Here is a 140,870-nt window from a genome sequence, read left to right as displayed (position 1 = left end):
GGAAGTGCTGAAGGGGTAGGAATGTGGTGCCAGGAATCAGCTTAGGGCTTTGCAGATCTTCCTACCCTTTTAACTCTCTCCCCAGCCTCCTATCACTAGAATTTTGATAGGGACTGCACTGAATCTGCAGATGCCTTCGGCTACAAGAGGCAGCGAAACAATCTGAAGTCTTCTGATCCATGAGCACACAGGAGCTTTCCATTTGCTTTTCCGATTTCTTTCATCAAAGTCTTGGAGATTTCATTACACAGCCCTTGGTTAAATTTAAGCCAAAGTATTTTGTCTGTGATGCTATAGTGGGCGGGGGCCGAGGGAGAGTCTCTTCAGCAGGATTGGCAAAATGTATAACCACATGTAGAAAACAAGACTGGACCTCTGACACCTCCATAAATATTAACTTGAAATACATCAACGGTTTCAGCATAAATCCTGATAATATACATATCTGGGGGGAAAGCATTGGAAATCAGTATAACACTTTTTTTCTTTGGTATATGAAACCCAAAGCATGTTAGATGAAAATCAAATAAGCGGGACTATAACAAACCAGAAAGCTTCAATAGAGCAAGAGAAATAAACAGTAAAATGTAAAGGCTGAAAATATGGAAGAAAATGTTTTCAAATAATATATTTAATAAAAGGTTAATAGACAAAAACCCCTTAGGGCACTCTGACATTCTACCTGCTTGCCCTTCTCTCTGCAATCTTATGCCCCAGAGAGAAGCAGCAGATGACTCTTCCTGGGAGAATATTCTATTTTTCTGACAAGTCCCCCGGGAGTCATTCAAGCTTCTCAAAAACAGGAATGTTGAGACTATAGCAGCCAAGAGTACCCTAAAGAGATGTGATCTCAAATGTCAGGTGGTGTCTTAAATGGGATCCTGGCGGGGATGGGGGAGGCAGGGTGAAGGCAAAGGAAATAAAATCAGAATAAATAATCTACTGTACTTAAAGATGTTTCATCTTTGGTTCACTAATTGTAAGAAGGCAACAATTATGTGTTATGAGACGGCAATGAGCCAGAATTTGTGCCACTTATGAAAGACTGGAGCGATAGCACAGCGGGTAGGGCATTTGCCTTGCACGCAGCCGACCTGGGTTCGATTCCTCCGTCCCTCTCAGAGAGCCCGGCAAGCTACCGAGAGTATCTCGCCCGCATGGCAGAACCTGGCAAGCTACCTGTGGCGTATTCGGTATGCCAAAAACAGTAACAACAAGTCTCACAATGGAGACGTTACTGGTGCCCGCTTGAGCATATCGATGAGCAATGGATGACAGTGATGAAGTACTAGGGTCTTTGCCAATTTTCTACAAATCTGAAAATATTCTAAAATAAAACTGCATTAAATATCTGTGTTTTTCTTGTTTTGTTTGGGGCCAACCTAGTGGTTCTCAGTGGTTATTCCTGACTGTGTTTAGGACTTATTCCTGGTGTGGGGGACGGGATGCCATAGATTGAACCCAGGTTGGCTGCATGCAAGGCAGATGCCCTCCCTGTTATACTATTGCTCATATTCCTGATTTTTACGTTTTCATAATACATTTTGATTTGGTGGGATGCGGGGAGTCACAAGCGGTGCTTGAGGATCTGGGGATCCTTCCTGGCAATTCTTGGCTGTCCAGGCCTGCAGAACCAGGGATTACCCAGCCTCCTCCCAGTAACTTGGCTTCCGGGGCCAAGGCCAATAATGCTGGGTTGTGTCTGGGGGGTAGCAGGGCGGATGTGGTGTCAGGATCAAACCGGGGTTAGATGTATGCAGGGCATACTATTTCTCTGACCCTAGTCTTTAAAAAAATTCGGGGGTGGGGTTGGGCATACCCAGTGATGCTCAGAAATTGCTCCTGGTGGTACTTGGGGGACCAAATGGGATACCAAGGATCAAACCCAGGTCAGCTGTGTGCAAGACAAACATTTGTCCAATGTATTATTTTTCTTTTGTTCTACTAACAATTACTACCAATTTTCTGTCATGTAGTTTTGTTTTATTTTCTAGAAATAGAACTCAGAGCATGTGAAACTATACAATTCAAGGTAATATGGGATTTCCAATGACATAAAGCATGTGTATGTTTTTTTTTATTTTTTTTATTTTTTTATTTTTTATTGAGTCACCATGTGGAAAGTTACAAAGTTTTCAGGTTTAGATCTCAGTTATACAATGCTTGAATACCCATCCCTTCACCAGTGCTCATATTCCACCACCAAGAATCCCAGTATAGCTCCACCCCACCCCCTCACACCCCTAACCCCCCCACGCCCTAAGCCCCCCCCCCCCGCCTGTGTAACTAATAAATTTCACTTTACTTTCACTTTGATTGCATACAATATTTCAACAAAACTCACTATTATTGTTTGGAGAGTCTCTCCCCTAAAGTCAGACCTGCTGAAAAGGAAGCATTAGATAATTTGTTTTCCATTGCTGAGGATGAAGAGGTATGAGGTCGAGTGACTTAGCGGCCTCTCAGTTTTGGGTTTCTGTAATTTAGTATTTTAGTAACTAAGTCCAGAGAGACATCTGCCAGAAGTTGCATCATTGCCAACTTGTGTATGTTTTTAATGTATTGTATAAAAATAAAAAGAAAAGGCGCGGGCGAGGGAAGGGACGCCTCACCGCACCGAGCCAGGCACAGGGCCTAGGGCAGCAGCTGTCTCTCCCGCCACCCGAGTTCGGTAGCCTCCGGCCGCTTCCCCCACCCCGGGGAGGTTGATGGCGAAGATGTGGCAGGCGAAGGAAGGAACGGAGCCATGATGGTTGGTCTCACTTGCAGTTTATTCCAATCTTCTCTCTATACACTCTCCCCGACCTCTCTACACCTTTCCGCCCCTATACACTTTCCACCTCTATACACTTTCCCGCCTCTATACACTTTCCACCCCTTTTATTGATCATGGCCCTTCCAAAGGGCGCAATACATTGACGTCACCAAAAGCACCAAAAGATCTTACAGGAAGAACATTGAGGCAACATAATTCTCTTGTATCTGCAGGCCCTTAATCTAGGCGCCCCCCCCCCCAGAAAGAAGATACAAAACCAAAACCGAAGCCTACTTTGGGCTGAAAGCACTCGGATTTACATCCCAAAGACCAGGCTGGGCTGCAGCCTGGAATCTACAATGTCAAATCAAGCCTGGCTAGCACCTTAGATCTGCGGGTCAAAGATCAGCTAGGTTTCTGTGACAAAAGGTTTCTGTGACAAAACTCCAGAAGGCAGCTGGAAAAGGGGAAATATTCCAACAATGTATGATGATTAAAACCTGTATATAACTTAGGTATTACTTGAGAGATTTGGAAGTTGTCGTTTAAGTATTGTGGCTATATCCTGGGTCCATTCTCTATAGCAACTCTAATCACTTCAAGACTCAAGTTATCCCTGAGTGCAAAGCCAGGAGAAAGCTCTGAGCACTACTGGGTGTGTCCCCCAATCCTCTCCCACCCCCCAAAGAAAGAGTAACGATTTCCAGCAATCTTTTTCCAAGAATCCCTCTTTTCACTTGGTTTTCAAACTTACACGTAAGCACTGGGCTGGAGCGATAGTGCAGCAGCTAGGGCGTTTGCCTTGCATGCAGCCGACCCGGGTTCAATTCCTTCATCCCTCTTGGAGAGCCCAGCAAGCTACCGAGAGTATCCCGCCCACACGGCAGAGCCTGGCAAGCTACCCCTGGCATATTCGATATGCCCAAAACAGTAACAAGTCTCACAATGGAGATGTTACTGGTGCCTGCTTGAGCAAATCGATGAGCAGTGATACAGTGACACATTTAAGCACTAATAGAGTGATATTTGCAATTCAAACATTCAAATTAGAATGAGAGCAGAATTTGCGACTATGGAGGCTGAATATTTCATCATGACAGTTTCTGTTCACAGTTGTTAAAAAAAAATCAAAACCATCAGTTTCTAGGTGATAATAGGAAGTGAAAAAAATCAGGTAGCCAGATATGTTAGGCTATCTTACAAGGGATTTTAGGTGCTTTTTTTTTAGGTTGTTTTTATTTATTCTAGAGAAAGTTTTCTCTTAAATCAGAGACATGGAATTAGGTGAAGCTCAAATCCTGGAAATGATCTCAACTTAGTTTAACACAATTATAATGTCCTAAGGTCATAATAATGTAGGCAATGCTAAGGAAAACTAATTGAGTCCTATGTGCTTGACACAATTTGGAAAAATGCAGTCAGAAATCAGATTTGATCTGAAATACTGCCAAGGAAACACTTCTGGCCCTTTACATTAAGTTTTTATTATGGTAATATTGGTTTGTGATAGTCCATGAATTTCAGGTATACAGCATTATGATTTAACATCTTTACATTAATATGTATTGATATCATAATTATTACATCATTATTATTAATGTATTAATATTATGATGCTCACAATAAGTCTAATTTTCACCCACCACTAAATAGATCACCTTTACCCATTTCACTCCCTGCCCCCTTCTCTCCCCTCAGGTAAGCACTAATCGTAAGGTCCTTTAAAAAAGAGAATGTATTCATTTCCTTACTTTCTATTCTGCGTGACTGAAATCATACAATATTCATCTTTGATTGAGCAAGAAAAACAGCCCAGAAAGGACTAGCATCAGACGGGAGGGTGTGTTCATGTGAAGATCAGGACAGAAAACTGACGACGGTCAAAAGATAGAAAAGCACCTATCATGTGCCTTAGATAACGTTAGTACATTGGCAAAAAGATAATGCTGACATAAAAACACTCACATCAGACTCTATGCTGAAGAAACTGTAGTTAGTGTCAAATAATAGAAATTATTCCTCTAGCAAATATGATTATGCAAATTATATGCCCGATCTCTTACATCAAAATATGATTTTCTTTAAAGTGCTATAATATAAACAGTTGTTTATTCCATGAGTAAATGGTACAAGTTTTTATTCCATGAGTAAATGGTACATTTTCTTGTCTGTTCAAAAAGGTATTTGAAATGCACAGATGACCCAAATGATGCAATATAATAAGTAACCATCCTGGTGCCAATGAATGACTGTTTAGTACCTATTCCTGTGCATAAATGATTGTACAATGTTTGCAAAAATCAAATGCATTATTATACTAACATTTAACATAAAATGCTAAAATCAGAAGCATCTTGGGGCAAATAGGTTACAAATGTTTATGCAAATAAGTTACAAATGTTACGCATCATAAATGTTTATGATGGGATGTTAATGTCAACTGAGTGAAAATGGTTCAGAAAGCTGGCCAATGAGAAGTCCCGATTCCTCAGAAAGAATACAGCTCTTTCTCTAGAACTTTCCCAGGGGCTTGCAATCACTGTGAGAGGAAATTTATTACAGGAATGTCAAGTTTTAACAAGACACAGGGATACGCTGACAGTAAAACTAGACAGAAACTAAGGCTCATGGTGGAGTAACTGCAGAAGGTCACACAGTGAGAGGCCCAGCCTGTCTTGGAACCACAAGGTATATCCTTTCATTGGTCAAATAATTGCACAGAACGCAGCGGGGTCAGGACACAATAACCCTGGTGTTTACATGAAGCTAAGTGGTCAACCAACACCTTCTGCAGTGAATTAAATTAGATCTCCTACTGCTACCCTTTTGTAATTTAGAATGCAATAAGTTAGAGCACACTCAGAACTTGCTCTGATGCGTGACTGTGGGCTAAACCTTCCCCTCTCTTGGGATCATTGACTGAGCAAGGTCACTTGCCTGGCAGGTAATCGCTCCTGCCCAAAGCAAGGTCAGATCTGAGTGTCTCAGGGCCTCAGGATGCAGACCTTGGGGGGGCGGGGCCCAGAGAGCTGCATAAATGAGCAAGCAGCAGCGAAGCAGGAGCAATCCGGAAGGCGTGTGCAGGTGTGCTGAGCAGGACGCCGCACCACATGGAGCAGCTCATCAGTAGGGTGGGAGGGAGGGTGTGTGTGTGTGTGTGTGTGTGTGTGTGTGTGTGTGTGTGTGTGTGTGTGTGCAGGCAGAGCAGAACACGGATCCAGGGTTCCCATAGCTTCTGATGCTTGCAGACACTCCAAATCCCTCTCTACTGGTCTTAATGAAAGAAAGAGTAAAAAAAAGGAAAAAAATAGTCCAAAGACCAAATGCGATGTATCGTCCGGTTTGTTCTCTGGCCACTCTCTGAAGCAAGCTGAGCTCTGCGTGCCCAGGAGCAGCCGCTCACGCTTCAGCTCTTGGAGCCCACCGCGCCCTCCCCTCGCCCTTCCCAGTCCAGGTCAGATGACCTTATCACCACCACCATCACTGTGATTCTTATTTTGATTTTTTAGCCACACCCAGCGGTGCTCAGGGCTTACTCCTGGCTCTGCACTCAGGGATCACTCCTGGTGGTGCTCCCAGATCATATGGGATGCTAGGGATGGAACCAGGTGGGCTGTGTGCAAGGCAAGTGCCTTAGCTGCTGTGCCATGTGGTCTGGGTCAGATGGCCTTACAGGGCCAGGGTCCTGGAGGAGCCTGGCTCTCTCTTTGCGCTGGTGAACCCAGTTCAAGGTTGGCAGCTCTGGGAGCAGCAGCAGATGTGGCCTGGGAACTGAGCCATGTTTCTCTCTGTGCCTCAGTTTCCTTTTGACCTCTCTACAATGAGCATGCTGGGCTGCGTACTGCCTGGCTGGCTGCTTGCTAGCTCTGACACGTTACTTAACCTTTCCCTCCCTCAGTATCCTCCTTAAAAAAGGTAAAGTGGGTGGGTTTTATTTTTTGGGGGGTCATACCCGGTGATACTCAGGGGTTATTCCAGGCTCTGCACTCAGAAATTACTCTGGCAGTGCTTGGGGTGGCCATATGGGATGCCGGGGATTGGACTCAGGTTGGTCATGTGCAAGGCAAATGCCCTACCCACTATACTATCGCTCCAGCCCCCAAAAAGGTAAAGTTCAATGCTATTAAATGTTCTGTTACGAGAATGAGATGGACAGGGCCAGGAAGATGGCACAAGTGGTGGTGCCTGTGCCCAGCGTGTTCGAGGACCTGAATGTTGTTAAAACATGAACAGGGTGAGATAATGCGTAAAAAATGCTAAGCAGAGAGCTAGGGACATCGCAAGGTGTTAACACATGTTGCTGGCCTTTATACATGGAAGCCCTATTTAAATGAGTAGTTTGGATTTGGAATCATGACTGTCTTACCAGAAAGAAGGTGTATTAGTGGGAAAACGGAAGCACACAGAGAGAAGGGGCTTTACAGCTGCTTGATGGGTCGCAGGGCCAGGCTTCTCCCATAGCTGATCGACTCAGGGCTTTGACATTGCCTGCTGGCCTTTCAACAAGTGTGGTCCACAGGGGGCATTGGATGCTTGTGCCCCCACCTACTTGGGCAGCATATTTGGGGATCCAGCATGACTTAGAAGAGGTGAATAAATCTGGGAAAAGCTGCTAATAAGCACTATTTTTTTCCTTTCCTGCTGGGAGGAAGAAAGCACTGAGGCAATCATTAAGGCTGGGTTAATTATATCTGGTGGCCAAGAAACGCTTAGTGGAATGGAAAAAGCAAAGCAAAACAGCTGGGCTACACCAGTGTAATGCAAACTCCTAAAATCTGAGCACCAAAGGCCACACAGGGCAAGCCTGGGCTCCACATCCAATGTCTTGCCTTAGGACAGCCAGGGAGCAAAGGGGGCAATGGGACTCGAGGTTGGGGGTGTCTCTTCTGAAGGAGGGGTTCCCAGTGAAGGCTTCTGAAAGAGGCCAAGAGAAGCAGGGGTCAACTCTAGGTAGGTGACTGTTTTGGAGGCAGGATTAAACGCGGGTTCACTTAGGGACTGGGCAGAAAAAGCTCAGCAACTGGGTATCTCGAGGAATAAATAAAAATAGCTACATGACTCTAAGGAAGCAGATGTCACGCAAAGAAGGGCTGGTTATGACATTTTACAGCTGCTGCCTGGTCCTGGGAGAGAGTCCCTGTCAACTCTGCAGCAGGATCTATGTTGGTCGCCCAAAGGCAGGGCTGGACCTCTCATTCTCCTTCAATCTGAGGTGGGCCAGAGAGACAGGAGTGTGGGCAGGTCTCTTGCCTTGCACACAAAAACCTGTGTGAGGCTAAATCCAGGATTTGAGCTTCTAACTAATTCCCTGTCTCAAGAGGTAATTTATTCTGGCATAAATAAGAACAACAAAGCACCTAAAATTCTTTGCAAGATAGCCTAACACTTCTGGCTATCTGATTTTTTCACTTATTATCACCTAGAAACTGATGGTTTTGATTTTTTTTAACAACTATGAACAGAAAACATCATGATGAAATATTCAGTCTCCATAGTCACAAATTCTGCTCTCATTCTAATCTGAATATTTGAATTGCAAATTATCAGCCTGTGCTCTAGGAGGGCTTAAATGTAAGCTTGAAAACCAAGTGAAAAGAGGGATTCTTGCCATGAGTTCTTGCTCAATGGATTCAGAGAGTTGCAAGGGGAAGGGTCTCTGTGGCCGGATGGTGTGAGTGGCTGACCAACAGTGTCCAACAGGGAAATTAGATATACTTTGATTTCTCTAAACTGTACTGGAGCGATAGTATAGCGGGTAGGGCGTTTGCCTTGCATGTGGCTGACCCGGGTTCGATTCCTCTGTCCCTCTCGGAGAGCCCGGCAAGCTACTGAGAGTACCCCCGTCTGCATGGCAGAGCCTGGCAAGCTACCTGTGGTGTATTCGATATGCCAAAAATGGTAACAAGTCTCACAATGGAGACATTACTGGTGCCCGCTTGAGCAAATCGATGAACAACAGGACAACAGTGCTACAGTGCTACAGTTCTCTAAACTGTGCAATGAAAATGCTTACGATGGTAAATTTTATATCATGTGGACTTTACTGCATTTTTTTAAAAAAAGAAAAAAGGTGAAAACAGGGATGGTTTAGGAGGGTAACTGGAGGGAGGGATGAGAAGAGGCGAAGAGAAGGCTTGGAGCAGGGGATAAGGACTTTAAACAGCTGATGATTTTACCCGGACCTCATTCAGCGACACTTGTTTCAGGCTTCACAGAAAACCTCTAGCCTGTTGCGTCCCAGTGCTTTGTGTAAGTGGGGTCAGTGAGAAGACCGTGAGTCCATCTGAGCTGGTGGGGGTTGAGTAGCGCGGCCAAGCGTGAATTCATGGGCTGAGGTGAGAGATCAGAGTAGAGGCTCAGAAGCACAGGCCAGGACATTGTAAGTCTTTGATGCCTTCCTGCCTTGCAACCCGACAATCCTACATTTCCAGAGAAATTTCCCCAATTCTCAAGACATTGCACTTTTAAAGTCAAAGCCATCCTCCCTCAATCTGAAAGCACAGACGCTCCACCTGCCTCCGGGGCCCATCAGGCAGAGCCTTCGAGCATCCGTTCATTCCCTCCCTCCTCTTGCCCGTTGCCTGCTTGCTAACGCTCGTGCTTCCCAGTGAGGGCTATCTCTCAGGGGCAGAGCATGGCCGGTGAGAGAGCACAGGTTTCAGAATCAGACCCTGCTGCTGACAGCTGACCTGAAACAAGTCACTTCACCTTTCTGAGTGTTAATTTATTCATCTCTAAGAGCAGACGTATCCTAATCCCTTCCTGCCTGTGGCTTCTGGGAGAATCAGAGTTCACAGGGAAAGTGGTAGAACAGTTCATGCGGTGCTCACCGTCAGCCAGTACCCAGCCCCCGTCTCCGCGCCCGGGGCGGTCTCAATCATGGACCCTAAGCAGGCTGCAGCTTCCAGCCCTCAGCTATGACCAGTGGCCTAGACTGAAGAAGTGGCAGAGACAGAGACCCTTCCTCAGCCTGTCCCAACTGCCCCCCGCCCTTCAGTGCTCTGCAACCTAAACCGATCAAGTAAGTACCTTGTACCTGATGCCTGTGGGGGGGGGCAGGGTGGTGTATTAAAAAGGTTCCATGTCTCAGAATAAATGACCCCAAGCACAGACCTACTGGTGAAAGGAGAGGGGAGTGCCCCCCCTACTGGGCAAAGAACAGTTTAATAGGCTCCTTGTGGTAGGCCAGAATGAGCTTTGTGGTAGACGGGTGGGGGAAGGGCTGCTTCTTGGCCTGGGTGCTCAGCTTTCTGCCTTTTCCTCTGCCCCGTGATGCAAATGCATCCTTAGGACTTGTGCCTTCCCAAGACGCCCTGGGAGAAAGGAGACAGGGGACAGGAGAGGGTGAGGGAGGCCACCCTCCGGCCCTCCTCCTCTCCGCCAGGGGCTGCCCCTGCCCTCAGCCAGGCTTCCTGGCCGAGTCTAGTGGGGGAGATGAATGTCCATCTGGGACTTCTGTCCCTGCTCTGACGAGACCTCAGCCCTGGCCGGGCTGAGTCTCTGGGCTGATATAGCAGTCCCTGCCCCAGTCTCCGCCATCCCAGTGCTCGCCCACCCCACAGTCCACTCTCCACCCGGCAGTCAGAGGCGTGCCCCATGCTCATAACCATCCAGTGCACCCCCGGTGCCCTGCAGGAGACCATAAACCCAGCTGTTCCCCACAGGCCCCTGTGCAATGTTCCCTCGCATTCCCCACGTCTCTCCCTGCCCACCAGCCCCCCTGGCCAGCACGCAGAAGGGGACACACGGGGGTCCTCCCCCAGCAACCCACTCCACCTGGCAGACTCCATCTCTCCTGCCATCCAGCTCCAACAACCTGCCTCACCCTGCCCGCCCTCCCATTATTTCCTTTCTCTTAGTTCTCTGAGTTTTCTCTCGTGTGCGTGGCCCTGCTATAGGCGGCAGCTCCCCCCACGCTCCCGATGGCCACCGATATTATCTGTGCGTCTCTGCTAGGGCAAGCTCCACTACCCGTGTTGTCTCGGCTCCTCCCTCGTGAGCCCGAGTCTGGCACACAGAGTGGCTCAAGCAGCATTCGTGGGATCAGTGAGCACTGGAGGAGCAAGTGCACGGACAGGGTCAATGAGCACGTCCTTGAGCAGGGATTACACCCCCTGAAGGGTCCAGCCAGGGTGGACCTGGAAACCCCCTCTCCTCCCAAAGCACAACCCAGTGCGTGGATCTTACCTGCTCTCTCTCTTTGTTACGGCCGGTTCTTCTGGGATTGTCTGTGGTCAACAGGGGAGAGAAAGGTGGACGGGAGCCCCAGAGGAAGGGACTCGGGGGAGAGGCGAGAGTTCTCCTCCGGGAGAAGCACGAAGAATGACTCCCTTCCCTGCCTAGGAGGGCCTAGCAACTGGGAGTCCAGGGCCTGCCCTCCTGTCCCAGGAGTTGTAAGGGGGCTACGGGTGGGGGGCTTTATCAGTTCAGTTGCTGCTGCTTCCAAACTCCTTTAGCCCCCCACTTTCTTAACGAAGGGCCTTTGAAGGGGAAGATGCTCCTATCTCCTGTCAGCTTGGAACCGCCATGAGGCTTTCGCTATCTCTGAGGCTGTTTTCCCTCCTGCAGTGCCAGGAGAGGCCTTTAGCTGTGCTCACACTGAGAAGGGGCTTGCCCGAGCTTGCAGTGTCACCTCCTTCCTCCTCTGCCTCTCCTGGGCTCTCAAAGTGGGAAAGAAATCCAGGGCGAGGGCCAGGGCCAACCCCCCTCATCCAGTCCACCCCTGACCCAAGCACCCCCAGATTAAGTCCCTCCTGGCACCTTCCTGTCTCCCCTTTCTTCGACTCCATCAAACCCTCTTCCGCCCAGATTCTAGGTGGTCATCAGAAATACACCCCCACCCTCGCTGCTTCCTGCCAGGTTAGAAGCTCAAGGAATCTGCATCCTGAGAGAGGTCGTCTGAGCGGGCACTGGGTGCTGGGAAGGGGCTGGGCTGGGCCTGCATCCCCGCGCCTCTGCTCCCCCGCCCGATGATTCTGAACAGTCGCTCAACTGTTCTGAACCTTTGTTTCTCATCTGTGATGTGCAGGGAGCGCTGCTTCAGAGGTGGCGGAACGGACCAGGAGGACGGGAAACCTCACTTGTGGGGCCAGGGGGCTGTGGTGAACGCGGCCGGCTCCGGGTGCATGCAGACGCTCCCCATGACCTAGGAAGCCTGTCCCTAACTCAGGCCGTGGCAGGGCACTTGCGCCTGTTTTATATTGGCGCTCCATCCCCATTTCACCTTCCCAAAGGCCAAGAAGCTACTGGAAGCCTGGCTGAGGCTTATCTGACCCTGACGCCCTACAAATGGCACAGGTCATGCCCGGGGCAACCCCACAGCTGTAGCCAGGTTACAGTTAGGCAGTGGCCACCAGTGGTTCTGGGGACCCCAGGCCAGTGAGCAGCTGGAGTGGCAGGTGCCAGGTGTTCCCTCTGGTGGGAGAAGCTGGCTAAGGGTGAGGAAACAGCCCAGGGCACCGTGGAGGGGTACGGTGCCCACCTGTAGGATGGTAGCAAGCTTTTCTCCTTCTCTTGAGCTTCTTGCAGCTGGCTCAAGACTTGTGCTTCTGAAGTGGAGACTGAAGTCTGAGTCCGTAGCTGTCTCAGGGCCGTGCTCAGGAAACTGAATGCGAGATCTTTTTCTAGAAGCACAACAGGCAGAGTCCTGGCTCGCAGGGACGGGACAGGCAGCAGAGAGCACCCCCGGGAGACCCTGGCCCACAACAGCCTTCAGAACCCTCTCCCGCTCTGCTCCTCTGTCTCCTGGGGCGGTCCCCTCCGTGCTGACCCCGACCTACCCCACTCTCTCTCAACATACACACACACACGCCTGCATCCCTCGTCCGACACCCTCAATCCTACACATATCCTGTGGGCCTGAGGTGGTGCTGGGGGCCTTCTTTCTCCCCTTTCCTCACCTTCATCCCTCCCCCACTTTCCCACTCTCAAATCTGTTCTCTGGCTATTATCTATTCCCACTGACTGTCCCAGGGTCCTTGTGTGTGCGTGTGTGGGCATCCATGTGTGCTCTTATGTACTGAACATGTGTGTGCATGTGTGTGTATCTGTGTGTGCTCTTCTGTACTGAATGCATGCATGCACGTGTATGCGTGCATGTGTGCATTCATATGCACACTTGTGTTCTGTGTGCAACCATGTGTACCCTTATGTACTGAGTACGTGTGTGCATGTGTGTGCATCCATGTATGCTCTTGTGTACTGAGTGCATGTGTTGTGCACAGGTGCGCATCCACTTGTGCTCTTGTGTAATGTATGTATGCATGCATGTGTGTATTCATGCATGTGCATGTATGTACACACATGTGTATGTATGTGCATGTGCTCATGTTTGTGAGATTGTGCACTCAGGTGTGCATGTCCCAAGCTGGAGCTGGGCTGGGGCTGCCGGTGCTGTTCTTTGCGCTTCTCCCTCCTTGCCCAGAGCTGAGGTCAGCTCAGGGGATCTCTCCAGGGAGAGGGTCAGAGAAATCAAGGGCTTCGAGGGCTGCGAAGGGGGCACGTGGGGAGTGTCCTGCAGAGGGCTCCAGAAAGGAGCAGAGATCTGGGCAACATGTGAAGGGGGGAGATTTGGGGTCCTTGGAGCTGCCTCACCTCTTTGGGATGCGCCAAGGAGCCAGCCCTGGATAGACCTCAAGGAATCTGTCTGCAGGATCTGACACAGGAGCTCGAGGACCTGCAGGTGGGGACAGGCCGTCAGGGTGCCAGGACAGTTCCAGCAGCAGCACCAGAAGGACCCCTGGAGATGGGGCCAGGGCCATACTTGGCTAAACTGGGGGCTCATGTTGTTCCCACACCCCATCCAGGGGCCTTTGCACTGCACTTGATGCTTTTTCTTCCCACAGCCCCAGAGGAAGGTTCTTTGTCATCTCCCTGCAGGTGAGGAATCCGGGACCCCGAGAGAGGAGATTCCCGAGCTGGGAGATGGCAAAGAACTGAGCGTGAGAATCGGACAGGCGGATGCCACAGCTCTCACTGGGGGGTCAAGCCAGAGTTGGCCCGTGGCCCCTTGGAGACGCACTGGATCTCGAGTCCCTCCGTTCCTGGCGTAGAAAGTGCGGGGTCCCCATTGCCCCCCCTTGAGGTCCCAGAGCCTGGAGGCAGGGTCAGAGCAGCGTGCTGACCCCCGGGGCAGGCTGGCTCCGTGGACCGCCCGGCCTGCAGCTCCATCCATCTGCCCCACGTGTGCTCTTGCTTCCCAGCTGCCTCCTTGGCCTTTGCCATTTTGTGGATCTTTTCCTTCCATGTCCCCCAGTCAAGAAAAAGAAGGTCCAGTGCTGCCGTGGATGGGCTACTGGGCACCCCTAGGCCAGGTTCCTGGAGGTGGGTCAGTCTATGGTCGGCTGAAGTTGGGGCCGGTGGTAGGAGGGAGAGCCTGTGGTGCCCTGGGAAAGGGGGAGTCCCTCAGTGCCAGGCAGTCTGTCTTCCCAGGGCCTGGGGGGCTGGCAGTGCCCAGCAGCTCTGCCTCATCCTTGGCAGAGTGGACACTGGGCCTGGTCTCGCCCCAGGTGTATGCGTGCCGGGGTGCCCGCCCTCCCCCAAAGGGACCCGCCGCGCCCCTCCCCACCTGCCCCTGGGCCCTTCTCTCTCTCCCCATCCCACTTACCTGCCCTGTGCCCCCTCCCCAAGGAACCTGAGAACCTAATTCCAGGCAAGGTGAGGCCGCCCTATGGTGGAGAAAGTGCCGGGTTCTAGTCCTGCTGCTGCCGTGCGTCTCTGGGGCTCGGGACACAGGATGCCACTCAGCAGGGCCTCAGCCTCCCCTCAGTGGAATGGGGGTGCCGGGCCCTGTCTGCTCTACCCACGGCCCAGGTGGCTCGAGGCTCTAGAGGGATGGCGCACTCGCCAGTGTGGGGCCTTGGGGAAGGGGTCCGGGCGCTGGCTCCGTGTCCGGCCTCTCCTGGAGAATGGCACATTTTATGTTTTGGCTTGGGGGGGTCACACCAGTGTGTGCAGGGCTTACTCCTGGCCCTGCACTCAGGGATCACTTCTGGCAGTGCTCCAGGGACTCTGTGGGGTGCCAGGAATCGAACCCGGGTCAGCTGCCTGCAAGGTAAGCGCCCTCCCCACTGTGGTTTCTCTCTGGCCTCTAGAACAGATGTGTTTTAGCAGACATCTCTGATGCCCGAGTCGCCCTTGGTGAGTCCTGGATTCGCCCCGGGCCGAGGGGAAGCCTGGAGCTCAGAGAAGCTTTGCTTTCTGCGGTGGCCCAGGGCAGACTGTCCCAGGGCGGGCTGCCGCTGGACACGCTGGCCCCGGGCAGGCCGCAGGGTTGGCATCTCCCATAGGATGGAAGATCTACAAGGCATGGCCGTGACCGCTGCTGCTGCTGCTTCTGCCGCGTCATTTCCTTCACGAACACGTCAAGTGCTGCCGCCCAAGCGGCCTTTCTGGCTCTCAGGTGTGGCTGGGGCTCCCAGACTTACCTGGCCTGCTGTTCCCTTTCAGGAAACGTAATCACCAGTGCCCCACCAGCTGTGCTGGGAGCTGCTTCCCTGCCCCCAAGACGGCCCACCACAGGGAGGGGGCTGATGTCACCCCCTTTTGGACTCAGTGGAGTCTGCGTGGGACGGAGCCTCCAAGAGGGCAGGAGCAATAGCGGTGGGGAGGGCACTTGGCTTGCAGACGGTGGACCCGAGTTCGATCCCCGGCATCCCAGATGGTTCCCCCCTACCATGCCAGGAGTGATTCCTGCATGCAGAGCCAGGAGTAACCCCTGAGCGTTGGCCGGGTGTGTCCCTCAAACAAAACCAAAACCCAAAGAAAGAGAAAGCACTTGGGGAGGAAGGACATGGTGACAGAGGCCGTAGGCAGGCCGGCAGCCCCGCCGGGCTGGGTCCTCACCAGCAGATCCCGGTCCTCCAGGAAGAAGGCCTGCGAGCTGCCGTATCTACTCCAAGTGGGTTTGCCTGAGCGGAGGTGGCTGGTAGCTCTGGTGGGCGGGGGGATGAGCCTGCCCGTCTGTGCTGAGTATCTGGCCCCGTGCTCACGCTGGGCCTTCTCGGGCTAGAACAGAAGTAGCCAGAGGAGAGGGCAGTGGGGGAGGGGAGAGAGAAGGCCACAGTCAGCTCTGCTCCTAGAATCCCAGGTGGAAGTGTCGCAGGGGCCCGGGTATCTCTGGGCTAGGAGGGCAATGTGCTATCAGAGCCAAATCTCTTCCTCCTGAGGCAGTGCTGAGGTCCGGCTAATCCTTGTGACCCTCAGACACTGCCGGGCTGGCCCTCACTGCTGGCCTTGCTGACCTGTCAGAGTCTGAGAGCCATCTCCTGGGCCAAAGCCTCCACTGCCTGCCCTAGTGCCCACCTGAGCTGCCCAGCCCGCCCCTCTGGAGCTGGTACCTTTGCGTGGCCCTGGGAAGCCATTCTCAGTCAGGCCGGTGGCACTAGGCCCAAAGACCCCCCCTGCGCGGCTACAGTGAAGGAGTGGGGCTTTGGCACCCATTTTACAGGTAATAAAACTGAGCCCCAGACTGCTTAGTTGAGGGGCCTTGAGTGGCACTGAACTTGCTGTAGAGCAGGTATTAGGCTCTGCAGCCCAAGACTCTACACTGTAGGGTCAGGTGTTGGTTCTGGTTAGGCACCCCCCGCCTCCCCCTCACCCCACGCCCCGGCTTCCCCACCAACTCAAGGGCCCGGCTAAGGCTAAGGCCCATGCCTCTGCTCTTGGCCCACCTCTTTCTCCTTCCTGTCCCTTGGCTCACTCTCTGTGGTGAAGGCGGCCAGCCGGGCGGACAGCTGCTTCAGCTCCTTCTTCCAGGCCTCTGGCAGGAGGGGACAAGGGCCTGCCCATTGATTTCTGCTCCCCCCCACCCACCACCCCGCAGTGCTGGGTGGTGGGTTTCTTCTCTCCATCTTACAGGGAAGGGAGGGTGTTGGGGAGGGGAGGTGCGCGCTGCTTCTGGCTCTGTGTTCAGGGGTCACTCCTGGGGGGTGCTCAGGGTGGGGCGGGGAGACCATGTTATGCCGGGGGTCGAACTGGGGTCAGACAGGCCAGGCTCTGTCCCCACCTCCCCCTCCCCCCTGTGAGGGCGGGAGCAGGTGTCCCGCTGGGCGGGGTGTTAGCTCCTATCCTAGCCTGTCTGCCAGCCCCTGCAGACAGGACAGCTGCAGAGCGGTCGGCTCCTGTGCTGACGTGTGTGGCTTTATCTGCTTCTCCCCCTTGGGGAACTGGAAGCCAGCAGGCCTGTGTGCACAGGTGGGCTGCGGCAGGGTCTACACCACTGGGCCTTTGGCAGCAGACCTTCCAAAGCTCCTTTCCATGCTTACCTGGCCTCTCCCCCCGCCCCCGACACACACCTGTGCACTGGCCTCATCCCCCTGAGGAATGATTCCGCAGAGGCCTCTGGAATCCCACGCTAGCCCCATCTCTGGCTGACTATCCTGATGGACTGGTTTCTGAGCACACACATGACGAAACAGTTCCAATGTCCTCTGCATCTGGTGCAGCAAGTTACATGACCGCCAGTCATGTGACTCCAACCCCCTTTCTCTGTCTTGGCCTGTTGTCCAGGCAGGAAGTTTCTGGGGGAAGGACTCGCCCCTTTCCCAGCCCTAAATCAGTGCTCCAAGGCCGCATCCCCTGTGGAGATACAGAAACTGCGGCCTTGTAAGACTGACAGGAGCGGGCAGTGTCAAGGGAAAGGTGGGCCCCCTCAGGAAAGGAGATACTTCAAGAGCTGTGGAAGGTGCCAGAGCGACAGTGCAGTGTGGAGGGTGCTGGCCTTGCACGTAGCTGACTCAGGTTCAATCCCTGGCATTTCATACTGTCCTACCAGGAGCCCACCAGGAGTGATCCCTGAGTGCAGAGCCAGGAGTACACACTGAGCACCGCTGGGTGTGGCCCCAAAGCCTGGCCCCCACCCAAAGGCAACAAGAGATGATGAGAGGAGGAGCTGGAGCCATAGCACAGCGGGTAGGGCGTTTGCCTTGCACGCAGCTGACCCAGGTTCGATTTCCAGCATCCCATACGGTCCCCTGAGCACTGCCAGGGATAATTCCTGAGTGGAGAGCCAGGAGTAACCCCTGAGCATTGCTGGGTGTGACCCAACAAGAAAAAAAAAATGATGAGAGGAGCACAGAGAGCCGACTCCTTCCCACACCACAAATCTCGCAACAGTCTCTGGCCTGCATGGAAAGCCCCAGAAAACCCTTAAACCCAACTCTGCTGAGACAGCCAGTGCCCGTCCCCATTCTGGGCTCACCCACATTTCCCGTGGGGACATGCCATCCCTTTATTCTATTTTATGGGGTACTCCTCTCGGGGAGCCTTTGTTCTCTGTCAAACGCATGATTTCATGATTTTTCTTTCTCTCTTTCCCTCCCCCCAATATTTCCCTGAACAAAACTATTTCTCTTCACTACTTGACTCCTACAGAATTTCTTTCCTGGGAGGGCAGCGGAGGACTCTGGGTGGAGGTAGGAACTCTCTCCTCTCTCCCTCTGGTACCAGGTCCCTCACTCCGGCCTGTGGCCACGGCTCTGGGGGCCAGACCCACGCTTTGCAGGTTAAATGGCCCCTGGATGCAGTCCAAGGCTGCCCGTGGAGCCAGTGTATTGCTGTGTCCACACCCTGCAGTGCTCGTGGCTGACTTTACCGGTCCCCACCCACCCGGCATGTCCCTGGGGGTGTCAAGCAAGCAGGCAGGGCTCCCTATGGAGGTCTCTCCGCCCCACACTCTCCACTGCTCACACAGAATCTTCGCTTTTCCTCAGATCCAAGCAGGTGGCGGCCAATTCTGGGGGCCCCGGGGAGGGGTGGGGGTGGGGAATAACACAGATGTGGCCGCCAAAGAAAATGAATCTCCCGTTTCCTTCTCAGACACCCACCCCCAAGGGGCCTTTTTCCTGCCCCGGGTGGAGGGAGGCGGCCCACATACTCACCAGAATAAAGCAGGGGCTCCCGATTGGACTGTGGGTCTCCAATGGGGACAGAGACTTGGGGCATCTTCAGACAGCAGCCCAGCAGCGAGCTGTGGGGCAGGTGGGCTGGAGAGAACTCGGCCCTGACCGTACACACGCGGTTCCCAGTGAGATCTGGGAAGGGTGAGAGGACAGGGAAGGGAGGTTTAGGGGGACCCCGTGGACATCAGGCTGCTGGGAGGGGCAGGTGGCAGGAGACCCAGGGGGTGGGCTGGGCGGGAGAGCAGTGGCTCTTGTTCCCATCACCCAGCCCTCTGATACCCTCTCGGCAGCCTCCTTCCCAGGAGAGGGGAGGGCATGCTCAGTCACAGTGGGGGTCTGGACCCCCGCCCCCAGCTCCTTCCTGTGACCCAGGTGCGAATTGGAGTGTGAGCATAGCGGTGAGGGCTGTGGCCTGGGGACTCTGGGAAACAGTCTGTGATGCAAGGTCCTGGCTTGGCTGTGGAGAAAACGAGGCTCCCGGCGGAGAGACAGTGCAGGAGGGGGATGGACTATCTCGCCGGAGTGTGGCCAGCCCTGGTCTATACACATTTGGGCCCTAGTGCTCCGCCAGCGGTCATTCCTGAGCACCACTGGGTGTGCCCCCCTCCCCAAAAAAGTCCTCAAGTCCAACTATAAGCCACATTTCCTGGCCCCTGGCCAGGCCTGAGGGCCACAGTCAGGGAATTCAGGGTTCCATCCCTGGGACCGCAGCCGCGTCCCGGTGCAGCCAGGAGAGACCCGCATACCGCCAGCCTATCGGGGCAGGTGGAGGGGGCGGACGTCTCACACCTGGGGAGCCTCTCACTGAAGGACTGGATGATAACTTTGTTGTTGTTAGTTTTGGGGGCCACACCTGGCGGTGCTCAGGGTTTACTCCAGGCTCTGTGCCCTCAGGGAGCACACCTGGTATTGCTTGGTGGGGGTGGGGGAGGGGGGTAAGCATTCCCGGGGGTCAAACCAGGGTCACAGTCAAATTCCTCCCACGCTGTGGTGTCTCTGCAGCCCCTTGTGCTCCATTTCTACTCAAGGTCGGCTACACCCTCCGTGTATCCCCAGGACAGGGCCACCAACTTCCCCCACCTCTTCCTTGGCCCAGTGACCAGCCAGAGGGACCCACTGACGACTCGTTTTATTTCTCTGTCTTCCTGTGGCTCCCATCTGAGTTGGGGAGACTGTTTCATGGGGGACCCTCTGGGACCCCCACTACCTGCCTGCTGCATCTCCTTTAAAAATTTTGTTTATTTATTATTTGCTTTTGGGGTCACACCCAGCGATGCTCAGGGGTTCCTCCTGGCTCTGCACTCAGGAATTACTCCTGGCAGTGCTCAGGGGACCCTATGGGATGCCACGGATTGAACCTGGGTCGGCTGCATAAAAGGCAAACGCCCTCCCCGCTGTGCTATTGCTCTGGCCCCCTTTTATTTTTTTTGGGGGGGTCACACCCACCGATGCTCAGGGCTTACCCCTGACTCTGCAGTCAGGAATCACTCCTGGCGGGGCTTGGGGGGCCCTACGGGATGCCGGGGATCACAGCTAGGTCTCCCCCCGTGAGGCAAGTGCCTTCCCTGCTGTACTTCCGCTCCAGCAGATCCTTCTCGCTTCTGACTCTGCTCTGGCCACCCTGGGCTCCCTGCTGTGGCTGCATCAGAGACAGGGCACTCGTGTCCCTGCTGATGGCCCTGCCTGGGGCATCTTCCCGAGACCCACATGACCCATGTGGTGCTCAGGGTACGACCCCGCCTCCCTGCCATGCTGCGGGTCAGCCTCCCCTCCCTGTCTGGGCTCTCTCCACACTCGGGCTCCGGGCTGCTCTGTCCAGGGACTGTCTGTCACACGCCCAGGGCCTCCAAACGTACTGACGGGTCAATCCACACTCAGTAGCTTTTGGCACGAGATGAGTGGATGAGGTGACCTGAATCCGAGCCTAGAACGCAGCTCTGGGCCAACTCGCCCTCCCTCCCTTTCCTAGTCTGTGAAACAGGAGCACGGAGGAGTCCGGGCCCGTGCTTCTCTCCACCCTCCTCCTCGCACTCCCCTCCTCTCCGGGCCTTGACCTGGAAGCAGGGGCCAGACCCCTCCACTCCCCAGTACCCGTCCCCGCCCAGTGGCCCCCGGCCCCGCCAGCCCTACCTCGGATGTGCCCCACGTGCTGTGGGTGCGGGTGGTGCCGGGAGAAGAAGGAGTGATGGCTGAGGCTGCCGAAGCGGCAGGAGCTCGAGGAGTTGGTCCTGGGGCTCTCTTTGTGGATTCGCGTAAAATTCGAGGTCCCGGGAGTCACCAGGTCTGTACTCGGCCTGACGTCCCTGTGGCTTCGGGGCCTGGGCTCTGGTTTCTTTTCAGACTTTGGCGCAACACTGGGACTGCAGGAGAGGGCCAAGGAGAGGGTGGGGCTTCCTGGCAGTGGTGCGCCCGAACTCAGAGCTCAGTGCTCACCAGTCCATTGTTGGATATGCCAGGGCTCCCCCACCACCCCAAGACACCCAAGCCGGGCCTCTGCCAGAGTCCTGTCCCCCTGGGCGCCCTCCGGTCCCAGGGAACCTTAATCTTCCCGAAATACCTTAGCAGAGGGCTAGGATCCACTCATGAGCGCTCAGATGGAGTCCCCGGGTCCCCACTTTTCTCCCAGAAACCCTCTTATGCCAGAAAGAGAAGCCAGAGACCCACCTGGTCACGCAAACAGCTGGTACGGAGCAAAGGCATGTTATATAAACCTCCCAGGCCAGGGGGCTGGCCCCACCCAGGAGAGGCCAGCTCTGGGTACGCCCCACCTGCCATACCCACCCCCCGACTTTAAGGTTGCTTTGGCACAGACCCAGCATCTGGGGCCAACGCTGGCGCCGAGGCCAGAACACTCCAGCAAGCACCTTCCCTGCGGTGGGGCCCCTTTGGGGGAGCAGAGTGGCGGGTAGCTGTCGGGGGGACGCTAAAGGGACGCTACAGGCTTTCCCCCACTTGGTTTCACTAGACACCCACCCTCTCGGGTTCTCTGCCCCCACCTGCACCTGCGGGTGGATGCTGGGCCTCCGCCCCCGGAGGAAGCTCCAGCAAATGTCCCCCTCCGCTGCTCTCTCATCCGGAGCCCGGAGGGACCACCTGCCTGCTCGCTGTTTGCGTCCTTCTCCCGGTGGCCCTGGCTGTCAGGGACCCCTCTGGAGAATAGGCGGACTCTGGATATCCTAAGCAGGATGTTCTCCCCCTGGACCCTCTGGGAATCTTGCTGATCAGGTCCCTGGGTGTCCTGTTTCATCCCGGATTTGCTTCTAAAGAATCTGAGACTTAAAGAAATAAAGCGAAGGGGCTGGAGCAGTAGCACAGTGGGTAGGGCGTTTGCCTTGCACGAAGCTGACCCGGGTTCGATTCCCAGCATCCCATATCGTCCTCTGAGCACTGCCAAGGGTGATTCCTGAGTGCAGAGCCAGGAGTAACCCCTGTGCATTGCCAGGTGTGACCCATAAAGCAAAAAAAGAAGAAATAAAGAGAGTGAACCTTCTAGAAAGATGGCCGTTCCCTGGCCTTCACTTCCCCCAGAGCGCTCCAGCTCTGGAGGCCTCAGGTCTCCGTGTGCCCCGCGTCCACCCCCTGCCCCAGGAATGGCCCTCCTGCAGCCAGAGCCTGCTCAGAACCCGCAGGGAGCCTGGCTGACGGCAGTGGGAGGCGAGGCAGGACCCGGGGGCTCCTGGCAGCTTGTCTTCCTCCCATCCCTGCCCCTCAGAGGGCCGGGGGACATTGGTGCTTTACCTCATGGGGAGATGTTCCGACAATTGCGTGTCCACTTCTGTGGTCATTGTGGCTTGTGCAGGGTGGGAGACGGCCAGTTGGAACTGCGGGAGACTGCTGGGAGTGCAAACCAGGACACACTTTGGTGGGGCAGGGATAAGGTGAAAATACTTCCTCTCTTTGAAGGGTATTTTTTTTTTTCCCAGCCACCTTCTTTAACAATTTCTCTCCAAGAGTTATAGAGGCACTCTTGCACTCGAGAGACTGGGGCGTGCAGAATCACACGCTCCATTGCTCCAGTGAGGGAAGCATTGCAGCGCCAAACTCAGTGGCCGGAGAAGGGTATAAGAGATGGTGGCCCGTGGGGAGAAGCCCACGTGGTCTTAAACCAAAGTGGAGCTGTAAAGTAGCTGTGAAAGAATCAAGAAAGCAAGTTCCAGAAGGGCCAAAGCCTGAGATGCTTTTGAGCAATGAGGTTTCAGAGCAAGCAAAATGGTCATTGTGCACGAGAACACAAAGGCGAACACAAAATGTAGCTGAGGGGTGATTCTCAGAATTGACCGACTCTCAGAGAGAAGTTGGGAAGGCGGTAGTTAGTGGAGGCATGCTCGTCCCTGGCTTAAGGAAATGGTTATGATAATATTTAAACATAAAAATAGATTTACAATTGTTTAAACTTAAAAATATGTATAGAGGACCCCCGAGAGAGAGAGAGAGAGAGAGAGAGAGAGAGAGAGAGAGAGAGAGAGAGAGAGAGAGAGAGAGAGAGAGAGAGAGAGAGAGAGAGAGAGAGAGAGAGTGTGCAGGGCATGTGTGTGGCTGACCCAGGTTCAATCCTGGCACTGCATATAGTCAGTCCCCGAGCACTGCCAGGATTGATCCCTGAGGACAGAGCAAGAGTAAACCCTGAGCACTGTAAGTATGATCCCTCCAACCCCCCCAAATAACTTATAAGAGATGTAAAATGGTCATAATATTTAAAGTGTTCATTATATAGGTCTAAATTATTATTCTACTGTGAGGGGCCTGGGGCTTACTCCTGGCTCTGCACTCAGGTGGGATCATTCTAAAGGGTGCTCGGGGGACCACACGCATGCCCGGGTGATGATGGGGACCATATGCAGTTCCCCGTCTGTCCCCAGGACGGCCACACGTAAGGCAAGAGATTTGAGCCCTGGTATGATCTCTCCAGTTCTCGTTATATTTTAAACAAACTAACTCAATGAAATGAATTGATGTCAAATCTGTGATTAATCTAAATATGAACCTGCATATCTATCGATCTATTTCTCTATCAATCTATCCATTTTTATTGACTAGCTAAAATGCTGGAGTCACAGCAAAGGTAAAAGCTTAAGCCAGGAAGTCAGTAAATTCTGAGATTTAACCCTCTGAGTAACAGTCTCCATGGACCCCAGAGAGCCCCCAAGATCAGGATTGTTTTGGTTTGTTCACTTTAGGGGCCTTACATGGCCATGCTCGGGGCTTCCTTCTGGATCTGCACTCAAGGATTACTCCTGGCAGGGCTCAGGGGTTCTGGAATCGAACCCGGGCCAGCTGTGTGCAAAACAAGCGCTTTACTCCCTCCTACCTCTCCAGCTGCTGGAGAAAGGGGCCTTTGGCAGCCCTAACCTGCCTGCCTTCAGGGAAGATCATCTCGGCACCGGGGATGGGAGTGTGTGTGCGCCCCCTCTGACCACACTCAGAAGCGCATCCTTAGGCCAGTGCTGAGAGGCGCCACACTGCGCACAGGTGTGTGAGGGTGAGACGGAGGCCGACAGTTTCACCCCATCCTGGTGTCCACTTATAAATAGGACACCTGCCCCTCTAACTTGATCTCGGCCACTGATAGGTCTCACGCCACACTGCTGGAGCGATGCCCAGAAGGATCCTAGCCGGCCAGAGCGGGACAGGTTGGACCCCAGGACATCTGGCCCTGCCAAACTTCTCTCTACCCCCGGGCCCCAGGCCAGACTGGCACAGATGGGGTTTGAATGCGCACAACAACCCAGAGACTAAATGTCCCGTTCCCCAGTCTGGCTCCTCTGTCCCCTGACCCCACTCTGGACTCACCAGGACAAGGGTCCACTAGAGACAGAGGGTGGGAGTCCCGCTGCCCGAGCAGGAAGGAGCAGCAGAGCACGGGGCTGCCATGGACCCTCTGTCGGCCGGAAGGAAGCCTGTCGGCTTTGTGACTGCATGTGCCAACGGTTGCTAGGTGACGCCTGCCCCACGGCTCTGGAACCATCACTCAGCCCTCCTCTCCTCTTACTTGTCCTGGAGGGCAGTCACCCCTTCCCCAGCTCCCCCTCCTCCAAGCGCCCCCCCTTCTGCTTGTACCCAGAACTTTCAATGGACAAGCAGCGGGGCGGGGGGGGGGAATGAATCTGGGTCTGGTCTCTGCTCCCTCAGCGCCAGGCAGAGAGGGAAAGACGGGCAAAGAAAACTGGGGCCACTGGGTCTCCACTTGGCCAGACCAGCTGTGTCCGTGCAGGGTCTTGCTCCCCACAGCCTGGTTCTGCGATGGATTTGTGGGAAACTGTCTGTGAGACGGGAAGGAGGAGGCCTTGGCTGGGGAGTTGGCGGGGATGGCAGGCCTTGGATTCTCAGTGGGTTGGGAGTTTCAGCCCGGTGCTACCTAGATGCGTCTTCTTGGGTAAGCTTCCTGGACCATTCTGGGGATTCTCGACAGGGATAAGACTGCCGGCTTTCGATCCCAGTTCTGCTCCTTACTGTGTGACCTCACACAACTTAGCTGACGTCTCTGAGCCTCAGTCCCTGTACCTCTGCAGTGGAGACCATACTTGTCCTTATTCTCACAGGGTCATTGGCAAGACTGAGTGTCTTTAGAACAGAACCTGGCACCAAGGGTGGTTTCTCACTGCTGCCTCCCATCTCTGGGCCTTTAGAAAGAGGATAACACCATCCGCTTAAAGACCAAAGAGCTCATGGAATGGAGCTTCTAGTGACCTGTGAAAGACAGGCACGAGGCAGACGTGCCTCCAGACTTTCGGCCAGGCCGACTTTACCAAGGCACCTCAGATGGGAGCAGGCGTCACCCCTCCACCTGCCCCTTAAGAGTCCTGGCGGCTGCCAACTTCCAGAACCCAGTGAGAAGTGCAGGTACGTGGTTCAGTGATGGCAAACTCCAGGCTTCAAGGGATAGGGATGGGCCAGCCCTTCTCATCTCCTCATCCGTGTGGGACCCTGGAGGTCACACCAGCAAACCCCCTCCACCTGCTATTTAAGCTCCTTAACGGTCGTGATCCAGAGACACACAAAAGAATCTCGGAACTGAGAAGCTTGCTACAGCGATTTCTCCAGACCCTAATTATCTAAAATTTTAGAATTCCAACCTCTTCTGCTATTCATTACAAGCAACACAGAATAAATTGTCTAGCATTGCCTTTTCGCCAAATAATAACGGTGGTGGGAAGGTGTAATGGTGGTGGGACTGGTGTCGAAATATTGAATGTAATCCATTATTGTGAACAACTTTATGAAAATAAATTAAAAAAAAAAGAAAGCCAGGCATGTCAGAAGATGGCCATCCCTGGCCTCTGTTAGTGGGACTGGCTGGAGGCAGAACTGGACAGTGGGAAGAGACAGTGGTCTGAGAACAGTCTTGGAGGATGAACTACTTCTCTAAGGCTGAGCTGATCTCTGTAAGGTGGGCTTGAAGATAAACCTGAGTCTTCAGGGCTCTGGTGAGGTCAGAGGCTGTGAGGGACATGGCATTGGTTTGCAAGCAATCCTAGGACAAGACCGGCCCCCTCAGCTGATCGGGGGGCGGGGGTGGAATCTGCTTGAGGGCCCTTATTCTCAGACCCCGGGGCCTCCCTTCAGTGCTTTGGCATGTCTGGATGCAGGAGGAAGGCAATGAAGAAGGAGAAGTAGAGGCAAAGCCAGGTCCTTCAAAAGTGCTGCCTGCCAGGCTGAGGGAGGAAGTTCAAACCCTGGTGTGGGCTCATGGGTAAGCAGCCTCTGCTCCCAGCCTTGACGCCGATAGCTCTCCAGTCCAGCTCCCTGCAGGGACCCCCCCCTCAAGAGGTCCGTGTGTGTGAGTGTGTGTGAGTGTGTGAGTGTGTTAATGGCCGTGATCCAGATCCATAGTGTGTATGAGTGTATGTGTGAGTGTGTTAGTGTATATGAGTGTGTGTGAGTGTGTATGAGTGTGTGTATGAGTTTGTGTGAGTGTGAGTATGTATGAGTGTGTGTGAGTATGTATGAGTGTGTTTGTGTTTGTGTTGTGAGTGTGTATGACTGTGTATTTGTGTGTGTGAGTATGAGTGTGTGAGTGTGTGTGTGTGTCTGTGTACAGCTCCAGGGGCCCATTCAGCTTCACTCTGTAGCAGGGCTCACAGGGCGCCCCCACTGCTCTGCCTTCCCCCCGCCCCCCAGCTCTCTCTCTGCTGGTTCTGCAGTGCTCTGACTTTGCTCTCCCAGGCATCTGTCACCTCGTCGCCTCCTCCAGCTCCCTGGGTGCTCTGGGCAGTGGCAGCGTGCCAGCACCCCAGGGAGACCATTACCTCCACCCCAGCAGCCTGCTCACTGGGGTTCTCATCCTCACCCTCTGTCCCCACCTCCCCACTCCCAGTCAGGGGACTTTTCTTCTACAGGGAAGCAGGACAACGCCGGCTCTGAGCCAAAGCCGCTTTCTCTACAAACATTCCAGGTGCCGCAGATTCAGGCGTTCAAGGACTTGTTGTCTTGCCCGAGTTCAGTCCCAGGGTCCCTGTCCTCCAGGTCTCGGCGTCCCAGCCCCTGACATGTACAATCAGGCACATTTCCCCTTCAGGGCCAAGGCCACTGCTTAGTGTGCGAGAAAGGCCCAATATTCTCACTTACTGCCCTGGACTCCTCGCAGAGGCTCTGACTTTAGGCGGCCCCTTTGGCCCCTTCTGGAAGCCCCTCTTCATGCTGCTGGGAAGCCTGGCAACGAAGAGGCGAATGATGCTCTGGAAGGAGAGTCGGCTTTCTCCACTTCACTGGTCACCCTTCCAGGCTGTGCTCGGCACACTTAGGGGATTGTCACGGTGAGCTGCCCCAGCTGGGCCAGAACCCACTTCTCTGCACCTCAAACCCCACCAGACAGCCATTCCCCCTCATTCCTGTGGCTTCATTGATTCCCACCACCCACAGTCTGATAACAGTCAAGAGAGTGGTTTGAGAGGGAGACCGTATAACTTTCTTAAAAAATGTTTTTTAATTGTACCTCTTTTTTAAATTTTTTTTGGGGGTCACAACTGGCGGTGCTTGGGGGACCATATGGATGCTGGGGTCGAACCCTGGTTAGCTGTGTTCAAGGCGAGGGCCCTCCCCTCTGTACTGTCTCTGGTCCTGACCTTATAACTTTTATGTCAGTATATTGCTATAATTGTTCCACTTTATTATTTTTGTTGTTATTCCCTTACTGTGCCTAATTTTCACTTTTTCACTAAATTACACTTCATCAGAGAGATGGACACAGAGGAGAATGCGTATTATATGGATGCATATACTGTGGTATGAAAGGAGCAATATAAAATCTGGAATATATAAATGTAATATATAAAAAAGATATGGGCCCTGTGATGATTCTTTTGCTATATTATCCCATTTAAATCCTGTTGAGGGAACAAGCGCATGGAGAAATCTTCAATACTATGCATTACAAATGTACAACTCCTTGGGAGCTTGATCTGCCTCTCCATGATTTGTTTTGATTTATGTTGTGGGGGAAGTAGTTTAGGGGCCACACTTCTGGTGTTGAGGGGTATTATCAGGCTCTGCTCAGGGACCACTTTTGATGGTGCTCCAGGATCATACAGGATGCCAGGTGTGAGACCTGGGCCAGCCACGGGCAAGGCAAGCACCCTGCCTGCTGTCCTATCTCTCCGGTTCTCCGTGATGTCTTCTGATGAAGAGAAATTGCCAATTTCAACATTATCTAATTTATTAGTCTTACTTTCAATGATTCATGGCATTTGTATACTATTTATGCGGTGTTGGTCTACCCTGGGTTAGAGAGATGCTTTCTCACTATTTTCAAGAGAACTTACTGTTTTAACCTTTGACATTTAGACCTTGAACCATTTAGAAATGTCTTTTATATGTGCGGGTGAGATAGAGATCTAGAGGCATATTCCTTTCCTAGAAATATGCCTGTGAGGGTTGGAATGATAGCACAGAGGGTAGGGCACGTGCCTTGCATGCAGTAGACATGGGTTCAATCCCCAGCATCCTATATGGTCCTTCAAACCTGCTTCGAGTAAGCCCGGAGCACAGCTGGTGTGACCCCAAAATGAAAAAAATCAGCATTCATTGATATGCATGTCCATCTTCCTCTTGGGCTCTATCTCTATCAATCCACAATGCTATACTCTTGATAATTATAGTTTAAAATAACATAGTGATAACTGGCAAGGTGAGACATTGTCAGGGAAAACTTTCCTTCTCTCTTTTTCTTTTTCTTTTGCTTTTTGGGTCACACCCGTCGATGCACAGGGGTTACTCCTGGCTCTGCACTCAGGAATTACTCCTGGCAGTGCTCGGGACCATATGGGATGCTGGGAATCGAACCCGGGTCGGCCGTGTGCAAGGCAAACGCCCTACCCGCTGTGCTATTGCTCCAGCCCCATTTCCTTCTTTTTTAAAAAAATTCTTTTTGGATTTTGGGCCACACCTGGTGGTACTCATCCTTGGCTCTGCACTCAGGGGTTCCGGGGACCGTACGGGGTGCTGGGAATTGAACCTGGCTTGGCTGCGTGTAAGGCAAGGGCCCTCCCATTGTACTGTCGCTCCCGCTCTCCAACTTCCTTCCTTTTATTTTCACACATCTGACACCAAAAGTATGGGTGACTCTCCTCCAGCAGTTCTCCAGCTGCCGGTGGACATCAACTGTCGTTCCTGCACATTAAACACAGTATGACATTGTCCACCTGGAGATCGTATCACAACCCACAGATTGAGTCCTGCAAAACTGTTCCCCTTACCAATACCAATTACACGTCCAAGTTGTCATGTGAACTTCAGAGCAGTTAGTTATACATTGGGGCTCCCCTAACCCAGCGAGATACTTGAATGATGAGGCACGCTCAGGGAAACATTTACCCATGTTACCAGTTTATTTTAATTCTTGAGCTTGACTTGAACACTGTGATCAACAAAGTTGTTCACAGTAACATTAGTTTCAGTCCCAATGTGCCCTTCTGGGAGTGTCCGGAGGCAACCCCCAACAGCTCGCTCCCTTACCAGGCACTAATTAATTTACTTTATATTGCTTACTATTCCAACATGTATCCTGTAACAGGGTTGCTGAAGTCAGGGCCGGAGGATTTCTTGACTGGAACCTTTTGTTGTGTTACTGTTGTTTCACACACTTAGCTTGGAGGGTTTCAGGTTTCAGGTTTCCCATCCCAAGGGAAGAGGAATCAAACCCGGGTCTGCCTCGTGCAAGGCAAATGCCCTACCCGCTGTGCTATAGCTCCAGCCTTGCACGTGGCCGGCCAGGGTTCGATTCCCAGCAAACATTCATAGATTAAAAAAAAAAATTCAGATTAAGAAAATTCCTCTTGGGGCTAGAGTGATAGCACAGCGGGTAGGGCGTTTGCCTTGCACACGGCCGACCCGGGTTCGATTCCCAGCATCCCATATGCTGGGAATCGAACATATGGGATGCTGGGTGCAAAAACAAAAACAAAAAAAAAGAAAGAAAGAAAGAATGAAAATTCCTCTTATTTTTCTGAGTCTATTATAAATAGGTGTTGAATTTTTTTTTTTTTTTTTTTTTGCTTTTTGGGTCATACCTGGCGATGCACAGGGGTTATTCCTGGCTCTGCACTCAGGAATCACCCCTGGCAGTGCTCAGGGGACCATATGGGGTGCTGGGAATCGAACCCGGGTCGGCCGCGTGCAAGGCAAACGCCCTACCCGCTGTGCTATTGCTCCAGCCCCATAGGTGTTGAATTTTATCAAGTGCTTTTTATTAAATGAAAATTTATCCTGTCATTTTTCTCTTTGGCTAATATGGTGAGTTATGCTGATTGATTTCTGATATTGAAGCAGCCTTGTCCTTCTAGAATAAACTTCACTTGGTCTTATTGTGTAGTTATTTTTATGTATTACTAAATTCTATTAATATTTTGTTAAGGATCTCTGACATGTACTCAGGAGAGGTAGTGATTGCAGTTTTCTTAATTGCATCATCTTGATGTCAGGGTAATAACTAGCTTCATAAAATGAATTTGGAAATGTACTCATTTTTCTTTGGAAAAGATGGTGCAATATCATTGCTAATTACTTTTTAAGTATCTTCCAGTGAAACCATAGACACAAAGTTCTATTTTTTGAGAATTTTCAAATTATGGACACTATTTCTTAAATTGTTAGCTATCAAATTTATATTGATATGGTTCTCAAGGAATTATTTCATATTTTTCTAAATTGACAAATGTATATGTGCAGAGTTGTTCATAGTATACTTTCATTATTCTTTTTGTCTGTAGTAACAATACTGTTTCATCTTTAACGTTGGTGATTTATGATCTTCCCTTTCTCTGTCTCACTGGAGACTTGTCAATTGGTCTTTCTAAAGAAATCAACTCTACATTTTGCTGTTTTTTGGTGTATTTTTGCTGTTTTTCATTTCCATTGATTTCTGCTCCTATCAATAATTTTCTTTTCTGTTTAGTTTGGGTATATTTTGCTTTTCTAGTTCATTTGTATCTCCAAGTGGGATTAAGGTGACCTGAGGCACTACTGGAGATTCTTGGTCAACCAGGCTGACAATTCTCCGGGAGGCCCAAGGCCCAATTGCTTAGATCCTTGGATGCTGAGTATTACCTGGGCCACCTGGGCAGTGCTTTGGGGCCTTTAGTGCCACACCCAGCAGTTCTTAGACTCCAGGACTATACCCAGTGTGCCACGTGATGCCAAGCATCAAAGGGCAGCTACATGTAAGGCGTGCATGCATCTTAACCCCTATGCTATCTTTCTTGCCCCTGCTTCTATTTATTTAGGGCTACACTTTGCTGTGCTCAGGGCTTACTCCTAGTTCTGTGCTCAGGGATCACTCCTGGCAGTGCTCATGGGACCATTTGTGATGCTTGGGATCAAATCCCAGTTGACTATGTACCCTACCTGATGGACTATCTCTCTGGCCCTCATGTAGATTTTATGTTTGATTATAGTAATTGTTGAGAGAGGGGAGTTGGAGTTTTTCCTCAATTTAAGTATTTGTCATAATTTTTATTTTTAGCAGTTTCTTCATGTATTTTAGAGCTCTGTTGTTTGTTGCATACACGATTAGGACTGCTATGTCTTCATGGTGGATTGATACTTTATCATTATATAATGGCCCTTTTCCTCTGGTAATTTTCTTTTCTCTGAAACATATTTTCTATGACATTAATGTAGTCATTCTAGATTTCCTTTAATACATATTTGCATTTCTCTAATGAGTGAGGCTGAACATCTCTTAATATGCTTGATTGCTGTTCTTATATATTTGGTAGATATTGTGATTTCATATTCTTGGTTTATTTTTGTATAATTTGTTAGTCCTCATATGAATACATGGATTTATACATTAGAGATTTATCCATTTATAATGTGAGTAATAAAAACATTTTTATAGTTAGTCATTTTCTTATGACTGTCATTTTCCCATGATCGAACTCCAGTTTTAGATTCTAGAAAAGCACTTTTTCTAGTTTTTGCTTTTTGAGTGTTTGTGTGATTTTTCCTATGGCGTTTACTCTGCTTTCTGATTGCTTGCCAGATAAACAACTATTCACTGAGGGCTTATGCATCTACTTTTGGGGTTCAGAGTGTAGGTCTACTCTCTCTGCTTTATTATAAGGTTCTTGTTTGTCCCTCCCGAAGACTCCTTAGAACAGAGGCCAAAAGGCTGGGTTCTGCAAACTCTTGGCTCTGCCATTCTCCACCTATGTGATTTAGATAAGTTTTGACATCTTCTAAGTTATTTCCTGATATGTAAAGTGAGGATAATTCTGCCAACACACGAGTCTATTGGAGGCATCAATAAAAGATGCATAGGTAATTAGTCATCACCGAGCCTTCAGTGAAGGTTCTATGTGTGCTTTTCCTTTATTGTTAGACACAATCAAATATTTTGTTCATGGCCAGTGTGTTATCGGTGTGCTCTCCCTCATCACTCTCCAGCGGAGAAGCTTGTGATCACATGTCTCTGGGCTTACCTGCCTGGCCTTTTCTGCTTTGTTCACAGACTTCTGGATGTGGCCCACATGGTCGAATACTTTGATGGGGGTTGGCAGCTCTGAAAATTGAGTCTCTGCCAGGGTCATGGGGTAGAACCAGGATGCCCTGTCCGTCGCTCTATTGTCCTGAGGACTGTGTGACTAGTCTTCTGATAGTCTCTAAGAGAAGGGGGCAGGAAGAGGTGTAATTAGAAACCCCACAGGGTCACCCACCTGACTTTGGTGGGATGACCAAAGTTATCTGGTTACCTGTCACCTGAGCAGGACTCACAGCTCTGGAGCTAACAGGTATAGACAAGCCTAAGCCAGCATTCAGGAAGGTCACGCAACTGGAAATGCAGGCGTCAGAAGAGAGAGAAGGCTGGGCTCTCCAGAAAGCTTTCAGGTCACAGGATCAAACGTGGCTCCAATATTCTTCTCTTTTCAATGGAAATGTCTCTTCTCTGACTTTAACCTTAAGTTCTCCCCTTACAGTCTTTTACTCCCTGTTCTACTTATAATAATGTGGTCTTCTCCCAGTCTGTCAGCTCCAGGAGCCTCAGAAGCCCTATCGGTCTTATTCATCCACTAGCATATGGCCTTGTTCTCCATAGGGTGTGTCTGTATTCGGCTAAGACATTGAGCTGTTGAAGCAGTACCCAGTGTTTGATACATATTCATAGAATAAATGAGTGCATGAATCAGAGCCTAATGTCATCAGTCCAGCCATTCACCTACTACAAGCCTGGATTCTTGCCTCCAAATTCCTATCAACCATGCTAGAGTTCGTCAACAAAACAACTCTGTGGACGGGGTGCTCTGGACTTCCCAAGGCTGCTTATTTCTGTGCAGTCTGTTGGCCAGGAAGTTCTTAACAGTGAACCGAAAGTATCTTGAGGCTTCCGGTCAGTAATTTTGTTCAAACTCAAAGGTCACATGAATCAAGTCTAGGCCCTCTTTGTGATGACAGATCTTTAGACATCTGAAGTTACTTCTCACACCCACCTTTTTTCCAGGTTAATCACCAAATCATTGATTAGACACATGCTTGTTGAGAATCTACCCACTGAATAGGCTAGAAAGCCAATGATGAAAGATAAAATCCATCCTCCACAAGTTACCCTCTGGTGGGTAGCCATAGAAAAGACAATTGAATGGGATAGGTTTTAGGAAGTCATGCAGTTATGTTGGAGAAACACCACAGAAGAATGAACTATAGAATGTGCTCCAAGTAAACCAGGAAGGAGAAGCCTTTACCTGCAGAAGGAAGAACAACCACAATCTCTGAGTGTGATAACCCATGGCATGTTCTGGATGCTCTAGCAAGTTCCTCCTGGCCAGCACTACCGGAAGTCCCAGGTTGCACACAGTAACCTGCTTATGTCTATTAGCCCAGAAAACTTACTAATATGTCCTCTCTCTCTAAAGTATCCCATAGTGGACATGCCATAGCCATGCTGCCAGGCCCTGCGCCAGGCTGTTTTATTCGGGGCAACCTGAGGGGGGCTGGTGAGTTCCCCTCCCCGTCCCAAGGAGCCAACCCCAGCAGCTGAAAACCTCCAGGACTCAACAGCTGCCATGATCCCGGCCACTCTCAACACGCTCAGACAGACCTCATCCATGAGTGAACCGATTGTGGCTGTGAGACATCTAATATGTCACACCACTAATATTCCATGAGTAGCGCACCACATTTGATGGGGTTTAAAGTAGAAGGCAACCAATATTAGAGGGAAATATATTTTTTCTGAGTCAGGCTGTTTTCACTCGGGACGCCCCAGAGGGGGCCAGGTGAGAGCCCTCCCCGCCCCAAGGGACCCAGCCCCGGCAGCTGACCTCTACTACCCACCACTGCCATGCTCCAGGACGCTTTCCACATGCTCAGGCCGAGCCTCACACATGAGTGAACATATTCCTGGATTGTGCGGCTGCTTGCGGCCGTGCAACACATCATCATAAAGGGAAATAAATACATATACCTCTCAGAGAGCCCGGCAAGCTGCGGAGAAAATCCTGCCCGCACAGCAGAGCCTGGCAAGCTCCCCATGGCGTATTCAATATGCCAAAAACAGGAACAGTAACACATCTCATTCCCCTGACCCTGAAAGAGCCTCCAATTGTTGGGAAAGAAGAGTAAGGAGAGGCTGCTAAAATCTCAGGGCTGAGATGAATGGAGATGTCACTGGCGCCCATTCAAGTAAATTGATGAGCAACAGGATGACAGTGATACAGTGTGTATATGTATACGTATATGTATACGTGTGTATATATATATATATATATATATACAAGCACACAAGACTTAATCTTTAACAGCATGTTATTAATCTCTTATAGAAGGGCTTAAAGGCCCCTGGGTGAAATACAACAATCTTCACACATTTTCCTCTAAGGAAACATTTTTTGATAATTTTCAGCAGTTTATTCATAACAAACAATACAAAATTATTTCAGTTCTGCTTTGGGGCAGGGGTTGGGGTTCAGGGTGGAAACATCTGCAATATGGTATAATGGTGGTGGGATTGGCATTCAAATATTAAATGTAATCAAAAATATTATGAACTACTTTATAAAAATAAAAAATTGTAAGCCCCCAACCCCTCCCAAAAGTATACCATATTGGCCCCAAAATATATAGCAGAAATGCCATGAAAATTTCTATGTTCATTGCTGCACTATTCACAATAGCCAGAATCTGGAAACAACCTGAGTGCCCAAGAACAGATGAGTGGGTAAAGAAACTGTGGCATATCTGCACAAAGGAACACTACACAGTCACCAGGAAAAAAAGAAGTCACGAGGGGCTGGAGTGATAGCATAGTAGATAGGGCATTTGCCGTGCACTCGGCTGACCCAGGTTCGATTCCCAGAATCCCATATGGTCCCCAAACACTGTCAGGAGTAATTTCTAAATACAGAGCCAGGAGTAACCCCTGTGTATTGCCAAGTGTGACCCAAAAAGCAAAAAAAAAAAAAAAAAAAAAAAAAAGTCATGAAATTTTCTTATAAATGGATGGACATTTTCTTATAAATGGATATCATGCTAAGTGAAATGAATCAGAAAGAGAGGGATAGGCATAGAATGACTGCATTCATTTGTGGGATATAAAAAACATGAAACTATTGTCCAAGGACAGTAGAAACAGGAGACCAGGAGCACTGGCCCATGGTTGGAAGCTTGCCACAAGTGGTGGGAGATGGCAGTTAGGACAGAAAAGAGACCACTGTGACAATGATGGTCAGAAATGATCGCTCTGGACAGGAAGTGAGTGCTGAAAGGAAGTAAAGGGATACACATGGTTATCTTTCAGCACCTGTATTGCAAACTATAATGCCCAAAAGGAAATGATGCCCCAAACCCAATCAGGAACAACTCTGTAACTATGTATTTCATGGTGAGTTAATTTAAAAAAATTTTTTTTAAGTATCCCATATTGGATGATGAATTATACAGCCACTCTGCCGAGGGCTGATACATTGGAGCTGAGCGTGATGAAGATGGAGACAGCAGGGGTGAGCTAAAGGGCCTTATGAGCCGAGTTTTAGAAAACCATTCAGTTTGCTGGGCTCTGTATGGTGTATGCCTCTGAGGTCATCTTTTCCAGAGAGCTAAATCACAGTTAGATCAGTCTTCTTGTTGATGGTGATTACTGCCGTGGGTTACCGACACTCCCAGGTGTTTTCCATGTCAGCTGGGGTGTGGCCCAGACAACCTCTGTAGATCCTTGTTCATATAGCTCTTGAAACTGATCTTCTGCCACTGAGCCTTGCTTTTAACTTGTTTTGCTTTTGTTTATTTGCTTGTTTTGTTTTTGCTGGGGGCCACACCTGGCAGTGCTTAGAGTTTACGCCTGGCATTGTGTCCAGGGGTCCCAGACCAGCTCAGGAGACCAAGCCCGGGTCAGCTGGGTGCAAGGCAAGCACCCTACCCACCCTGCTATCTTTCCAGCGTGTACATTTGTTTCTGGAGACATTGGGAAGTCCTCTTGGACCTTCTGTTCCCAACCACTGGCTTCATAAGCTTCCCTGGAGGGGAACTGCTCGGGTTCGGGAGCTGACTAGATAGAAACAACTTGTTTTAAAGTATTGGGATGGTTTGCATATCAGAGGAGTTGGTAAAAATATTCATGTGAGTCATTTGAGTTTAATATGACGCACGGCAGAGCCTGGCAAGCTACCTGTGGTGTATTTGATATGCCAGAAGCAGTAACAACAAGTCTCACATGGAGACATTACTGGTGCCCACTCGAGCAAATCGATGAACGAGATGACAGTGACAGTGATAGTGATGATGCAATAACCAGGAGTGTTGAGTTAGATCTTTGTAGTGAAGTCTATGGAAATAGTTAAACATAGGAATACTTAAATTACATGAAAACTAGATAGTAAAAGGGGGCACTTGATATTTGTCTAGGTAAGGAGTTCCTTCCTGGTACTCCCTACGACATCTAAGTGCAGGTGTTAGTTTGCTGGATGTGCCAGTCCTTTCCGGCCAGCTTCAGGCTGCTTTTGCCAGTCATCAGCAGACCCCCATAGTTCAGAAGGTCCCCCCTTAGTCCCATCCCAACCACTGCTTTGATTTGGATGCTCAGACAGTACATAAGGTGACTAGAAGTAGTCGTGTCACTCCACCTTTCTCTTTCTTCCTTTTCAACCTTCAGGTGGGTTTGGGGACTTCGGTATGATTTTCTTTTTTCTTTTTGTTTTTTTGTGTCATACCTCGTGCTGCTAAGGGTTATTCCTGGCTCTACATTCAGGGATCACTCCTGGCAGTGCTCAGGGGATTCTGTGGGATGCTGGGGATTGAACACCCGTCAGCAGGCTACCCTCTGTACTATCGCTCTGTCCCCATGGTATATAATTTTCTAGGGTCACTGTAGCTGAGAGCCATAAACTACATAGATTGAACAACAGAAATTGATTGCTTCACCATCTAGAGACCAGAAATATGAGATCAGGGAGTCCCAGGACTGGTTTCTTCAGGGACTGTGTAGGAGAATTCGTCACATGCCTTCCCTCTTGACCTGGTGGCTTGCTGGTAAGTGATGGCATTCTTTTGTTTGCAAAACATCACCCCAACCTCTGCCTTTCTCTCTGTGGGGCCCTCTCTCCACTCCCTGTTTATCACTATCCACATGTCTTCTTTTTATAAAGACAGCAGCTGTAATTTGAATTACTCCTACTTTTCTAATTCCCTCAGTAGTGATCCCATATCCAAAAAAATGTCATACACTAAGGTATTGGGGGGTGCTAAGACTTCAAGGGGTCACAGTCTACCCTGTCAACACAAGGGAAGAGAAAAACTGCATCATCATAAGTGTAACCTATTACTGCAAATGGAATTTAGGGGAAACCATCAAGTCAGAAAGAATCCCCAAGAGAGGAGCACCTCAGTCCAGTTATAAGTTAAAGGGACAGCACACTGGATAAATGTTAGTCTGCCTTGAGCTCTGATTGCGAGTTTTCCCCCTGAACACCCAGTTTGGATGTGGCTGGCTTGGACACAGGTGTCATGCGACCCTGGGAAGCTTATTTCCCCCCATCCTTTCCCCTTATTGTTGCTGTTACCATGTCCACCTCCCTCTACTCCCTTCCCTTGGCAGTGGATCTCGTTTGGGGTTGTATGATTGACGTGCCTGGAATAGAATCAGTGAAGTGGGGCAGGACCCAAGATGGAGCTCACGGCCTTGCACATACCAGGCTGGTTCTCTACCACCGAGCCACATACCCTGGCCCTGGGAATCCTGTCTTTGTCTCTGATCTCACTTTCCATAAAGTATATGTTCTATTTTGATCAGACAGTGAATTATTATTATTATTATTTTGTGCCACACTGGTTATGCTCAGAGTTTACTCTTGACTATGTGATTAGTTATCATTCCTGGCAGTCTCAGGGGTGCTTGTGTGGTGCCGAGATTGAACCTCGGTTGGCTGTGTACAAGGCAAGTGCCCTACTCACTGTACTATCTCTCTGGCCCCCAACTCCTTCTTTTTTGCCTAGACTGTTTAAAACACCAGTGAGAGGACTGAAAAGAGAGGGCAGGGTATGTTTGCCTGGGGTGCAGCTGACCCAGGTTCAGCTCCTGCCAACGCTAGAAGGGATCCCCTCCCCCAGCACAAAGCTTGGAGTAGTTCCTGAGCATTTCTGGGTGGGTGTATAAGGTGCTAAAGAATAAAATAAAACAACAACCCCCTCACACAAAAACAAAACAACCCCCTACACACATGAAATAGGCCTCTTCCTTGGTTGAAATGACCTCAGTAGCAGTTGCTGTTTTTAAGTTGCTGCTTTTGCTTCGTTTCAGTGTTGGGGAACAAATCTCACACCTCCCATGAGTAAGGTAAGTGCTCCATCACCTCTGCTTTTCAGCTAAAGATTAACAGAGTTTATCCCACAGCCCCCGAGGGCTCAGAAAAAAAGTTTCTCCTCTGTGTCCAGTGCTCAATTGATTTCCAACAAACAGTTGAATTGGAGATACTCCATGTCTTGATCTGGGTGTTGAACACTGATATTCTTTCCATATACAGGGGCTAAGACACTTCCCTTGTATCCCACTGACCCAGGTTCGAATCCCCAGCAACATATATGGTCCCTCGAACACTGCCAGGGTAACTCTTGAACAGAGAGCTGGACACAGTACCTGAGTACGACCCCCTAAAAAGAAACCCCCAATAATTTATCAAGTTGTATTCTCTATTTTGCGGAATTTTTGGTACATATAGTATCTATCTATCTATCTATCTATCTATCTATCTATCTATCTATCTATCTATCTATCTATCTATACCTATCTATCTATATCATTTGTATCACTTGTATCACTTGTCCCGTTACTCATCGATTTGCTCAACTGGGCACCAGCAAAGTCTCCATTAATTCCTGTCGGGTTCTAGTGTAGCCCAATGGCGTCTGCGCGCTCCAGGAACACGAAGAGCATCAACCCGTTCATTCAGGGTCTTGACGAAGAAGTCCAACCATCTTGCAGGTGGGTGGCCAGGCGTTCTTTTGACGTTCTATGAATCCAGTCAGCAATGCCTCTAGTCCAGTGGTCATCTCCAAATCGCATTATGTGTCTGGCCAATCTGATTTTCAATGCCTTGGCAAACGAGGCAGCACCGTCCCTGATCCTTGATCATCGATGGAGGTCAGAACTCTGGATTCCTTCTCTCACTTAAGTGAAACGTGATACGCCAAGCATAACTCTTTTGATTGCTATTTGGGAGACCCGAATAGCGTTCTCATCTTGTTTTCATAGGGCCCAGGTCTCTGAGGCGTATGTTAGTGCAGGAAGAACAGTGGAGTTCAAAAGATGTGCCTGGAGCCAAAGGTTCTTCGTCCTCTTAACAACTTCTTTGACGCTCTTGAAGGCATTCCACACTGCTCTCTTCCTCCTGCACAGTTCTGGCACCAAGTTGTTCCTCATGTTGAGTTCTCGACCAGGTACACATAACTGCTACATTCAGAGATGTCCGTTCCATTGAGAGCAAATGGAATATCAGGAACTAGTCCATTTCTCATGAACATTGTCTTTGTGAGATTCAGCTGCAGTCTGACCTTCCCACACTCACAGTCAAAGTCGACCAGCATTGGCTAACGTTCGGTGTTATAAGAACGATGTCATCAGCGAAGCAGAGGCGGTGTAGTTGCCAACCGTCTGTCTTCACTCCCATTCCTTCCCATTCCAGTCATTGCGTGACGTTCTCTAGGGTGGCACTGAAGAGTTTAGGTGAAATGGTATCACCCTGCCGAAACCCTCTTCTTATGTCGATGATCATTGATGATCATCTATATCTATATCAATATCTATATCTATATCTATGTATATATATACACACATACATATACACACATATATATGTATGTATATATATTTAAGCCTTAAAAATAATTGAGTTTCTTGGTCATATTCAATTTGATGGTGTTTTGATTATCATAAACTTGGAGATTATACAATACAATGTAGAAATTTTAGTTTTCTTTATCTTGGAGGAAAAGGATGGAATTCACAAATAGGAGTGATTCACTAAATTACACTGGGATCTCAAAATAAATTGTTCAGATGGCAGGAAGAAAGAAAACATGGGCATTTTCAAGCACTTTTTGGGGGCTAGATATTATTCTGGTTGACTGTTCCCTGGTGGGAACAAAGAATACCAAGGGGTCTGCAGGCCGCCCAGAGCCAGAGGGCGCAGGAGGCGGGGCTGTGTGTAGGCACAGCATGTCATGTCTGCTCTAGGGAGGGCCTTGTTCCGTTCCGAAGCAATATTCTTCCCAACAGAGCTGGGCAGGCAAAGGGCTGTAGGAGCTCCTTTGTGTCTGCCCCAAGAAAACACAGGAGTTCTAAACGGCTTGTTCCTGTGAAAAAGGAAGAGCGCTCCACGATATCTAAACGCATTCTGGGTAATTTGGACGGTGGGACAGGAGATAAGCCCTCTCACCCGGCTGTCTGTCCCTGCTCGTGCTGAGATGGCTCCCATAATTTAACACAAAGAGCTAAAGCTGCTCAGGGGAAGAGAAGGAGAATAATCCTCCACTCAGGCGGGTGCCTAGGAAATCACAATTTTTAAATGTAGCGATTTTCCCCCAAAGGTTTAGCATTCTCACTTTCTTGGAGTGTGGGAAGGCTGGGCCAACCTTTCTATTCTTATTTATTTATTTAATTTTTTTTTTATTAGTGAGGTACAGCACTCCTTTGCAAATCCCACACTCAAATAAAAATTTAAAGAGCAAGAGAGATAGTACACAGGTAGAGCGCTTGCCTGACATGTGACTGACTCTAGTACGATCCCTGGCTCTATCCCCAGCACCACCAGGAGTGATCCCTGAGCACAGAGCCAAGAGTAAACCCTGAACAATGCTGGGCGTGGCCCCCAAACAAAACAATACAAAGTTATATTGAAAACTGCTGGAGAGGGACCCTCTGCGCCTAAAGACTTTGATTCCAGAGACCTAACACTTTCGGTTATCCAGCGCAGCTTCTAATAACAATGCACTGGGACTTCGAACTAGGCTTCAGCCCTGTGCTGCCCAGGGGTGGAGTATTTTCCTCCCCACCCTGTCTTCCTGCACGGAAAATGGCGGCGGCGGCAAAACGGCAGAGGCAGCAACCGCATGGCAGACGCCATCTTTGAGAATCCTAACCCAGAGGTATTCGATTTCTACACTTGGGGCTCCCAGGGACTCATGGGAAGGGGGTGTAACCGGCACGCCCTCGGCCCAGATAAATTCGGAGCTGCTGAGAGGGAAACGGACCCTCTGCGCCTAAAGACTTTGATTCCAGAGACCTAACACTTTCGGGCATCCAGCGCAGCTTCTAATAACAATGCACTGGGACTGCAAACTGGGCTATGCAATTTCTGGTAGAATTTTCCCTGGACTTTATACAGAAATCCAAAACCGCGCAGACGCAGCTGCGTCCGCGCGACTTAACATCTATAATAGTCAGCTATGTGAAACAGTTCCTTTTGAACAGGTCTGACTGGGGGGGGGGGGGGAAACTCCAAATAATAACAGTAAGTTTTTGTTGAAATAATGAAGGTTATTAATGTAGCAGCCACCTCTCTGGACTGTGAACTAAGCAAAAGCCCCACGCTGGCTGTTGCGGCGTGGCGTACACCATACTATGAGGCGCGGGATGGGGGATGAGGGTGAAAAAAAAAAAAGGGAAAAGGAAAAAGGAAAAAAAAAAAGAAGAATAGTTATGTACTTGTAGCAGTGGGGCTCCATATCTCTTCATTCCCAGCAATGGAAAACTAATTATCAAATGCTTCCTTGGTAGTAGGTCTGTCTCTCTTGGGTGGAAACTCCGACAACTATAGTGAGTTTTGTGTTGAAATATGGAATGTAATCAAGGTAAAGAGCAAATGAAGTGAAATTCATTAGTTATACAGTAGGGGGTAGGTGGTGGGGGCGGGGGGTATACTGGGGTTTTTGGTGGTGGATTATGGACACTGGTGAAGGGATGGGTGTTTGAATATTGTATAACTGAGACATAAACCTGAGAACTTTGTAACTTTCCACATGGTGATTTAATAAAAAGTTAAAAAAAAAAAGAAAAAAAAAACTGCTGGAGAAAATGCTTTGGATTCCTTTTGTAAGACAGAAGGGTTTGATTTATGTATGGAGATAGATTTACCCCTCTTCCCCCAGAGCCCTGGGTCCAGGTGCCCTACAGCTGTGGGAACCCAGCCTTGCTAAGCCAGTCAGCTGCAGAACCGGTTCTGTGGGACCAGGCAAGGAGTGAGCCTGGGTCATGTTCATAATTACCCCTTTGGTCTCACACAGCACTTGGGTTGCTCTGGGCCTCTTCATTGCATGCCATCTGTGTCAACACTGGGGAGCTTGACTTCTCAGGGGGTCCCTGTCACCCCATTCATCCCCTGTACAAGGTGGCCGATGTCCTCCCAACCAAACCATCTCGTGGTCCAGGGCCCTTCCCAGCATGCTGCAGGCAGACAGGGAGAGTGTCCGCACAGATGCTTCTGAGAAGTGAAATGGGAGAACTGGGGAGAGAGTAGGAGGGAAACTCTCTCTCTAGCCAGGGCTGAGGCCGAAAATGAAGACCCAGAGCAGGTACTGAGTCTCCAAAGCCACACAGCATGTGAAGCATGAGAGCGAGTAGAGCTTTCCTGGGCCTGGGTTCTTGGGGGAAATGGCAGCGGCTCCAGGTTCAATTGCCAGGAGCCGTTGGGACCAAAGCATAAACGTGGACGAGGAGAGAAAATTGAGCAACTCTTCTCTGGGAGTGTTCAAAATACAGGTGTCTGGGACACACCCTTCTTTCACTGGTCTGTAAGAGAGCTGGGTATGTGGATGGATTTTAAATCTCCGGAAGGTTAGGCCTGGCTGGGGCTTTTGAACCTTCTCTCTTGAATGCAGAATTCAGGTGCATGTGATCGGAAGCTTGTTCCAGATGCATTCCTGTGATCCATCCACGGGCGCAGGTCTCAGCGGGACAGCTTGGCCCCCGGGGCACAGCCCACACATTTGCAAAGTTTTCACAGTAACGGCAGAGTTCCCCTGGCATGCATCTGGCAGGGAAGCTACGTATCTTGCAAGGCAGACACTCCTTACAGTCTGTCATAAAAGGTCCTGTGTCCCACACAGCTCTTCCACATTCTACTGCAACATTCATGTGCATGAAAAGTCAGTCCTCACTCACAGAAACCAAAAACTCCACTTGTCTATGCATACAAGATTTCTTCTTATCTTTAAAACAAGTGTGTTTGCCGTGGACTGTAATAGCAGCGAGATTTGTGCTATAGTGATATTTGCTCTGCCTCAAGCACCACCAGACTAGCAGGACCTCCCCTCCCTGCTGCTGTGTCTAAGTCTCACCTCACCCTCCCTCAAGCCCTCAGCTTCCGTCCATGACTTCCCAAGCTCAGTTATAGCCAGACTTGCACGGTCTGGTCTCATTGGCCTCTGTCTATTCCTTTACTGCATTTACAAAAAGATTTTTCTTAAAATATTCACTGTCATCCTGTTGTTCATCGATTTGCTCCAGCGGGCACCAGTAATGTCTCCATTGTGAGACTTGTTGTTACTGTTTTTGGCATATTGAATACTCCACGGGGAGCTTGCCAGGCTCTGACGTGCGGGTGGGATACTCTCGGTAGCTTGTCAGGCTCTCAGAGAGGGATGGAGGAATTGAACCCGGGTCGGCCACATGCAAGGCAAATGCCCTACCTCCTGTGCTATTGCTCCAGTCCTCTTAAAATATAGCTTTAAATAACAAAATAAAATATAGTTTCAGGGATTGAAGAGAATGGCAGGGGTTTACATAAGGCATTCACCTTGCATGCAGCCAACCAGTTTGATTCCTGGAACTGCAAATGATCCCCTGAATCCAGCAGTGATCCCTGAGAGTAGAGCCAGGCATAAGCTCTGAGCACTGTTGAATTTGACCCCCAAATAAATAACTAACAACAGCAACCCACCACGGCTTTATTAATACACTTTCTAGAGTGTAACTAACATTTTGCAAATTGTTCTTCAGTTGGCTTGGAACTTTATCAACTCATTGCTCTGTCTTAGAAACTTGTACAACTCCTGGCAATATGCTCCCACAGGGAGGAAGTCAGAAAACCAGCTCCTCTCCGTGGGGCTGCCTCTGCAGCATTATATTCGTTATCACTGTTCATAGTTACATGTAGCACTGTAGCACTGTCATCCGGTTGTTCATCGATTTGCTCAAGTGGGCACTAGTAACGTCTCCATTATGAGACTTGTTGTTACTGTTTTTGGCATATTGAATATGCCACGGGTAGCTTGCCAGGCTCTGCCGTGTAGGTGGGATACTCTCGGTAGCTTGCCGGGCTCTCCAAAAGGGACAGAGGAATCGAACATGGGTTGGCCACGTGCAAGGCGAACACCCTACTGCTGTGCTATCGCTAAGATTTGATTTTTGCAGGAAAGGAAAGTCAGTCCTAGACCTTCCCCCGGGTTCTGGGTTCTGGTCTCACCTCGCAGAAAAGAATTTCTGGAGTAGATGAGCAGTGAAGTGAAACGCCCTACCCGCATAGCTCCAGTCCCATAGTTACATAAATGCTTTAATTTAGCTCATATTTTAATGTCATTTATTATGCACTGTCTTCCCTTAAATGCATATTTATTGATAGTAAGGTCAGGCATCTGCAAACTTCATATATAATTGTATCATGGTTTTGAATCCGCATCGTCGGGTGGAGAGAGGACACAGTGGGGTGGGCATGGGCCTTGCACAAGGCCATCTCTCCCATACTCAGCCCCACTTGTGTTCCCTGAGCCCCACCAGGAGGGAGCCCTGAACAGAGCCAGGAGTAAGCCCTGAGCACTGCCAGGTGTGGCCCCAAAACAAAGAAACAAAACAACCACCAAAATGTAAATGTAAGAGCTTGCATTACTTCATAAAAGAATTATATGTGCTGGTAGGCATCTTGCCAAATCCAAGGACTGCTTGTTCCCTGCTTAAATTTGAGAGAGAAGTCGACACAATAAAAACAAAACCAAACCCACTTTTTTTTTTTTTGGTTTTTGGGTCACACCCGGCGATGCACAGGGGTTACTCCTGGCTCTTCACTCAGGAATTACTCCTGGCGGTGCTCAGGGGACCATATGGGATGCTGGGATTAGAACCCGGGTCGGCTGCGTGCAAGGCAAACGCCCTACCCGCTGTGCTATCGCTCCAGCCCCCAAACCCACTTTTTGGGGGTGTGTGCGCTGGGGGTCAAACCCAGGGCCTCACATATGCAAGGCAAGGGTTCTACTGTTGGGTCTCATCCCCAACCCCCGCCCCCCGAAAAAATAGCTTTACTCGGGTGCTCTCAACCTGCAAAGATAGAGAACTTATCTCTAAATTAAAAAACAAACTCAACTCCCTCCCGGGCTGGGGTTTGGGGTTTCTAAAGGGCTGTTAGGGGGCAGGGGGGTCCAGTTATGCAAGGTGGTGCTGACGTCAGTGGTTTGATGAAATCACTGGGCCATGCCAACCTGTTCTTTTTGTTTGTTTGTTTGTTTGTTTGTTTTTTGGGCTACACCCAGCAGTGCTCAGGGCTTACTCTGGGCTCTGTGCTCAGGGATCATTCCTGTCAGACTCGGGGGACCATATGGAGTTCGGAGGATTGAATCCAGGTCGGCTGCATGCCAGGTCTAGTGGCCTCCCCACTGTTCTCCCTCTCCAGCCGTGCCAACCTCTTCTTTGTCAGACCGAAGCTGACACCAGTGGGCAGTGTGGACCTCTGCAGTCTGCACTGGCCAGCCTAGGGTTGTTTGTGCTTTGCCTCTTGTTTGTAATAGGGTCCCAGTTCAACATGAATTGCCGCTTATAGAAACATTTCTGACCTTTAGGAGAAAGGCCGGGGTGAGAAAGAAGTTTGAAAACTCTTCAGACCACAAGATGGAATTTCTAGCGCTTACTCATGGGCAGGCCAACCCTCCTGCTTCTAACAAGCACATTTCGCAATTCCTATAAACAGAGAGTGTCGGGCTGGTTTGGGATTCACTGACCTACAAACAGAATCTGCAGGAAAGCGCATCTGAAGCGCTTGAGCAAGCCTTGGGAAGGTCAAGGGTGTGCAGGGTCATGGTTGGAGGGACAAATCAACCGCCAGGAGCTGGCGTCCTGGGGCTTGAAGACAGACCTGGAGCAGTGAAGTGATACGCCTAGGCTCCATCTGCCTGTCCACAGAACCCAGACTGGAATCTCAGCTGGCTCTGCTGGATGTGCCATAGGGTAATTCTGGTAATTCTGGAGAATTGATGGGTGGGTACACACTCCATCTCCCGCCATTGCTGCTGGTCTTGGGGTGAGCACTTGGAGCCTTGTGTCACCACTGAGAAGGGCCACACATAGGGAGACTAAGGGAGATGGGGGCCAGAGTCGAGCTCCAGGGACAGGCAGGGCCACTTGTCTTCAAAGCTTGTTCTGTCCTTGAGCAGGCCCAGGCCAGTTGGTTTCCTTCTGCCCGAGGAAGTCTGTATTTATTTGGGTTTTGATAAGCACTGCAGAGTTGTCGATGCTTTGGTAGGAGTAAGGGTGTATGTAGGTCGGAGGCCATGGCCGGCTTCCTTGGGAAAGGTGGGGCTTCCTCGGAAAAGAACCCTCACTTCTCTGAGGCCTGGTCACTCTGCTTCTGGCTGAACGGACACGGGGACATGTCCCTTGGGGCCTGACTACACCTTATTCACCCCGGCGTGTTCATGCATGCTTGTGGGCCAGCTGCCCCCACATCGGGCTGACCCGTAACCTCTGTGTCCTAGTGGCAATTCCCTTGGGACCATGCCCACCCGTTGTTGTTCGTGGCAAACGTTTTGCTGGACAGGGCCATGCACTAAGGACCTTCCCAGTCCCCACTCTTCCAGAGGAACCCAGAAGCTCTGTACCCCCAAGCTCTGTACAGAGGTGAGTTTCCACAGGAGGACCCCATGGGGGCGGGTGGAGGGGGATGGGGACAGGAACGAAGGCTTGAGTAGTATATGTGCTCTTGCATTTTAGGTGTGTGTGTGTGTGTGTGTGTGTGTGTGTGTGTGTGTGTGTGTGTATGTTTGGGGGAGGGGTGTCCTGTCCCTAACTTGGCCATAGGGAGCTGCTATGTTAAACAGAACCAGATGTTCTGGCCCGGATGGTTATAAAAGATGCCACAGCAGAGGGCTGCGGCTGGGCACCGGGGCACCTTCCACAGGCTGACTACCACCCACCCACGATGCTGCAGCAAAGCAGGGATCCCCTTGTACCCTGACTTGGTGTGTTCTGGCACCGTTGGCATGACCCCAGGTCATCATAACAAAAAGGAAAGAGAATTCAAGAGAAGCCACAGAAGTTAAATTCCAGGTCATCTTCCTCCACGCTCTTCACCCCCCATTCTCTGCACCTTTTCTTCATCATTGGCTTAAGCCCTGGCGGCTGCTTTTTTTTTTTTTTTAATTCTTAACCACTGGCTTCTTAAACTGTGGGCGTTACCCTTGTGGGGTCACGTTACTCAATGTAGGGCTAGCAAAAGTTTTGATCTAAAATTATTGTTTTATTTTTGGTACATTTGATCTGCATACCTATTTTATATACCTGGGCTTACATTAAAATTTCTCAAGTGGAAAAAGCTTAAGAAGACTTAAACCACCCTCAATGCAGCATTACTCCTCCATCTAATTATGCTTTTAATGTCACTGGGAGATCTTAAAAAACAGAGTTAGATTCTGAAGGTCTGGAATGGCGTGTCAGGAATCTCCATTTCGAAAAGGTTCCCAGATACCACCAATGCTAACGGTTCTCACAGGGAAACAATCTCTGCATCTCCCCCTAGCATTCAGCTCAGGCCCTCGGTCTAGCCCCTGTGTGGGGACGGCTGGGGCGGACTGGGAAAGGATATGCCACGGGCAATCTAGGCCACCCTCCTTCCGCATAGTCCTCTGCTCTGAACTCTAATCCAACCCCTCTCCCCTTCTCCCTTATTTTCTTCAAGCATACACAAAGACAGGTAGAACATACCAAACCCATAGCTGGAATTTTGTTCCATTTTGGTGCAATGAATGCAATTCCCTGGTGAAGGCTAAAGTTTTCTCACTCTATCCTCTGCATCCTTTATCTCTGATTTCTTCCACTTGATGCTCTTCTTGCTAATCCCGGTTGTTTTGGTTTTTGTCTTATTTTGGTTTTGTGCCACATCTGGTGATGCTCAGGGCTTACTCCTAGCTCTGTGCTCACAGATCACTCCTTGGAGGACTGTGCTTGGAGGGTGTAGGGGGTTCCAGGATGGGACCCGGGTTATGGCTCCAGCCCATTATGCTATTTTCAGGGGGAGTGCAGCATAGAAGGGCAAAAGGCCTCAAATTCATGCACATGCGAATGTATACACACACACACACACACACACACACACACTTTCTGGGTCCTGTCATAAAGTGCCTTGGTTTCTTCCTTCATATACAGTGGGGTTGAGTTGACCTGGCAAATTGCTGAAGGTCCTTTGAGCTCCATCATGCTTCGATTCCAAGGAATGAACCAGCATGTTTTAGGTCCTTCCCACAAAGTCTGAAGCTATAACTTCTCCCTGAGCCCTACCCCTTCCTGCTGTGTGTCTATGGAATCATCACTTAACCATCTCTGGGCCTTGGTAGCTTTGTTTACAAATAGGGAAGTGAGTCACCTGAGCTGGGCACATTAGGATGTAGCCAGGGCCTTGGAGGTACCTAGCATAGTTTTTGGCTAAGTAAGTATCCTGGTCAGCTCAGGCTGCTGTTGGAAACTGCTATCATCTGTGTGGCTTAAAGAATAGTCATCCCAGTTTTTCAGGCCAGCAAGTTCAAGGTGCTGGCAGATGTGAATTTTTGGTGAGGGCAGATACCACCCGTCTCACTGTGTGCACACACAGCCTCCTTGAGCATGCAGGGAGAACATGCTGGTCCCACCTCCTTGTCTTGTAAGGACATGGATTCCATGATTGAGCTTTTCCTCATGACTTTTTTTTTTTTGCTTTTTGGGTCACACCCAGTGATGCTCAGGGGTTACTCCTGGCTTTGCACTCAGGAACTACTCCTGGCAGTGCTTGGGGGACCATATGGGATGCCGGGGATCGAACCCGGGTCGGCCATGTGCAAGGAAAACGCCCTACCCGCTGTGCTATCGCTCCGGTCCCCTTTTCCTCACAACTTTGCTTAGACCTAATCACTTCCCAAATGCCCACCTTGGAAATGGAGTTCGACATGTGAACTGGCAGGGGCAAGGATGGAAACACAGGACACCCCTCAGGGTTAGTCCATAATGGTTGATGTGGTTTGTTCAGTGCCAACAGTGGGTTGATGGAGCAGTGAAGTTGTAATGCAGCGGGTCTAGGGAGGCGTCAGGTGTGGACCCTGTCCCCCATTCAGAAGTCATGAGCTGCAGCTAAGAAGGAGACTGGACAAGTGGGGAGATTTTTAGCATTTGAAAATACAGTGAAGAAACATAGCAGAGCGGTGGGTGCAGGTAGGCCGTGGGCTCACAAAGCTGCTCTTACAGAGTGGACATTGGCTGGAGGGCCCAGAACATTCTCTCCCCACTCAACACCATGAATGCACATCTCCCGGTGAACAAGATTAAGGGTATGGTGGAGGCAAGGTAGATGGGGCTGTGCCTGGTATAAAAGCTGGGCTGGTAAATGTTTGGACTTGTGATGGAGTTGGGGTAAATGTGAGGAAGCCCAGAGATAATTTGATTCCTTCAGGGACCGAGTCATTCTGGCTGAGAAATTCACAGTGCTAAAGGGATACGCAGGGACAGGCAGAGGTTGATAACAAGGAGCTTCATCTGAATAGCCACAGATGAGGGTAAAACAGTGAGCATGACAGGGCTGGAGCGATAGCACAGCGGGTAAGATGTTTGCCTTGCACGCGGCTGACCCGGGTTCAATTCCCAGCATCCCACATGGTTCTCCAAGCATGGTCAGGAGTAATTCCTGAGTGCAGAGCCAGGAGTAACACCTGAGCATCACCAGGTATGAGGCAAAAAGAAAAAAGAACCAGTGAGCATAAAAACTGACACCCTGAATTCGAGACATGATAGCATTTTGTGAGGGACAGGACAGGGTTCTCTTCTTGGTATTGCTTTTCTTGAATTTTAAGATTCCATTCAAGTGTAATTTTTTAAAAAAAAGTAAAGAACTCTGCAGGTAAGATCACTCATTGATTCCTTCGGTGCCTTCGGCTTTGCTTAGTCTGTGCTAGGACAACATGGGTCAGACATAGACACATGTTTTTGAAAGCTGCTTTTTCCATCTGGAAAGTGAGCCTGGTGACTACTTTCACAAGAATAGTAGATGATTCCCAATATTGCTCATTAAAATATTTCTGACCACTTTTGACCAATCTCTTCTCCACCAGGGTCAGTTTAGGAGCAGGTATGGATGATATGAAGGGAAGATTCATGTGTTTTTCTTCGGCATCACTGACCTTCAATGGAAGTCTCCAGAAAGACAAGTGGTCAATCCCTAGTCCCCATTAAAACCCGCAGGCCTTTATAGAGTAGGACTTCTTCAACTTTTCCCACTGTGATCTCTTCTTGCCCATGAAATACAATGCCGGAGAGCACTGCCATCAATTGATGTTTGTCTTCGTTTTCGGGCCACACCTGGCAACGCTCAGGAGTTATTCCGGGTGGAACTGCATGGGGAGCCGGGGATGGAAGCTAGGCCGACTGCCTGCAAGGCGAGCAGTTTATCCTCTGTACCCATATCGCTCCGGCCCCACTTGTTTGATTCTGACTTAACTTGGGGCTCAGAAACCTTTTACTGATGCCAATATTCAGTGACATGACCTGCACTCAGGAAGCCAGGTTTTAGAGGCTCCGGGTAATTTAGGAACTTGAATTCCTATTCTGGATCCAACTGTCCAGTGCTTTGCTGGCTGATCCCCGTCTACATGTAATTAAGAGCGGCTGGTGAGCCGATTTTGTTTTTTTAAAGGTCACCCTTTGAAGGTACAGCTTCAACCCCAAGAGGACTGGGTGCCGGCCTCTGCCTGGCCAGCAGATGGCGCGCAGGAGCCGTGGGGCCCGCGGCCCGGTAGGGGCGCGCGCGGCGGGCCCCGGGAGCCACTTCCGGGCAGGGAGAGCTGGGCGGGGCCGGGCGGCCCGAGCCGCAATCTCGGCGGCGGCGGCGGCGGCGGCAGGGGGAGCCCGCGGCCCGCCGCCGGCTGGGCGCTAGCGCGGCGAGGACGCGCCCGAGGAAAGAGCTGGGGAGCCGGTTCTGGACGGAGAAGGTGGAGGGGAGTCCGCGGCGAGCCCCGGCGGGGGCGGGCGCCGGCTGGGGGTCCCGTGCAGGCGGCCGAGGCCTGCGCGGGGCGCGCGATCCCCCGACGCGGGGCCATCTGGAGCGCAGCCCCTCCCGCTGCGGCGTCGGGCCACTCGGGGGAGCTCGGGCCGGCGGGTGGAGGCGGAGGAAGGCTCTGGGGCCGGATGAGGGGGAGGGGCGCGCGCCCGAGCCGAGTGGCCGGGGTTGGCCGAAGCTTTTCCTGGGGGCTACCTACTGGGGGCACCGCTGGGTGCTAGCCGGCTCTGGGCTCGTCGGACCCGGAGTGGGAGGGCGACTCCGCCCTGCAGAACTCTGGTTGGCTGGCGCGGGCGCTGGGCGTGGCGTGTGCGCGCGCCTGCGGACTCTGGTTGGCTGGCGCGGGCGCTGGGCGTGGCGTGTGCGCGCGCCTGCCGGGTTCTGGTTGGCGGGCGCGGGCGCCTGCCGGGTTCTGGTTGGTGGGCGTGGGCCCTGGGCGTGGCGTGCTCGTTCCTGCAGGACTCTGGTTGGCTAGCGCGGGCGCTGGGCGTGGGTGTGCTCGCTGGGAGTGAAATCTGAGCTCTCAAAGCCCGGGGAGAACCATTGCTTGGGAGCGCGCTGGCCAATCTGGGCGGGCGGAGGCCGGCGTTTAAAGCGTTCCCTGTAAACAAACCCGGTTCCCTTTTGCAGAGGGGGAGTGCTGCAGAGTGTGCTGCCGGTGGCAGAAGATGCCGAGCACCGACCTTCTGATGTTGGTGAGTCTTCGGAACCTTCCTTCTCAAAAGGCACCTGTCCCTTCGGTGTCCTTTTTAGTCCAAAGGTGATATGTGTGTGCATTTCACCCCCCGACGCTTGCTAAGCTTTAGTTTGGGCTTAACGACTAAGACGGATAAATGACTGAATTAAGCCCAGGAGTATGTGATCTCTTCCCGTCCCGTACCACCAGGATCGTTTTTAGATTTCGGTTCGATTTTTGCCCGGGAATGCCGTGCATCAGAGGAGTGTACTTCGCAGAGGGGGGCTTGAGAAGGCGAGCATCTTATTTGTTGGGGGAGAATAAGCAGGTATCACAGTGGTCTTCTAAAAGGGTAGAGCAAATGCTGTTGAATTTAAGTTCTTTTGTTGGGCTTACGAGTGTGTCTGCTTCGCTACGAGCTGTTTTTGCTTTTTCTCTAAGAGATCTTTCTGTACTCCTTCTCTGAGCAGGGAGAATAGCTTGCCATAGTGCCTACCAAAATAATGTTTTGTTCTCAGAGCGTTTACGATTCCATAGCGGCTCTGCAGTGTGAGAATTGCGGGCAACTTCCAAAGAGCTAGACAGATAAAACAGCTGACTCTCTTTTTGGTGGGGGAGGCTCCTTAGGGTAACACCCTATGGTGCTCAGGGGCTACTTCTACCATTGTGCTCAGGGGGTCGCATCAGGTGATGCTCAGGGCTTCCTCCTAGGTCTCAGACTCAGGGCTGTGGTACCTGGAACCAAACCTAGGTCAACTGTGTGCTAGGCAAATGTCCCACCTGTAGTGTGGCTCCAGCCCCTGGGTTCACTTTTTAATAAGTCACTTCTCGGAGCCTGCAGTCTGGCTTCACACACAAAAAAAAGTTTTTTTATTTTCATTTCAAAGCTTGACATCTCATTCAGGTCATTGCTGACGCTGAGAAACTGACATGAACTAATAGTGAGCTTTCCTAGTACTTTGTGCTGACTTCCTATTGTAGCTGGACCTGTAGGTTTCTGAGAGGTTTCTGGGGGAACTGAGGAAATAGATTGTGAGTAGTTCTGGTTTGAGGCAGGGAGCAGAGGTGATTTCAGATACTTCGTGTATCCACAGATTTATTCTAAAGAGTGAACCTAAAATAATTTCTTGTTCCGATTTTCAAGGATGATCAGACAGTAAACAGCCTATGTAATTCTAAATTCTTATCAGAAGAGCAACATGTTGGACAACTTGGAAACTCTAAATAAGCAAAAGGCAGCAGTTGCCAATAATTCCTCTGCTGAGAGCTCACCACTGAGCTTAGAGGGTTAGTGCAGAATGGCCTGTAACAATCGGGGTGTGTGTTTTTCCTCTCACATATCTCTATGTGTCTGTGTGGCAGGCTATACCCCCACACCCCACATGTGCTTACCACCTTTCAGGCCTGTCATTTAACAGTCTGAGCTGCAAGTGCTTATTTTGTTTTTTTTTTCGGCCACACCTGGCAGGGCTCAGGGCTTACTCTGGCTCTGCACTTAGGGATCACACTTGGTGGTGCTTGGGGGAGACCATAAAGGATGCTGGGAATGTGTTTTGTTTGAAAGTATCTTTTTAGCTGTTGCTTTTGCCCTTCGGGCCCTCTTCTGCTAATCTGTGTGTTACCCAGACTTCATAGCTCCGGCTCCTCACCTGTGATGGCACTGCAGGGACCCAGAGTAGAAGTCTTGGGTGCAGCTGAGGAAGAGTTTTCTGTTTATTTTTAAAAAGGTAAATTCCCATGCAGGCTGGAGGGGCGACAGTGAGTAATTTATTTATTTATTGTTTAATGGAAAGGAGAGCACTAAGCCAAGTACATTTGGGAACCTCTGATCTGCAAAGTTGAGAGGTATTATTTTGCTTGTTAGTATAGGACTCAGTTCACATAGATAATCTCTGGTCCTGAGAATCTTCTCTCCCTAAAGACCCTCTCCATGTTGCTTGGATGCTTTTACTGGGAAAGCTGCCTTTTCCTTCTTGACTAATAAGCGGTAAAGAACCAGTGACCAGGGCTGGATTTTGATGGGGCTACTCATGAGCTGAGTGCCAAAGTGTTTCTCTGGTTACTTTGCCCGAGACATGTTCTTAGATCAGACAGATAGAAGGGGGTTAAAGTGTTTTTGCAGGTGGTAAACCTTGGTTGGATCAGATGTGACCCCCACACTGATTTGGGAGTAGCCCCTGCGTGTGACCCAGCCCCTGCATTCCGCCCTCAGTGAAAGACCCTGTAACTGGGAAAAGAGAACCCCCTGGAAATAAGCCCCAGTGCAGAGCAGAGTGTTGTAGAATCCTATAATTGCATTTGAAGCAATCTTGGAAATAATATGATGCAATTCTTGCTTCTTATTGGACATGAAAGCTTTATAGAATTCCTCCACTGGGGGCCAGCACAGTGGGTCAGGTGCTTGCCTTGCCCATGGCCAAGCCCCGTTCACTCTTGGCACCACCGTATAGTCCCCTGAGTCCCTCAGAAATGACCTCTGAGTTCAGAGCCAGGAGCAAGTCCTGAGCATCACTGGGTGCAGCCCCAAATTCACAAACCAAAAAAACTTGAGAGTACCAGGAGTCCACAGACGACAAGCTCTTATTCCACACTGAGGTGCTCGCCTTGTCGGCCCTGTGTGTTGGGGGGAGAGTCACACTTGCTTTGTGCCTGACTGTTCCCTGGCCATGCTGGGGGATCGTGCCAATGCAGGCCCTTGTGGATGCAAGACAGGTGCCCTGCCACCGAGCCACGCCCCCTGCAGCCCCCTCATTGCATTCTTGATTGACTTCTGTCCTCCTCTGATTCGGTGGTTTGCCTGCCTCTTTCTTGTCTTTTTCCATTTGTTCATATATGACTTGCCATGAGCTGTAATACTTTCCACCTGTGCCTCAGAGAGAGCAGGAGTGTGTGTTATCATCTACTGAGAGTTGCGGTGCTTCCAGAGGGACCTCGGGACAGGCCACTCTTAGCAACCTTCCTTCACCTGGGCGACTGTTCTCTTCATCAGTGTTCTCCTTTCTAGGGCCACAATACTCGTAGCTTTCAAGGCAAAGGTCTGCTGTAAATCTAAGGCTACTCTTGGAGCGTTGTTTTCTTTTCTCCTCGTAAGAGAAGAATCAAGGTACCCTGTGCACTGGGGTAATGCAGGGTGAGCTTCGAGGGAGAATTGCTTATCCTGCTATTCCGCCAAACTGGGGCAGGTTTGCACTGTAAGAACATTGGACAAGTTCTCAGACATTTTTGTGTTCGACTTGGGTGTTGGAAATGAGGGATGTGCATTATAGCTGTGTACACACACACAGTCCCCCACCACTGAGGAAAATCTGGCCCCAAATATCAGCAGGACAGAGGCTGAGGAATCCTGGTGTAGGGGCCTCCCTAGGGCTTCCTGGTGGCCCGTGCACTCATGACGGGGGAATGAGTCTTTCCTTTGAGTTTAATGCATCTCTTACTATGTGACTTCAGGTGTGTTTGCCCGTGAACCAAGCGCTGCTGCTTTGGAATTGACGGGCCGGAGAGAGTAGAGCGGGTAAGGCGCTTCTCACACATGCCAACCTTGATTCGATCCCCAGCACTCCCTGTCGTCCCTCGAGTCCCATCAAGAGTGATCCCTAAAAGAATAGAGCCAGGAGTGAGCGTTGAGCATCACAGGGTGTAGCCCTCAGAAAAACCATCACAAACAAAATGTATTGTCCAGCATCATACTGTATTCAACAGCAGAGTACAATTTTTTTTTGGGGGGGGGGTGTTGAGTCACACCTGGCAATGCCTAGAGCTTACTTCTGGCTCTGCACTCAGGAATTACTCCATATACGATGCTGGGGATCGAGCCCCAGTTGGCTGCGTGCAAGGCAGGCGTCCTACCCACTGTACTACACTGTACTACTGCTCCAGTCCCGAGTAAAGTTCTTTTTTTTGTTTATTTGCTTTTTGGGTCACACTCGGCGATGCACAGGGGTTACTCCTGGCTCTGCACTCAGGAATCACCCCTGGTGATGCTCAGTGGACCATATGGGATGTTGGGAATCGAACCCGGGTTGGCCCTGTGCAAGGCAAATGCTCTACCCGCTGTGCTATTGCTCCAGCCCCACCGAGTAAAGTTCTAAAGTGCATTTCTCTGCGTTGTTGTGCAGCGTTCTTCTCAACTTGGAAACTTATTCTCGTTTAGTTGTTGTTTTTCTTCTTTTTTTTTAAATATGAAAAAAATCTTTTTTTTTCCAGATATTCGAGTTTATCTGTTACCCTTGAAACTTTTTCTTTTTTAAAATTCATTCTTTCTGGATCTTAAATAGAATGTCAGCAATAAACACTTAGTTCACTTTTGTTACTACACTGGGTGGCTTTGTAAGTTTGTCTGGAAAAAGTGAACACTCACAGGAACTGATAAGAAATTGAAAAATTTGACAATTTCATCTAGTACTGTATTTGGTTTTCCACTCGTATAAATGAAAAACTGAGTGAGTCTGATCCTTTTCTCAGCCTTTGGTGGGAAAGAAAGAGGAGTTGTAAGTAGACAAACTCTGGTTTTGCCTGCTGGACTTGGCTTTGCAATCTTGGTGTCAGGAAGTTTTAGTAACACTTGCCTTCTTAATTGGCCTTTGCCTAGTCTGATGTATATCGTTTGTACCCAGTTGTAGTAGAATTGGGAATCAGCCTGGGATTAAAAATTTCCCCTTGGGAATTGATTTTTAGTGTATCAATTCTGTGTAATCAACACACAGAACCAATTAAACTCTGCAGTAGGATTTGTGGAGATATTTGGAAAGATGGGCTATATGAGGACAGATCAGGAGTAGTAGTTTTTTTGTTCTTTTTTTTTTTTAATGAAAAAGAATATCAGATATCCCCTGGCTGACTCCAACTGGCAGATGAAGGACTGTTTAGCAAGAATATTAAGATTAGGGAACACCTGCAGGGTAGCTTGAAACTCCTTAGGGATTAAGATCTTTCTGGCTTGAGCGAGAAGGAGGGAGCAGTTTCTGGAACCTTGGAGAGAGGACTTGGAGAAATGCAGCCTCTGCCAACCTCTGGCCTCCCCTGGGGAGAGTGAAGGGGGAAAAATACCTGTGACTCTTCCTCTGCTTCTGATCTCCTGGCCCCTCTCTGGTCAAACTCAGCTGGAGAGCCTGGAGCCTGAATGACGCCTGCCCTGTGGGATGACGCGGTGGAGGAAAACCTGGAGAAATGAAGGGAATCCGCCCAGCATGCCGCACCCCACACTTCATGGTCAAGTTAATTGTGAAAGGCATATGCAGAAGGACGATGCTTAAGCAGTCTTGGAGACTGGGCCAGGCATGGGATGCAGCGTGAAAGAAGTGTTCTCACTGATAACAGAAGGGAGAGGCAGAGGCAGAACTGTCGCCACAGCCCCGGCAAGCCCTGAGCTGTTTGGTTCCAGTGTCAGCGCCTTAGAATCTTAATTGCCTGCAAGGCCTTTGGAAGTCCCGCAGAGCAGCCCTCTGTGCTGGCCACGGCCCTTCCCCAGCGCCAGGCCAAGAGCGAGGGCAGGCTCCTTTTTAGGGCGTCCTTTCAGCATCGCTGAATGGCTTTGATTGTTAGGAAGCTTTTCATTGATCGAAGTCACTAAATATATTATAAAACTAAGCTTGGCGCAGCCGATAACAGAAAAATCTAAAGTAGGAAAGATTTCTTTTTTTTTGGGGGGGGCACACCCGGCAGTGCTCAGAGGTTACTCCTGGAATCACTCCCAGCAGTGTTTGGGGGACCAAATGGACTGCCTGTGATTGGACCCAGGTTGGCTTGTACAAGGCAAGTGCCCTACCAGTTGTACTATCTACGGCCTAAGATTTTTTTTTTTTCTTTTTGGGCCACACCTGGCGATGCACAGGGGTTACTCCTGGCTCTACATTTAGGAATCACCCCTGGCGGTGCTCAGGGGACCATATGGGATGCTGGGAATCGAACCTGGGTTGGCCGTATGCAAGGCAAACGCCCTCCCCGCTGTGCTATCGATCCAGGCGCAACCAAGATTTTCTTCTTAATTGAAGTTTTCTTTTCTTTTCTTTTTTGGTGTTGGGGCCCCACTTGGCAATACTCAGGGGTTATTCCAGGCTCTGCACTCAGGAATTACTCCTGCCGATGGTTGAGGGACCATATGGGGTGCTTGGACTACCTACTTGAGCTGAGTTCAAGGCCAGCACCCTACCTGCTATACTGTCTCTCTAACCCTAGTAGGAAAGATTTTTAAAAGGTGAAAGACACTTCTCTCAGTAGGATAGGTACAGGCGGATCCTTTCTGACTGCTCTGGCCATGCTTGGGTCTTGGAGTTCTGTTGCCAGACTACAGTCCGCCCTCATCCAGGAAGCTAGCGTTGTGCTCGAGAGCCGGGTCTGCCGCAGCAGAAAAAGTAGAGAGGAGTCTTCTTCCCTTTCCCAATCGAGTCATTTCCATGAGAAATTTATTAGATATGCAATATGTAAGTGCATATAAGGTAGGTGCCTATATTTGATTTTTTTTTTTTTTTGCTTTTTGGGTCACACCCGGCAATGCACAGGGGTTACTCCTGGTTCTACACTCAGGAATTACTTCTGGCGGTGCTCAGGGGACCATATGGGATGCTGGGATTCGAACCCGGGTCGGCCGCGTGCAAGGCAAACGCCCTACCCGCTGTGCTATCGCTCCAGCCCCGGTGCCTATATTTGAAAAAAATCACTGTCACTGTCACTGTCACTGTCATCCTGTTGTTTGTCGATTTACTTGAGCAGGCACCAGTAACGTCTCTATTTCTCCCAGCCCTGAGATTTTAACAGCCTCTCCTTACTCGTCTTTCCCAACGATTGCAGGCTCAGGGGAATGAGACCTGCTGTTGTTATTGTTTTTGGCATATCGAATATGCCACGGGTACCTTGCCAGGCTCTCTGCCATGTGGACGGGATACTCTTGGTAGCTTGCCCAGTGCTCTGAGAGGTGTGTGTGTGTGTGTGTGTGTGTGTGTGTACACACACACATATATATATATATACATATGGTGTGGTCATTATGGAAAATGGGTAGAAAGTGTCTTATGTGTTATGCGGCCGCTTTGAGGAAAGCAGCCTAGAGCGTGGCAGTGGTTGCGTAGTGGAGGTCAGCTGCCAGAGCTGGGTCCCTTGGGGTGGGTAGGGTTCTCACCTGCCCCGCTCTGGGGAACCCCAAGTGAAAACAGCTTTGTGTAGAGTCCAGTGGCATGTCTAGGGGGGCCTCATTTTTTACTCCTGTCTGGGAGGAGCAGCCATTGAAATCTGGAGGGTGGCCGATGAGGAGATTATCTGTGCTGGCAGGGTGTGGCAGGGTGTGGCTTATGGGTGTGATCCCTGGGTCACACCCTGGGTCACACCAGAGATTGGGGGATAGCAGGCAGAGGATCTCTGCTTCCGGTTGGGCGGTTGGTCGGTCGGTGAGTCCAGAGTCCAAGGTCACAAAGTTCACGTTCCGCATTATCTGGGTCCCATGGGACTTCACTCATGCTGTGGCTTGGCCAGAGCCCCGGAAAGCGGCCTGGACCGTGGCAGCAGTTGGGTAGTGGAGGTCGGCTGCTGGGGCTGGGTCCCTTGGGGCGGGGGTTGAGGGTGGGGGGGAGTTTCACTTTTTTAAAATAATAGTAATGTTAATAAGAATAATCATATCACACACTCTGGGTTAATAAATACATTTGCTCCCATCCCATACTCCCTATAACCCTCATTATGTCCCCTTCCGTCCCCCGCAGGGGTAGCTATTACCTTGATTTTTAAAAATATTGTTCCCTTACTGTTTTTAAAAAACACCTGAGCTATCACCTATATGTACAATTCTGAGTTTGGTTTTAGTTTTTTAACTTGCCAGTCATGGATTTTGGTATAACAGATATCTATGTGAATATGTTCTGATTTTCCTTTGTTGCTCAGTATTTTTGATATTGCTCCATGATGGGGCATGTAATATAGTTCGTTTTCATGGCTGTGTAGTGTTTCATTGTATGAATAAACCACAGTTTATTCATTCTACTGACAGATGGCCATTTTGGTAGTTTCCAATTTGGAGGCTTTTTGAATATCATCCTGAACTTGCTCACACTTAGCAAGTGATCACACTGAGGTGTGGAGCTGCTGGGTTGGAAAGACACACATCCTCGACTTCTTGATAGTGCCATGCTTCTGTAAAGAGAGCGATGCTGGTGGTTCCTCTAGCAACAGTGTGAGAGGCTCTTATTCTTAGACCGGCACACTTGATTATTTGTAAGTCTTGAATTTTTGCCAGTTTGGTCCACTCGTAAATTGAATAGGTTTCTGCCCACGGAAGGATAGCTCAAAGGGGGTGGAGCAATGCTTTGGCTTGAACCACACAACCACTGTCCTGACACCTGGATGTAGCCCTGGTTGGCCTCTGGTTGGGGTGTCCCTGGTGGTCCCCAGCGTCATGGGGTCCCAGCAACACCAGATTCGCTGCACAAGAACACCCAGCTCTCAGGAGAACCCAGTGCCCAATCCAATATCCTCAGACTCCCCCCAAACAAGTCATTGATTGCCTCCCTCCCTCCCTCCCTCCCTCCCTCCGCCCCTTCTTTCCTCTCTCCCTCCCATTTTAGGTCCTCCTACATTTGAGACAGCCACTTTCCCCCTCAGCTGCATCCTTGACAAGGTTAAAGGTGCTTTTAAATGTTTATTGACTCTTTAGATCTTGTGCTTTATGAGTGTCTCTTCCAAGTTTTGTGCCTTCCAATTATTGAATGGTGCTAGTTCTATTAGACATTCTTAAAAGCATTTTGAGATTTTGTTACAAGGTTTATAGGAATTAAAGTTGTTGCATCTCACCTGGTAACTGGAGCTCTCCCCCTAAGGTTTTCTGTGTTTTTGCTTTGGCCGTGGAGAGGGCAGTCGGAGTGTTTCTGGAGGGAGCGAGGCCCTGCCCTGCTGTACAGGCCAAGACTCGGCAGTCAGCCTCGCCAGGGCTGGGTCAGCCTCTCCTACCTACCATCCTCTTTTTGTCTGAGACATTTTAACGTCATCGTGGGCATATATCACTGTGGCACCATTATCCCGTTGCTCAGCGATTTGCTCGAGCAGGCACCAGTAACGTCTCCATTGTGAGACTTGTTACTGTTTTTGGCATACTGAATACACCACGGGTAGCTTGCCAGGCTCAGTATGCAGACCAAACATTTGCTGATAATACATCCTAAAAAAAAATATCTTAAAGCCAGTTTTTTTAAAGTTTTGCAACCCCTTATGGGTCTCTGGGCCACAATATAAGGAACAAGGCCCTTACTCTCTGGATATACACTATTACTGATGCCCCTCTTATCTTTGATGTGAATAGATCACTTTGGGGATTTTAGAAGACTGTGGCATTTTCTTTTTTTGAAGTATGATTTGCATACTGTAAAGGGCATCTGAATTGTGCCAGTTAATGAAAATTTATTTGGCAATAATTGTACTCACTGCTTAAGTCAAAGTTAGAAAAACTGTCACCATCTCAGGCCTGTTTTAACAAAAGCTTTCCTACTCCTCCTTATCGATTTGTTTCCCCGATTTTTGAACTTCAACTCAATGGAAACATACGGTGTATTTTCTTACCCGAATGAGCCTAAGAAGAATTGCTGATTTCTAAAACGATTATGTAGAACATTTTCGACACCACTTTTCCTCCCTTGGGAGGTCAAAGACATGCTTCAGCCACTACAGAATATCTGAAAACCTCAGCCCGAGTCTGAGCACTGTCCTCACACCACCCCTCTCAGGACCCAGCGGCCTCTCTGAGGCTCCAGGCCAGGTGCTCCAAGGCTGGCCTGGGCGGCCGAGTCCCAACTGCTGACCTCAGCCTTGACTGTAACCTTAAGTCTTCTTGAAGACTGAGAGACTCTGGCACATTCCTGAACCTCTACAACAACTGAACGTTGTTCATCAGCAAAATTAGAGGCCACTGTTAAAATCTCAATAAAACTTGGGGCCGGAGAGACGGTGCAGTGGGTAGGGCACTTGCCTTGCACGCTCAGCTTTTTGAGATTCAGCCAGGCTTAATGTTGCCAGTGTTCCATGTGGCAGTAGTTCTCCAGATTACTAGCAGTGTAGTTTCATAGTGTGTACGTCTGTTAGCCTCTCATTCTGTAGCTGATGCGTATGTATGCCTCTACCTTTGGCTGTTTGAAAGGTCACTGTTGCATCCTTAGTCTTCTGGTAAGTACCTAGAATCACACCTCATGAACTGCACTGCAAAATAGATTCCCAAGGTGTTTCTACCAGTTTGTATCCCATAGATCCTCGATAAGAAGATGCAGGCCAGGGCGCCCAGGCCGTAGTCTCTCGGGATAGTAGGGGGGGCGTTTGCCTTGCCCTCGGCTGACCTCAGATGGTTATTTAAACACAGGGCCAGGAGCATTCCATGAACCCAGAGCCAGGAGTAATCCTTGAGTACAGCTGCTTACTGAAGAGGAAAAGAAAATATTTGTGTGAGAATTCAGAGTCATTAGATATTTAGTAAGTGCTTATTATCTGTTCATTTTCTTATCACCACGTCTCATTTAGTATTTATAGTAACCTGATTAGTGAATGGTGATTCCTCCCCACCCCCACCTCCGCCCCCTCCCCAGAAGCTGTTTGTTGATTCCCCCCCCCCTTTTTTTGGGCCACACATAGCAGTGCTCAGGTTTTACCCCTAGCTCTACACTCAGGAATTACAACTGGCAGGGCTCAGGGGACCACTCGGAATGCTCAGGATTGAACCCAGGATGGCTGCATGGAAGTCAAGTGCCCTACCCATTACACCGTCTCTCTGGCCCCAAGTTTTACTGAAATTTTAACAGTGGCCTCTAATTTTGCTGATGAACAACGTTCAGTTGTGTAGAGGTTCAGGAGTGTGCCAGAGTCTTCAGTCTTTAAGAAGACTTAAGGTTACAGTCCTAGGCCAGCCTTGGAGCACCTGGCCTGGAGCCTCAGAGAGGCCGCTGGGTCCTGAGAGGGGTGGTGTGAGGACAGTGCTCAGACTCGGGCTGAGGTTTTCAGATATTCTGTAGTGGCTGAAGCATGTCTTTGACCTCCCAAGGGAGGAAAAGTGGTGTTGAAAATGTTCTAGATAATCATTTTAAAAATCAGCAATTCTTTTTAGATGCTTACAAAATTGTACTATTTGATAGCAAAACTCATCGAGTCCTTAATGGTCTTTGTGTGGCTTACACTAGTTCTTGTCTAGGCCTACAAAGTTCTAAGTTGATTTTACATTCGTATGGAGCTTTCTTTTAGATTTCTTTTAGATTCCAAAGCTTTCCTCATTACCTCTGAAATTGCAGTTTCTGTTCTGCTGTCCCCCAGAGAGGCCTTTAAAAAAAAAGAAAGAAAACGTGTATATATAAAGAATCTTCGGGGCTGGAGTGATAGCACAGCAGGTAGGGAGTTTGCTTTGCAGGCAGCTGACCGGGGTTCAATTCCCAGCATCCCATATGGTCCCCTGAGCACTGCCAGGGGTAATTCCTGAGTGCAGAGTCAGGAGTAACCCCTGTGCATAATGGTGTGACCCAAAAAGCAAAAAAAAAAAAAAAAAAAAGAAAAAAAAAAGAATCTGTGCCTCTTGGTCTGAGCTGCGAGTACATTTGGTGTACATAAATAAAGTTGCCCAATTATGAAATATACTACTTGGTGTTTTTTAGTACACTCATAGACTTGTACACCATCACCACGGGTGGTGGCAGAACATTTTCAGAGGAAACCCCACATTCAGGAGCTGTCACTGCCTTGTGGCAGTGTGCTAGCTAGCCCCAGGCAGCAAGCTGCTGTTTCTCTTAGATTCTCTTAGACTGTAATTGGAATCTGTGTGTGTGTGTGTGTGTGTGTGAGAGAGAGAGAGAGAGAGAGAGAGAGAGAGAGAGAGAGAGAGACAGAGACAGACAGAGACAGACAGAGCACAAGAGAGATTAGCTTGTTTTACTTAGCATAATTTTTTCCCCTTCACATATTATTTTCAAATGTGTCCGAACTTCATTCCTTTTTATTAGTCATAGAGCTTTTCTTGGAGAGTTTTCAATAGTGGAGATACTCAACAGTGTTTCTGTTTTGTTCTTACCTACAGAGACTGGAGGGATACTGGATTGACTTTTTATATAATAGGGTAGTTTTTAACGTTAAGGCTAATCTATGATTCATTTCACAGAAGAGATATTGGGGAATACAGGTCCCAGTGACTGGCCTTTGGGAGGTCCTAAGCCTTGCAAATGTATATGCAAGATTTTATGCTTGCAAGTATTTGTGGTGGGGGAATTAGGAGGAATGGAAAATGCAGGTTTCCTATCCCCTTTTCCAGTTGAGTTGAGTTGCTGTGGACGGATAGCACTGTGTTGACTTACGCATGTTGTGAAACGATCACCTCAGTAAGTTCACTTCCATGTCAGTAGGTACAAGGGAAAGAAAGAGGAAACAGCTCAGTGAGTCTATTTAGGATGGACTCTTGTTAGTTGATTTCAAGCAGACCTGTCATCACTGGAGTCACAGGTTACTTATCTTAAAACAGGAAGTTGCAACCTTTAACCACCTTGATTCAGTTCTCAGATTGGTTGCTTACAGCGGCATTGGGGGATGGGGTGGGGGGGCGGCTGGGGGTGGTGGTTGTATGGTTGTGCTCAGTGATGGGGGCAGGGCCAAGGATGGGGTTCGCAGACTTGTGCACCTAAAGCAGGCAGACATTCTACCACTGAGCTAATTCCTGAGCCCCCACATCTTTCCTATGAGTAGATTCAGCTTTTTTTAAGAGGTAGTCTCCACCCCTGCCAAAAGGTAAAATTATGATACTCATATGAATATAAAATGAAACACATGATTACTTATTTTACTCCTAATGAAGAAACTAGGCAGATATTTTTGCAGGTGCTAAGGAGATTTCACAAGAGTGGACACATTTATGGATCAGGAATTCTTACATGAACATGCAAATAGACGTGAATGAGTTTCTTTGATAGCAGAGAAGGAAGGTGTTTGCGCCTTACTGGATGTGGTAGATTTTACATTTATAGTTTGCATGGCTTTCAATATTCACAACATTCAGTTATAAAATAGCTTCCACGTAATCAGAATCATGTAACCCAGAAGATGCCCTAGACCCTAGCTTCAACCAGGGGGTCACAGCTCTGGAATTCAATGTGGGAATTGTGGAAAAATCCTTAAAACTTGTTTTAAATTTATTTTTTCTTTTCTTTTTTTTGGAGGGGAGCATGGCAATACCTAGTGGTGCTCAGCGAACCGGTATTATTCCTTTTGGTACTGGGGGACCACAAGCAGTGCTGGGGTCAGTTAAACTTCTTTGTGATTTTTTTTTTAATCTATAAGTGATTTGTACGCCTACTTCTATACATACCTTGGATCATGTAAGCATTTCTTAAGTGATGGGGCTGGGAGATAGCAGCGGGGTTGGGACACATGCCTTGTATACACCCGACCTGGGTTTGTCCCTGGCCCTGCCAGATGTGGCCCTAGAGGTCTCCGAATGACGCTGATGAGCTTCTGGTCCACTGGGCTGAGTATCGCCAGGGTGGGCCACGACCCCTCACGTACTGAAGAGCACGTATTTGTCCTGCCCTTTCAGCCAGCTACTGAGAGAGTTTGAGGTGCCTTCCAGCTGCGAAACTTGGTCTGTCCTCAGCGTTTGGGCAGCTCCTTGAGACTAGCTGTCGAAGGGTGTTTCTCTGCTCATGGACAGAGGCTGGTTCTGGCTTATGCTTTTGGGCGTGTTAGAAACCCCCCACACAAAGACTTGGCCTCTTTCTCAGGTCGCACTTCCCTGTGCGTCTCACCTCAGACTAGCGCCCGATGAGGAGAGAGGATTTCTGGAGCTCTCAGGTCTCTTCGTTTAGAGACAAAGGTTGTTACTCCCACTAGTTGGGAAGTGTGGGAAGGAGGCAATACTGGCGATGTCTCCAGTTATGGTACTTTCGGGGACGTCAAGATTTCTACCTTCTGTGGGAAGAATCTGGGGACTTTGCAGGCGGGGCTTATTTATTGAGGAAATGCTTGTCTCTGGTCTTCAGCGGCTGACCCCCTTCTTTTGTGCTTGGAAAGGTGACCTCCGTGTCTGGAGGGTAAGTCATTTTGCTTCTGACCACAGCCAACTCTGGGAGTTCATAGCCATTTGGCAACTTCCGTTTGCTCAGTAGTTAGGGATTAGGTCCTCAGTTTACCTTGTTGTAGGCTAAGCAGACATTTGTTAACAAATCCTTGAATGTTGTTATGGCTCCGCTCTGGGCCTGCTCCTCTGCCCATGACTCACCTGCCCTGCAGTCGTTTTTGGTGTGTTTCAGCAGAGGCTCCAGAGTTACTCAGTGACACATATATGTGTCTCAGAGCTCAGAAGCTTTAACTTGCCTCGAGTGTCCTCCAGGGACAGGAGGACATTGGGCCTCCGTCACCTTCCTGTGGCCCTTTTGCTCCCCCTGTCGTGAAGTACACACGGGAATATTCTAGGCAAAGGGGGCACTCATGGGCTCACTCATGCTGTGGAAAGGGACTTTGCCTACATACCTGATTTTTCTTCTTTCAATTTTTTTACCTTCAAAACTTGTTTTAAAAATAAGATGACCCCCACTCCCAAAACCCATTTAAAAAAATTTTTGTGGGTTTTTTTTTTTTTTTTGGTGGTGGTGGTTCTATTTACAAAACCTTTGTGTCCAGGGTTGACTTTGAGTAGCGCACAGTGAGAGAGGTGCTGGCCCCCTATGAAAGGCAACCCTGGCCCTTTGTAAATGAAAGGTGCAGTAGTACCAGGTGCCCAGAGAATGAAAAGCGTGTTCAGGGCAGGCTGTGCCCATCTCCCTGGACCTGTGGCCCTCCACATTTGGGCTCTCTCTGAGGCCAGACAAGGTGGCCACACTGCGCACTGCAGTGTTATCAGTGCGTGGGATTCTGACATGGAGCATTTCCCATGGTCCCTGCCACGGATGCACCTTGGCCGAGCACCTCACTGCAGGTCTGAACCTGCCGTTATTTTATATATGAGGAGTTTCGTTGGTTTTCATTTTCCGAGGAGTCACTCCCAGCAGTGCTCAGGGCACCGTGTGGTGCCAAGGATGGAACCCAAGCCTCCTTCAGGCCCAGCCCGCTCAGATGTCTCTCTGGGCCTGCGTCTGACCCTTGAGGCAAGGGTAGAAGGGAAAACTTGGACTGTTAAATTGCTTTTCCTCAGACACTTGGATCTCTGGACTCCTCTGGTTGAATTTGGGAGAAAGTATAAGGTTTGATTTTCACCTCCTAAGAAATGGTAGGCTGGAGCAGTAGCACAGCGGGTAGGGCATTTGCCTTGCACTCGGCCAACCCAGGTTCGATTCCTCTGTCCCTCTTGGAGAGCCCAGCAAGCTACCGAGAGTATCCCGCCCACACGGCAGAGCCTGGCAAGCTCCCAGTGGTGTATCCAGTATGCCAAAAACAGTAACAAATCTCACAATGGAGACCTTACTGGTGCCCGCTGGAGCAAATCAAATCGGATAACTGGGGGGCTGTGCTCCAGTGCTCCAGTGCTGGTGAGGCTGAGCTGCCTTTGGATTTGTTGCTCAATTCTCCTCTAATGTCCCCGGGGACTTTTCCCTTTGGGCTTGTGATCTGTTTTTGCTGATAAACTGTGATACCTTTGGGGCACTGAAGACAATAGTGTTTTCTTCCCTGTTTACTTTGCACTGTGAAGTCCTACCAGATTGTGTTGTGGAAGAGCCTCTGATTCAATTAGCTTGGTCTGCTGTGCTTTTCGGCTGAAGTAGAGTGGAATCAGTAAATTAACTCTTTGGGTCTCTAGGTAATTAAGCCTCCGGCCCTAATCTGCATTGCCTTCTGCAGAGAACCATTTGATCTCTGTGCGGGCAACTGGTGAACTGGATAGAGCAGGTTTTTCTTTTCCTCAACAGCCTGGTCCGGCTTTAAGGCTCGGATTTCTGGTTCTTCTGGAAGAACCATTGCATGTTGAATCCTGTTGTATTAGAGGTGAAAAAAGTGGAAGGAAACGTAAAACAAACCCTTTCATCTCTGCAGCATGACTAGGGGCAACACTGGGACTTCTGTAGTGTCTGGTGGAGACTGAGTGTCACCCCAGCACATAGTTGGTGTCATTGAGGGTTGCTATGTTTGTGACTAGGCCCAGCCTCGAAGGGTTCCTGGTAGGTCTGAATGGACCATAGCGCTCAGTGTGGTTGGTTGGTCAGTGAGTCAACTCTGGCCTTAGAAATCTATTGGGTAACCTTTATAAGAGGGAGTTTGATACAGAAAGGGTTCCTGACCAGGGATGCCGTTTGGGGGTGGGGAGGGCGGGGTCAGAATATATAACCTCTGATGTTTTTTCTGTGTTTCTTGAACTTCTAGGTGAGATATTTGAGGTGTTTGGGTTTTATTTTAATTTTATTTTGTGTGTGTTTGTTTTTTGGTTTGGGGCCTACACCTGACGATGCTCAAGGGCTACTCCTGGCTCTGCTCTCAGGAATCACTCTTGGTGGTGCTTGGCGGGGGTACCCTGTGGGATGCTGGGATGGAACCTGGGTTGGCTGGGTGCAAGGCAAGCACCACACCCTCTCTGTTACTGCATCAGCCCAGGGTGAGATGTTCTGGAAAGGAAAAGCAAGCTTCCTTGGATGATTCTGACGCTCCCCTGGAAAGAAGGTCAACAGAGTTTGACTCCTGGGAAATTTGTTAGTTTTCAGACCTGACTGCAAACCTTGATTTCTTCATGGCCAAATCGGATTCCCTTCCGGTTGCAACATTTATGATGGTTCAGACCACTCTCCTGATAATATGTTTGAAACTCATTTCTTTCCTCTTTCTTTTGGAAGCAAGTAAGTAGCCTTTGTGAGTCTCTGGCTGAGAGAAGAATGCGGTTTGCAGTTTGAGGAAACCTAATAGCAGTTACTATCCCGAGGCACTGGGCCTTGGTGGAACCCCAGCTTGTCTGCCTGATGGTGGGAATAGGGACTCGGGGCGCTTGTTGCAACAGCCTGGGAGCTAGGTGACTTTTGAACTCACCGAGGGTCTTCTGGTTGTGTCATCTGAGAGTTTGGCTCTGGGAAGGGGGGTGGGGGTGGGAGGGAATGCATTTAGAGCTGGAAAGTTGAGTCCGGCCGTTTCCACACTTTGTAATGTTCTTTTGGGAGGCCCAGAGTGCTCCTGAGCCACCTCATTTCACCAGGGGGAGAGGGAGGGGGAGTGGGGGGCTCATATGGCCTGAGGGGGTGTGGCTTGGCCACTGCTGTGTGAGAAGCTAGATCAGCCACCATTGTCCTTTGCTCAGTCCCGGGCGGGCCCTGCGGGGTTGTGGGAGGGCATGGCAGGTACCTGTGAGGAGGCCCTTCCCCAGACAGCCCCGAGTCCCTGCAGCACTGCTGTGCAGCGCCTACCTGGTGGAGATGCTGTTCCCCCAGGTGGGGGACCACGGCGCCCTTGCCCGTGTGCTTATCTGCACCCACCGGTGAGAGTTCAGATTCGAACCAGTTGTTTGATTATTCTCCCTCTCAAGGGTCGAGTGCCACCCGTGGATCACCCCAGGGTCACCTCCCCTTGACTAATGTGTGTTCTCTTTGTCCCTTGAGAAACAACCTGAATTAAAGAGCCCTGGGTAGGTGGTGCAGGGGAAATGCTAAGGCACGGGGCGCTTTCGAAGCTGAACCTTTTGTAAGGAAGTAACTTCCCCCAGAAACAAGATTTTTTACGGTGATTCCGCCGTGATAGTATTAGGCATTCCTGTGCTGAATTTTTCCTTGAATGAATGAGTGACTAACTTAAAAACCATCCCGTAGGTGTGGGTGTGGTCAGCAGTGGGGACCAGAGGCAGTCAGAGACACAGCTGTTGCTGGAGCCGAAAGAAACAACTCCCGGAATTTTAGCCCCAGAGCCTGAGCCAACCAGTGCTTGTTTTAATCAGCTGAGCATAATTGCTACATTCCGTTTGGCAAGGAGTCTGTGTCTCCTTGCACTTCAGAAATAGAGTCCATCTTTGGAGAGTAAAATGTTTTCCTTTGATCTTTATCCGGATTGTCTCCTCCTCTTCCTCCTTCCTTCTCCTCCTGCTGATCCTTCTTTCTTCTTTTTTTTTTTTTTTTTAAATATCCGTGTGTGTGTGTGTGTGTGTGTGTGTGTGTGTGTGTGTGTGTGTGTGTGTGTGTCCTGATGTTGCTTGGGGGTTACTCCTGGAGGTGCATGGAGACCAGCGTGGGCTTCCTTCCATGCATGCATGCATGGCATGCACTGCAGTTATTTGAGCCTTCACCACAACCCCACCCTGAGTTTTTTTAAATATAAAAGGAGCTGGGGGAGAAAGGACATTATTGCATTGGCTTCCTGCTTCTTCTTCTCCCCCCCCCTTCTTTTCTTCTTTTCTGTCAAAACCCTCTAGTTAATGCTTCTATTGCTTTGAAGCCCTTTGAACCATTGAGAGATGGTTCTCAATGTCCTGGGATTCAGTTTTGTGTGTGAAGTCCAGGTTTCAGCCTGCCTGTACCACATACTGGCTGTTTGCAAATCATTCTTAACTTTTGTGTTCCCGCTTTCATCATTTGCAAGGTCATAACCCTAGGCGGTTGTTGAAATGGTGGGAGATGGCTGTTCTGTTCAGATGAGTAAGCGCTTCATCTTCTTGTGTCTGTTGCCATGACCCTTCATCCTGCTCTGTTGGTTTTTCCCCTGTATTACCCGGTGGTCACCTAATCCAGCATCTTTAAAGAGAAGAGAAAGTTATAAGTCAGACAAACAATGACCTCCACTCCCTGGGAATAGGGGCTCGTAGCAGGCACTCAGAAAATTGTGGTTTTCTAAGTCAGAAACCTGTAGAAAGCCCCGCCGTCTGGAGAGCAGTGGCGAGATTGCAGGGAAGTTCTCTGTGGGAAGGGCTGATGGGAGCCACCTTTCCATTTGATGAGATCCGTCCAGGTGGTGCCCACGCCAGTATAGGGGAAGGCTATATCCGTTTGTATTGGCCCAGAGGAAGGAAACCTCCAGGATGGCTCTGGAAATGTCCTCTTAGGTAGTTTTCTCATCTATTGATGGTTCATTTTTTTTTTTTTTCTTTTTGGGTCACACCCAGCAATGCTCAGGGGTTTCTCCTGGCTTTGCACTCAGGAATTACTCCTGGCAGTGCTTGGGGGACCATATGGGATGCCGGGGATCGAACCCGGGTCGGCCGCATGCAAGGCAAACGCCCTACCCGCTGTGCTATCGCTCCAGCCCTTATTGATGGTTCATTTTTGAATGTTTCCCCTAGGACAATTTGGTAACTGGGACAAATTGTCCCCTGGGACAATTTGGTAACAATTCAGTGGCGGGGAGAGGGGGATAATGTGTGCTAGGTGGTGCGTAGTTGGTGTAATGCTATGATACTAGCTCTCAAATAAGTTGATTTGGGTTTTTTTTTTTAATTTGTTTTTATTTTTTGCTTTTTGCTTTTTGGGTCACACCCAGAGATGCTCAGGGGTTACTCCTGGCTCTCTGGCAGTTCTCGGGGGACCATATAGGATGCCGGGGACTGAAACCAGGTCAGCCATGTGCAAGGCAAACACCCTACCCCCTATGCTACAGCTCCGGTCCTTTGTTTTTTTTTTTTTTTTTAATGGTGAATAGGTAATAGTGCCACCAAGGGGATTTTGCTTGTAGAATTTCCTGTTCCCTTGACCTGATTTGAGAACTGAAAGTATTACTGTGATATTATGGGCTCGCTGGTTAGTCCCAATAGGACCAAAATGTGTGGCTAAGGAATTCTGAATCTCCTGGATTTACTCGTTACTTCAGTAGATCATAACCCCAGCCTGACAACTAGGTTGTCAGAATAAATCATAAGTATAAAATGCACCCTTGCTGTGTCAAATGAAAATAAATGTTAGTGGTGTCTACCCCCTTCATGGAGATACACAGCCGCCTCCTAAATTTAAGGAAGCCAGGATTAAAATCACTTCAAAGTCCTTGGGGTTTATTTTAGTTTTTTTTGTTTTGTTTTGTTTTGTTTTTGTCTGGCAATGCACAGGGGTTACTCCTGGCTTTGCACTCAGGAATTACCCCTGGTGGTGTTCAGGGGACAGTATGGGATGCTGGGAATCGAACCTGGGTCAGCCGCGTGCAAGGCAAATGTCCTACCCACTGTAGGCCCATTGCTCCAGGCCCTCAAAGTCCTTGGTTTTAAACCAGGAGGTCATGATCCATTTAGAAGTACACAGAATCCATTTGGGAGATCAAATATTTTTTAAAAACAACATCCCCCCCCCACACACACACAAACCCAACAGGAAAGGAAGAAATAGAAACAAGTGCATCAAGTAGTAGCCAGGCATTATTTTGGAAATTTGGGGGTTTTCTGTTTCTCTTGCCTTGTGTGCCATTGTGATATAAAATACATTTCTCTTGGGCTGTATTGGACAACTTTGAAGTTTGTGCGTCTGCAGTGTTGCATGGCCCAGGCTAGCAGGGCTCCTTCCGGTCATGTGTCTCACATCCTTGAACTGACGGGGCCTGGGAGAGGGTGGGAAGAGGAGACTCTTATGGTCCCATAGCCTCCAAGATTAGTGGTCTAATCACTATTAGGATTGTTGAGTATAAATTCTGGACTGCTTGACTGTTTCTTAGGCTTCAGTTAAATCCTCAATCTTTAGATTAGAGATGGAAGCGCTAGGTGAGACAGGCCTCTCTACGCATCATCATTTGCCGTCAATATTTTGTATCTTCGTGCTACTAAGGTTTATTTGGGTTTTCCTTTAATATAGTTTACGAGATGTATGGTGTTCTTTGTATCATCTTTATACATGTCTGTTGGGCAAATGCAGTGTTCATTTTGCTCTTTTTCTCTTGAGGAGGATTTCCCCCACTTCTGTAACTGTGTGGAGGACTGTGTGACCCGTGGCAGTTTTGTCTGGGCTGGAGAGAAGGACCCACACATAGACACAGACACGGTTGCCTGGCATCATTGAAGCCTATTATCCTGTGCCTCTTCTAGATGGGGAAGTGGAGGCCACATTGGTGAGATGATACGTTGGAGATGCTCAGGAGGCTAACGGCCTTCATGGCTGACCAGTCAGGGTCGACCTACCAGAGGCGAGCCAAGGAGGTTGAGTCCAGCAGGAAGCTAGCATTGAGGCTGGAAGTGTACGTGTTGGTGTACAGAGACAAAGCTTTTCCTACTGTAAACAAAAGCCATGATGAGGGATAGTCATCATAATTATTTTTTAAGTTCCTGTGTTTCTAGATCTTGGTTTTTCGCCATGGCCTAGCTGTACCGATTTAGTTTGTTATGAACTGCACCGTATATCCAGCGTATAGACATGGCCAAGAACATTAGTTAGGAAAGAAAAACTCTTGGGACGGCCGTGAGTAGTGCCGTGTCAAGTGCTTGCTGCCGTGAATTGTGAGAACAGAGAGCGGGTTCTGGATCAGGCTCCCCCTGCCTGCAGCCAGCCTCCCTGCGTTGGGGACCTCAGAGGGTGGGGACGTGGGACTGGTGTGTCACGTTTCCCGCAGCGTTTCAAATCTGTGCTTCCCGAGGGCTGGGCTATTGCATCAGCACCCCGCCTGGGGCTCGTGCCACTTGTCAGGTCCCCGAGGACCTGCTCATCCTTTTTTTTTCACGCCCCCAGAGACAGCATACATCACCCTGCAGAGCCTGGAGATGCAGCGAGCCGCCGGTGTCCTGGGTGCTTCTTCACGGGAGCTGGAGCTCAGGGGTTTGCTTGGGCTTGTTTGCCAGGAGCTGAGTGGAACCTTGGGTGGAAGCCAGGAGTAGTGTTTCTTTTTCCTTCTTACTCAGGAGAAGCTACACCCAGGTCCCCAGGAGCCTGGTGCAGGCCTGGTGATGCTGGGGCCTGCCTCAAGACTCAGGGCTCACACCTGCTAGGCTTGTGCTGGCCACTCGAGGACCGCCCCCGCCCCGGGAGTTGGCATTTCTAGAGCCAAATGGTTGCCTGCTCAAAAACTCTCTAGGGCTTGCCCAGGGTCCTGTATCATTCCCCGTCAGCGTTCTTGTGGGAGAGCTGAACCTTGCAGGGGGCTACCCTGCTTGGTGCCTGGCTTCTTGTGGGGGACCATGTGTCGCTGGGAATCAAACACAGGCCTCCAGTCGCAAAACACGCACTCTGTCCATTGAGATTCTGTGTTTGGAGTGAGAAAGTACAGAAACATATCTCTCCTTCAGACGGTGTTTTCAAGGACTTTGAATTCAAGGACTCCTGTTATCTTCTTCTTCTTCTTTTTTTTTTTTAAGGAACTGGAACAATTTATTGAAAAGCAGAAGAGAAAGGAAAAGAAACTCCTTGGCCAGGGAGGAACTTAGTATAGTATTAAATATATCTCTCAGAGCAGTTACTGAGAAAATTACATTGCTGAACATAATTTTATAAGTGTTAGCAAGGCCTTCATATCGGAATAGGCTTTGAACTATTAAATTAGTTTGAATGTTTTTTTTTTTTTTTTGGTTCTCTTCCTAATGGTTCTGTTACTGTTTCTAGTCAGTGCTGTAAAGGACTCGTAAACTTTTCACAGTGCTTGACATTGGTATTGAATGAATTAGGAACTAGTATCACAGAAGGAAATGACTCATTTAAATGATCTTCTCTTATCATGCATTCACCCATTCGGTTTGGTCTCAGATTTTTTTTATTATTATTTTTGAGTCACACTGGCGATGCTCAGGGGTTACTCCTGGCTCTGCACTCAGGAATTACTCCTGGCGGTGCTTGGGGGACCATATGGGATGCTGGGAATCAAACCAGGGTTGGCCGTGTGCAAGACAAATGCCCTACCCACTGTACTATTGCTCTAGCCCCTGTTCTCAGTTTTAACACTTGGAGGATTCATGATAGTGCTGGGAACCCCGACATACCTCTGATGTAAGGATTCGTCAGGAGCTGGTCCTTCACAACTCCTGCCTGGCTCTCCCGCTGCTGTGGAAGATTAAAGGTGTTGATAGCAACGGTGAGCCCTGGGGAATATTCGGCAAGAACTAAAGGGGTTGCAGATAAGTTGTTTCCCTGGGTTGCCCTCTGGGGAACCCAGTACTTGCCTAATGGCAATTATACTGTGGCTTAATCAGAGCCAGGGAGATGAATGTTTTCAGCAAACATTTGTTGGCCACCTGTCTTTGAAGTTTCCACACTCCTACTGCTTGTAGGTCTTCACTAGGTGCACCATTATCTTTTCTCAGAGCTCTCCTCTCCTCCCTTCAGCTTCCGTCCTACTCAGTCGTGGTGAATGGCGACACCACTTAACACCAGTGTCTCAAACTGGAGCTCTCTGTCGTCTGCCCCACTCCACGCTACGTCCATCTAATGAGTTAACAAGCCCTTGATTTGTTTCACCTCCAAAAAGGTCTTTCAGATTTATTTTGCTCAGGCAGGAGAGATGACTTCTCTTTCGGAGGCCTGGGGCTTGTCCTCATTCCATCCTGTCTGTTCCCTGTTTCTCCGTAGCCTGCACATGAGCGAGCTCATTGGACATGCATTCTTCTCCAGAGGGGAACCCAGTTTATTTATTTCACTTAGATAAGTGAACCCGTATTTCACTTTTCAGGATAGCCTCCTATTCCTTTGGAGGGGAGCTTTCTTAGATCATTCTTTCACCCTTTAGCTAGCTTAGATTTTATCCTCTGCCTTATATCTTCCCTCTACTGGTTAGATGGATTTTTCCCCCAGTGGCCTGAAAACTTCACTTATGTCCTTCTTACGTGTATATAAAAGCTCTATATGGACAAGAATCTATGCTTTTATAAATTTGACAGATGATATATGATATATTCGGATGGTATTGATAGTCCTCTCCCCCACTCTAACGCTTAAAACACTGGGGTTGTTTATGTTTGTTGGTTGGGTTTGGGGAGCAAACTCTGGTGCTCGGGGTTACTCCTGGCCCTGTACTCAGGAGGGATCATTCCTGGCAGTGCTCAGGGGAACATCCATAGTGGGTGCTGGGGGTCGGAGTGATAATACTGTGAGTAGGGCATTTCCCTTGCACGCAGCCAACCTGGGTTCAATCCCTGGCATCCCATATGGTTCCCAGAGCACTGCCAGGATTAATTCCTGAGTGCAGAGCCAGGAGCCTGAGCATTGCCGGGTGTGACTTAAAAAAAAAAAAAGCATAGTGGGTGTTGGGAATTGAACCCAGGTTGGGCTGTGCAAGGCTGACCTTCTCCCTACTGTACTCACTTCCCGATGCTGGGGGTGTTTAGTAAGCGTTGGCAAAGTAATTGGATAAGGGACAGGCTTTTTAAAAAAAAAAATAATTTATTTATTGAATCACCGTGAGAGCAGTTACAAAGCTTTCAGGTTTAAGTCTCCATCACACAATGATGAAACACCCATCCCTTCACCAGTGCACATTTTCCACCAACAACAACCCCTATCCCACACCTTCCCCCTACCTGTGTGGCTGATGATTTCCACATTACTCGCTCTCTGCTTTGTAATCAAAGTCAATATTTTGACACCAGACCCACCATTATTATTTGGGATTTTACCCCAGCACTCAGATCTGCCGAAAAGGCAACATTAGACAAATTGTATTCTGTTGCTGATTATGAATAGCATATGATGTCATCGCGGCCACGTGATTGTGGAATTCTGAAGTTTTAATAATTAAATCTGCTTTTTTTTGGGGGGGGGCGTCACACCCAGCAATGCACAGGGGTCACTCCTGGCTCATGCACTCAGGAATCACCCCTGGCGGTGCTCAGGGGACCATATGGGATGCTGGGATTTGAACCCGGGTTGGCCGCATGCAAGGCAAACGCCCTACCCGCTGTGCTATCACTCCAGCCCCTAATAATTAAATCTGGAGGGATTTCTTCCAAAAGCTGCTGGGTTCCAAGATTTGTTTCTGAGTCTCTCGAATCATGGCTTAAGCCACTTGATCAGTAGCCAGAGGGCCCGTTCATGGGCAGCGGCTGGGGGTCTCGTTGGGGCAGGGGAGGAAAGGGCCGGCTCTACCCCATCCCGTGAGGCAACTTCGTGTCTTGTCACTGCAGGCTCATACCTGGTTGTCCATTGGTAAGGGGCAGTTTTGTGCAGAGCAATCTGGGGGCTTGTAAATATAACTCAGATCTGACCTGTCTTCTGAGATCCAGCCACACAATCAACGTGCACTCAGACAGCACACTCAGGCTGGAGGTGGTTGTGACCAACTCTGTATGGTGGCACGAACAGGTGTTGAGGGAAACTTAATAGTTAAGAGGTGAATTTTTTGTGAGTGATAGGTTTTGGTAAATTTTCAGATGAGAGGATTTTCCCTTTCTGTGTGAAGTTGTGATGGGTACATAAAAGAAGATACTCTCCATGGCTTTCAAGAGTCTTTTTAGTCAAATAAGGACCCTGAATAGAAGTCATAGACCATAGGCCCAAGTGCCTGGGAACAGATTGATGGGTGAAGAAACTATGGTGCGTCTACACATGGAATACGTTGCAGTCACCAGGAAAAATGAAGTAATGAAATTTGCTTATAAATCAATGGACATGGAGAGTGTCATGCTGAGTGAAATGAGTCAGGAGAGGGACAAATGTAGAATGACATAATTCATTTGTGGGATATTAAAAATATTATACAGTATGAGACTAGTATCCAAGGCCAGGAAAAATGAGCCAGGAAGACTGGTCAGTGGTTGGGAGCTTGCCACAGGTGTGTTGGGGGGCAAAAGGCATTTAGGATAGAGAAGGGGCCGGGATGACAGTAACAGTTGGAAATGATCCTTCTGGACAAGAACCAAGTGTTGAAAGTAGGTAAAGGGAAATACTGGGGCTGGAGCAATAACACAGTGGATAGGGTTTTTGCCTTGCATGTGGCGGACCCGGGTTCGATTCCCAGCATCCCATATGGTCCCCCGAGCACCGCCAGGAGTAATTCTTGAGATGTAGAGCCAGGAGTAACCCCTGAGCATCGCCGGGTGTGACCCAAAAAGAAAAAAAAAAGAGAGAGAAAAGCAAATACCTGATAACCTTTTTAGTATCCATATTGCAAACCACAATGCCTAAAAGGAGAGAAAGAAAGAGAAACAGAAACAGAGACAGAGAGAGTGCAAGGGTGAGTGAGACAGAGTGAGTGACAGACAGAGGAGAGAGAGAGAGAGAAGATAAAAGTGTCTACCTGCCACAGAGGAGGCGAGGGGTGGGGGGTGATGGGAGGGAACCTGGGGACGTCATGCTGGGACATGTACACTGGCGAAGGGATGGGTGTTGGAACACTGTATACTGAAACCAAATCATGAACAGCTTTGTAACCGTGTATCTAATGGCAATTCAGTCGGGGAAAAAAAGAGAAAAAGACCACACTGCCTATGTGTCAGCTGGCCCACTGCCCGTTTTTGTACAGTGTTAAAGAGGGCATTTTGCACATTTTTATTTGTTTCAAATTTTTTTGCGATCTGTGAAACTAAATGCAATTCAGCTTTCAGCATACGTAAGGAAAGCATGCTGGAACGTTTGGCCTGTCTGTTTGCCCCAGCTGCGACTGTGTTTGTGCCAAGCTAGCGGAGTTGAGTCTGTAACAGACTGTTTGGCCTGCTTAACTTAAAATATTTCCTCTCTGGCCCTTTATGGAAACAGTTTGTTGATCTTTAGAGGATGGAAAACATTCAAATCAAGCAGAGAAGGGAAAGACTCATGTCGAGAATATTATTTCAGAGAGTGTGACCCAGAATGCTGCAGTGGTTCAGAAGTTTTAGGATCGAAATGATGATCTAGCTTAACCTCTGTTTTACAGATTAGGTATCAGATCAGAAATCTTGTCAAAGTCCACGTGTCAGAGAGCACACGCATTGGGGCGACCGGGACAGACTTTGTGAGGAGTTTCATGATGATAAGATATGTCCAGGGATGGGCGATACTGTGAGTGGCCTTGGCGCTTGAAGAATGACAATTGGGAAAAATGTAGGAACAGATTTCATTTCTCCTCTGAACATATATTTTCCCCCCTTGTATTTCTAGAAGACCTTTGAGCCCTACTTTGAGATTCTGGAGGTATATTCCACAAAGGCCAAAGATTATGTCAATGGGCATTGCACCAAGTACGAGCCCTGGCAGCTGATTGCCTGGAGCGTCCTGTGGACCCTGCTGGTCGTGTGGCTCTACGGGTTTGTCTTCCAGCCTGAGAGTAAGTATATTGGCCCTCGGGAAGGGTGGGGCAGGACTTCCCCATGAGTGTGCCTTACAGATGGGACTACTTTATTTTATCTTTTGGTTTGGTTTTGACTTGTAAATATGTTCTCTGGGATGAGGAACTAGGGTGGAGGAGGGAGCGATAGTACAGGGGTAGGGGTTTGCCTTGCACCTGGCCCGACCCAGGTTCGATTCCCAGCATCCCCTATGTTCCCCCAGCACCCGAATGTCCTGAGAACTGCTGGGTGTGGCCCCCAAACAAAAAAACAAAGCGATCTGTTTAATGGAAGTGGGCTTTGTCTTCAGACCGGCAGAGTCATCCCTCTGTGACTGCTCCACGGAGTTTTGGGGACTTGCCGCATACATAAACACTTCCCAGAAGCTGGTCATTGTGAAGGTTCACAGCCATCACACCGGCCTCAACACTTCCAGTCCCAAGTTCTTGCCTAGAATCTAACCGTATCACATAGGCTTCCCAAGGCAGGAGTGATTGCTTTCGCTCTCCGTGATGATTTTAGTAAAGATTCCATGAAACTGGGGGGCACTCAGGGCAGGCCCCTCGGAAGGCCTTCTCAATGCCAGGGCCTACCCCAGGCTGCTCAGGAGATCTTTGTGCAAGTCCCCTGGGATCTCTGTCCTCTTGGGAGATGGAGTCAATATCAGGGGACAGTGAACTTTGATAGTGTGTTGTTGATCTGTGCGCTGTTTGGACAGTGACTCAGAGAGGCCGACTGGGAGAAGTCCATTAGTGATCAGTTGGTGAATTTCCCTTTTCTAACATTTAAGTTTTCTTATTCCGGCCCCTATTTATGTGCTTGTATTATTTCTACATTGGCATCATTTCTTTAGGTTAAGAAGAAATTACCGATTATGTGCAATTTTATCTAGTTTAGTACATGTAGTTTCATAAAGTATAATATGCATTGCACACAAAATACAATTTTTATTTTGCAGCATGCAATTTGAGTTTGTCTGTTTAGCAGTGCTGGTGATTAGACCCAGGACTTCACATGCCAATTTTTCTTTTCTCACCTCCCCCCGCCACCCCTGCCTCAGATGTGCTCAGAGCTTCCTCTTCGCCCCGCACAGGGATTGATTCTGGGGTGCTTGAAGACCATATGAGGTGCCAGGGATCGCACCCAGGTTGGGCGTGTGCAGAGCAAGCACCTAACCCACCTTGCTATCTCTCTGCCGCTCCTCACATGCAGTCTTAATCTAAGTCAGAGATACAGTTGTCTTTTCTCCAGAGATGGAAGATAATTTTGGCAGAATGGCCAATTATTTCAGCACTTTGCTCCTTATGGGGTTTTTTGTTCCCTCCATATCACCGAACAATCCAGGTTATTATTAGTATATTGCCCCTGAGGAGTCTAAAGTCTGAGCCAGCGAGAGATTGAGATTTGGAACTTGGAATCCCCTTGAGGGGCACGCGCAGGGCTGGATCCCAGGGAGGACACGGGGCCAGGTAAGAAGGGTAGGCGATGGGAGGAAGGTCAGGGTCACGGCTTCTCCACATTGTTGCTCACGGACTTCTGCCAGCTCACATCCCGGCTCTGTGTTGTAGTTTAGCACCCAAAGTTGGATGCTGTATGGAGAGAGAACGTGATAAGCACCCGAGGGCTCGGTGAGCACCTGGAGCAGCAGCGCCTTCTGTTCCCCGATGCAGCGGGCATGGCACGCCTGCCATGCCCTTGGTTCATGCGAGAGTTGTGTGGCATCATCTGTGTGAGGGGGACGTGAACCTGGAAGAGTGTGCACTGTTGTTCTTCGCTGGTGTGTCCGTTTCATCACAGCCTGGTCACCTCTCTGTGCCTCTTCAGGACTTTGACTGCAGAGAGAGTCTTCCTAGGACAGTCCCACATCGTCATTGCATTTCTAGATTCTTCATTTCTGATGCTATAGTCAATTTTCTTTTCGTTTTAGGTACTTTGGTTGTTTTTTGTTTTTTGTTTTTTGGGTCACACCCAGCAATGCATTCAGAAATTACTCCTGGCAGTGCTCGGGGGACCATATGGGATGCTGGGGATCGAACTCGGGTCAGCCATATGCAAAGCAAACACCCTACCTGCTGTACTATCACTTGGCCCACTTTAGTATTTTGTTGTTGTTTGCATATTTTGACCACCACCGGCGGTGCTCAGGGCTTCTTCCTGGTTCTGTCCTCAGGAATCAGTTGTCCCGGGCACTGCTTGGGTTACCAAATGGGGTGCTGGCAGTTAACCTGTGCTTGGCAGTGTGCAAGGCAAGCACCCTGCCTGCTGTACCATCTCTCTAGCTCAGTGTTTAAGAAAAAATTATTTTATCAAAGCACCATGATTTACAAAGTTATTTATAATTTAGTTTCTAGCATACAGTGTTCTAGTACCAATCCTGCCATTAGTGTCAACTTCCCACCACCAGTGTCCCCAGGTTCCCCGCCACCCCCGCCACTCCCCAAACCCCCGCCTTAACAGGCACTTTTGTTTGTTTTGGTTTGGTTTGGGGCCACACCGGCAGTGCTCAGGGCTTATTCCTGACTCTGTATTCAGGGATCACTCTTGGCCATGCTAGGGGACCATGTGGGGTGCCGGGGATTAAACCTGACTTGACTGTGTGCCAGGCAGATCCGCTCCCCTGGGTCCTGTTGATCTCGCCCCAACAGGCACACTTTAAAGTTTGGTTGTTGTGGTTTGGTCTCCTGCTTAGAGTATTGTTGGCCCTGTGGTTGATTTATTTATTTTATATGCTTAGGGTACAAACCCGCCAATGCGTTACTCCTGCCTCCGCACTCAGGAATCTCTACCGACCGTGCTGGGGGGCCCATACGGGATGCCAGGGGGCAGACTTGGGTCAGACGCATGCAAGACAAGAGCCCTGCCCACTGTGGTTTGGCTATATCCACATACCTCACCTCTACCCCACCAGTGCCCGAGGCCCTGGGCCCCAGTCCCTGTTAGCCCCCCGCCTTCCTCTTCTCCCCTGATTTTCCTTCCCTGTCCTTTCCAGTTCTGTGATCTAGGGTCAGCAGAAGTTAGGTGCCCTGCTGTGATACTGAGCATTCCCTCGTTCTGGTCCTCCGCATCCCGCACATCAGTGATGCTCTTTCACATCTGTCTGCTGTTTCTCCCCAGTGCACTCTGGCTCGGCGCTCATCAAACGAGGCTGTTTCTCCTTCCCTCCTAAGCATGGTACTGTGCTCCTGGATAGCGGCCTCCGTCTGCTGAGCCTTCGGTATCTTTCTGTCTCATCTACTAAATAAGGAAGTGATCCTGATCTCCCCCCCACCCCCACACACCAGGGAACACACACACACACACACACACACACACACACCCCAGGGAACATGCAGACACCAGGGAACACATACACAGACCCAGGGCCTGAACTCCGGCCTCACACGTGGGGCATTTTCCTGCTGAATCTAGTCCCAGACCCTGAATCTTTAGTGCTTTAAAATTATTGAAAGTAGTCAAATAGTAATCAGGTTAAATATCCAGCTAGGCTCTACTCATCCAGCGGTCTCTCACGGTAATATTTAACATACAGACAGGAAGAGTCTTTTGTAATGGACAGTGTTGTGGGAGGTAGGGTCTGCAGCAAGCTGGCGGCCCGTCTGAGAGTGTGTGTCGCACAGGAAGCCTGGGAGCGCTGCAGAACTGAAACATAATGATAAACTAAGGGGTTCAACCCCGTCGTCGTCGTCTTTAGTCTCTTTTTCAGTTACCTGGTTTTGTTTTAGGCATTTCCATCATCTCAGCCGTGGTGCCAGGCCGTGTCGGGGAGACAGGAGTAGTCTCAGCTGAAGCTTGCCAAGATGCAGTGTTGTGTGGAAGCTGCAGAAGCAGGGCACGGCTCGTGCTGCCTGTTGCGAGCTGCCGGCCGGGAAGGGGAGAGCCCACTCCCCAACAGGAAGGCAGCCGGCTCTGCCCAGCGCGTGTCTCACCTGGCACCTCACCTACCCGTATCTGGGAGTACCTCGAAATTTCTGCTTTTGAAACCTTGTAGGGACCTAGGGGTCTCAGGGTAGAAAAATGAAGGCTTCCATGAAATCTCTGATCTGGCCTTGAGCAAATGATTGACGCTTTGATAATTGGTTGCTCTGGGTCGTATGTGTCAGTGCCAGCCTCACAGTCAGTGAGACTTAACTGAATGCAGTAGGAGAGACAGCGGTTCATGGGGAAGCCATGCATTTGTGATTACCCAGATGACAAGAGCACAGTTCCTTACTGGCCCTCCACAGCACTCACAGAACAGAAGGGACTGTGGTGTGCATGGTTTTCTCAAAGCCTTTATTACATTCAGAAAATATTTCCAGGATGTGTGTTGACCAAGAGACTAGATAAATCTCCAGGCCTGGAGAACAGCCTGGGTTAGTCATTTGTCTGGGGAGAGGGAAGAGAAATGTTGGACATCTGGAAACAGTGGGAGGGTGAAGAATTCTCGAGGTCATTGTTGTGTGATGAAATAATCCTGCTACCAGGAATCGATCCTGCAGATGGAGACACTTGTGTGTGTGTCTGTGTGTCTGTGTGCGTAGTGTGGCATTTCCTCTGAAGCCGACTGGCCATGTGGTTTGTAATAGCCGTGTTCTAGGAAGGGGAAGGTTAAGCAGGTCATGGCACTCCCACATGGCGGGCTGCTCTGTAAAGGTGAGTGATGAGGCTGGGCCGTCGCCCATGTGGGAGAGCATACGTGCAGGGCCCTGAGTGATACCCCTGCCATCTGGCTCCCCAAATAGTACTGGTCACCCTAGTGACCCCAGGCACAAAACCATCTGGCCCGCTCTGTCCAGCCAAACTCTGGGAGTCGTGTTACAGGTAAAACTATTATATCTTCAGTCTAATATTCCTAAGTAGAAAAACAGTGTCTAGAACAGTGTCAGGATGTGCTGCTTTTGTGAATAAAAGGAGAGGCAATTAGCATATATGTATATATGCTACAACCAAGATACATATATGTATATATGATATATATGTATATATGTTTTTGTTGTAGGACCTGGCAGTGCTGAGGGGACTGTGTAGAACCAGGAATTGAATTTGGGGCATATGTATTCCGGCCCTTTGAGGGAATACATCCCTGGCCTCAAGATTTTTTTCTTGATTCCTGCTTGAGTATGCGGAAAGGAATACTTGCAGAAGTTAATGATAGATTTGCCTGGGGCTAGGGTGAGGGGTTGGAGGATGGCGGAGGGGGAGAGATTTCACTGTGTCCTTGAGCCACGCCAATATGCAACTTGCTCCAGCATCATTAAATTAGAACGCTGCTTCTTACAGGGAAGAAATTCTCCATTTGCAGTCTGAAAGCGAGTGCAGTGTGGAGGGACGTGTTGAGTCTGACGCTGTGACTGGCAAGTCACTCCGTGGAAGCTTGATGGGGCAACAGAACTGCTTGTTTCTTCCAGGTTTGTGGTCACGGTTTAAGAAGAAATGTCTGCGGCTCTGCAGGAGGATGCCTGTCGTAGGCCGAAAGGTGAGTGGTGTCTGCCTCCCCGCCCCGTCCCGGGGGGACCCTTTCTCCCTGGCTCTGAACTCACAGCGACGGGGCAGTGTCTGGGCATGTGAGGTGGTAGAACTGGAGAGTAGGCAGGTGGTGGCGCATGTGCCCCGAGGCTGAGGCCCCGAGTTCAGTCCGCGGCACCCACTGCTGGCTCTGAGCTCTGCAAGGGGGGCACCCCCAGGCTGCACAGCCCCAGGAATGCCAGTGCTATGTGGGGAGAGAGTACAGTGGTTAGGGTGTGTGCACAGCACTTGCCCCGCCTGGGTTTGTGATCCCCTGCACACGTGGTTTCCTGAGGTTTGTGGGGTACAGCCCAGGAAGCCCCGAGCACCACTGGGTGGCCTCAGCACCCGGGGCCCGAGCAACAGCCTCAGATTCCTGCTTGGAACCACTGACCCAGTTGACTGAGGAGGATCTAACACGAGGATAGGCCCAGACAGAGTAGTGCAGGGTGTTGTCCAGTGGTCACGGCCAGGGGTGCTGCTTAAGCTGCTGCAGTGCACCGGACAGAGCCCCCCAGACGGAGCCGTCTGGCTCCCAAGGTCAGGAGTGCTGAGGCTGTTGAATGTGGCTTGGCCCTTTCTCCCACGTCCTTGACCAAAGGAGGGAGGAGACCTCTGTCCGGGGAGAGTCTGACACGAGGAAGCCCCACGAAGTGACAGAACGAGTGTCTTGGGACAGTCTTTGACTAGACTAAATTATGACAGGCCGTCGTTTATCTGTTTCAATACCTGTTCGCTAGCGCCTGGATCCTGAGTACATGAAAACCCCAGTAGTTGCTGAGCCGAAGGATGTTTTTTGACAACGCATTTCTGTTGCACATCACTTCGCTCTGAGTGAGAGGAGGGCTTAATCTGGTGTTGATTTTCCCGGGCTGGGTTTATCTGTGGCTTTAGATCTGGGTTTGGCAAAGGGACATGAGGACTTTGCAGCCGAATCTTCTGTAAAAGCACTAGCCTGGCTGTGTTTCATACGCCTCCTTGACTGACACCAGCAGGGGATCAGATTCAGGCTGTCGTGTGTGTGTGTGTGTGTGTGTGTGTGTGTGTGTGTGTGTGTGTGTGTTGGCGGGGGGGGGGGGAGGGGGTTGTCCAAGTTTAGAAATGTCGATAACAGGCTCGATAACAGGCTCGTTCCCTGCCCTTTGTACCTGTCTACCTGTCTTTGGCATGTTCCTGCATCCTTCCCACCCTGTGCTGACAGTAAGTCACCTCTCCACCCCTCCCGCTGGCTTCTTATCGTTCTGGAAGATAAACAGGGCAAGAAGCGCTCGAAGAGGCTCCTGAAGCAGCAGTGTCCTCTCCTCCACTGTACCTTGCCCAGCTGTTTGCCTTCCAGCTGTCTTTTACTTCCGCCTCTCATTTTGCCCCTTCCGGGCCAAGCCCCCAGAGGTGTTGGCTTTGGCCAGAACTCTGTTCACCCGTGCGCTCATGTCTCCTGTGCTTTCAGGTGCCTTTCCTGGGGAGTTTGCGGGGGCGGGGAAGGGGAGTAAGAGCAGGTATTTGCTCTCCAAGCTATATTCAGCCTTTTGAGTGAAGTCTGCTCTAGTCTTTGTTGGAAGGGGTACGTGAGAGGGGAGGAGCAAGGAATGGACCCAAATACCAAGGATAACAATTCCTCCTTATTTCCTGATTTTCCACCTGTCCATGTCACGGTTCTCCCTTTCAGTTTTAGATTTTGAGGCAAATACATGCTAGGGTTTTGAACTTTCTCCCTTTTGGCGGGGCTTGGGGGCGCAAACCAAGCGGAGCTCAGCCTCGGGGGACCCGGTCTCTGCAGTGCTCGGCCTGCGAGGCTGCTGACTCTGTTCTGGAGCCTGACGACTGGAGCTACCCAGCACTGCCCTGTGGTGTTGAGGGCCTCCCAGACCATCTTTTTTTTTTTTTCCCCCTCTTTGGGTCATACCTGGCTATGTTCAGGGCTTACTCCTGGCTCTGCACTCAGGAATACTCCTGGCAGTGTTCAGGGGACCATATGGGATGCTGGGGATTGAACCGGGTCAGCCGCGTGCAAGTCAAGCACCCTACCTGCTGTGCTGTCGCTCCAGCCCCCACCAGGGCATCTCTTTTTTCTTTTTGTTTTTTTCATTTTATTTTTCAATTTTATTTTCATAACGTTCACAAAAATTGATTACATTCAATATTTCAACACCAATCCCACCACCATTACACCTTCCCACCACCATTATTTCGAAGTTTTCCACCACCACTCAAGCCTGACCCACAGGCAGATGCAAGATAATTTCTTTTGTATTGCTTGTTATGAGTAGTGTAAGATGTCTATAAGGGTCTATCTCACGATTCAACAAAAAAGCAAAAAAAGAAAAATAGTATGAGATGTCACACGGTCACTCTTGTGGCTGCACACTCCTGGGATTCTAAAAATTTAAACTGGGGTCCAGAACTACTCCTGCATCTGAGATTCATTTGTGAGTCTCTGGATCATGGCTCTTCATGTGCTACATGGTGCCTGGAGGCAGCTCGTGGGTGTGACAGCCAGGGCCCCAGAAGGGTGGGGAGATGGGAAGGGACGGCCCGGTCCCGACCCCTTGACGCCTGGCATTGTCAGTCACTGGTCCCGCATACCTGGGTTTTTCCGTGGATTTATTCTCTTGCGTGTGGGGCCCAGGACGAGTGTGTGAAGATCAGCCGTGAGGGTGGCAGCGATTGGTTCTGGAGGCTTGTAGCTGCCGGGGCTCAGCTGGGGCAGGCAGAGAGAGAGGATGCTGCTCCCGTCTGAGGTGCTCCCTCCGGGGCCTTTGTGATGGTGCTTGCTTGGGCCCTCCCAGGGCCTTGGCTCCTGGTGCCAGGTTCAGACTTGTTTGTGCAAACCATGTGGCCTTAGTTGCAGGGCTCTCGCCGGGCCTGGGGCCATGCCGGATAGTGTGAAATGGACAGAATTAAACGTTAGCTCAAGATTGAAAGTTTACTTTGAAGGAGACTTTTGGGCTTGGAGGCAGCGTGTGTGTAGTGTGACCCATTCATGGGCTGCGTGCTCTTTGTTAACGCTTGCTGAGGACTGGAGCGATAGTCCAGCAAGTGAGGCACTTGCCTTACACTCTGCAGACCTGGGCTGGGTCCCGGCGTCTGCCAGGAGTGATCCCTGAGTATTCATATGCCTCCTTGACAGACAGCAGCGGGGCGTCAGATTCAGGCTGTGTGTGTGTGTGTGTGTGTGTGTGTGTGTGTGTGTGTGTGTGTGAGTGTGAGAGATCCAGTGGTAACGGCCAGGGGTGCTGCTTAAGCTGCTGAGCCAGAAGTCAACCCTGAGCACTGTTGGGGTGAGGCCTGAAAACCAAATGTGTTTATTTGGCCCCTATAGGCACTTTAGCAGGTGCTGGGGCTTAGTGACGGGCACCACTAACTTCTCCCTGGGTAGCACTAATGGGAAAGATGACAGCAAATAAATATGTAAGGAGAACATTTTGAAATCAGTCCGTGTGGAGAAACTGAAGTTGGGTAGCGGAATCGAGATTCTGAGGCAAGAACTGGGGAGTAGAAAGTACTGTGCTCTTGACGTTGTTCTTGTAACAACTCAGGCCTGGGCGTGGAAACCCAGCTTAGCCACTCCAGTGTCCCTGCTCACACGGCATAGGTTTCTTGGTTTTGGGATCCCACCCTGCAGTGCTTCGGACTTACTCCTGGCTCTGTGCCCGGGGATTGCTCCTGGGTCATACCCTACCCGCTGGGCTATCTCTCTGAGCCCGAGGTACAGTTCTTTATTTACAACTTGAAAGATACCTCCCCGCAGCCCCCCCCACGGCCCAAGGGACCTTTCCACATGCCACTGTTCGGCTGTTACAGAATGGTTTGCAGGTGGCTGCCCTGTGCAGGGGCCACGTGCAAGGGGCACTCTTGGATTGTCTGTATCCACAGCTAGAGGGAAGGAAATCACTCTGTAAGGGCAGCGTGCACAGAAGTCTGGCCTTTCGATGTTTGCTGGGTACAGCCCAGGAAGCCCCGAGCACCACCAGGTGGCCCAGCACCCGGGGCCCGAGCAGCAGCCTCAGGTTCCTGCTTGGAACCACTGACTCAATTGACCGAGGGTGACCAGAGGAACCCAGAGCCCCCTCCTGGGCTCTGCATGGAGCCACCCCCAGCCACAAACAAACAGACAAACAAATAGTGCTTTTGACTTTCTAAGGAGATAAAATAAAATTTTGGTTTTGTTCTGACTGGCACCTACCTCGGGACCTCACACATGCCAGGCAGGCATGCGTCAGATGCCTTCTCCACTGCGGGGCTCCATGTCCAGCCGGACTGTCGTCTTTCTAGAAACCTTCCCAGTGTACCTGCCTGTATGTGGGAAGTCACTGGGCCTCCAGAAACCTCCCGGTGCACAGACACCAGGACCTCTCAACTGCTGACCACTCCCTTTTCTGGCTGCAGCTCACAGCTGTCTGTCTGTGCCTGTTTCTCCAGCACACACAGCGTATTGGCAGGGCGGGCGCAAAGTCCAGATACTGTCCTCAGGGAGGCACTGGTGCCAGCAAACATGGACCAAGCCAAGCAGTGGTTGTGCTAGCCGGGCAGAGGAGAGGGTGGGAGAGACTGTGCATCTTTGGCTCCAGAGAGAAAGCAGATGGGCTGGAGCCGTAACACAGTGGGTAGGGCATTTGCCTTGCACGCGGCTGACTCGGGTTCGGTCCCCAGCATCACATGTGGTTCCCCAAGCCCCGCCAGGAGTAAGCCCTGAGCATCGCCAAGTGTAGCCCCAAACAAAATACAAGCAGAGGGACTTTCCAGACTTCTCAGATAGCCCGGGGTCCACCCCAGGGACCATCCCAGGTTCCACCTCAGGGTCTGTCCCAGGGTCCACCCCAGGGTCCACCCCAGGGACCATCCCAGGTTCCACCTCAGGGTCTGTCCCAGGCTCCACCCCAGGCTCCACCCCAGGGTCCACCCCAGGTTCCACCCCAGGGTCCACCCCAGGGACCATCCCAGGGTCCACCCCAGGGACCATCCCAGGGTCCACCCCAGGGTCCACCCCAGGGACCATCCCAGGGTCCACCCCAGGGTCCACTCCAGGGTCCACCCCAGGGTCCATCCCAGGCTCCACCCCAGGCTCCACCTCAGGGTCTATCCCAGGTTCCATCCCAGGCTCCACCCCAGGGTCCATCCCAGGCTCCACCCCAGGGTCCATCCCAGGGTCCACCCCAGGGTCTGTCCCAGGCCCCGCCCCAGTGTCCGTCCCTGGCATCGCATGTTCCCCCGGGCACTGCCAGGGACCTCTCTCAAGCACTGATCCAGGAGTACCTTTTGGGCACTGCTGGGTGTGGCCCCCAAACAAACAACAAATAAGACTTCTGAGAAAAGGTTGCACCTGCCAGAAAACAGCCGAACAGTCAAAATGTCACATCTCTATTTTTTTACCTTTCTGGGGGTGTGGGAGACCTCCCGGCAGAGTTCAGCGGCCTGTGCCGTCCCTGCAGCGCTTGGAGGCCATCACCAGAGCTCTGTCCGGCACTGCTCAGGGGCCCCGTGGCAGGGGAGGCCGCCTGTGCCTTGTGTCTCTAAGGGACAGACGTCCTCGGCCCACCCCGTCTAAGGAGAACTGCGCCCTGACCGCCCAGCCCTGGCGGGGGCGCCCTCTGCTCCCTGCCTCCTTGCCTTGCCTTACCTTTGTCTTCTTCGCCTCCACAGATCCAGGAAAAGGTGAACAAGGCCAAGGATGACATTAATAAGAACATGTCCTTCCTGAAAGTGGACAGAGAGTACGTGAAGGCACTCCCCACACAGGGCCTGAGCTCGACTGCCGTGCTGGAGAAACTCAAGGAGTACAGCTCCAAGGGTACGACACTTGTCTCGGCGGCTCCCCCAAACTATTTCTAGGAACCGTTGCCAGTGTTAAGTGAGGACCTAGTGTGATCGCAGTATTGTTTACCTGACAGGATACCTGGATAGTGTTAAGTGCTTAGTAACTGTCAACGGTAATTCTAACACAAACACATATTTGTTACATATTAATATATTATGAAAACACATTCTTTTTTTTTTTTTTTTGGTTTTTGGGTCACACCCGGCGATGCACAGGGGTTACTCCTGGCTCTTCACTCAGGAATTACTCCTGGCGGTGCTTGGGGGACCATATGGGATGCTGGGATTCGAACCCGGGTCGGTCGCGTGCAAGGCAAACGCCCTACCCGCTGTGCTATCGCTCTAGCCCCTGAAAACACATTCTTAAAAGTGAGCATTTTGGAGATTATCCTGCTGAGTGAAATGAGTCAGAGGGAGAGGGGCAGACCCAGAATAATCAGTCTTGTATGTGGGATAGAAAGAAATGCGGTCCTGGAATTGCTGACGTCCAAAGGCAGCAGAAACAGCAGGAGAGAGAACTGGCCCTTAGGAGGGGCCTGCGGAGGTCTGGGGGCTGAGAGGAGGGGACGTGTCAAGGAAGGGACCATTACAACAACAGCAGTGGAGAGGGAAGTGGTCACTATGGACCAGGACTGGCACTGGAAGGAGGTGCAGTGAGGTGCTGGAGACCTTCTCAGTAACAGTATGCAGAGCACAGTGCCTGGGGGGTGGGGGCAGGGGGAGGGAAGAAGAACAGCGTCTGCCTTAGGGGCAGGCTGGGCGCCTGGAGGCTAAATGGTGGCACTGATGGTGGGTAACGGACACTGGTGAAGGGATGGGTGTCAGAACATTGTATGCCTGAAACTCCATCATGAGTAACTTTGTAACTCATGTAATTCAGTTTAAAAAAGATCAGCATTTCCATTTGGCATAATTTTAGTATTGTAGAAAATTTACAGGTAGAATTCTGAGATTTTGCCAGCTTGGCCAGCTTCTCCATCTAAAACTTGATGCCTTGGCCAAAACTAAAAACTTAATGTTGGTATAATCCTTCTAACTAAATTATAAATTTTTCTTCCTATTACACCAATTTTTCCACTAATGTCCCTTCCCCTGGGCCTAAGATCCAGTCTGGGGTACCACAGTGCATTTCAATAAGTTCCTAAAGTATCTGTAATTGACTGTTTAGCTCTCTATGTTGGGTGCTACAGAATTAGGCACAGTCTAGGATTTATGATGCTCAGAGCAGGGATGAGCACTCTGAGATCCGTCAAGTCAAGACTGCTTGGTTCCGAAGGCCGGTTGCTGACATTCTCTATCTTTCTCTTCCATTTTTAAGTCACTGCCCATTGTCATACTCTGTAGCACCAAAGAACAGGAAATGAAACCAGAAACCATGCTTCCTGTTTTTGAAAAGTTAGCAAGCAATGCTCTGAAAACGTCCTTGGTACAGACTGGTCGCCTCTAAGGGGCGGGGCGAAGCAAGCAGGCAGCAGGGCAGAGCTGAGGTTGGGTGAGAAGGAAGGGTTTGCCTGGACGTTTGCAACCGCATCCTCTGCTTCCTTGTTGGAGCTGCAGATCTTTCAATTATAGAGCCCAGGGGTACACTGTTTAGAGAGGTTTTTAGTCGGGGTGTTTCTGTAATAGCTTTCTCACGGTTCACCCTAATTGGGGCATAGTCATGTCACAGAAGGATCTGAGATTCCCACACCACCAGACTTATTAGGATAATGTAGAATATAGACAGAAAGTGGAAAACTCAACCTTAGATTCTGGTCTGGAATTGTTTTCTTCAAGTCTGTTGGTGTTGGTTCGGTTTGGTTTGGGGCTAGCTACACCCAGCCGTGCTCCTGGCTTACTCCTGGATCTGTGCTCAGGACTCTCCTGGCAGGGCTCAGTGGACTGTATGCAGTGCCAAGGATCCAGCTGGGATCAGCTGTGTTCAAGGCTGCTCTTACCCCTGGACTGACCCACAGTCCCCTCTGAGTTTATCCCAGTGTTGTGCATGTTCCTGACCTGCTTGCTTTAGCAGAGGTTGCTGGAAGGAAGCAGGTGGCTAATTTTCTCTGTGGTTCCAGGTTTACCGGAAGGAGGGGGCCCTTGGGCTGGGGCTTCTCAGTGAGTTTTGTCTGGTCATGGATATGGTTTCTTGGTGCCTTCTCTGATAATCGTTTACTGAAATGGCACGCTTCTTTTTTTTTTTTCCTGCTAAATCTGCTCATAAGGGTTCCCACACTTGCCACGATGAGGTAGGAAGGGACAGGAGAGCCAGGGAGAGAACAGAAAGTGACTCTAGTCGACAGACATGTTTCTGCAGAAAAAAGGCAGTTGGGGATAAAAACGTTATTACTGGGTTTGAGGCTATTCTCTTTCTCACACTGTTGATAGGAACTGAAGAAATTTTGCTCTGATGGTTTCTTTATTGGAATTCTTTCTTAATTCGATACAAAAATACCCTTTCAAAAATAATTCTTTCTCATTCTCCGAGGGGGGTTCCTTCCTGTTCTTCACGAGAACCCGTATCCCAAAGGCTCCTGCTTACTGACCCACTGGTCTTAATTTTCTCTGCAGATGCCTTTTGGCAAGAAGGGCGTGCCTCGGGGGCAGTGTACAACGGGGAGGAGAAACTGACGGAACTCTTGGTGAAGGTGAGGGGGTGTGGGCTCTGCCAGCTCGGGGACCTTTTGTAATTGCTTAAATGTTACCGTTAAAAATAAGGGAGTTTAGAAAGCTTCCCACACATACATGCAAATGTACAAGATCATCAGAATGAAAGTAACATGGATGTCTATACCTCTGTGGAAGGTGGATTGTTAGGGAAGAGAGGCCCAGCGTTTGAGAAGATAATTTGGTTCGTAAGAACAGGCAAGATTTGGAAACTTGGTCTTAATTTCCAGTACTTCTTGTCTCAGATCATCTGAAACTTAGCAGTACTAAGCAATAAGCACACTTAACAAATAAATAATGCTGCTGCTACTTCTTCCTCTTCCTCTTCTCTCTCCTCCTCCCCCTCCCTTCCATATCTAATCAGATTTATTTTTTGCACCGTCATACACAATTATCAGGGTGCTAATAGTCTCTCTGGTCTTCAAACTTGGAAACTCTCCGACCTCACCAGCAGGGTTGATTCAGCTTAATCTCCACAGGTGCTCTGATCTTGCCTCTGCACCCCAAGAGCTCTCCCTGGTGTTCCTTATCTCTGGGCTCCGGTGCGTGAGGCCTGTGTGGCTCATGGAAGCCTTTTCCTTGTCTAGCTCCCACCCTTACTTACTTCCCTGCAGCAATCGTGACTCCTCTTGCTCTTACTGTTTTGCTTTTCTTCCTGACTCCACTGCTTTGCTCATTGCTCAAAATCCTTAAACGACCCTTCAGACCCCCGAGGGTGTTTGTTACTCCCTCTTTAAAGCCCCTCGCCATCTTGGGCCTTTATCTGTTATGATACGTCTGATAGTGACTCCACGCCCTACCCTGGGCTGAGTGCTTTGCACAGGTTATGTTCTTTACTTACTGCTGGGACAGTCAGATGCCATGTTCAGCACTTGGCGACCCGAGCCTCAGAGAGGTTATTTGACCCATGATTAAACACTTGGCAAAAGGCGAAAGATTTATACAATCTGAAGAGAAACCAAAATATGACGATTAAACACTTGGAAAGAAAGGCAAAGCTAAGATTTCAAACCTGGTCCATTTGCTGTTTTAAATCAATGTTTTTAAAACCACATTCATTCTTCTCTTTACCTTATTATAATTTATTTGCACATGTCACCTGTACTCTATTTTGATTTTTCTTTAGGTTGGGGAACATGTGTTATCATTTTTATGCTTTCTAAAATTTTGCCTTTCATTTAGTGTATGATTCTTTGTCCTCTGCAGTGTAAAAGTTTCACTTTATATCTGGTTGATTTCTCTGCAGGCTTATGGAGATTTTGCTTGGAGCAATCCACTGCATCCAGATATTTTCCCAGGACTGCGTAAGATAGAGGCGGAGATTGTAAGGATAGCATGCTCTCTGTTCAATGGGGGACCTGATTCCTGTGGATGTGTAAGTACCTTGAAGGTGGCACCCAAGAAGCAGAGCTTCCAACTTAAAACAGAAGAGATTGTTAAAAATACTTAATTATACAAACCATGTGATCCTTATAGAAAGGTTCAGATTAATAGCAGTTAGAAACTGTGACTTATAATTTTACAATTTACATTTAAGAATTTTTCTTTTAATTTTTCATTGAATCACGAGAAAAGTTACAAAGCTTTCAGGTTTATATTCAATGTTTTAACAGAAAACAAACTTTTTTTTTTTTTTTTTTTTTTGCTTTTTGGGTCACACCCGGCGATGCACAGGGGTTACTCCTGGCTCATGCACTCAGGAATTACTCCTGGCGGTGCTCAGGGACCATATGGGATGCTGGGATTTGAACCCGGGTCGGCTGCGTGCAAGGCAAACACCCTACCCGCTGTGCTATCACTCCAGCCCCAAACTCACTATTATTAATTGGAATTTTCCCCCAACAATCAGACCTGCCGAAAAGGCATCATTTGATAATTTGTTTCCATTGCTGAGAATGAAGAGCATATGAGGTCATGCGGGCCACGCAGTTATGGATTTCTGGTATTTCAGTAATTAAGCCCAGAGGAATTTCTGCCAGAAGTCGTGTCACTGCAGGCTCATACCTCCGTTTAGTGGGGTGGTCGCCACGCCGCTAGGAAAGGAAAGGCTGAGAGAAAAACTTTTCCCCTCCCGGGACGGCATGGGGCCGTAGCTCAGTTCACAGTCGAGAGGCATTTCTGCAAGAAGCTGCTGGGAGCTGAAAGTAGTCTTTAGTCCTTGGGATCATGGTCTTTTAGGAGCGGAGGAGCCGTTCGTGTGTGGCTGCTCTCGGGGTCTCGGTCTGGGCGGAGAGCGCGCCGGTAATGCCCCCCATCGCGAGATCTCCCGTGCGTCCCATCACTGCAAGCTGGTACTCCGCTTAGTGGGCTCCCTACATTTTAAATTTTATATCCTATAGATTGTCAATGGACTGGAGCGACAGCACAGTGGGTAGGGCATTTGCCTTACACGTGGCCGACCCGGGTTTGATTCCTCCATCCCTCTCAGATTGCCCAACAAGCTACTGAGAGTATCCCGCCCACAGGGCAGAGCCTGGCAAGCCACCCGTGGCGTATTCGATATGCCAAAAACAGTATCTCACAGCAGAGACGTTACTGGTGCCTGCTGGAGCAAATCGGTGAACAACAGGGTGACAGTGCAGTGCTATAATTGTTAACATCTTTGCCTAGACGTTTTCAGTGTTCTAGGCATTTTTAAAGTTGCTGGAATGGAAAAGAATACTAACATATTTGCCATACTTACTATTACTTCCTCTCTTTTATCCAGCCACCCACCTCTCTGCCTGCCCATTTACCCATATAATTTTGGCAAACCATCCCATAGGCTTTTTTAGTTGAGTTTTTGGGTGATATCTCTCATGCTTGGGGTCCTGCCCTCATATGGCAGTTTGGTCCCTGAGGTGCTAAGGATCATACCCAGACCTGCAGTCCAGCACTGTGTACATGCCACATGATAAGCCCTTAGTGCCTCCTCTCGTCCATCTCATATAGGTGAGAAAGAGAGAGAGAGAGAGAGAGAGAGAGAGAGAGAGAGAGAGAGAGGGAGGGAGGGAGAGAGAGTATGTGTGTACGCATGTACACATGTATGTGTATACATAGACTTCAAGGCTTGAGCATGATGCAGTGGTGGGAACCTGCGGAGCTAGAGACCATTCGGGCTCACTGGCAGTGCTCAGTGGCCTGTGGCCATACCTGGCAGTGCTGAGTGACCTCCCTCCCATACCTGGCAGTGCTGAGTGACCTCCTGGTCATACCTGGCAGTGCTGAGTGACCTTTTCGCCTTTAAGGCTTAATCTGGTGAAGCTTGGAAGCCCGTGTGGTGCAAGGAATCAAACCAGGCTTGGGTACATGTCCCTGATCCCCAACTCCATCTTAACAGTTTTTGAAAAATACACTAGTAATTTTACGTGAGCTAGTAATTGACCATTATTTTGCTACAAAGTCCATTTCCATTTAGAACTAGAGTAAAAGGGAGGATTCCTATCTGGAGACAAACACACTTTATAGTAGCTGCTTGTTAACGCTGCTGAATTGTGATTGTTAAATGTGTGGGTAGTCTCTTCAACAGTGTCATCTTTTTTTTTTTTTTTTGCTTTTGGGGTCACACCCAGCAATGCTCAGGGGTCACTCCTGGCTCTGCACTCAGGAATTACCCCTGGCTGTGCTCAGGGGACCATATGGGATGCTGGGAATCGAACCCGGGTTAGCCGCGTGCAAGGCAAACGCCCTCCCCACTGGGCTATCGCACCTACCCCGACAGTGTCATCTTTACTCGAAAGCACGAGGTCTCAGCTCACACAGGACTGATGGGTTCTCCAGTCTGCTACAGAGATAACTGTGTTCAAGTACTGATTCTAACAGGTGCTTTTATAATCCCTGAAGTCAGCAGATTGATCAAAGTGTCCATGGAAAGGAATCACCGAATGGTTACTTCCACCGCCCCTCACCCCCCCATGAATTGTTACTGTGATGTTGGCACCATGTACACTCGTTAACAAAACCATTAGTCCACATACGTTTTCCAAAAGAATTTCAAAACTGTTGAAAATGGAGCAGGGGTGTAACCTGTAACCTCGCCATGGGTTCCCTTGGTATTTCGATGAAAGGGTGATTTCGAAGGGAGAAGAAGGTTGATTCTCAGCACACAGGATTTCGCTCAGGCCTTCAGGGTCTCCGTGACTCTTAGCAGCTGCAAGGCAGGTCGCCTCATCGTTGGAGACAGTGGTGCCTTATAACTCGGAAATGCTGCTCAAGTTAGAGCCTAGAAAACCATGTTTATGGGCATGAACATCTAATCGTAGCTGCATTATGAAGCTAAAAATGGGAAATCGTTGTCTCTTTGGAGGGCAGGTAGTTTGTAGATTACTGTGTGCTCAAGTTCCGTATGGTGCCACTCAGATTGATGCTCAGATGGCCCTGCTTTTTGCCTAATGGAAACATTTATTTTGGCTCCTGAGTCTTTTTGCGTGACTCGGGGGATCTCTGAAATCTTTCTCTCCTTTCCCTTATTTGTGATGTGGAGGAGGAAACTACCTTTTAATTCATTTTGGTGGGAGACCTCCCGAACATGCTCAGGGGGCTTCAGGGGATGGGGCAGGGGCCATACTCCTGGACACGCGAGCCTGCAGTTGGTGCTGAAACTCTGGTGCTGGGATGCCAGAGCTGCGGGGCCAGTGCTCAGGGAGGCGTGCCATGCCGGGGATTCAGGACCTGGTGCCTGCCAGTGCCAGCCTGCCCTCTGGCCTCTCCGGCTCTCTCCCTCACCCCAAATTAGTCATTTGTCCAAGGAGCCTTGGTTTAACCACGTAAAATACTGACATGGTTCTAAGATTTGTGGAACAAGACAAATCAACTAGGATGAAATACCCAGAAAGAGAAAGTGCAGCAGAGGTTAAGGACTGTAGGGGGGCAAGGGCTAGGGCCGTCTAACTGGTCTTTGAGAGTAGGAAATATAAGCAGGTTGTGAAGGCGTAATGATGAGGACAGCTGTTAGAAAGGCGTAGCTGTTCGCAGATGCAGAGAAGTCTGGGCAAGTGGTCGGGAGATGAAAGATGAAGGTGAGTTCATTAGTGGAGCTGAGAGATAATTACAGGGGTGGGCTGGGGTTTTCCCTTGCAGCTCTGGGTGCCCCACCTGGAGCGCGGGAGTGGACTTAGGTCAGCACCCTGTGAGGCTTGTTCCAGCACTCACTCTCTGGCTCCATTTTGCAAAATTTTTTATCTTTGCTTTGTTTGGAGCTTCAGTGTATTCCTTATGTAAGCTCAGTGGTAAAGGTAGAAATAAGTTGTTTGGTTTTTGGCTTTTTGTGTCACACCTGGCGATGCTCAGGGGTTACTCCTGGCTCTGCACTAAGGAATAACTCCTGGCAGTGCTCAGGGGACCATATGGGATGTCAGTGATCTAACCCAGGTCAGCCTCGTCCAACAAAATGCCCTCCCTGCTGTGTTATTGCTCCAGCCCCAAGTTCTAATATTTCATCATCTTTCCAATTTCAGGGGGGATGGTTGCACAAAGAATAGAATCTATTATATTGCGGGAAACAGATGTACAAAAAAAGAATTGTTCTGTTGTTGCTACTGTTGTAATTTGGCCATGTGAGAGATTTTCACATATTTGAAAATCTCCTTCCCTTGAGTATTCTGCCCCCTGTGCTCTCCCGAGGCTCCTCGGGCCATCCTTAGAGATACGATTTTGTGGAATTTCTGTGATCTTTGTCATTCTTCTCTGCTCACCTACCAGTTGTCCGAGATGAGCCTGATGGATTCCAAGTGTGTGCACAATGGCCACCTGTCGTTTTTCCCCTCGGTTGTTAGGGTCAGTGCCTGCAGAGTCTGTCGGTGCTGGCTCTTCCCCGGTGGGGTCAGGACTGTCCTGATGTGCTTTGCCCTTCACTGGAAGTCTGCGCTCGTCTCGGCGTCCAGACGTTCAGCTCCAGTGTTCTGGAATTCTTGTTCTTTTTGTTGTATTGTATGGGAGCCCCACTCACAGGCCACTCCCAACTCTTTCTCAGTCTCTCTCCAGCCCCTGAATCCCTGCTCTTGTGATACAGTCCAAGGATTGAAAAGATACTACAGCAGGTGGAGTGCCCGCCTTGTACGGAGCCAGTCCTGGTTTGATCCCTGGCGCTGCACAAGGTCCCGAGTACCACCAGGGGGTAAGCCCTGAGCACCACCAGGTGTGGCCAAAAACAAATAAAACCCAAAGCATATATGTTTTAAAAAGATACATTGTCCTGTAATGAGAAATAGTTATGAGACCTTCTTCTAGGCTATTACTTCTGAATTGAATTTCTTTTACATTCTGTGATTTTTTCTTGGGGGGACGGTTACATTCTATGCATAGTTGCCATGCTGTTTTTTTTTGTTTGTTTGTTTTGGCTCATCTTTAAGCCAAGTGACTCTAGATCATCATTTGTGTTCTTTTTTAAAAAAATTTTTTTTTCTTAATTTATTTATTTATTTATTTTTTGGTTTTTGGGTCATACCTGGCAATGCATAGGTGTTACTCCTGGCTCTGCACTCAGGAATTACTCCTGGCGTTGCTCAGGGGACCATATAGGATGCTGGGAATCAAACCTGGGTCGGCCACGTGCAAGGCAAACGCCCTACCCGCTGTGCTATCGCTCCAGCCCCTTTTATTTTTATAATGTAGGAGTACTTCTATTTATTCAGCCGTTGATTAAACTGATTGAATTGGGCATGAACTCCACATTACATTTTTTTTTAATTCAGAATGTTTATTTTTTTATTTTATTATTTTTCCCCCTTTTTATTGATTCACTGTGAGATAGTTACAAAGCTTTCATGTTTGAGTTTCGGTCATACAATCATCAAACATCCATCCCTTCAGTAGTGCACATTTTCCACCACTAAAATCCCCAATATTCACTCCCCCACTTCCCCCTCCAACCCTTCCCCTGCCTGTGTGGCAGAAAATTCCCTCATACTCTCTCTCTACTTTGGTTACATTCAGTATTTTGACACCAATCCCACCACCACTCAAGCCTGCCGAAAAAGTAGACGATTTGTTTTGTATTGCTTATTATGGATAGAATATAATGTCCAGGGAATTCTGTGTCATTCTTTCTGGGAGCTTTAGTTTATACTCTCTGGATCTTGGCCATTGATGAGATTACATGGCGCCGGGGGCAGTTTGTGGGTATGACTGCCATGCTTCTGGAAAACTGGGGTCTTGAGGGGATGAGGCCCAGTCCCGATTCAATCGGGCTTACAGATCTCAGTCACAGGTTCCCGCTTACCTCCAAGCCACCAGCCCTAACTGCGTCTTTTGATCTCTTTTGAGATTTATGGGTCTCTGAAATAAGGCCAATAAATGAGTTTATAAAGCTGAGCTGGAGGTGGTTTGTGGATGTGGCTCCCACATACTTAACTTTTTGGCCGTTTAATTTCTTGGTAAACTTGGCCCCAAGTTGTTGGGGTCCGGCCAAAGGCACAGCAGCAATTTTCGTGTGTCAGGAAGCCTGAAGGCACCATCAGGCTGCTGGTGCACTCGCCCCACAGTTACAGGTTGGCCTGCTGGCGGCACCACACCCCCATCATTTGTGTTCTTACGTGTGGTGGATCTCCCGTCTGGAGATTTGGTCAGAGCAGGGCTCAGTTACAGCTTTGTTCCCCTATGTTAGAAGATCTAGGTTTCTCCTGGAAGTTTGTTCAAAGCTTCCAGCCAGAGTTCCCTCTGCTTGTTTGGAGGGAGTAGTGTGCTTCCCTGTGATTGTGTTGTCACCTGCCCCGTACCCTGGTCTTGTACCCCCGGTCTTTCCTCTGAAAGGTCAGGTCAGGTGACTTCCCATTCGCTGTTTCTCCTGTTGCCACCGTGTCCACCACACACCAGTCTGATGAGAAGGAACCCCCCTCCCCCTGCCGCTCCCCCTCCCCCCCGCCCCAGCCAGCCCATCCCAGCTTGCTTTCCTGAAGATTCGGGGGAATAAGAATGTGAATGTTTTGTTTATTCACCGGTACCTTTTCCAGGGTCTGGTTTGCTTTTGGGTTTAGTTCAAGACCCTCTCCTGGCTTTGGGCTCAGGGATTGTATGTGGTGCAGGGAAAACCATGCAGGCTCCCCGTGTTCGAGGCAAGTACTTTAGCCACTGCGCTGTCTCACTGCCTGACATTTCCAGGGGTCAGAGGGGGGCCAGAAACTGTATTTCACTCTCTTTTAGGCTTCAGAAACATGTCTATGTGTATATATATATATTTTTTTCTTTTTTCTTTTGGAGGGGGCCTCCATATTTAAGGTTTATTGTATTAGATGACCTCTTTTCTTGTTTGGTGATTATGGTAAGCTCTTACTGTCTACTGTCACCCCCCCCACATACACACACACACACACTCTCACAGGTATTAGGGAAGAAATCATCCGTGAGCTCCTTGTAGTCTTTGTCTCACTCCATAAAGCCAACCATAGTTTTGGGTTTTTTTTTATAATTTATTTTTATTTGCTCCAATTAAGTCACATCTCTTCCAGAATGATCTTGGTTTCCTTTGTATATTAGGGACTGGGGGGATACAGTTCCCTAAGGCTTGTCTGAGGAGATAGCTCTTGCCCCATTCTCTGTCTCTCTGAGAGTGAGGGTGATTGAGAGGTGACGTCATACACACACACACACACACAAAAAAAATTAGTTTATTCTTAGGTGTGGAAGAATGTTCACTGTGGAGATGCTGTTGGGCCTAAACAACATGCCCCGCTCATGTTCTGTGCTAGTTTTCTAATTCTTAGATAGTAGGAGATTTTTCATAAATGAAAAATTCATTTTTCATAAATGAAAGTAGTTGATTCAAAGAGCAAGTGGCTATTGAGACCAGGGTCCTCTTACGCCAATTAACAACTGAGTTGAGGTTCATCTTCGGGTTCAGGCGGTAGGGAAAGGGGAGCGTAGCAGTAAGTTTCAGCTCAGCATTTGGGGGTCAGATAAAAACTGGAAGAGAATCTAGATGTTCCTACTTTTACAGTTGATAGCACAGTGGCATTTGCCCAACAAATAATGGTGTTGGTTAACTATGTACTGGGCTAAAGGTGGAACAGAGGAAGTGGGTAACTGGGGATTTAGAAATCGCTTTTGCTTAGGTCATTGCTGGGTCTTGGGGCAGGCGTTGCAGACTTGTGCCCCCCCGGTCCTTTCTGGGCTCTTCGTGTGACATTCGGAGCTTTCAGACTTGCCACAGGACGTGCTCCTGGTTTGCAGGGCTAACCTCAGCCATGAGCCTCTTGTGTTTTCCAGCGAAGAAATGCACAGCCCAACAGCAGTTTCTTGTGCCCGAGCCTGCTGTCTCAATTGTAGGTGACGGTCACATGTTTCACAGAGACTTCCTGAATCGAAGCGTGACTCACGCATTTCAGCCAGTCTCCCACAGAACTCCCAACTGCTGGGATTTTGTTCAGTGGCATGTCTGTTGTGGGTAATACTTACTGAAATTTTTGTAATCACCCTTTCTCATTCCATCTGTCTCTTTTATTTGTTCGCTTTGTTTCTTGGCCACAGCTAGTGATGCTCCGGGATTCCTCCTGGCTCTGCGCTCAGGGATCATTCATGGCATGGCTCAGTGGACCGTAGGGGATCATGGGATTAAAACCTGGACAGGCCACGTGCAAGGCAAAGCGCCCTCCCCACCCTACCCACACCACATCTCTCCAGCTCCTCATTCCACCTCTTTGCTTTTTCGGTCACACCTAGCGATGCTCAGGGGTTACTCCTGGCTCTGCACTCAGGAATTACCCCTGGCAGTGCTGGGGGACCATATGGGATGCTGGGAATCGAATCCAGGTCGGCCGCGTGCAAGACAAATGCCCTACCCACTGTGCTATCACTCTAGCCCCTCATTCCACCTCTTAATAAGCTATAGAAAGTATTAAAAATAGGAAGTTTTTAACCTCTTACTGATAAATGTTAGTGGGTATTCACATTAGGTGAATCACTGTCTTCTGATTCAACTTTCTTAACCTAGAGAATGAAAAGGCCATTGAGATACTGCATGAATAGTCAAAAGATGACCAGTGTAAGAAAATATCCATCTAGCTCAGGGCTCTGTTTCACGTTTGTTTGTGTTTTTATTTTTGGACCACAGAGTGCTGTGCTCAGGGCTTACTGCTGACTCCACACTCAGGAATCAGTCCGGGGGGTGCTTGAGGGACCATAGAGGGTGCGGGGGATCGTCCCCAGGTCTGTACTACCTCTCCTGCCTGCTGTTAGCCCTGTTAATTTGGAAATAATTCATTAGGTGTTATCAAAAGATAGATAAGTATGACTCACCTGTGTTCTGTGTCGGTCATGTGTAATTTACGGAGCTTACAATGACGTTTTGTGAAATGCTAATCAAGGGGCCGGAGAGATAGTACAGGGCATATGCATTGACCTTCCACGAGGCCAAACCTGGTTTGATCCCTGGCACTGCCTGGTCCCCAATCGCTCCAGTGCTGACTCCTGAGCACTGAGCTAGGAATAGCCCTGACTGTTGAACATTGCCAAGTGTAACCCAAAACTAAACCAGAACATAAAGAAATCTCAATTGAGCTAATAGGTGTTGCCACAGACAGATTAGTCTTCACCCTCATGAGAGTGTAGTCCACTGGGAAACAGAATGAAATGACCTCTTGCTCTTTTTTTTTTTTTTGTCCAACTATGCTTAAACAAATTTGCCCATATTGGAGAGCTAGACTTAACTTTAGGAAGGCATTTTACTTCATTTAAAAATGTTGGGTTTCATTTTTTTCCCCTTAGGTAAGATAAACTTCTTAGAAGGGGGTTCTGCTTTAATATTTCAACCTTTTCGGGGGCAGGAGAGATAGTACAGTGGGTAGGGCACTTGCCTTGCACATGGCTGACCCTGTTTTAAACCCCGACACTCCGTACGGCTCCCTGAGCGCCAGGAGTGGTACCTGAGTGCAGAGCCAGGAGTAAGCCCTGAGCACAGCTGGAAATGGCCCCCATACAAAACACAGTCAGCTGCTTCAGAGGCACAAGTTTATTTGCTTGGGAGTGTCTGAATGTCTCGATCTTAATACTGTATTGCATAGTTTATTGGAATTGTGATCTCACATTCTCGGGAGTTATTGAAAATGTGAATCAAAGTCAGTAATGCTGATGTTCAACAGTGCGTGTCCCACTGAGTCAATTACTCTGGAACTGTGTATGGCTTGTGCCCAGCGGGGTCTGGCAGATGCGTGTGTCCACACAGCGGAACTTCTCCTCATCCTTTCCTTTAGCTCCGCTCCTGAGCCAAGGTCAGGCTTAGCCGGCAGAGCCCAGTTTCCTCCCTGGAAGGCTCGAGCACTCACTGTGTGGTCCACACACTACGCTGTCGGCCCCGGCATTGTCAGGAGCGGGCAGGAAGTGCCCGCTGCAGATGGCTGTCCCCACTGCTCCACAGACAGCCTCTCTTCTCTGTTCCAGGTGACCTCTGGAGGGACCGAAAGCATCCTGATGGCTTGCAAAGCGTATCGGGACATGGCCTTGGCGAATGGGATCAAGACTCCAGAAATGTATGTCGGCAGAGTGGGTTCTCTCCCCCACCCCTTTTCTGGATATGGAATGGGAAATCTATCTTTCAGTGTCTATTTTCTATGAAAAAAAACAATTGAGCTTCTCTCCCTCTGGTGATTTCAGTCTAATCCTTTTGTCCTTTACCCTTGGCTTTTAGCCCTTCATTCAGCATGAATGAAGTGGGTCTGCCAACTCATCTTAAAATTGACCCCCGTATATAGGATCTATCCTTCCGGAGCGAAATCCTCCTAGAAATGACAGAGGCCTAAAGCTTTACACTCTCTCATTTACGATAAACACTCTCGAGCATAAAGAAGACAGCTCTCTGCTTGGTTAGTGAAAGTTAAGGCTATTTCTCGGAGGAAAAACTTACTTTGTGTGTGTTTGATGGGGTTGGGGGATTTGGGCCAAATCCAGCAGTGCTCAGGAGTCACTTCTGGCTGAAATCAGGGACCCTCTGCGGTTCCAGTTATCAAACGGAAGTCAGTTATAAGCACGGCAAGTGCCTAACCCTGGTATTTTATCTTTAACCTGGAAATTTGTTTTATCTGTTTTGTTTTGGGGCCATAACGAGCAGTGCTCAGGGGTTACTCCTTGCCCTACACTCAGGGATCACCCCTGGCAGGCTCAGGGGACCCTCTGGAATGCTGGGGATTGAACCTGGACGAGCCCAAGGCAAACACCCTCCCACTGTGCTATCTCTCCAGCCCCATAGCCTGAAAGAATTTTTAAAATCCTTTTGAGAATTACCAAATTGCTACCATATGGACTTAATTTTTGGTATTTGGTTGCATATTCCCCCGCAAACCCCTTGCTTTGTGCAGTGTGTTCATAGTGTTCATTTTAGGTTAGTGGTTTTCCTACAGTGCCCGTGAGTAAGGACTCTGCTGTCCCATCTCTCTCCAGGTATAAGTCTTGGATGCTTAATATTTAGTAGTGGAGCGTTTCCTCCCTTCAAGGGAGGAGGTTGAAATTGAGAGATTTAAGATTTTAGATTGAGAGAAGTTTGAGGGCATATTTAACCTGCCCCAGGTTTCCTTCCGAGTATAGCTTGACATCCTGCTTGGGGAAATGGGAATTTTAATTTTGGTTTCTCACACGGCCCTGACACTTTGAGAGCTGCTGGCTGTGTTCCCTCTGCCGCCCCAGTAGCCCGGCATGTTTCGAGGGAACGGGAGTCACAGAGACAGTCTGACTCCCAGCCCACCCCCTGTCGGTCCAGCCGCTGGCAGCCACTCACTCCTGTCCGGCGTGAGCTCACCCCAGTTCCTGCCCACGGCGGCACCTGTCAGCTTTGATTTTTGCTCTGGGTTTAAGTGGCCTCGATTGGTTTCGAGCTTTTCCTGCTATCCAAATCATTTTCCAAATGGTAAAAGATCACTGTCAGAAATCAGTTGGCCTGTTTGGGGGGGTTGAAAAATAATAACGAAAGAAATGCCTCTAAAACTTTGTGGAAAAGTACTGAGAGGCTCACTCCTGGTGCTTAGACTCGCCGCCGTTGCTCGTAAGCCCGGTGTGAGCTGAACGTCACGGTTTTCTTCTTCCCCGTCCTCCAGAGTGGCCCCCGTAAGTGCCCACGCCGCGTTCGACAAAGCAGCCAATTATTTTGGGATGAAGATTACACGGGTGCCGCTGAACAAAATGATGGAGGTGGATGTCCGGGTGAGTCCCTGTGAAGGACCGGGCTGGTGTCTGCCGTGGGCCGAGCAAAGCAGGAAGTGCCCCGTGACTAGTTTCCCCTGTGTCACTGCAGCTGCACCTGAGCTGCTTGACACCATAGCCATCAGCCTTGACTCTGCTTCCCTCTCTGCAGAGATTCCTGCGTCCCAGTCTAGTCCCTGATGTGAGACTTAAAAAACCTGATTTCGTCTCAGCACTGTCCTTTTCTTTGGCATGAACTAACTTGCCCTTTTGATTGGTCTGAATTAGAACCATAGCGATTGTGTTGGTGATTCTTTCCAGAAGTAAATTGTCCCGTTCATGGGCACTAGCACTGATCTCTGCACTGTCTTTATTTGTAAAATGTATTTATTTTCACTTTTGGGCCACACCTGACAGAATTCAGGGCTTACTCCTAGCTCTGTGCTCAGGGGTCACTTCCGGAGTTGCTCATTGTCCTGTCTCACGGGCCCCTAAACTTTTTTTTCCCATTGTCTTTATTGAGGTACTAGCTGATCAGTGAATAGTTGAGAAATCAAAAATTGTCTGTACTTTTAAGTCTTCAACTTGACACTTAGAGATCTATTCTGCAGTGCAGTGACCGGTGCCTGCTGGGTGTGTCCGTCACCCATGTGATCATGTGGTCACTCCTGTTGTCAGAATACCTGGGCCACTCTCCCGCTCTCTGAGCAGACTCCGAGTGTGCAGTGGGGCCTCCCTGAGTGTTACACGTGGAGAGACAGTAGCTCTTCAGAACTAGTCCCTGCCACAGCCAGAGCTCGGTACCTTTGACCTGCATCTCCCCCCTCCCTCCCTCCTGCCCCTGGCAGTGACCGGGCTTCTCTGAGTTTGAGTCTTTGATATTTCATGGATACAGTGAGGTCCTGGAGTACTGGCCATTTTCACTTAGTATAGTGGCTCCACTTACTTCATTTCACTTCACTTAGGATAAATGTCCGCCAGGTCCAGCGATGTCACAGAGAGCAGAACTTCTGCCTTTTAAGGACAGAATATACTATTTTTTTTAGGAGTAACTTTTATGCTGCCATTTGTGTAGAACTTTCCCGTTTCCAGAGTCCCGTCGGAACCCCCTTCTAGCTTCTGACAGCCGGGGGCAGTTCCCAGGAGCTGCCAGCTTCAGTCGAGCGCGCGCTCACTCACTCAAGCCTCGGTGCCAGCGGTGGGGCTGGCGCTCACCTTGGGCTCTTTGCCCCGTAGCCCTACTCGGTTTCCTGCACTGTGATTCTGGCTGCCGGTTTTGTTTTTGTTATCTCTGAGATATTGCCTGGCCCGGATCCCTCTGGCCTTCGGGGAGACAGGCCTCCCCCCACACCGACGGGCGAGGGGGCATAGTGCAGTGTGTCTTCTGGGGAGGGAGTTGCCCAGGGCGGCTTCTCACCTCCTAGGCCCTCCCGCCCCAGGCCATGAGAAGAGCCATCTCCAAGAACACCGCCATGCTCGTCTGCTCCACCCCGGGCTTTCCTCACGGTGTGATGGACCCTGTCCCCGAAGTGGCCAAGGTTGGTGAGAGACGGGCCGCTGGGCGTGGGGGTTGGGTCTGACCTGGGGTCTCGCCGGGAGAAGTGGCGGGAGTGAGGTCGGAGCACCGCCCAGATGAAGAGCGGCCAGCAGCCCTGGGGTTTGAGGTCAGCCGTGTCGGAAGGGGCGAAGGGGTGACGAGGCAGGGAAAGGCTTAAAGGGCGTATCCTGGAATAGAGCTGATCTTCCCACCCCGGTGGAGAGGTCGGGGTGTGCTCGAGAGGGAGGCACTCGGCACCCCACCTCTCCCCGGCACAGCTTCCCCAGCAGCACGTCGTCTGCTCTCGCTCTCGGCACCCAGGGCTGTGCCCAGCTCGGTCTTGCAGTGACTCTGGAGCCCTGCACTGAGCATAGACACCGAGTTCAACATGTCCCACCAAGGCTGAATGCACTGGGGAGATGACCTCGTTAGGAATGCCAAAGGGGCTTTTTAGAACACGGGGGACACAGACACTGGTCAGAACCCACCCTTCGGCTCCCATCTTTCAAAGTGTAGGTCTGGGGCTGTCAGTGACATTCTCTCGTGGTCTTTGTGTTTCGGAACCAGCTGGCGGTCAAATATAAAATACCTCTTCACGTCGATGCTTGCTTGGGGGGCTTCCTCATCGTCTTCATGGAGAAAGCAGGGTACCCATTGGAGCAGCCATTTGACTTCCGGGTGAAGGGGGTGACCAGCATTTCAGCTGATACTCACAAGGTGAGTCTGGCTTTCTGTTCTCCCCAGGGCTACCATTTCAGGTGACGAGACAGTAATGAAAAGGGGTGTAGGTATGGTTTGGGTAGGGGAGGGGTTGGGCCACACCTGGTGGTGCTGAGGGCTCACTCCTGGTGAGTTTGGGACACTAGGGGTTGTGTCAGGTTGGCCACGTCCAGGGCAAGGACCCTGTCCATGTATCATTGTTCCAACCCCAGGGAAAGGGGCCTGCTCTCTCTGCGTCATCTGGCTCAGAGAATCCCATTTCCCCTGACTGAAACTGTGATAGGCCTCTCCAGTGGCCTGTAAAGCTCCCTGAAGCTTCAGAGGGAGGTTCCTATTGAATTCCTCCAGATCAGAGACCGTGTGGATGCACCAGGGACACAGCACCTAAGTGACAGGTGTGTGCTCATAAATAAGCCCTTTGGGAAACGGAAGGAAGCTCTGTTTGACTATAATGTTTGAAGTGACCGTGCCAGCCCCCCGGAGAGCTGAGATCAAGTCCGGATCAGGGAGGGCCTCCCACAGACTCTGCCTCAGATGCGGAAGAGGCAGTGGGGGTGTGCCCAGTATGATTCTCTCCCTGAGTGCTTGACACTCGAGGGTCCTCAAGTCCCTCCGCCCAGCTCTGAGTGACCTGCCTGGCTGCTGTCACAGCCCCTCTCCTACCCATCCCCGTGTGGCTTGGGGTGGAACTAACTCCCAGGAATGCAGATTTTGATGTTCAGTGCTCGGGGCCGGCTCAGGACTCACCCACGCCCCGTCCAGTGGTGTTCAGGGGCCACGTGGTGTCTGGGATAGAGGCCGGGCCTTGCGCACGCAGGATGCCGCTGGCCCTTCCAGCTTCTCCCAGCCCCCACATTGCTGGATTTAGTCACTTCTAGATTCTGAGCACTGTGATATTCTTGGAAAGGAAGTGTGCTATAATATAAATAAATAAAGGCAGTGTAATATGATAATGCTAAGCAATATAGATTGCAAAATAGAAATAAATATATGGGATGGAATCAGATTGTGTTGTTCCGTAACTGTTTGAAGTCAGCCTTTCTTGGCTTCCGTGGAAAATCATCTTCCCTTCTGTCCTGACATACTGCCCTGGAGAATTTCCTGAAGTAAAACATGGGGAGTAAACCCGTTAGCTGGGAACAATCACTGTTTTCTCCCAGGGCCTCAGATTCCCTCGCCCTGAGCGAGAGGCCGTCAAGCCGTGGCTTAGGTTGGTGTGCAGGGCGCTCTGTCTGACCCTCCTGGGAGAGGGGAGGGCGCCGGGAGTGGGAAGGGCCCGAGGCGGGGCGCGTGCTGACCCCGTTGCTTCTCCCCTCAGTATGGCTATGCCCCCAAGGGCTCGTCGGTGGTGCTGTACAGTGAGAAGAAGTACAGGAACTACCAGTTCTTCATTGCCACGGACTGGCAGGGCGGCATCTATGCCTCCCCCACCATCGCGGGCTCGCGGCCGGGCGGCATCAGCGCAGCCTGCTGGGCCACCCTGATGTACTTCGGTGAGAGCGGCTATGTGGAAGCCACCAAACAGATCATCAAAACCACTCGCTTCCTCAAGTCCGAGTATGTGCGGAAGGCGGGGTTCTGCTTCATCTGCTCCATCTGCCTCTAGGTGCAAAGTGCCCGCCTGGCCAGACCGCCCGGTTGTCCCCGAGAGCCCAGGGTGTAGGGCAGGCGGCAGCTTCGGAGCGTGACCTCCCTTGCCCCGCCAGGCCCCGGCTGGGCTCTGGCCGAGTCCTTATCTCCCAGGGATCTGTAACTACCGGCAGCCCTGCCCTATCAGAGCTGGTGTCACCTCGTGAGGTGGTTGACACAGTGGTTCCCGGGCTGGGGCATGCACCCTAACCAGCTCGGCTGCTTAAAATGCAGGGTGCTGCTCCCCACTCTGAGAGACGGTCTCAGTACCCGAGGCTGGGAGACCCCAGCATTTCTGGGGAGTGGATCCTGAGGCTGCTGGCAGAGAAGGCTCAGAGCTACTGGAGTAAGAGAGAAGATACGGGGAAGAAGGAATTGGCAGGGGGTGGGGGGAGATTGAGATTGAGATTGAGGATTAGTGTAGAGCTAGAACTAGCGCTGCCCTGGCGTATGTTCGTGGATCACTACTGCCTGGCGTTAGGGCTGACAGACAGGACTTTCTGAAACTGCAGAGGTGAAGGACCTTTACTCGGCATGCTCAGAAGTCACCTCTGGTGCCTCACATGGCCCTGAGGCCTGTCTGAGTGCAGGGGCCACAGCCGGGGATTCTGTTCCTGATCGGGGTCTGGTGGGATCCGGGCCTGTGAGCCTTTGTGTCCAGCCGCCTCCTCTGAGAAGATGAGCGTCTAGCCCCTGCCTCCCCGCCCCTTCGGCTTGGTCCCAAGGGAGGAGGGTTGGGTGCTTGGAGAGGTGAATGGAGGCATAGCGTATGTGTGGCTAAATTCCCTTGTTCCCTCTCATTTTTTTTTTTCTGGTTCAAGACTGGAAACCATCAAAGGCATCTTCGTGGTGGGGAACCCCCAGGTGTCCGTCATCGCCCTGGGCTCCCGGGACTTCGACATCTTCCGACTCTCTAACCTGATGACTGCCAAGGGCTGGAACCTGAACCAGCTGCAGTTCCCGCCCAGGTAAGCCCGAGGACGCCTGCCCTGCCTTGCTCTCACGGCTGTCAGAGAACTTCCGGTAGCAAAGGTCAACTCTGTGGGCGGCTCTGGTCCCTGGAGGATTGCTGTCCTGAAACTCGCCGTGTCAGGTGACTGTCTTTTTGAGGCCCGTGGCCCGTCCTGAGAGACATCTCCCCCCGCCCCACTGCTCATGGCTCTGCGCACCCGTCATCCCGCCCACAACCCTCCATTGCTCCTAGAAATCGACTTAGTACCTGAAAAAAAAGTCAGCTCAACATTGCATCCCTGGACCCAAACCCGAAACAGACATCTGCAGAGAATCTCTATCACTCAGGCCGCTGTTGTCTGCCTGTCTCACTTAGGTTTTTTTGGTTTCGCCTTCTGTGATACCCTTTAGCACTGCCTCCAGGTCTCCTGGTCCTTGCCTGTATGGGGGCATTACCTGTCCCATCTGGACACCGCCTTTGCCTCTCCGCCATCCCTCTGGACCCCTTTCTCCCTCCAAGGGATGTTAGATCTCTGGGCCCTTGAAGCCCTTCTCAATCTCACCCAAAAGGCTCCTGTCCCCAGGATAAAATCATCCCTACCAGTGGCCACTCAGCTGCAGGACTATTTGGGGCAGTTTTTTTTTTTTTTTTTAATTTTATTGAATCACCATGTGGAAAGTTACAAAGTTCTCAGGCTTATGTCTCAGTTATACAATATTCAAACACCCATCCCTTCACCAGTGCCCATATTCCACCAACAAAAACCCCAGCATACCTCCCGGCCCCCCCATCCCCAACTGCGTAACTGATGAATTTCACTTCATTTTCTCTTTACCTTGATTACGTTCCATATTTCAACACAAAACTCACTATTGTTGTTGGAGTTTCCCCCCAAGAAAGACAGCCCTACTACCAAGGAACTATTTGATAATTAGTTTTCCATTGTTCATAATGAAAAGATATGTAGTCCCACTGCTCCAAGTACATAACTCTTTTTTTTTTTTGCTTTTTTGGGTCACACCCAGCGATGCACAGGGGTTCCTCCTGGCTCTGCACTCAGGAATTACTCCTGGCGGTGCTTGGGGGACCATATGGGATGCTGGGACTCGAACCCGGGTCAGTCGAGTGCAAGGCAAACGCCCTACCCGCTGTGCTCCAGCCCCCATAACTTTTTTTTTTCATTTTCCCTATTTTTTTTTCTCATCCCCCTTCCCGCGCCTTATAATATGGTGGACGCCATGCCGCGTTTCTCCTTGAAAATGGGAAACAACCGGGAAAGAGGGATATTTCCTCTTCTCGGCCGGGCGTGGGGCTATGGCTATGGCTATATTCCACCACCAAAAAACCCAGTATACCCCCCCGTCCCCCCGCCCCCCCCCCACCCCCAACTGTATAACTGATTTACTCGTGGCGGGCTCTCGCAGTCAGCAGGATTCATCCCCTCCACCATCGGAAGCCTCATGCGCCCTGACTCCACCAAGTCACGCATTTGATCTGCTGACCCCCAGGGCTAGCAACCCCTGGCCTGCTGCCCTCGCCTGGACCAGCACATAGCAATGCCAGGCCTTCCTGGCTGTGGGGGGCTTTATTTGGGAACACCGTTCCCAGTCCAGCGTCCATCTGTCTGTCCCCTCCCACAGCATCCATTTCTGCGTCACCTTGGTGCACACCAGGAAGCGAGTTGCCATCCAGTTCCTGAAGGACGTCCGGGAATCCGTCACTCAGATCATGAAGAACCCGAAAGCGAAGACCACAGGAATGGTAGGCACCCTTGGGTTCTTCTCTCGCTGCCGGTGGGGAGGTGGGTGTCGTTCCAGGGCTTAGCCTCACGTCTCTCCCTGTCTCTGCTCGTCAGTCGCAAACCTCTTTCTCCCTTGGCGCTGGTGGCCTCTGCCTCACCCATTCCCAGGTTGTTTTCATTTCAGAGGAGGACTATCATGAAGCACCTGATACGTTTGAAAGCGTCACGTGCAAAGGGATGTGGGGGTACTGGCCATCTGAAAAGGAAAGGAAGCGAGTGTGCTTTTCCGCCACTTTTTCCCCCAAGAATTTTCTACCAAAAAATTCTATAGTAAAAGCCAGTACTTAGAAAAAAATTTACTTTGCGGGCTGTTTTTCTCATAAGTAGATTGGTACTTGGGGTAGAAGGAGGCCGGGAGAGAAGGGCGTGTAGGATACTGGCTTTCTCTCTGTTCCTCTCCTCCTCATGAAACAACGTTTCCTCGGCTGCCTTTGCAGGGCGCGATCTACGGCATGGCCCAGACAGTCGTCGACAGGAACCTGGTGGCAGAATTGTCCTCGGTCTTCCTGGACAGCCTTTTCAGCACAGACACTGTGACCCAGGGCAGCCAGATGAATGGTTCTCCCAAACCCCGCTGAGCCTGGAGCCTCTCGAAGGTTCTGGGGTGTCGACCAAGCCACACAGTTCCGACATCCGGTGTTGCCCCACCGAGCACAAGAAGTGAGATCACGAGACCGCTCGATGCTCAGGATTCTTCCTCTTCTTCCTCCTCCTTTCGTGGGTTTGAATGTGAATGCCCCGAAGGGTCCTATTTCATAATGGTTCTGCCCTTCCCGTGAGCGTTGCCCCTGGAATGATTTTGACCAGACCCCTCTCTAACCTCCTCTAGCTTTCAGCTTCACTTAATCACTGTGTGGACAGCTCTGGGCTGTCTTGATTTCTTTGGGAAGCCGGAGTACGGTGGATGAGACAGATTTTCTTCCTTATTTCAGACTTGGCTAGTCAGGTGAGGAGCGTGTTGGGTGCCGTGTCTTCCCAGGTGGGTGTTAGCCCTACCCAGAGCTCGGGGGCCTTTTCTCCTCTTTGTTTTTCTCAGGCTGGTTAGTTGTCTCCGATACCGGCACTGTTATTCCCTCTGATAGGCCCCTCCCGGAGCACAGACCGGCTGCCCTGCCGCGCAGTCTGCGTGGTCTTGCTGACCTCTCTCCTCCGAGGCAGGGCCGGGGGCAGTTCTTGCCCTGCTGCTGCGCTTCTAGTCCCATGTGACACTTGGCCACTGCCGTATCTGGAGGTCTTCGTTGAGATGATGTTTGCCGTGCTTTGTTCCTGTCTTGTGGACTAGGAAGAGATGGCGGTTTCCAAGGGACTCGGGCCTGCCTTGGGGCCGGTGATGTTGGGAAGCCCAGACTCGTCCACATGTCTCTCCATGACACGTAGAGAGAACGCCAGGTTGCGTCTCTGCCCCTGGAGCTGTGGGGGCGGGGGGAGGGGGCTCTCCTTCCCCTTCGCACCGTCATTATGAGAATAATCATTCTGAGAGTGTGTGTGCTTGACCGGGAGCTGCCTCGCCCCCCGGCGGGTGCGACAGGCGTGAGAACTCCAGGCAGAGGCAGTCTCCTCCCCCTGCCAGTGCTCCCGACTCTTCCCTCGACTCGGCTCCCCATGGTACAATGGCAGTTGAGCCTCTGGTACTGGACGCTTCGAGCCCGGGCTCGGAGGGGAGAGTTGCTTTGGAACGGGAAAACGAGCGTGTGTCTGCCACCTCGAGCTGTCAAGGGAATAGTCGCTCAGGGTGGCGCAGGGCCAGGGCCACGCCCTGTGCCCGGGCCACGCCCTGTGCCCGCTTCCTGCCTGCCTTCTCTCCCGCGGGCCCTGACCTCGGTGGACCCCTGCCCATCTCCGAGGGTGACCTACTGTGTGCCTTTTCCTCAGCAATACACAGTGTGGGGCCTGCCCTGACCCGGGACCCCCGTCTGTGACGTTCTCACGTGGGTAAGGGAGTACTTAGGATAAGGAGAAATGTTCCTCTGTTCCATTATCCTTCTCAGGGACTCCCGGTCACTGGCCTCTTCAGGCTGGTGTCCTTTGGCCGCTGCCTGCCCCCCTTCCCAGCCCCAGAACGCTGGCCAGCAGAGCCAATGTGGCCGGACCCCACTCCTCTCCCCCCCCCCTCCCCCCGGCTCCTTAGCACTGTACTGACACGGAACTGTGACTGGCTGGGCCAGTTGTCCACCTGGTGGGCACCTACTGAAAGAGGAGCCGTGTCGGTGCTGGGCAGGCCTCACCCCCCCGGGGCCCAGGACGTCCCAGCAGGCACCACGGCACTGGCCAGCTGCTCAGAGAAGCACGTCGTGCCCTTCAGAGCGAGCTGTGGCTCCCGGTGCCCGGGGCGCCCCTCCGGCTGTCGGGGTCACTGCTGCGGGGCTCACGGCCCTCGGTGAGCTCCTTTGGCGTGCCTTAGATCAGCGTGTCTGGCGGGTGGGGGGACAGCCCGGTCCTATCCTGTTGCTGAGGAGAGGTCCCCCGGCCCCTGCGGAAACCACCTGCCGTGCCTGCCTTAGAGTCGCCGTGTGCGGGCACCGCCCAGCCACTTTTAATATTACTGGTTTTATACTTGGAAATGGTACTTGCCTCTTCGTGAATCTTCTTCGTCTTTAACCCCCTCCCTTTCCCATCTCAGTGCGCCCTTCCTAACTGCAGCAATAATCTCTTTGAAAGCAATTAAGTCATTAAATATCCCAAATCTTAATCATGGTTGTCTGCTATGTGTGTTCAGGCAGATCCCAGATAAGGGTAGGGGGGGCCTGGAACAGCCGCCTGTGAGGGCTCGCCCCCTGGTGGTGAGACAGTCGCACTTCCCTGCGGGTACTGGGGCCCTGGAAGGAAAGATCTCGATGAGATTTCCGGGTAGTGCTCCCAGGAAAGCACTCATTACTTGGAGTAGCAGGTCCCAGTCACGGGTGCTTTCTTGGCCTGCTCTGCCCCGAGTCCTAAGGCGAGTGGGACGCAGCTCTCAAGCTCCCTTTGTGGTCCTCCTCATCATGCAGGGGTGCGGCCTCCAGGCTGGCGGCCACACCCAGGCCTCGCACCCTGTGCTCGGTCTGGGGGCTGATGGAAGCCTCGCATTAGCCTTGTACGCGTAGCTGCTTGGCGTGCTGCTCCATTGCCACCGGAAGCGGGAACTCTCCCCAGAGGGTTTCTCGGTAACCAGCTTTCCCGGCGTGGCCCTGAGGCCACCTCAGCTCTCCCAGAACCCGGCTGACGATGGCCACGTCTGCAGTGGTTTCCTGCCATGCCGACCCCGGGAGACCAAATGGACTCAGGCCGGCAGGGCGGCTTCTGCCCACTCCCTGCGGCTGGGGGCACCTGGGCCTTCTCTGCTGAGCTGCTCTGAGCCGCCCACCCAGTCCCAACAGAGGTACTGATGACGCCTGTCGGGCAAACACACGTCAGGGGTTTCGGAGGATTTTTTTTCCCTTGACTTGGAGTCTTAATTGCTTCCTTGTTTCTTGTATTTCTTTTTCATAATCTACCCTCAATATCTGCTTGTATAATTTTCAGTTACCTGCATTAATTTTAGAATAAATGTATTTATTTCTAAGCACGCGTTGCTGGTGTCTTTGTCCTACTTGCAGGCACCTCCTTCTGGGTTGGCGCTTTGCAACCTTTGAGCCTGGCGAGGAGGCAGATGATGTGGCACGGTCTGTACCTCAGCCCTGGTGGCTCTGGGGCCGGGACCTGCAGCCACTGGGTCGAAGCGGACTTAGAGGCTCACGGGGCGGGCGCTTGCCTTGGACATCTGAGCTGGTTTTGATCCCAGCATTTCATACGGTCCCCTGAGATCCACTAGGAATAATTCCTGAGTGCAGGGTGAGGAACCACCCCCGAGCACCGCCAGGTGGGACCCAAAAACCAAAAGCAAAAGAAGTGGAAAAGATCGGGCATCACCCTCTGAGCCCTGCTGGCGTGGACTGTCAGCTTTGCCAACACAGGTGCTGCTCATCCTTTGGAGCAGAAAGGCTGCGAAGGGGCCCTACGGTCCTCCCGAGTGACGGTCTGTTACTTCCCTACCAGCACCTTTGCCTTCACTTCTGACTTGACCAGTTCGTGCAGGGGGATGGGGCTGTGACAGTGCTGGATGCAGCCCGCCCTTCCTCCCTGCCTTCTCTCCCATCTCCTTTCCTCCCTCCGTCTGTTCGTCCATCTATCCTGCCTCCCTCCCTCTTGGCTATGTTGAGGATTCACCCCCGGCGGTGCTCAGACTGTAGGTGGTGGTGCTCAGTGCTCAGGATGAGGCCAGAGCCCGCCATGTTCTCTCGGGCCCCTTTGGCTCATTTCTTCTCCATGTTGCTGGCAGTAATGCAGCCTGTCCTGCCTAGTTCCCTGTTGCTTCCCCCTGGGAAGTCACAGCTGCCGAGCAGCTCCTTCGTGCCCCGGTGCCTCCACCAGTGCGTGGTGGGGGGGAGGGGTCTGCCGCGCGTCTGACCTACGTAACCAAGAACATTCTGCAGCTGGGGGGAGCAGTTTTATTGGCAGCCCCACACGTGTGTCACCTGGGCCCTGGGAGCCTGGTCTCGGGGGTAAGAGACCAAGGGAGCCCGGAAGGGGAGGGGCCGGCTTCATGCCAATCAGTCCCCAAGGTGAGGGGCGCAGGGCAGGGCAGAGGTCTGGGCCCTGGGCAGCACGAACTCGCCCCTACGCAGGCTGCAGGGCCAGCCGATGGCTGGGGCACTCCGCTCCTCTCCTTGCCCACGGACACGGGTGGGCGGCTACGCCATGGACACTGCCACCTGTTCGATGAAGCTGGCCAGGTTGATGTCTCGCTCTGAAAGGCCCGCACACTCGTGGGTGCTCAGCGTGATGTGCACCTGTAACGACACCGGGTTCCAGCTGGCAGGTGGCGCGACTGGCCTGGGTGCTGGGCCCGTGTCCAGCAGGCTCCTGATGGGCTTTCACAGACTGTCTTCTCCCGTGTCTCCCAAAACAACAGGGACCCGAGGAAAACACAGCATCCCGCTCCCAGGAGCAAGCTGAGGGCCGGGCCCAGAGCGCCAGCCACTCTGCCGTGTCTCGTGGCCCTTCTGGGGCCTCTTCCGGCGGGGACACGCATGCAGAAGCCAGCTCGGCTCCTGCGCACGGCAGGCGTTGCGCCCCTTCCGCTCCACTAAGCAAACCGTCTGCTCTGCCTTCGGGGGGATTGCCGTGCTCATGAGCTCATCCCCTTTCCACTCCCCAGCCCCTCCCGAGGAGCTGAAATCTGTACAACTTAGCCATGATTAATAGTTAAACAGCCCTGCCTTTCCTCTCCTGGGGCACCGCCAGCGGTGCTCAAGGACCTGGGGCTACCTCCGGCTATGCTCAGTCCCCGCAGCGGGGGGGGGGGGGCAGGGTGGCGGCTCCAGGACCATGCCCTGCAGTGCCACATTCTCTCACAAATACTCGGTGAGTTCTCGACCCACAGCCCAGCCTGGTGCCCACACCCATTGCTCACCTTGTTGTACACGTTGAACCATTCAGGATGGTGGTCCAGCTTCTCAGCCTGCAGTGCCACTCTCGTCATGAAGCCGAAAGCCTGGGGGAGAAGTGAGCTCTGGTCAGTGCTCTGTGGGGTGGCTGGGCGGCTCCCGGTGCTCAGTGGACAGTCCCGTGCGGGCGGATGGGCCAGTTCCCAGGCAGCTCCCAGCGCTCAGTGGACAGTCCCATGCGGGCGGATGGGCCAGTTCCCGGGCAGCTCCCGGCGCTCAGTGGACGGTTGGATGCGGGCGGATGGGCCAGTTCCGTCCAAGGAGACTCCCCCCACCTCACACCCCAGGGGGCTCCGGGCTGGTCCTGTGGGCAGCCTGGGCACCAGCAGTCCTTGCTCGCTCAGGGATTGCTTCCTGGGAATGCCTGGGAAGGCCTGGGAAGCTGCTCGGCCGACCGAGGAGGAAGGAACAGCCCCGCCACTGTGAACATACCAGGGGCTTTCCTCTTTGTCTCGGCCAAGCTTGGGCGCCCTCCTCGAAGTCTGCCTAGCCGAACCCTCCCCTCTGGGAGCTCTGCGTGCAGACCACCCAGGGGCCCTCATCCATTCTCCAGGCCTAAGCTCGGCCTTTGAGGGTCTGCCTGACCCTGGGCTGGCAGGATTTCTGGGGGAGAATGTGTTCTGGGGGTGGGCGGAGGGATCCAGCAGCCCCGTCAGAAACCTCTGCGCACTCTGTTGTTTTACCCTGTTGAAGTCTTTGAAATGGAACTGCTTGAAGATGGCATCGCGGCCTTCCAGCTCATTCCACCCCACGGCCCTCAGGTTGGGCAGCAGTTGGTCCCTCTCCTCAGCACTTAACCTGTGCACTTTGCCAGCCTGGGAGGAGGGGAAAAACAAACAGATCCACAGCGATTCCTTTTTATAGGATCAAAGAGAGCGCCCCAGACCTTCGGGAGAATTTCACCAGGCCCTGCCGGCTGCCTTGGGGACACAGGCAAAGGGCAGTGGACTGGCGGCTCCGAGGGTGGCACCTGCCCGGGCAGGGGGGTGGAGGGGGGAGGGGGGGCAGCGTGCCCTGGCTCGGGCCCTGCTAGGTCCTTGTGCAGCCTGCACTCAGAAACCCCTGCGTCTGATGCAAGTCAGACTGGAAATGCTCTTCTCCACCCCGAGCCCAAAGCCTTCCTGAGGGTCCCCTCAGAAACCCAGGTCTTCCACTCGGAGAGTGAACCGGCCCAGAGGAGCCTGTATCAGTGCAGATCTCTGGGGAAGTACATGGCATCTGCCCAGCGTCACTATTACAGTCGGCTCCAGCCAGCCACCCCCTGCCGCTACGTGCTGCAGGAATGAAGAGCAAACAAGTCTGGGGCACAAAGAGGGCCACCCCAGTCACTGAGAGCGTGGCACCACCTCACAGGGGGCACCACCTCGGTGGGAACCCCCTCACAGTGGGAACCCCCCACAGTACGCATCACGTCACAGTGGGAAGCCCCTCACAGTAGGCACAGCCTCAGTGGTACCACCTCACAATGGGTATCACTTCACAGCAGGCACCTCTTCACAGCGGGCACCACTCACAGGGGGCACCGCTTTACAGGGACACCCCCTCATAGCAGGTACCACCTCATGGGGCACCAAATCACAGGAGTATCACTTCACAGCAGGCATCACCTCACCTCATAGTGGGAACCCCCCCACAGTTGGTGCCACCTCACAGGAGACACCACCTTAGCACCACATCACAGCAAGTACCACCTCACGGGGGGCACCCTCTCAAGGGGACACCACCTCACAGTGGGCACCAGCAACAGTAGGCATCACCTCAAGGAGCACCACCTCACAGGGGCATCTAGTGGCATCGCACGGGGCCACCACCTACTTCACTCACTTAAACCATGTTCTGGGTAGTTCTCTATCACCTGCAGCTGACAACCCCCGGCACTGTCCCCCAGCTCACCCTCATCCTGCTCCCCTCACGCTGACTTCCCAGATACCCCCTTTCTTTCTCTTCGGCCAGCTTGGTCCCCAGAGGCCAGCCCCCAAGCGGGAAGTTCTGAGTCTCCGTCCTCTTTGTCTATTACATAAAGTACCCTCGGGGCCGCACAACTGGCACGCTTCCACCCGAGCACAGGGTCCTCGGCCAACCCCGAGTGGTTTCAACTATGACAACTGAGGGCCCGAACGTGTGCAAGACCCAGCGCGCAAGCAGGTGCTCTGGAGGGTCCTGGGGATCCCAGGACTGAGACCCCCGAGTTTGAGCTACCCCAGGACGGGAATGTTTGAGTGCTGAAGGAAAATGATGGGATCTGAGGAGAGTGTGGGAGAGGATAAACTAGGCTTTTAAGAGGCAGCCCACATGGGGCGGGAGCGATAGCACAGCGGGTAGGGCATTTGCCTTGCATGCGGCCGACCCGGGTTCAATTCCCAGCATCCCATATGGTCCCCCGAGCACCGCCAGGGGTGATTCCTGAGTGCAGAGCCAGGAGTGACCCCTGAGCATCGCCGGGTGTGACCCAAAAAGCACCCCACAAAAAAGAGTTAGCCCACAGGGGCCTGATAGTACAGCAGGCAGAGCGCTCGCCCCGCGCATGGCCCACGTGGGTTCGGCCCCCCACACCCCATATGGTCCTGAGTAACAAGTCAGGATTAAGCTCTGAGCACTGCCCAGCGAGTGGTAGCCTGTCTCTAGAAGCACCAGTTCTGAAGGGTGAAGGGGAACAGACGCTTCACAGAGCAGCAAGAGGCGGGTAGGAAGCTCCAGTCTGTGGGTAAAGGAAAGACACCTGCCCTGGGGGGAGGGCGTGAGTAGCGGGCTGGGCCTCACACAGCAGTGCTCAGCGGCTTGCTCCTGCCTCTGCACTCCAGGACCACTCGGGGCGGGGACTGGGGGTGGAACCTGGATCAGCCGCGGGTGCAAGGCAAATGCCTTAATCTCGTGCTGGTTTTTTATTTTCAGTCCTGTCATCTGCATTTTTATTTTTCACAGGACAGGCCCCATGGGCCAGGGCCTCTTCTGCTTTGGTGTGCCGGCCTGACCACTGGGTATGTCCCCTAGCCGGGGACTTGGCTGACACCCTCACCCACTGTCCTACAAGGAGAGCCCTGGCAGTTCTGGGTGATTCTGGAAAGCTCTGCAGTGCCCCCCGAGTTTTCCCTTCTTAAAACCAGCACTGTCTGGCCTGAGGCGACTGGGTCTGCTTCCTCTCCGTGGGAGGCTAGCGAAGGGGAGCTGTCCTCTCTCAGCTGCCCATCACCAGCCTGCCCTGTATCCAGGCAACCTGGAGGCAGGAGTCAGCCTCGGCACCAGAGCCCCTCCACCCGCCCACCCACCCAAGGCAGCCAGAACCTTCTGGATCAGCTCAAATACCATGGGGGGGGGGGGGCGGGAAGGGCGACCTGTGCTTTGGACACTGGGGGCCAGAGCCGAGTGGGCAGCTGCTTAGTCATCAGTGGTGCGCCCAGCAGGGGGCGCGCACAGGAGTTATTGATTACCCACAGCCTGCACGTTTGGGGGCGCCCCCCGCCCCGCCCCGCCCCGCAGGACTGGCCAGGTGTGACCTCACGCCCAGCCGCTTGCCTCTAAGCTTCGGGCAGGTCCCCGCTGCCCTTTCCTGCCTCCCCAGCCGCGCAGCTGGGAGCAGCGCCCCAGTCCCTCTCGGGGCGGGGGGAAGCTCGGCCAGCAGGAGGGTGACCCTGGGCAACGACCCCGCTGCCCGCCGCCCGCCTCGGATCCAGCGCCCGGGCAGCCTCCTGGGCCCCGGCAGGGTGCGGGGAGCTCGGCGTGGCCCGGGCGCACGCAGGAAGCGCGCAGAGCCCCGCGCAAATGCAGACGGGGTGCGTCCGGCCTGGGAGCGGGCCGGGCCTGGGCTCCCTCGACGCTCGGGCCTCCCACCGCCCGCGGCAGGCCCCCCGGCTCCGCTGCCCTGCAGCAACAAGCGGGGGTCGGGGTGCAGAGCCGCCCCGCGCCCTCCCCACCTCGGGGAAGCAGAGCCAGTCCCTAGCCCGGGGAAGCAGACTCAGACCCCCCACCCCCCGGGACGCAGGGCCAGACCCCCCACCCCCGGGACGCAGAGCCAGACCCCCCACCCCCGGGACGCAGAGCCAGACCCACAACCCAGGGGGCGCAGAGCCACCCCCACCCCCGGGCCTCGCGCCCTCCCCACCCCCAGGGCGTAGAGCCAGCCCCCCAACCCGGGGGGCGCAGAGCCAGCCCCCGCCCGGGCCCCGCGCCCTCCCCACCCCCAGGGCGTAGAGCCAGCCCCCCAACCCGGGAACGCAGAGCCAGACCCACAACCCAGGGGGCGCAGAGCCACCCCCACCCCCGGGCCTCGCGCCCTCCCCACCCCCAGGGCGCAGAGCCAGCCCCCCAACCCGGGGGGCGCAGAGCCAGCCCCCGCCCGGGCCCCGCGCCCTCCCCGCCCCCACCCGGGCCACCCCGCTCACCATGTCGGGGCAGTGCGCAGGTGGCGACGCGGGCCGAGCGCGCTCCCAGGGCCCCGCGCAGCGCTCGGGCGGGGCAGCGCTCGGGCCGCCCCGGGGCGGGGCCGCCGCCGCTGATCATTAACTCTGGCCGCTGAGCAGGGTGGCCGCGGCTCCCTGCCAGCACTTTCCTGCAAGTCGGCGACCCTGGAACTGGAGCGGCCAGGCGCGGGGTGGGCCCCCAAGGCGGACTTCGGCGCCTGGGTCGGTTTGGATCACGCTGGGCCAACTTAGCAACTCTGTGACGCCGGGCGCTGACGGCCCTTATAAACAAACCTAGTAACCGTTAATTAAACGCACACATTTTATTTTTTTAAGTGTCCGGTGCGTTTTGCCATCGCTCTGCTCCCGTGCAAGCAAATCCCGATCAAGGTCGCCCACCTATTGGTCACCTCTTAACGTTCCCCCCCCCTCCTCCCTGGCACTGTATTTCCCTCCTGGTGCTACAGATGAAGTTGCGTTTTCCAGTATTTGGTATTAATGAAAATCGTGCAGTGTATGTTCTTTTTGTGTCTGTCTTATTTCACTCAGCACATCACAGGCTTAAGTGATCGTGAGTTTTATTTTGTTTTGGCCACACCTGGCAATGCTCATCAGGTCTTACTCCTGGCTCTGTGCTCAGGGATCACTCCTGACAGGCTTGGGGCAGTATGTGGGGTACTAGGGGTCAAGGGTTGGCTGCTAGGCAAGTGCTCTACCCACTGTATCATCACTCTGGCCCCCAAAACGTTTTGTTTCAATTTTTTTTCTTGGTGGGTCACACCTGGCGATGCACAGGGCTCACTCCTGGCTCTGCACTCAGGAATTACCCCTGGCGGTGCTCAGGGGACCATATGGGATGCTGGGAATCGAACCCGGGTCGGCCGGGTGCAAGGCAAACACCCTACCCGGTGTGCTATCACTCTAGCCCCTTGTTTCAGTTTTTTATGGACCATTAATTTGTTTAGGGCCAAGGGCATGTTTGTGTGGGCACCCAGCAGTGCTCAGGCTTGCTCCTGGCTCTGAACTCAGGGATCACTCCTGGTGGGGCTCAGTGGATCACATGGGGTGCTGACAATCGAACCCTGGGTTGGCCACATGCAAGGTGGTCAGTGCCCCCCCGCCCCCGCCACTGTACTACCTCTCCTGCCCCCAGTGATTGTGACCCTTAAGTGACTCTTGCATATGTCAGTACTTCCCACCTTGACTTTGTGATGAGGTCCGGTTGGCAGCATGGCGTGGTCTGGCCAGGTCAATTGTATGTCCATTCACTTGATGGCCACTTGGGTGGCTCCTAGTTTTTGACTCTGAGAAATCAAACTGTGACAAGCTTTTATGCCTTTCCTGGCTCTTGTATTTCCCTGACTATGTGTCTGAAACGTCTGGGTCATGTCATAGGAGCAGGTTAGGAAACTGCCAGGCTGCTGCCCCCAGTGGCTGTGCCCTTTTGTACCCTCGGGCAGTGCAGAAGTGCTCTGGCCCCCTACACCTGCACAGATGCCCCAGAGCCTGGCTGGCCTGCCTGCCTGCCTCCTTCCTCTCTCTCTCTCTCTTTCTTTCTCTCTTTCTCTCTTTCTTTCTTTCTTTCTTTCTTTCTTTCTTTCTTTCTTTCTTTCTTTCTTTCTTTCTTTCTTTCTTTCTTTCTTTCTTTCTTTCTTTCTTTCTTTCTTTCTTTCTTTCTCTCTCTCTTTCTTTCTTTCCTTTTTCTTCTTTGTCAGACCTGGCAGTACTCAGGGCTAACTCCACTCCAGGCAGACTCGGGGAGCCATATGGGATGCTGGGGATCGAACAGCAGGTAGGCTAGCACCCTGCCTACTATACCATCTCTCTGGCCCCAGCAAATTTTCTTCTCATTCTCTGTTGGTGTGTTGGCAGCATCTCATAGCAACTCATCGGTTTGAGTTTCTAAATGACTACTGATCTCAAACACTCTTCATGTGCTTACTTGCCTTTGAAACAACCCAAGGTCACAAAGATTTTTCTCCTGTTCCTTCTTCTGTCTCATACCTTTTGGATGTACATTTAACTCTGTGATTGGTTTTTAGTTGATTGTCATCTGCTTTGTGTTACAGACCCAAAAATTCTGTTTTGCATGTGGCCATTCAATTGCTTCCTGCAATGGCATTGTCCCCCTGTAAAGATCAGTGGATCATGGTAAGTGTAGGTTCTGCTCTGTTGATCTTAAAGGCTTGTAGGGGTCCTTGTAGGGGTCCTCCCAAGAGATGCACTCTGGAATGTGCAGTTTTGAGCTGAAGTCAACTAGAAACTCCACAGGTTCACAGTAACTTTTCTTTTCTTTTCTTTTCTTTTCTTTTCTTTTCTTTTCTTTTCTTTTCTTTTCTTTTCTCTTCTCTTCTCTTCTCTTCTCTTCTCTTCTCTTCTCTTCTCTTCTCTTCTCTTTTCTCTTCTTTTCTTTTCCTTTCCTTTCCTTTTCTTTTCTCGTGTGTGTGTGTGTGTGTGTGTGTTGTAGGGGCATCTACTTGTTCTGAGCCACCCTCTCCTCATCCCATAAATCTGGTGTTCTGTCCTTTGAAGCAACAGGCTTTCTGTGCCTGAGCCCAATTCCGCCCCGTTCTGCCTCATTGCCATAGAGAGCCTCGTGGCTAGAGGAACGAGAGGGCTTCTGTGAGGGTTGCTTCCCGTGTCCAGCTGTCCGGGGGCTGATGCCTACGCACCCCAGCATCTACGCACAAAAGCATGAACGTCCACGTCTCTAGAGACGGCACCGGTTGTGCCAGACCCCACACGCACTTGGCAGCAACACAAGGGCTCGGGCGGCACATGCGCAGCTTCCTCTGTTCAAGTCGGCTGTTATAGGGCTTCTCCCAAGCTGCCCCTTGGTAAGAAGCCGTTGCTAGGGTGGTTGCCAACGGGTAGAGTTGGGAGCAGATGATGGTCTTTGAAATTCCTTTCTGACCTCTGTTGCAGGAGCTTCTCTCCGAGTGGTCCAGCCTTCCCTGGGTGTGCCAGGTAAAGGTCTCATCAGGCCTTGGTTCCCGGGTCCACATTTAGCTGCCCTGGGGCTAGTTGGTTTAATTACTTCCCAGAACTCATTGCCACGGGGCTTTCCCTATCTACCTGCCCCCCTGCTTCACTATCCTCTGTAGAAGCTTCCCATAGCCAGTGGGTGCATTGGTTCGGGGGTCAAGACAGCAATGTCCCAACATTGACCTGTTCTGGCCACTCAGACACCAACTTTTACCTGCTACTCCTTTGGGGGCCCAGATTCCCAGGTAAGGTCTAAGAAGTTGGGGAAAACCCCAGATTTTAAATTGTAGAAAGGACACATGGGCGTGGGCAAGCAAAGACGTCAAACAATCAAATGAGCAGAGATCACTGGGCATAAAAACCAAGGGCAAAGCCTCATTTTTTGTCCCCTTCTGCATGCCCAGCCTTTTGTCCCCTCCTGTCCCTTCACAGAGACCCCAGCATTAGCTCTAAGTCCAGCCTTCCAGACTTAGTTGTGGGAGCTTGAGCAAGTGCCTCTTTCCCTTGGAGCCTCAGTTTTCTCACCTGTAAAATGGGGGCTGGAGTGGTTAGATCCAGGGCACTGTGCTTCCCAAAACTACGAAAGTCACATACAAACAGATGGATCATTCCTCCCTGGGCCCAAGGACACTCTGCTCCTAGAATAATCCCCTACGAAGGATTTCACATAGGATATGCCAAAAACAGTAACAATAAGTCTCTCAATGAGAGACATTACTGGTGCCTGCTCGAACAAATCGATGAGCAATGGGATGACAGTCTCAGGACTGAGGCTAAGAGCTAGTTTAGGGCTGGAGAGATAGTACAGGGGGTAGACACTCACCTTTCATGTGGCCATTTGGGTTTGATCCCCAGAATCCCTTATGGTAGGGAAAGGCCCTCAGCAACAAAACTTAGGTCAACAGAACTTCAGGGAGGAAAATCCTAAAACTGATCCACCCTGTGGATACAGAAAACAGACCTGATAAGACCTTCAGCCGACCCTGAGGAGGTTGGACCCCCTCCCCATGAAGCTCCTCAAACCCTCGGACCTCTCCCTTAACCCGATTAAAATGTGGTCCAGTCGCAAGAAGACTCCCGAACTTCCAGATCAAGACAACCCGAGAAGAGCCTGTGAAAGACGCCTTGAACAAAGGCAGGACATGCATATGCTGCCCGAGCCCGTGGCCAAGCACATGCGGTGCCTGAGTACATGTGTCGCCCGCATCTCCCCTCATGCTTTTCTATCTAACGCTGGGATGTGGGTAGGGGCTCCCTCCACCCTTGGAAAATCCCGCATTACTCTCTTACTCTCCTCTCTCCCACGTGTCTCTTCCTCCTTTCCTCCAAAAATCCTCCAAATAAAATCTGTTTACTTCACTGATTACTTCATGTATTGGGAGAAAGTGACTGTCTTTCTCCTCCCGACTCGTGTGAGTTGCCCGTGAGGTCCACCAACACCACCCGGAGCCCAACTAAGTGAGACCCCTGAGCACTGCTGGGGGCGGCAGCCCTTCCTACGGATGTTGGTGGGCCCCAACAACTTATGTGACTTATGTGAAGCAGGAGGAGAAAGACGGTCACTTTCTCCCCATCCGCCTCTGCCACTTGGGACCCAGGGTTACTGGGTTCTTGTCTTGCCTCACAGAAAAGAATTTCAGGAGTAGACAAGCAGTGAAGTAACTAGATTTTATTTAGAGGTTTTGAAGGGAAAGAGAAGGAGAAAGTGGGAAGAGTGGAGAGTAACGTGCTCGAGAGAACCTGGGCTTCTCTAAGGGCGGAGAGACCCTACACACACCCCAGCATTACACGTGAAAGCATGAAAGCACACATCTCGAGGGGAGATGAGGGCGACACATGTGCTCAGCCGTGTGGGCACAAGCAGCTCATGGGCTCGGGCAGCATATGCACCTGCTTCCTTTTGCTCAAGGTGGCCTTTATAGGGTTTCTCCAGCCTTCCCCCATGTGGGGCTTCTATCTAGGTGAAAGTCCGTTGCTAAGGAGGTTACCAAGCAGGGTAGGAGTGGTGATGGTCTTCTTTGAAATTCCTTTCCTGACTTTTGTTTCTGCTGGAGCTTCTCTGGGTCTATTGCTGGTGATAGGGGAGGGTCTTATCAGGCCTTAGTTCTGTTTTCTGCAAGGTTGACCTCTGCAACATCCCAGGAAATTGACTGCCTTTGCCTTGGGAGGGGCCTTCCCTGTCTGCCTGCTTGCCAACATCACGACTGATGCAGGTGAGGCAGAAGAGGCAGCGGCTTTCTATTAGAATGAAAATATTGAATAATAGAGATGCTCAGACCCTGGGCCACCGGAGTGATAGCACAGTGGAGAAGGTGTTTGCCTTGCACACGGCTGACCTGGGTTCGATTCCCGGCATCCCATATGACCCCCCCAAGCACCACCAGGAGTGATTCCTGAGTGCAGAGCCAGGAGTAACCCCTGAGCATCGCTGGGTGTGACCCCAAAATAAAACAAACAAACAAACAAAAAAGATGCTCAGAAACAGAGTTGGGAAGTAGAAGAATTTACTGGAAAGTAAGAGAGAGAAGAAAAGCTGCTGCCAGGGCTGGAGCGATGGCACAGCGGGTAGGGTGTTTGCCTTGCATGCGGCCGACCCAGGTTCGATTCCCAGCATCCCATATGGTCCCCTGAGCACCGCCAGGAGTAATTCCTGAGTGCAGAGCCAGGAGTAACCCCTGTGCATCACTGGGTGTGACCCAAAAAGCAAAAAAAAAAAAAAAAAAAAGGAAAAGAAAAGCTGCTGCCTAAGTGGGGAGGAACTTAGTAGAGAACTAAGTTAACTATGGCTCTTTTTGTGATATTTTCATAGGAAAGCCGGGCCTTTGTGTGACGGAGAAGGCGGGGGAATCTCAGGGGGGTTGGGCTGGTTTGTCTCTCTGGTCACCTGCCTCAGGTATTGCCCATTATCTTAGTCCTGTGACTCCTAGTTGTGGGACAGAATAATGTGGTCCTGGGGAACGCCAGGAATGTTAGAGCTCGGGCCTTGGGGAGGAGGCGAGGTCGGTTGATGGAACAGCTGGCCAGGGGAAACTGAGGGCTCCCCGCTTGTTGGCCAGGGGAAACCGAGGCTCCCTCTTTCACCACCCCCACCGTCCCCAACGGAATCTGCTTTGCTGCCTTTGTCCCTGGGTGTGGGCTCTGCTGTGCCCGGGGTCCCCAGCAGCACTGTGAACCCCGGTGTTCACACTGAACCCCCAACTCCCTTTTTTCTGCTTTGCTCCCCCTGCCCCAGCCCACTACACCATCTGCTGACTTCTTTTCTTTTTCTTACCCAGCAGGATCCTTTCCTTGTTGATCAGTAGAAAACTGGTCCCAGAACAGTTGGAATTGTCTTCAGCATGTAAATATTTTCTCTCATTCTTTTTTTTTTTTTTTTGCTTTTTGGGTCACACCCAGCGATGCTCAGGGGTTACTCCTGGCTTTGCACTCAGGAACTACTCCTGGCGGTGCTTGGGGGACCATATGGGATGCCGGGGATCGAACCCGGGTCGGCCGCGTGCAAGGCAAACGCCCTACCCGCTGTGCTATCGCTCCGGCCCCTCTCATTCTTATTTGCTTTTTAACTTGATGCCATAGAGACTGGAGCGATAGCACAGCGGTAGAGCGTTTGTCTTGCACTTGGCCGACCCAGGTTTGATTCCTCCGCCCCTCTCGGAGAACCTGGCAAGCTACCGAGAGTATCCCGCCCGCATGGCAGAGCCTGGCAAGCTACCCATGGTGTATTCGATATGCCAAAAACAGTAACAAGTCTCACAATGGAGACGTTACTGGTGCCCGCTCGAGCAAATCGATGAACAACAGGACGACCGTGTGACAGTGCAAGACAGTGCCATAGAGACATGTTGAACTCTTTGTCAATCCTGACTGCTTCCTTCTTCTGTTTTTCTGTGTTTGGCTTAGAATGGGCAACCCTGTCTGCAAGTGCACCTTTGACTATTGTCTTCTCCTAGGAAAACTGGGGAAAATGTGTAGATGACGAATCAATCTCCCTGGACCTTACCTTCGGCTTTATTAACCTCACTTGTATCACTTCTCATCCCATTGATCTTTGATTTGCTCTACAACTTATTATAATGGTAACAGCGATAACATTTATCACTTTATTTCCAACTGGGCAACCCATCAACCACGGCTGTTTTTCAGTGCTTTGGCAAACCCAGCCTTTCCCCATTGAGGTGAATGTTCCTTTTTGACTCTGCTAATGTCCCATAACCCCTAAGGCTGGATTTCTGGGTTTTTTGGTCTGCCGCTCCCTGTCTTAATGACTCTGCCTTAGCATGTGTCTTGGTATCTGTTAGGTCGAGTCTCATCTCATTTCTTCCTTTCCCAAAGTGTTCATGGCCCCCTCAGGGTTCAATTCCCAGCGCCACACGGTCTCCCAAGCACTTCCCAGTTTGACCTCAAAGCCAGTAAATAAATAGTTCATGTCCATGCTTGTTTATTTACTTTTTTCCCCAGATGATCCTTAACATCAGCTTTGTCAATTTCTATTTGAAAATTACCCCACTAGGCTTCTGTTTGGGAGCATATTGGCTCTACAGATTTAGTTTGGGCGAATTGACATCTGTGGACCACTGAATTTTCCCATTCCAAGCACGAGGTTATCACTCTATTTATTCGGGCCTTATTTATGTCCCCCAGTAAAGCTTTATTGTGTTCTTACATAGGACTGGCCATTGCTCAGTAAGTTTCTTCTTAGGTCATTTAGGGTCTGGACTGGCCATTGTGCAATGGGGTATTTTCCCCATTAGTGTTCTAATTGGCAGTTGCTGGGTGCATAGGAAAGATGGGGACTTTTTTTTTCTTTTTTTCTTTTTGGGTCACACCTGGCGATGCACAGGGGTTAGTTCTGGCTCATGCACTCAGGAATCATTCCTGGCAGGGCTCAGGGGTCCATATGGGATGCTGGGAATCGAACCCAGGTTGGCTGCATGCAAGGCAAATGCCCTACCCGCTGTGCTATCACTCCAGCCCAAGATGGGAACTTGGATGCTGTCCTTGTCCCTGGCCCCACCGAGGAAGCCTATTTAGTTCTAACCCTTTTCTGTGCTCAGAAGAACTTGGCACCTCCTTCACGTGCCGAGGGCCCCCTGTCCCAGGATAGCGGCACCCACCTCCCCATGAGCCCCTGGGTGCCCCTGATCTCCCCTAGTTCTCAGCTTGCTGAATTGCAGCCAAGTCCTGTGACTGCTTTCATGCCCCATCTCAGGGACCTAGTAATCCTGCCCAGTTTCCACCCTGCCCCTCCTGTCCTGCTCGGCTGCCCTTGGAGGGGGTGGGGGGGGGAAGAGGGGGAGTCCACCATGCCACGCCTCAGCTAAGACCTGGGGGTGGGGTTGGAGCTACAGGTGTAAACGCCTCACACCCCTGAGAATATGCACCAGCAAAGTCAGCCTGGGGAAGGAACTTTGCCCCCAAGGGGCTGGGACTGCAGCCTCGCGCCCGGGGCTCTGCTTTCCCTACCCCGTCTCTCCCGGGGCTCGTGAGCCCCCGGACGTGCACAGTCCGGAGGGGGTGCTCGTTCCCTGCTTGCTTTCTGGGCTCCATCCTCCACCACTCCCGCCCCTCGGTTCCCTCTGAGTTTCCGCCGTGTTTGCACTAGCCATTGGGCTTTTCCTCCCTGAGGGTGCGGGGAGGGGTGGGAGTAACCAAAGCTGCTCCCCTGGGGCTCCCTCAGAAGTCCCCCAAAGGGGCTCAGCCTCAGAGCTGGCAGTGAAGCCACCCTGGACCCAGCTCCCTGCTGAGGCCCCTTCAAGTCTGCCGCTCCGTCCGCTGTGTCAGTGCTTGGGCCTTCCCCACCGACTCACACACCACCAGGGTCTCTCTTCGCAGGGCTGACAGTCGGGGGGGGCTGCTCTCTCCGGGGGCCCATGGTCATGCTTCACCTCACGCTGGGCTCTCAGCTCAGCCCGTGGCCCAACATTACTAAAAGTTGTTGAAAGGAAATGGAAACACATCCTGAGTGTTCTGGGTGGTGGCCGCTGGTTCTCAGGCAGCTTGCTCCCTGGAGGTGCTCCCCAGCTGTGGGCGGGCCACCTCCCAGCCCTGGGAGCTCAGCACAGCACATGGCTCGGCCCTCTGCACCCCTCTCTCTGGAGACGGCTCCAGTGCCCGTGCGGAAGAAGTTCTCCGCGATGGGCAAGGGGGAGCATGGACACGTCATACGTGACTCGCAGCTGCCAGGCCGGGCCCCGCGGACAGTGGCACACATCGAGGTCTGTGCCCTCCCCTGAGGCACAGCCTGTCATCCACCCTCTCTCGCCGAGGAGTCGGGGGACAGAGGGAGGTTACGACAATGGTGCAGAAACCCACCACACAGTTAGTGCTCTGAGGATCTGTGCGGGCCGAGAGCCAGTGTGTCCTGGTGGAGGGAAGGCAAGAGCCACGGCTGCGGACGTCACCAGTGTCCCTCAGGGCGGGTGGGGATGCAGCGACACAAATTCGACCTGCCGGGGCAGGTGACGTCCACAAGGAGGCAATACCTGGAGGGCCCCAGAAGACTCAGCGCAGGCTGGCAGGGCAGAGACGAAGAAGCACGCGGTGGGGTGGGGGATGTGCCCTCAGGCAGAGAAGGCCGCGGGGCTAAGGTCAGCACTCAGGAATGCGGGTGGGGCTGTTCCCAGGGAAGAAAGCAGGTAGGGCGGCGAGGGCTCCCTGCTGTGCTAGTTCCCACCAACAGAGGGCAGGGCAGCCTCAGGAAACGGTACTTCTTCCCCGGGAGTCAGTCAAAGGGAGCCCTGCCCTGGTGGGGAGGGAGTGCAGTGGGGGACATTTCAGGGCCCAGGGGGCATTTCCTGAGCTTCTGCCTCCCGGTTGGACTCTGGCGCCACTAAGCCTGTCCCCGGGCCCTGCAGGGTGTGAGGCCGCAGCGGGGATCTCTGTCAGCTTTCACGGCAGAGGAGAGGCAGCTGGTCTCGACAGAGACGTCCTCTCCGTGGCCGGGTTGCCAGGCAGCCAGGGAGAGGGACAGAGCACGCACAGTCCTCCTGCTTGCAAAGCACACACACACACACACACACACACATGCACACACACACACACACATACACACACACACACACACAGAGAAATGTTTCACCTGAAGATTTGTATATGATACAGTGAACCCCCGCATGCCCACCAATAACGGTCCCATTCTGCCACTTTTCCAGCTATTTTTCTTCCATGCAGAAAAAAAAATGTTGGCAGGAAATTTCAAGCACAGACAAGTACACACAAACCAGGGAACCTGTATAGTGACCAGCACAGAGAAGGCTCCAAAAGAAACACCAGGGCAGGCTGTATCCACTCCAGTCCACCTGCCCATCCCTCCCATAAATAATTTATAATCTACTGGGGGTTACGCCACACCCCGAGTTTCCCAGGAGCTACTCCTGGCTCTGTGCCCAGGGATCACTCCTGTAGGTGCTTGGGGGGCCCTGTGTGTGCGCTAACCTCTGGCCTATCTCTCCAGCCACCTAAAGTCCGTGTCTTCGGGGTGGAGGAGCTTTGGACAATCCTCACTGCTCACCGCGTGGCCATGCTCACACCTGCTGTTCTTCAATGTCGCTCCTGCCCCGAGGTTGACAGCAGTGGGCAGAATTAGAGCCATGTTTGGGGAGGTCTCCCTGCAGAACGGAGAGGAGGCCTTAGAGGGACAGGGGGCCGGAGCTGGGCATCTGCAAGGAGAAGTGCCCAGGCCTGGGACGAGAGCGAAGAGGACCTGAGCCTGGCCGAGGCGGGCTGTGAAGGCCGGGGCCTGGCCTTCTCTCACCGTGACGGGCACAGAACGTTCTGCCCCTCAACCCCTGTGCACCAGGTGGTGCTGGCTCCCCCCGCTGGCAGGAGGCTGTGACCCAGGGACCCAGACTGGGACCTGGGAGCTGGGGAAACATCAGTTGGCTCCAGGGTGCTAAGTCCAGGAGCTAAGCCCACACAGGTGCCTGAGACCAGACAGACATCTGGTCGACCCCGTGTGTGGCGGCTCAAGGCTAGTCACGCCCTGAGAGGCATCCTATCAGGCGCTGTGCTGGGCTGCATCTTCGGGCCTGACACAGCCTGTCAGCACTGTCCACTGCACCCCAGACCTCAGGACGGCAAGAGGATCGGGGCAGGGAACCCTGGAGTGATGTGAGGAGTGACTGTTCTCCCGCTTCTGCTCTGTGGCTGGAGGGTCCCCAGGGTGCCCCTTGGGACCTGGAGGGAGCATGGGGAGGGGGAGTCCCCTCACTCACCTGTGTTAGCCACACACCCAGAGTGCCAACCCACAGTGCCTGTGCCTGCCTTGCCTGGGCCCGACTCCCTCGGCGAGGCAAGTGAACTGGGTAGCCCCTCTTCTGCGATGAATGGGGGAGCCGGCAAGAGGGGGCCCACACGCCAGCTCCTGCCTCTGTGGCAGAGAGCAGTGCTCAGCACCCAGCTTGGGCGGTGCTGATGGACCCAGCTGGTGAGGCCTGCGTTGTAACGGTCACTTCCGGTCCATCTCGTACATAACGCGTCCTTCCTCCCCACCCTCCCCACCCCTGCACTCTCTGTGGAAACCCTCCATGCGTTCTGGTTTGGCGACAGGCCCTGTCTCGGGTCCCAGCAGCCAGGGGGCCAGCTGCCCCTGGAGGCCAGGGGCCTCCTGTTCCCACCTGCTCTGCTGCAGACGGGGGCAGTGGTGGGGACCAGGGAGCCGCCCCTTGGGTGACATGGCACGGCCCTCAGTTTCTCTGACTGTACAGTGAGGGGCAGTCCTTGCCTCACTGGGTGAGTATGAGGCCAGTGGGAGATCACCTCTGGACACCCACTGGGGTCTCTGGAGGGCCCTCCTGGTGAGAAGGGGCAGGATGAGCTTGCCTTCTCGTCCCTTGCTCTGGACCTCTGGCTGGTACCCAATCTGCTTCTTTCCCTCCCCAAGCTCAGGGCCCACCCACTGCGAGGTTATAAAGCTGCACTGGGGGGCTTCTCCCTGGAGGGGGACCCCAAGCAGGGTTCTCGGCAAGCCTGAGATTAGTTTCTCAGGCCTCACTTCCCGCGTGTCCTTCTCCCTAATTAATCACGCCGGCTCCTGCCCACTGAACAGCGCCCATTAGTCGAGCCCTGCCCACCTCCCTCCGAGGATGCCCGGGTGGGCCCATCCGTCTTCATCAGGGGGTCAGAGCTGGGTCCCAGGAGCCATCCCACCCCCCAGAGCCTCCTGGGCCTGAGCCCCTGATCTGGAGCTCTGAGACAGGAGGGGAGGTTGGGGTGAGAAACCCCACACGCTCACACGAGGCCTGAACCTCAGGCAGGGGCCCCTCGAGCCTCAGACACACTGACCCCAGGCCAGAGGGACCTTCAGAGCCCTCATTCCACAGAGAGAGACTCTCCCGGAAAGGGACCTGCCCGTGGGTGATGCCCGCCGCCCCCTGCCCGGCGCTGGCCCTCTGGGTTCGTTCCTCTGCAGCTGACTTCCCTGACAGGGCCTGGACAGGAGCTGGGCAGGGCTTGTTCCCTTTCCCACACCCCGCCCCGGAGGGGTCCTGGTGGCCTGGAGCATCTGGTCACCTAGGCGAGCCTCGGGGCTCACCCACCCTGTCCTCAGCAGCAGTGGAAGATAGGTGACCAGATGGGGGGATAAGGGAAGAGCCATCCTGCATACATGTACACACACACACATGCATACACACATGCACACATACAAACCACACACATATACACACATGCACACACATAAACCACACACATACACATGCACACACATAAACCACACACATGCATACACACATGCACACACAGACCAGACACACATACACATATACACACATAAATCACACACATGCATGCAGATAAACCACACACATACACACATGTGCACGCATGCACGTGCATGCACACACATGTATACACCACACACATACACCGATGCATACACACCACACACGCACACACACCCCTACCACACACATGCACACTTATGCATATACACATGTGCCACACACATGCACACATATACACACATGCACACACATGCGCACATGCGCATACAGACATACCACACACATGCATGCACTCATACACACATCACACTCACACACACAAGCACCACCCCTGGCCTAGCCCCTGCAGGAAGGGCCAACAGGACAATCTGCTCGTGTCCTGCTGCTTGGTGCTCAGAGAGCCCCCACTCAGGAGGTGGGTCAGCTACTGCCCTGGTCAGAGCCCTGGATGGAGAATCCAAAAGGTCCCTTTTTCTTCCCCTTCTGTGTGATCTGGGCCTTTCAGGTCCCTTCTAAAGCCCTCTGGGCCCTCGCCTGCCCACACATGGCAGTGGCCTCACCTCCATCAAATGGGCCAAATCAGAAAGAAAAACTACAGCCAGTGTCAGGGCGTGGCCTGTGTTCAGGTGCCAGGAGCAGCTGAGAGCTGTGGGGGCTTGCAGAGCCAGGGTCCCTCCACCTGCACCCGCCTCAGCCTCTGGCAATGAACTCCAGCTCTGAGGCTGAAAGGCTGTGTGAGCCCAGGCAGGTATCCTAACGTCTCTGTTTCATAAAAGAAATGAAACAAATACTTCCGCATGCTTCTCCTGGCGACCAGGAGGAGCGAAAGTGTGGAAGCATTCTCAGATCCCCGGGGAAAAGGCCATCTATAAACGGGAGAGATTATTAACAGCCTCCAATAATTGCGCTGTCTGTGAGCAAAAGTAATGAGGCCCCGAAGTTGGGCTGGGAAAGCCGCAGCAGGACCGGCCCCAGCCAGCCTCCCACCCCCCCAGCACTGAGGCAAGCACGCAGTTCCTCCTGTTGATGTGGGGCTTTGTCTCCGCAAACCAACCACTAATTAGCACCCCCCAGGGGCGGGCCTGCCCGGGGCAGAGGAGAGCCGGGCCAGCAGGCTGCTTGGGGAGGGGGTGGGGGTCTAGCCGGGCCACCTGGCCGGGCGGGTGGGGCTGGGAACCCTAACTTCTCCTGGTTCTCAGTGCCTACTTGTGCCACCGGGGCTGGCATCGGACAGAGCTGGCCCTCTCCGAACCTCAGTTTCCCCACCGGAGCCATCAGGGGACGTGTGTCCAGACCACTGTGTGCTGTGCCCTCTGCCTTCTCTTGTCTTCACCCCCAGCCTGGGGAGTCTCAGGGCCTAGTGGACTGTGGTGCTGGACTCTGTGGGGCTGGGCCTCTGTAGAGTGGGGGTGTGACTCCCACCCTCCACCAGGCAGGGGTGCAGGGGTGCATGGATATGAGGGTGCAGAGGTATGGGGCATGGGTGCAGGGTGCATAGATGTAAGGGTGCAGGGTGTTTGCTGCAGAGGTGTGGAGTAAGGGGTGTGGGGTGCATGGGTGTGAGGGTGCAGAGGTGTGGGGTATGGGGTTCAGAGTTGCATGCTATAGGGTGCAGGGGCGTTTGCATCAGAGGTGTGAGGTAGGGGGTATGGGAGTGCAGGAGCGTTTGCTGCAGGGGTGTGATGTAGGGGTGTGGGGGTGCAGGGTGCATGGTATAAGGATGCAGGGGCGTTTTCTTCAGAGGTGTGGGGTAGGGGCTATGGGGGTGCAGGGGTGTGTGGTATAAGGGTACAGGGGTGTTTGCTGCAGGGGTGCGGAGTAGGGGGTATGAGGGTGGAGAGGTGACTGTACAAGGGTGCAGGGGTGTGTGCTGCAGGGGTGCGGAGTAGGGGGTATGAGGGTGCAGGGGTGCCTGTACAAGGGTGCAGGGGTGTTTGCTGCAGGGGTGTGGAGTAGGGGGTATGAGGGTGCAGGGGTGCCTGTACAAGGGTGCAGGGGTGTTTGCTGCAGGGGTGTGGAGTAGGGGGTATGAGGGTGCAGGGGTGCCTGTATAAGGGTGCAGGGGTGATGGGGTGTGGAGGAGCAGGGCTGCCAGGCGTGAGGGTGTGGGGTACTGGGAGCTAGGTTGTTATCTGTGGTCCTGGCGGGGCCAGGGATGGGCCTCCCCAGGTGGGGGTGGGTCTGTGTGCGGGTGGGTGGGTGCAGTGTCTCACCTGGGTTCCGGAACCTCCCTCAGGTCCCCTCTCTGCGGCCCACTGCCCTCATTCTGTCTCCCTCTCAGTACACACCTATTTTTAACCGTGGCTGGGGGAGGGGGCGGGGGGGCGGTGCTTCTCCCCCTTCCCTTTGTCTCACGGCCCTTAGCAGCCCCCCCCCCTCAGCCTCCGCCCAGGGTCTCCCGCCCCAAGCCCCCTTCATTTCACCGGCGCTCTCCCCATCCCGACCATCCGTCCCGCAGCCGCCATCTGCCTCACAGACACACGCAGCCTCCCTCGCCGCTCCCTGCCCACCCGTCCACCCCCGCCCATCCGTCCGCCCCTTCTGCTGTGCCTGCTCTGGGCAAGCAGGAGCCAGGGCCGACCCCGGCAGCGACAGACTCACGCTGCCTCATTTCACCCTGCAGCCGAGCTGGGACAGAGGCGGAGTGGTGACGGGCTCGGAGAGGAAGCGAGGGCAGAGGGGCTTGCGGTTGGCAAGCAGAGGACGGAGATGTGCTGTCCCCCTGATCAGAGCCCCACTCCGGAGCGGCCTGCGGGGGGTCCGACTCTCCCCGGCCAGCCACACCCCGGCCCCGCTGCCTGCAGAAACACCCCAACCGGCCCGTCTCGCTCCCCCACTTCCTCTGGGACTGGAGCATCAGTCTCTTGGCCAGGGGGAGACCCCCGCCAAGCCCTGTGGCAGGTTTGGGGTTGGAAACACGCGTGGGGGGCATTGCCACATCCCTGGTGCCCAGCTCAGCACGGGTTTAGCACTCGTGAAAAGTCGCAAGTGAAACGGGCCGGAGAGACGCACGTTTGGCAGTGACAGCTGGCATCTCCCAGCTAGGGCTGACCGCTCCAGCCCCCGGGGGCTTCCACTGAGGTTCCCTCCTCAGAGGTCGGCTCCAGCCCTCTGAGCCTACGTCTTTTGTTTGCTTTGGTCCCACCCTGCAGTGCTCAGGACTTACTCCTGGCTCTGTGCTTAGGGATCACTCCTGGCGGGGTTCCAGGGATCATATGAGGTGCTGGGGATTGAACCGGGATCTTCTGCCTTCAACACAAGTGCCTTAACCCCAGCACTCTCTCCTGCTGGGCGAGGTTCCCGCAGGGGGCAGCAGAGGCCACCCGCCTCCTCTCAGGGAGGGCGTCCTTCAGTGCACGGTCTGAGCCCCACCCCTCCCCGGACAGTGCGCGGGCACTGTATGGCTGTGGGCACCCCTGGGTGGTACACAGACATGGTACAGTGTGAGTGCCCTTCTGCAGAGCACGGGCGAGGGGGGCATGGGCATGCATTCTGGACAGGGGCAGATAGTGGTGTGGACGCCCCTCCTGGACACCGGCAGAGAGTGGTGTGGACGCCCCTCCTGGACACGGGCAGAGAGTGGTGTGGATGCCCCACCTGGACACGGGCAGAGTGGTGTGGACGCCCCTCCTGGACACGGGCAGAGTGGTGTGGACGCCCCTCCTGTACACGGGCAGAGTGGTGTGGACGCCCCTCCTGGACACGGGCAGAGTGGTGTGGACGCCCCTCCTGGACCCGGGCAGAGTGGTGTGGACGCCCCTCCTGTACACGGGCAGAGTGGTGTGGACGCCCCTCCTGGACACGGGCAGAGTGGTGTGGACGCCCCTCCTGGACACGGGCAGAGAGTGGTGTGAACGCCCCTCCTTGACACGGGCAGAGTGGTGTGAATGCCCCTCCTGGACACGGCAGATAGTGGTGTTGACGCCCCTCCTGGACACAGGCAGAGTGGTGTGGACGCCCCTCCTGGATCCGGACAGAGAGTGCCGGGAGCCAGCCGTGCGGGTCCCCAGACCTCTGCAGGGCCTCGCCCACAGGATGCGGTGGCTCTGGGACAGGTGTGAGAGGCTTGTCACTTCCCCACAGCCTGCGGTGAGGCGAGTCTCGGCACCCCGTCAGCACCCTGCCTTTGCCCACGGCACTGTCCCGTCTGTCGGGAGGAGAGGGTCTCCTTCAGCCTCATCTCCCAGGCTGCCAGCCCTTCCCCAGCCCTGCTTCCCTTCCTGGCACTCACCCCTCCCACCCGCCGAGACGCTCCTCCCGTCTGCTCTTGCTCCCTCAGCCGCTTTCCTGGGAGGACCCCACATGACCCTTAGCCCAACGAGGGTCCCACCTGGCAGGGGCAGCTGGCTGGCAGCACGGCCCAGGGGCAGAGGACCCGCCTGCAGCACCGTCCAGCCCCACCTGGCTGGGCTCAAGGGCTGGGGTGCGGGTGGTCTGAGCCCCACCGGCCAGCAGAGGTGTGTCGGGCACGTGTGAGGGCTCTGCAGGCCGTGCAGGGCAGTGGTGAGAAGGGTCGAGGGCACGGGCTTCAGGCCGCTGCTGTGGGAGGGGCCTGGGGGACCCTAGGCAGGCCACGTTTTCTCACGACCCCACAGTGGGTGGGAGGCAGGTGTCTTGCGCTGTCTCAGGACTCGGGGGTGCCATGCTGCTGAGGGGGGCTCCTGAGGGGGCTGGGGGCCCCGTGTATGTGTGTGTGTGTGTGTGTGTGTGTGTGTACATGCACGTATGCATGTGCAAGTGCATGTTGTGTGTGCCTGTCTGTGTGTACGTGTGCGTGTGCATGTGTGTGTGTGTGTGTGTGTGTGTGCATGTGCTTGTCTGTGTGTAGGAGGGTGGGGATGCTGCCTCCCATGCCCTCTGTCCCTGGCTGGCCTCAGCAGGGGCCCCCATCTTTCTCATCTGAGCCTCTGCGAGTGTTCATTAGGGAGCTCCCTTCCCACGGCTGGGCCCACACTGTCATTATGCCCATTTTACAAATGGGAAAGTGGAGGCGCAGAGGTTCATGGCTGGGGCTTAGGGCCCACCCGGCAGGCTGGCAGGGACTGTCCAGGCCTGGGGACTCTGCAGAGAGCAGGCTTCCCCCCTCGCAGCCCCT

The 140,870-nt window shown here is 51.6% G+C and overlaps 3 protein-coding genes across 6 annotated transcripts; 1 reads left to right on the top strand and 2 right to left on the bottom strand.

The window, feature by feature from the left end:
* Positions 1–9,899: 9,899 nt before the first annotated feature.
* TBATA (thymus, brain and testes associated) lies at positions 9,900–22,439 on the bottom strand. The gene is made up of 9 exons (XM_004615424.1): positions 22,393–22,439; positions 20,785–21,014; positions 18,634–18,786; positions 16,426–16,514; positions 16,258–16,260; positions 15,599–15,760; positions 13,349–13,430; positions 12,237–12,378; positions 9,900–10,068 (listed from the first exon to the last, which is right to left on the bottom strand). Exons 1-9 carry the CDS (start codon positions 22,437–22,439, stop codon positions 9,900–9,902), a joined length of 1,077 nt encoding a protein of 358 aa, XP_004615481.1.
* A 29,204-nt stretch (positions 22,440–51,643) lies between these two features.
* Positions 51,644–117,524, top strand: SGPL1 (sphingosine-1-phosphate lyase 1). 4 transcript variants are annotated; one of them, XM_055130808.1, is made up of 15 exons: positions 51,644–51,780; positions 52,479–52,543; positions 79,380–79,542; positions 84,931–84,998; positions 90,668–90,815; positions 93,392–93,468; positions 94,734–94,862; positions 104,837–104,925; positions 106,483–106,588; positions 108,007–108,105; positions 108,672–108,821; positions 110,143–110,381; positions 111,275–111,421; positions 113,046–113,166; positions 113,644–117,524. In XM_055130808.1, exons 2-15 carry the CDS (start codon positions 52,517–52,519, stop codon positions 113,782–113,784), a joined length of 1,704 nt encoding a protein of 567 aa, XP_054986783.1. In that variant the 5' UTR covers positions 51,644–51,780; positions 52,479–52,516; the 3' UTR covers positions 113,785–117,524. The 4 variants fall into 4 exon arrangements, with proteins under 4 accessions (XP_054986783.1, XP_054986780.1, XP_054986781.1 ...); XM_055130805.1 differs by having other exon boundaries at positions 79,377–79,542; XM_055130806.1 differs by having other exon boundaries at positions 51,726–51,786; positions 79,377–79,542.
* Positions 117,525–117,658: 134 nt separating this feature from the next.
* Positions 117,659–123,204, bottom strand: PCBD1 (pterin-4 alpha-carbinolamine dehydratase 1). Its single transcript, XM_055130809.1, has 4 exons — positions 123,051–123,204; positions 119,355–119,486; positions 118,638–118,718; positions 117,659–118,014 (listed from the first exon to the last, which is right to left on the bottom strand). Exons 1-4 carry the CDS (start codon positions 123,051–123,053, stop codon positions 117,916–117,918), a joined length of 315 nt encoding a protein of 104 aa, XP_054986784.1. The 5' UTR covers positions 123,054–123,204; the 3' UTR covers positions 117,659–117,915.
* Between the last annotated feature and the right edge of the window lie 17,666 nt (positions 123,205–140,870).

Source organism: Sorex araneus, chromosome 3 (assembly GCF_027595985.1).
Source record: "Sorex araneus isolate mSorAra2 chromosome 3, mSorAra2.pri, whole genome shotgun sequence".
Classification (NCBI taxonomy): Eukaryota; Metazoa; Chordata; class Mammalia; order Eulipotyphla; family Soricidae; genus Sorex; species Sorex araneus.
Note: the sequence above shows the minus strand (reverse complement) of the source record. Positions and strands in the feature narration are given on the sequence as shown.

Coding starts and splice junctions, on each gene's coding strand:
- TBATA (XM_004615424.1), bottom strand. CDS start 22,439: ATGACCACAGAAGTGGACACGCAATTGTCGGAACATCTCCCCATGAG. Junction 18,787..20,784: donor GCACGTGGGGCACATCCGAG/GTAGGGCTGGCG, acceptor CACCCTTCCCAG/ATCTCACTGGGAACCGCGTG. Junction 12,379..13,348: donor CCTTGGCGCATCCCAAAGAG/GTGAGGCAGCTC, acceptor TTGTGCTTCTAG/AAAAAGATCTCGCATTCAGT.
- SGPL1 (XM_055130805.1), top strand. CDS start 52,517: ATGCCGAGCACCGACCTTCTGATGTTG. Junction 104,926..106,482: donor GGGATCAAGACTCCAGAAAT/GTATGTCGGCAG, acceptor CCCGTCCTCCAG/AGTGGCCCCCGTAAGTGCCC. Junction 108,106..108,671: donor CTGTCCCCGAAGTGGCCAAG/GTTGGTGAGAGA, acceptor TTTCGGAACCAG/CTGGCGGTCAAATATAAAAT.
- PCBD1 (XM_055130809.1), bottom strand. Junction 118,719..119,354: donor ATTTCAAAGACTTCAACAGG/GTAAAACAACAG, acceptor CTTCTCCCCCAG/GCTTTCGGCTTCATGACGAG. Junction 118,015..118,637: donor GGTTCAACGTGTACAACAAG/GTGAGCAATGGG, acceptor GTGTCGTTACAG/GTGCACATCACGCTGAGCAC.